The sequence below is a fragment of the Phaeoacremonium minimum genome (genome assembly GCF_000392275.1).
Source record: "Phaeoacremonium minimum UCRPA7 unplaced genomic scaffold PA7_03_scaffold_433, whole genome shotgun sequence".
Classification (NCBI taxonomy): Eukaryota; Fungi; Ascomycota; class Sordariomycetes; order Togniniales; family Togniniaceae; genus Phaeoacremonium; species Phaeoacremonium minimum.
Window position 1 is genome coordinate 121,602 of NW_006921335.1, and position 138,052 is coordinate 259,653.

Sequence of the window (138,052 nt, forward strand, 5' to 3'; positions counted from 1 at the left end):
TTCAGGATCATCCTGCAGGCTACGATCCGCGCCCATCGTACACCACCGAAGACGGCACGGAGGCAGTTGGAGGAAACCCAATCGTCACGGCCCTTCCGGTCGCTGGCACTACCTTCGTGGCCGCATTGAGTGCTTTCCTGAACATTAGCTATACGTTCATTGGACAGATCACTCTCCCCAGCTTCATCGCCGAAATGAAGGAGCCTCGGTATGTCCAATTGAAATTTTTTTGTATTGATTGCATATATGCTTACAAGTTCATAGCGATTTCCCCAAGGCTTTGTGGGCTTGCACGATCCTCGAGATCCTCGTCTTCAGCGTCGTTGGTGCTGTTGTCTACGCTTATGTCGGTAACCAGTACATGACTGCGCCTGCGTTTGGCTCGCTTGACCCCCTTTACAAAAAGGTGGCTTTCTCATTCATGATCCCCACCCTCATCTTCTTGGGTGTGCTGTATGCATCGGTTTCGGCTCGCTTCGTCTTCTTCCGCATCTTCCAGAACTCCCACCACAAGAACGATCACACCGTGGTTGGCTGGGGTACTTGGGCTCTGATCCTTCGTGAGTTCATATGACAATCGAGGCTTCTTGGGGCGTTGGCTAATAGTGGGCTAGTTGCTACATGGATCCTTGCTTTCATTATCGCCGAGGTTATCCCTTTCTTCTCAGATCGTGAGTTCAATTATTCATCCACTGAATCATGCGCACCCCCCTCTAATAGTATCTCAGTCTTGTCCCTTATGTCTTCTCTCTTCGACAGCTTCTTCGGCTTCATCTTCTGGGGTGTCGCCTACTTCAGAATGAGAAAAGCCGATGGTACCATTTCTCTTGTCAAGGAGCGCACCGCTTATGGCTATGCGATGGCAGCTATGAACATCTTCATCATCGCCATTGGTGTATTCTTCCTTAGCGTTGGTACATATGCTAGTGTACAGAGCATTATCAACGACTTCGAGGCTGGAGCCGTGGGTGCTGTGTTCACATGTAAGAGCAATGGGCTGTAAAAGAGAGCGGTTAGTCTTTTTATCGGGGACGGTAGGAGGTTATACCCAGAAGACATGGCGAAAATTTGTTGTGAATGACGACGAGGCATTCGAATACACGAACAATTTGGTTTTTGTTTCTTGCATTTGTTGCACAGGCGATCGGAGATGAAACAATCATCGTCTACATGGTGGGCTCATTGCGAGGCTAAGGAAACGCTGTGCCGGATCGCTCGACGGATCGTATCTTTGGAAATTGTTTGGGAAAATGAAATGGCTGGCGATGAACAAACCAGACTCTTATGTCGGGGAGACAGGCCAGTATTCTCATTGGGCGAGACCGAGTCGACGGATGAGCCCACCTAACAGGAAGGAAGCATTTGTCAGTGGCGGTATGCCGTGGCTCCTTTCTCTTCTGAGGATACCCCAATGCCATTTACCTGACTGCATTTCATCGTGACACCTTCTCATGCTCAAATCCTCTCAAACAATATCCTTCCCATCCCCATCTAATCAATCCCATACAAGGAAACTAGCTACTACTCCTTCTCAGCAGGGAATAGGTACTTGCCGGCATGTGTTCCCGCATGTCAGGTATGTTCAAGAGGTGGAACATGTGCGCCTTGCTTCGTATACTTTCCTGTTTTATGATGCGGCTCTCTCTCTGGCTTGACCTCAGGACCAGCCTGACTTTTCCCACCCTTCTTCTTCTCTTGCTATGCTTCTCGGAAACGGCTGGACCATTGGATCATCAGGGGACGAGCAAAGTATTGAAGAGGCAAGTGCCTTGATGGCCTCGACGACGGTTACACGATGCTACTAAATACTTCAACGGATCAGGATCTTGGGGCTTCGAGGATCTCATGACCGTGAATCGTTCACGTCAAATCAAACCAGACATTTGGAAGGCACCACGCTGGAGTTATTGAGGTTAGTCGACCTCAGCGCGTACACACTAACGCTTGCTACACAGGTTTTGAACTATCAAACAGCCCTGAGAATCCAGGAGGTCTATGAAGTGACCGGTATGATCATCTTGCTGGGAGGAGTTGGACCCATAAATATAAACACGCCTGGACGAAGCATACTGATCGCGGTCGGCATAAAAGCGTTTGAGGTACTGACACCCGGCTGTTTGCTGTAGCCACATGTAGGCATTTCATCTACAGAAACACACTTTTCCTAATTCGATACAAACTGCCGTATTTACTGGCTGGCATGTACTTGGTCATCATTATGCATCTTCTCAGCTTATATAACGATTCGGGCCGGGGCCGTACTAATTTGAGATAAGTACATATCGTAAGCTACATATCGTAAGCTCTTCATTTTATCTACCATGTTACATGATCACTTAACATCCAAACATCCACCGAGTCTGGCTTGGAAGTCGACTAGACTATGAGGCTTTCGTAGCTCATCTCATCGCGTCAAGCCTTGGACTTATACAGTCGTCTATATACCCTCCTCTAGTATCGTAAACTTGTGTCTGCGTTTTGCTTGAGACGCATTGAAGATCACATCTGATCTCATAATACAGCCCTAGAAGTTAATGGATCATTTGCCGAATCGCCGATGTTGAGCGCGTCCGTCTCCGATGCTGGATATCTTTCGAACGGCAAAGAGTAAGTCATGGATGTGATACTATCTCATCAATCCAGACTTTGACTTTCTCAGCAACAGTCTCGCTATGGTCTGGTAGACGTTAGCCTCTCTGCAGTATACCCCTTAGAAATGGAACTCACGTATGCAGAAGTCATGTGGGAGATCGCCCTCATCCACTACGATTCTCGTGCGGCCTCTCTTGGTCGCCGGGGCATCTCTATTCGCATGCTCCTCTCTCTTCTGAATGAATTCGTCGCGGCACTCGTTCGCAACCCAGTGATCCTGCTTCGCGAAGAAGAAGAAGAACTTGGGCATCTCGCTCTTGTGCGCCAGCGCCTCGTCCGCGACCTCCCACAGCTCATCAGCCCACCTGTCCTCACTGATCACGTTCATCTCGTCTTTGCCCATGTGAATCCCCTGCCACACGCCGTCACGACTGGTGAGGAATCGCACTGTGGCGGCCACTGCGTGTGGGGGGAAGCCCATGACGCGCCGGATGAAGAGAGTGAGCGCCCAAACCGGCCAGAGCGACAGGAAGCCCTTGGCGAGCTGGTGTGCGTGTGCTTCGAGGAACGGCACGCGCAGCAGGTTTGAGACGAAGATGCCGGATGGAGACTTCGCGATGTGGGAGATCGTCGCGAATAGCAAGATGCCTACCTTGAGATTGAGATGCGGCGCAGCCGATGGATCTCGCAGGTGTCGGTGGAAGAGCTCTAAAGTTATGTAGGTGCCGACTGAATGACCCATCACGATGACCTCGTCGAAAGGCTGGCCTTGCCGTGGGCCGGATGGGATGCGCATGGATGAGAGGTGCTCATAGCGACTTTTGACCTGGTAGTCCACGTCGTGCGGGGGACTGGAGGCGGTGAATGGCTCGTGGTCGGCATCGTCGAAGCCGGCTAGGTTACGACCGTAGATGTGAAGAGCTGCCGAGGATCGCTTCTCAGTCTCATCGAGCAGGCTGCGAAGGTGTGACAGAAACGGCTCATAGTAGTCGATGAGACCGGGATTGCCGGTGATGAAGTAGATCAAATAATGGCGCGCATTGGCATCTTGGGCGGCTGATTTGGCCGGGTACAGAAGCTCTTGTGTCATCGAGCAATTTGGAAGCAATTGGATTGGTGCGTCCTTCCTGTTCTTATCGAAGTACTATGTCGTATAGGGCTGTGCGACAATGATCATATATTAAGCTGAATCTAACATATTGCGAAGTCTGCCCTACTTGCTGGCTCTATCGAATTAAAGCTATGAAAGCAGGTAAAGCCAAGGCCGACCGTAATTGTCAGTGCTTCTGCCGCCTTTCTTCAGTACCCGCACCTTTTTTTTACATACGAACTAGGGATCACCTTCTTCGTATAGCCCCAGCTACACCCGCTTTGAAAATTGATTGATTGCATCTAAAAGATAACCACTGCGCAAGACGACAGCCGGGCTGTGAATTGGACAATATCGAATATGTCAGGTTATAATAGCTAGTCATGCTGGTCGGCTACCTGGTCGCAACTCAGCTCCATAAAATTGCGAAGTGTCAGTAATCCTTAATCCGACACTAAAACATCCATCTCTACAACATTTTAAGCCATGTGGCTTATCAAGACAGATACTTTGCAGCTGCAACTAGTGCCTGGCTCGAAAGGTTATCGATATGGCATTTTATCACACACCTGGGAGGAAGAAGAGGTTTCTTTTCAACAGATCCAGAACATAGACTCAGCTCGCCATAGAAAAGGCTTCGAAAAGATCGATAAAACCTGTGAACTTGCACGGCAGATGGGACTTGAATATGCTTGGATTGACACATGCTGCATCGACAAGACCAACAATGTTGAGCTTTCAGAGGCGATAAATTCCATGTTCAAATGGTATCGTGACTCTTCTATCTGCTTCGTGTACCTGTCAGATCTGCCACCCGCTCAATCTGACACTGCTTCTCCCGCGACGAATTGTGCACTCAATGAGCTTGTTGGCGAATGTCGGTGGTTTACACGCGGGTGGACACTTCAAGAACTGATTGCCCCACTCGAGGTAAACTTCATCGATCAGACTTGGCAAAGAAGGGGCTCCAAGAACGAGAACCTTGAGATTCTCTCAAAAATCACCGGAATAGAGACCCAAGTTCTCGAATCTGCAGGGCAGCTATGGCAAACCCCGGTTGCGAGGAAGATGGCTTGGTCCGCAAATAGGCAAACAACTCGGCCTGAAGATCTTGCTTATTGCCTTCTCGGGCTTTTCGATATAACAATGCCTCTGTTGTATGGTGAGGGCACGAAAGCCTTTCTCCGCCTCCAAGAGGAGATCGCAAAAGAAACCAACGACTTGTCTCTCTTCGCTTGGAGATTCGGTGAGAACTCACAAAGTCTTTCGGCTTACAGCGGCATCTTTGCTGTGAGCCCACGCGATTTCGCCGGGTGTGGGAAAATCAAGCCTGTTCGGCAAACAGCGCGGTTAGATCGAGAGTACACCATCACCAATAAGGGTATTTCCATGGAGCCAGTCCTGACAATCACCGAGACAAATGACTTTGTCTTGCCTCTAGAATGTTATGATGGCAATGCTCAAACTTCCGAATCAGGTGACTGGCTTGGAATCTATCTGACTTTAAGTACTTCTGGATATCTACGAAGGCAGCCAGATAGATTCTACTACTCTAATAATCTGAACAGTGGTGAGGCCAGTACGAAGAGCGCTCGCATATACATCCAAAAGACTTTCCATGCTAATAACAAAATTACCAACCCTAGCCAAATCATGCGAAGATTTGGTATCGAGCGATCTTTGCTTCACCCACGCGGTCCTTATCATGTCATGTCAGCTGGGCCAGATGCCTTCTGGGATTCTAGCAAAGGACAATTTATTGACGGGCTCGAGTTTCCGGTCACCTTATATCTACACGTGCGTTATGATATTCCTAGTACTCAAAAAACTGTTGACTTTGCGATTATTATTTCCGTTGAGGGCCAGCTCAGTTGGTCCTATCTTGTCAGACATCAAGCAAATACCGTGTGGCAAGATCTTCTCGCTGCAATGAACCCATCCTTTAAAACGTCTCACGACGATACTGCAATTTCTGTCTGGAGAACTCTGGCATCCGCAAAATTGGGCTCTGCAACGTCTAGGATGCGTCATGTAAAGATTTTCAAGCTGCACGATACAAGTTGGCAGCTGATAATATACCCACCACATCCCGCATCGTTAAACGCAACGTTCAACTTAGAGCTCTCCGAGATTCAGAACGAGGAGAGGAGACTCATCTTGCCGACGAAACTTTTGGGGTTTTCCTCTTAAGCGAAATCTTTTATAAGGTGCCGGTCACAGCTCACCCACAGCCCAGGGCAGGCAGGAACAGTGCAACGTGGGAGTTGCATACCGGACTGCAATTGGTTGGGTGATAACTGACACCTCCACTGCCATATTCTTGCCCACTTCCATCCTCACGCCACAAGTTTGGGCCTAAGCCGTCAATAAGAATCCGCTCATCCCAGATGCGGCGCTGCTATGCGAATCCCTAGAGTCAAGCACGATAACTGCCGCCTCTGTTGCAGCGTGACCTAGTCAACTAGATGTCAGCTGCAGCAATTCGCTCAAATGACAGTCACTACAGGGAATTTGGGAGTGGGGAGGCAGGTCTGATTTTCAACAACCGTGGCGGACCCCTAAGAGTGCCCGGGTTTCCATACCCCATCACAGTTGAGCGAAGCCCTGATGAGCGATTTGCTCACGGCTCAAGCGACTGGGCTCAAGATAGACTCACAGGACGCGAGATAGCCATGTTAGGCCTTATGAATGAACTGACAGATCGACGAGGTTGGCATTTGGACATATTCGACGACGCAACGGTTAGCCATTGGCGCCAAGAAGTTCTTTCGTACCCAAAAATTGTCCTTGGCCGGCCGGTACTATCGCCTCTCTCTTGGGATTGGTGTGTAGAAGAGCTTCGAGACAAAGCCGGCGTGCAACAAACATCTGGATACACCTTCATATTTGATTCGGCGGCACGGGTCTGCAAATCGGATTCACTTGTTCCGTCGGCACTACTGGAACAGCTACGAGACCGACTCGGCTCGCTTATCTCCAGCTGTCAATGGTACCCAGGTCAACCCGTTATCTGGCCTATCGACCCATCGCTCTACCCTTTCGTTCACGGGCGGACCAATGCGTTGTATGATGGTATCGAGGTTGGCCTTGAGAATGCTACGGACGCCATAGGCCAAGGCTGGACCGTTCGGCCCCAGTTCATTGAGTCCTCTGAGTTCACGAAAAGCCTTGATCATATTAGGAGACATGAGCGAATGTGGGAGAGTTACTGGAGAGATCGACCACAACGTTTCTCTGAGCATTTCCAGTGGCTTCCGTGTGAGGTTGACTTCACCGGAGAGCCGACCTCTACTGGTAATGGAGTTAAGATCACTTCGTACATTAACAACGTGCATCCTGTTTTCCACAAATCTTTATATCAGACGATTGAGAAATTGGTGTCACTTTCGATTGCCCCGTGGAATGACGTCCTTGTTTGGCGCGGTCGTGGGCGGATGCCACCTCGAATCAAGACATTTGGAGCAGTCTGGTGGCCGCCTCTACCGGAATGGGCCAGGGATCTAGAAAGCATCGAGAAAGAGCCGGAAAGTACGAGATATCAAGAAGCACGAAAGCTCGTGCAAGAATACATATCACAGCCGGGATTGCCAAAACCAGAGCATCAAGGACGCGTCAATCTATTTCCACATGTGGGAACAGATTGGGAAACACGATTCGGCCTTACAAAAACAGTGGAATTAAAGCACAAGCAGTTGCGCACTGGCTGCACCCCGAACCAGGTCTGTCATACACCTACGAGGACTGGAAAAGAGCCAAGGTTAAGCAGGCTCTTGTTCCAGCCCTACGAACAGGCGTTGCTAATAAGGAGAGCTACGAGTTCAAACAGCATGACTCTTACGACATTTTCTTGCAGGAAATGTTTCGAGACGACGGCCTGCAGGTGGTGATTGAGATGCGTTCGATTGAGCTAACACCAGACCAACCTCAAGTGTGAGTGCTCGCACAAGGTACATTTGCTACCTCATGTTGTTGACCAACACTTAGACTTGAAACAAAATGGCAACTGAACGGGACGTTGAATGAACATATTGTAGCAACCAGCATTCTCCATTTTGACAGCGTCAACACGACCCCAAGCTCAGGGACTCTGACTTTCCGTGTTGAAGCGGACCTTGATCCGCTAGCTCATGTATACGAACCCGGACGGTACAATGACATAGCCGGGATTTATGACATCCATCGACCTGAAGATCTGCAAGGGGGATTCGGAGATTCCAAAGCCTTCCAGACACTAGGCACAGTCATAGTACCCGACGGTAGGCTTGTGGTTTTCCCCAATGTCTTCCAGCACAAATTCAGCTCGTATCGTCTCTGGGACAAGAGGAAGCCAGGGCGCCGCCGCGTGCTAGCGATACATCTCGTCGACCCCAATTACAGGATACTCTCTACGCGAAACGTCCCGCCACAACAACATGATTGGTGGGCAGCGGCTGGTGTGGGAAAGATCGACTGGGCGCGAAATGGTATCCCTCAGGAGATTGTGAATAAAATCCTCAGGGACGTTGGCGCATGGCCAATTGGGAAGAATGAGGCGTGTCAATTGAGAGAGCGACTTGTTGAGGAACATCAACGAAGCATGGAGACAGTTTGGAGGGGAGCATTCTACTACAATTTCGAGTAGGCTCGCGAGCTTGTCCTGGTGGGAATCGCGAACAGCCCGGTTTACAGCCAAGAAAAATTGGCAACTTTTCGGGAGAGCATGGGCAGGCAGCTGTTTCGCGCATCGGAGTCTTCTTTGAGGCCGTAATTATGCCAGGCTCTTCGTCAATGCCTTTATACTGGCTACCTAGTCTGGCTTGCGTGGGTGTCATGTGATGGCTCCCGTCAACATCATCTATCTCGGTAGAACTGGTGGGTCTTAGGCTACTTTATTGGTTAAAATGGCTGCCTGTACCTCTATCTCTCGAATATACATTCATGATCTTTCACTGACCAGCTGGCTTAAATTTGAAGTCTCTTTCAGTCAATAACACAATTCCGCTGACATGGCTCAACAACATCATGAGGGCTCTTGCATGTTGTCTCCCGTCGATCAGCTGATGCCGAGGATATACACCAAAGTATTTCTTGTTTACGAGACAGACCAGTTTGAAGATGCCGTGAAAAAGCTAAATGAAGGCTTAGTAGCGGCCACCTCTATCCTTCCATTTCTCAAGGGCTCTGTTCATAAATCGGTAGAGGGCTGCCGTCCACGCAACCAGCTGTCGCTGTCGTGGTCTTCCCAAGACCCACCACTAACTGTGGTCGAGACTATCGTCCCAGAACCCCTGCCAACTTTCGAGGCGCTGAAGCTGGGTGATGCGCCGCTATCGGTCTTCCACGATGGCCTCAGTCCTGTGCCAACGGTGATCAATTACCAGGACCCAGGAGCAAGAGCACCAGCTCTCGTGATTGGAGTCACACGCATAGAAGGGGGTTTGATACTATGTCTGTGCGCTCATCACGTCGTCATGGATGGGACAGGAATGGGTCTTTTTCTCAAGCTCTGGAGTGATTGCGTTAGAGATGAGCCAAGAGACAAGTTTCTGCTGAATCCCGAGGAACTCTACCACAGGGGAACTTGGTTACGGGATGCTAGCGGTTATTTCGCAAACGACGAGCCGAAAACTACGCTCAACGATCTGCTCCTTCGACATCCGGAATACAGTCTTCGATCTCTAAGCTCAGCCCCAACATCTGTGCCGACCAATGTCCCTGGCCGCCCGGTCAAGTGTGCTGCGAAGATACTCACCTTTTCAAATGCCAAATTACAACAGGCCAAGCAGGGCATGAGCAGTGCAATCCCGGCCAAGTTTCTGACAGTTAACAACGTCCTGGGTTCTGCCTTGTGGCTTGCTATCACACGTATTCGACTCGAACGCATGCGCCTGGACGGTGTAGCAACTGTGCCAGACTCCACTACCTCGAAGCTTGGCTTTGCCATCAACGCGCGCTCAAAATTAGAGCCCGTGGTGTCTGACAGGTCCTACTTGGGCAACGTCAATATGCTCAAGGTTGTTGAGTTCCCTGTTGCCGAGCTGGAGAGTATAGCTGGTAATGCAATGGCCAGCCCTGCCCCCATCAATCTATCAGTTATGGCACCAGTCATCCGCGCTATTGCCGCGGCGACGTCCGCTGTATCAGCCACCCATGTCGGTGAAATTGTTGCATTTGCAGATCAACTTGCTGACGTTGAAGATATCGGGCCAGGGTGGAACTCGAATCATTGTTTGGATGTGACCTATACTAGCTGGGCAAACTTAGGGATGTATGATTGTGATTTCGGGCCCATTTTAAGGAGCAAGCCGCAATTCATCAGGATCCCATATATGCCCTATATAGACGGCATGGTGCTTGCCTTACCGAGACGTAGGTCTCTGGATCTTGCTGCCGAGAAAATCGAGGTCGCTGTCATGCTGAACGAGCGAGATATGCAGGCGCTGGAGGAAGAGGAGATATTACGAAATTGGAGTGCTTGACATATCATATCGTGATTTCTATGAATGAACTAGCATATTTTCTACTCACATTTTGTAAAATCGAGGCTTCCTACACGGATGAGTGTACACTAGGCTAATACACACCTAGTGACCAAATTCTGGTCTCCCCGTTGAGCCTCCCTCATTGCTTCTCCATCCATGATCCCATGGACATATGCCTGCCCGATATATTCGTGATAGTCTTCAGTCTCTTCAGCCTCCAGTGACAGCTTAATCGGCCGTAATACGAAAGGCATCCTACCTCCCAGGAAAACCCAAACCTCATCCCCGACTTGGGCATCCCGTGGACCCACTCCGATCATACCAGCTTGGGTAATAAAGCCTCGCAAATACTTGCTTGGCATTACTTCAAATCCCTTGTAGCTCGGAGACCATATCCTATGCGACTCTTGGCCATCAGCTGGAACAGACCTTCTATAATTTACTGTACCGTCTTCCCTGGGTTCAGCAACTATGTCTGCCGTCGCTGATCTCCAGAATGCATCTATATAACTTCTCCCGTACGGAACGTCGTGTTTGTGGTCTTCACTAGCTTTGTTGATCATATCCTGCCACTCAGAAAGGCACTTGAGCCTTTCTTCCTTACTGAAATTATCCATGCAACTGCCCACTTCAGAAACGCGGTCCACCCTCACTCCTTGAAGATCTAGCAATGAAGCAGACTGAGAGCCATCGATCATGGGCTTAGTACCTGCGGCTGCATCGAAGAAGCTCCAATTATAGAGCCAAGCAAGCTCTGCATCCAGGCTCTCTTCATCGACTTTTGCAGACCAGTCAGGCACCCACGACGGCAATTCCGGAGATCGTTCGAGCTCTGAAGTTCTCAACAGGGGAAGGAGCTCTCCGGAGTCAATTATAAGCTTGCGGGTTCCTTGCATGAAGACTTTTTGCCAGCTCAGGGAGTAGTCCGCAGCAATTGTGCCTCCCAGCCCTAATAGGGCGAACATGTGATCCCTGCGATCGGATGCCTGTCGTGTCCTGAACATGCTGAGGGCTGTAATGAAGAGGCTCACGGATTGTTCCCTGTTACGAATATATCTGATGCGGTGACAGGTATCCCAAAAGCGATGAAGGCTGTGGTTCTTACAACAGCCTAGACGAACATGCGCCGCGGAATTTTTGTATCCTTGTAGAAAGTCAAACATAGATATCTGCTCCGTGCCATACACCAAAGTGGCTTCCTTGGGCAATATACCTTCTTGCACGGTCTACAGGCGGTTCCACCACGCGAGCCTCATGAGTGATTCCAAGGCCTTGAATGAGTCTTGGACAGAAAAGGTATGGGTAAACAGTCCTGTGGTTTTCCAATGATTGTTTGCAGCCATCGACCTCAAGAGGCGGAAAGCTCTTATAGCATTCCTGCGTCGAAGTATAGCATTGGTGTTGTAGGGAGAACTTTGCTGAGAGGTTTCTGGGCGCTGCCTGATTGTAGAGGCTACGCTACTGCCTCGTTCAAACCTCCATCCAGAGTCCACGGCGTCGGAGAACTCTCCAAGCCAGAGTATTGCCTTTGATGTATTGGAATATATGTCTTTCATTAGATTTACCTGATGTGACTTCTCGGTTTTGTCTTCCTGGTTGATGCAAAGAGCGTCAACCCAAATGTGTCTATCGGAGAAGCGACGTCGTAGACGCCTTAGAGCATACCATAAATTTGTCGTAACATCGGTAACTTTTCCATCAACAATGATGGTCTGGCACACTTGAGAATCTCCCCAGACATATGACAGGGCTTCATAAAACGGTCTGTCATCGAGATATGCAGTGTAGAGGCTGCATCGTATCTGATCGTTCAAGCCCCCACGAAGCAGCCGGATGATCCTTATTTGCCTGTTCCTGAGATCCAGTTGTTGGTAAGCTGATGGACCCAAAGTAGCGTTTGCAAGGCAAGAAGGTTCCTCTGTAATAGGCGTTTTATTCTTGGCCATACGGCTTGACTCAAGACGACTCAACAGCTTCGACAAGGTGAGCGGTGAAGTACAGTTGGGTGTTACATAAATGTATGCCAGTCTCTGCTTGTTCTGTCATGTCAGACGCTCAGATGTAATTAGCATATGTTCACTTAGTACCCTCAACTCAAGATTGTTGGTGCTCTTGAGTACTTTTTGTTGTGCAATGAATTGTCCAGATGTCAAATCTGCCTAATGCTCGGATAGCAAGTCAATGGGCATCTGCCAATAGAATCGCAGCCAGGCTGCAGGACTAACCAAGTCTTCTCATGCTTTGGGGCTGAAACACAAGTCAGATTGTGCAGCCCAAAAAGGAACCTCGCTCATTTCCAACTTTCAATTCCGTGAAATATGTCACATTTGCCTCAGAGGGCATTCAAAACTGTGGAATATTCTGTGCGATTCATTTCTTGTGGTGCAAGGTAAATGATTTTGCTTTTTCGAGTAAGGAGCAGGTAGTTCTAACGAGTGATAAGACTAAGCAGTCTTACTATAGTTGTTAACCTTGAAGTCGACTCTTGAGGAATATTATCAAGTAAATAGCCTACTTACGCGACTTTTGCTGCGACAGCGATGTACACTGGGGCTATGAACGCCGTGAAGATGACCGATGCGCGCTTCGTATTGCCTAGCTTTGCCTTGCACCAGTGATATCATCCGCCTCATCCAGGCGTTTCCTACTTCAATCAAAATCAAATGCACTGCCGGGACCTTGGTAAAGCCAGGGCTGTTTTGCTACAATTTACCTGATCTTGAGGTTGATATAGTGTGAGTCGTGTGACTTGAGCGAATGATTTTACTGCAAGAAAGGCATTTCATCCTCGCAAACTATATTGCTCCGTTTCATATTTACCAGCATGTCCTTATCATACATTAACAATTATGAGGCTCGCGTCTTATTTTGCACAATAATCGATGGTTGACATCGACAAAGCGTTATGACAGTGGCATCGTGTCAAAAGTTACGAGCTGTCATTGTCTTCGTAGCCTCATCTTACAAGCCGGACATTTTCGTGTAATAAATTGTCTTCAAATCTCAAATCTTTCCACCTGAATTCGTCAAGACAGAGGAATAAGGAAGCAGGAATTAGGATGCATTGGCCACTCGGGCTAATTAGCTTTGATCCTCAACACGAAGAATGACAGCTGGCGTGACTCTCGAGTAGGCTAAAGAGACGACATACCTCATGTAGGTGCTCAAGTGACTTAACTGTCAGCGCCAGTGCCGATCCACCTCTCTAGAGATTGATTTGGCGTTTTATGGGTCAAATATGCTTATTTGTTCCCCCATGCATGTGTGTTGGCAATACAATGTTGGTGATATGATGTCAATGAACCTGGCGCTGGAGACGATTGATTGACTGATTGTGGCTGGTGGTGGTCTGCGGTCTCAAAGGCGATACGAGCTTCTCGACTTGTTTCCCGTTTCCAATCCCATTCCGACTGCGGCTCCAATTGGTTCGATGCAACATCCTGCCCCTGACATTGGAACATTTTGGCGTGCTGCGCCCACCTGCCCGGCGTGGGCTGCAAGGACTTAGTCTCTCTAGGGAGATGGACGCGGGGATCCGGCAAGTTTAGCGCATCTTGCAGGGACCTTAAACGGCTGCCTGGACCGGCGTCTCTCCTAGCCTCGCTCCTCGTTACTCGCCCCTTCGAGTCTGAGTCGAGCTCGACGTGGGCGAAACAGTGCGACTTTTTTTTCCCCCTCTCCCCCGTTTTGTTGATCGACTTCGCTACTTTGCTATCGGAGGTATCGGCAAGGAGGCAATTGCCGTGTGACCAGTCTGTTGCTGCGCTTGAGGGCCGAGGGGGTTGTCTCTCACCACCGGCGCGAAAATTATCAAACGTCTGAAGTGTGCATCAACAGACACATCACATCTTGAATGTGAAGAGAGAGAAAGAGGAAGTGGTTGGATGAGCATTGGCGAATTGATCGTTGGAGACGCGGCCACCACCACTGGATTCATCCATCCGTTTCGTCATGTCAGCAATGCTGCTACTCTGCGCATCCATCCGTGAGCCAAGAGTAGCACAGCACTGACTGCCTGCGACACTCAAGTACTCGGACTCTCACTCCATAGCCCAGGCTGCAGCGAAAAAGACCGACAGCCCGCAAGCACCTGCCTTGGCTACAGCATAAGCATAAGGAGGACGGCCGGCGACACGATGCCGCGGACTCTACGAAGGGCTTCGGCCGGCCGCCTGCAGGACATCGCCCTCGAGGAGCTCACCGTCGGCCAGCCCAAGCCCGTCTACCACCAGGACTCGATACCACGCGGCGCCGATGTCCGGCCTCTCAAGGACGGCTGGTGGATTGCAAAGATTGTCATCCGCTCTTTCTCCCTCGTCTTTGCTACCGCCCTCGTCATCCTCGAGCTTGTCCTGCTCACCGATGGCGGCTTCTACTGGGGCAACACCAACACCGAGTTTCTTGCCTGTATAATACCGGTACGTTGCTGTCTCATCAGCATTGGTGCTCTCATACGTCTTTCATGTCATGTTGTCGTACAAACTTCAATAAAGGTGCCCCTTCTGACGCAATATGCAGTGTGCTGCCATCATCCTATGGGACTCTTCAGAATTCATCACGCTATGCTGTCGTAGAGGCTTCGGCATCACGTCAAAAGCCCACATCGGCATCGATATCACCTTATGCCTAGGCGCCGCCTGTGGTGTCGCGCTTGTATCTCTAGGCCTCACAGACATTGGCTACTACATTGGCACCGATTACAGCACCAGCCCCAGCACTTCTGCTGAGATAGCTATGTTGGCTATATTAATGTGAGTCGAGGCATATTCAGCCTCATCTCCTGGCACCAAGCTAAACGAGACACCTAGGATTCTCCATTTTGTACTTTTTATTCGCAATATCCAAGACCGCCGGCGCGGCAAAAACGTAACACCGCGTATCATGTATCTCCCAACTGGCGAGCCCGTAGTCGTCGTGCCGCGGCCCTTCCCACCAAAACCCACCAACCAGCCGGGCAAGTCGAGCGAGCAGAGCAGGCGGATCAGCTCGACCCTAGACTCCCAGTCGCCCTCGGAAGAGCGGCCGCTCCCTCAGATTCCCAGCTCCTCGGAGACCCTCTCTGAGCCGTACCGCGCGGGAGGGCCGTCGACCGAGCGCTCGCCGGAGCGCCAGCCGTACGAGGCGCGGCGGACCTCGAATCCAGGGGTGCCGCCGACCGTGATGCCGAGGCGGAAACCCGTGCCGACAAGAGGCACGCCGTATGCAAACCCGTGGTCCGCGCCGGGGCCGGACTACGTGCCCGATCCAGAAGAGCAGGCGAGGGCCACGCGGGGAGAAAGCCAGGCGCAGTGGATGTCGCTTGATGGCATGGAGGTGATAGGGAAGGGGAAGAGGCCGAGGGACTTGACGCCCATGACGCCGACCTATTCAAATGAGGACCCGAAACCAAGTTATGAGAGGTAGTACCGGGGGTCGGCACTGGAAAAGTGCCTAGGATCGACATATGTACGATGTGTAAGCCATCTTGGTCATGTAAGGCGTCATGTTTGCTATAGGATGTTGGACTCTCGTACTGCTCAGGGGTCGAGAGGATGGGGGACAGGATAAAAGTCCCGTCAAATGTCACAGTATTTAGAGTTATTACCGGAACATAGCCCGCGGATAGGGCGGCGTAGTTATGATACCACATAATATTAACGAATCAAACGTACACAGATGGACATAAGCCTCGTCGTGAACCAGCGAGACCAGCCAAGTATGAAGGCCACTCCCATCGATGATCGAGAGAGCTGACGCGTCCTCTAAGCTTAAAAGTGCCATCCCATGCATCTAGATGCTAGCCAAGACATCATGGTTTCTTTTCCTGTGCGTTAAACAGATGAAACAAGCCGTATATGTGCTGTCACTAAGTCGAGCGTCTGGGGATACGACGTGTGGTTGGCCCGAAAGTGGCAGCCTGGCGAGACTCCTCAGGAAACTCCACGGCCCATGGCGATCAGCCACAATACGAGATACTCCTCAGTTGGGGTCCAGTAAGCCATCATGATACACTTGAAGATAGAGCGGTATGGAGTCCATAAAGAAACTCCCAAGAGGTTGGACATGGAGATATAATATTCACGGCATACGGATTCATTGACCTCTATTTAACGCTGAAATTGTCTATCTGTCACAGTTAAACCAATTACATTCAACATTCTTTTAGTTTCATCATGGCAGTAGGGGCACAGAACGAGGCACAACCTCCGCCGCCATTCCCGTCAACTCCAGTGCGGCTGGTACCATATTCACAGCCATGGCATATTGCCAAGATCGTTCTCCGTGGCATCTCTGTAGCGATATGCATTGTCGTTTTTGCCCTGTGTGGCGTCCAAGGCACTGATGGAGTGAGTCCCAATGATGTAAGTACCTCACAGTGGTTTCCATGGATGCCGATGGCAAAGCATCCCGGATGTTCCCGACCAGACTATATCGCCGTGTACAATATCCATGCTTACCTTGTATCATGTAGACCGTCATATGCCTTCCGCCGACTCTAACAGCGTTCTTCTGGAATGGACTCGAGTTTGCCACTCTACTGGCTCGCCGTAAGAAACAACGAGGCATCCACCCAGGGATCATTGTGGCTGCCGAGCTGGTTCTCTGTGGGGGGATGCTGGCCTCGGTGGGGCTTTTGTCACGCAACATCAGCCTTGAGGGTTGGTGGTATTATTGGGACTCATATAGCAATCATGAGGACGTGGAGATTGCGCTCTTGAATATGATGCTCTTATTGGTGTAAGTGACACGATACTTCCCCTTTGTCATCGGGATACAGACTGAAACATCTTTCCCCGTTAGCTGCCTCCACTTTACTCTGTTTGTGCGTGCTTGTAGAGAAACGCATGAACGCAACAAGACGCGAGAGAAGAGATACATGGTGTACATTCCTGGAGGTGGCGGACCCTTCTCTATCGAGGATACACCATATGGGCAGTCGAACGTCCAGGCACCGCCGACCACTTACAGAGCACAACTGGTTGAGGATGACATCGAAGAAGCTGCCCCGCAGCAGCCAGTCGTTCAGAAAGAAATTATGCCAAGTAACACTCGTTACTTGAAGAAGTGAGATCAAATCTTCTCTGAACTTGATTGTGAGGGTTCAGATATACGCAGAACTCTAGGGTATGATGCTATTCTATCTTTTCCGAGGCTGATGAAACGAGGCGATTGGACAGAAGAATATGAATTTTCGGAGAGCGAGACGCTGCAAAATGTTTCTCTTCAGATCACTCCTTTCCAGTACTTTTCGGGGAGAACAGATAATTATGCTGATAAAATATTCATGTATCTTCCCCTTCTTTAGAGATAACTCTTTGAGTCATGATATCTTACCATTGAGCAACTGTAGAGACAGACAAATAAGGGCAGATGGCCACAACAACCGTCAGATAGCGAGGCTTTATTTTACCATTGGTTCACTTCAAAGAGAACGTTAGTGTTAGAGACGTTTTGCGGATAGCCATACGTCTTTAACTCGTCATACGATTATAGACCCAGAGGCCTTCAGAGACCTCCCCTCGTTCCTGCAGGGATTATCTATGGTAGTAAAATCTACCTCTTTGTCTGAACAGGGACAATGTTAGTCAGTTGATTTGCAGTGTGGTACCTGTGCTTGTCCGACTATAGACTGAGGGCAGATGGATAGTGCTTCAACATATTTACCCTAGGCCTATGATAGAGACTGGCAAACGAGAAACGGAAACACAAGAGACTCGTCACCACGCAATCTGTGTTGCAAAAAGCGAATTTGTGAAAACAACAATGAGCGCTTTTGCGTCTTCGTTAATTAATTGATGAGTTGTCAAGGAGGAATGATGCACGCCATCCGTAGATGGTAGATGGTAGATGATAGATGTTGTAGATCCATCAGTCCCCAGTCCCCAGTTATGGCGCCTTATCGCGTGCCGTTATCGTAGCACCCACCACACACACGTCATTCACAGCTAATCCGCGCTCCCGTCCAGCTCCAGCTTCAGCTTCCAGGTGCACAGCTTAATTAAGGCTGCACCTAACCTCTAGTGACCTCTCGGCCTGCCAATCGCGAAGCTCCTGCCAACACATTCCAAGCTGGAGCATCTTGGACCCAATCTCTCTGCCAACTTTTGCCTTCTCTCAACACCATCGCCGACGGTTAAAAGACATTGCAAGGCCTCGGAACGCCCGGTCATATCTCCCCAAGAAGCTCCAGCAACACCAGAAATCGTTCGATCTCAACCCAATCGATAGAAAAGAGACGTAGACACACAATGGCCGTCTCCGACCACGCCAGCAACGCCGTCGCCTTCGCCCAGCGCCAGGTCGACCGCGTCATTCCGCCCGAGACCCGGCAGACGGCGTACGACCGCACCAAGGCCTTTGCCGCCGCCCGTCCGCTGCTCTTTGTATGAACTCCCCGTTCGTCCCCATCAGTTTGATCAGTCGGTCCATGCCCACTAACACACGCCCGCCCGCGCACCAGTCCTTCCTCGTCGCGCAGCTCACCCTCGCCTTCTTCCCGCTCGTGCTCTTCTCCTCCTTCGTGCTCAGCGTCGTCTCCTTCGTCCTCGTCGCCGGCCTGCTCTTCAGCCTCTTCTGGATCGGCGTCGCCCTCGCCGTCCTCGCGCCCACCCTCGCCGTCGCCTGCGGCCTCGCCTCGCTGCTGTGGGCCTGGGCCGTCGGCTCCTTCGTCGTCGCCCGCTGGCTGTACAACCTGGTCCCCGTCGGCGTGCGCGGCGGCATCGAGCTGGAGAAGCAGCCGAACGGCGGTGCCGGCACTGGCACGAAGCTGGTCGTGCGGAAGGACGAGGACGGTGTCAGGGCCGAGAAGGTCGAAGGTGGAGAGGTGGTGTGTTAAAAGCTGCAGCTGGAGCTCCAGCAACTGCTGGGGTCAGAGCGGCTAGGCCGGTCTCGCTGGCGAGGTTCGAGAGTTTGGAAGCCGCTCGAAGGGATTACATCCGTGTACGCGGTACGACTGGTATGCGTTTTAAAAACTGGCCTCTGGCGTTTATGGATGGGAAAGTCGTCGGGTCTGTATGATGAGCTTGCAGGAGGATTCCCAGGACAGACGGATGGTATCTACAAAGGTAACAGGGTCTTCGCTTCTCTCTTGCCTCAAGCAATGAACGATGATATATACTTGCACGATGTCTTATAGTGTTTAGGCCTAGTGAAAGCGTTCATGAGGCGAAATTCCAGAACATTGTGTCAAATTAACTCTCTTTGATGTCATGCAATCGTCTATTGATAATGGTTGTACAATGTCCGCTAAAGGGCTTCTAGCATGGAGCCCCTAGCGATGTGTATTTGTATCAGTGTCCCTCCCTCCCTTCCTATCACAAAGCGAGCCGACATGGCTCAAGCCCCGGATCGCCCCTGTCCCGGCATTGCTTGCCTGTATCATACTCTGATCTGTGTAAATTGTAATGAGCCCCCTTCAACCCCAAAAGAAAAAGCAGTTTCTTTTCCGCAGGTCCTGCACAATGATGCCCCTCTAAAAAAAGAATGATCCTACAATTAGCCCCTATGCTCAGGCATCAACCTCGCCGTCCGCAATAGCAAGACGTTGCTTAGCCGTCTTGGCCTTCTTGCTAACACGCTTGCGCTTGCCGGCTCGGGGGTCCTCAACCGGCGTAGCCGTGCCCGAAGCCTTGTTGTCATCAAAGTGACCCTCGCCTATAACATAGTTAGCAAATGATTATCATTGTTGATCAGATTCATCGGCTTACCCTCGTGATACATTTCGTCCAAGCTGACACCGGCGGCCGCAGCAGCGGGATCACCTCCTCGCTTACGCTTGCCGCCACGCTTCTTCTTTTCCAGCTCGCCGCTTGCTTGCAACTCCTGCTCGCGACGCTCAATCATCTTCTCCACAGCATCATCATCGTCAGCAAGCCACATGGCAATGTCCTTGTTGCGATTCTCTGGGCCACGAGCGCCACGGCCAGAGAAGTCGACACCAGCACCAGTGCCACCACCCTGGATAACGACTCGCTGCACTTCTTCCTTCTGCAGAGCACGTTTGCGAATGCGCTCCTCGATGGTGCCCTTGGTGATCAATCTGTAAACCGTGACCTGTCTTGTCTGACCAAGACGATGAGCTCGGTCCATGGCCTGCGAATCTATCGTAGGATTCCAATCAGAATCGTAGAAGATGACAGTGTCGGCAGATGTTAGATTAATACCCAGACCACCAGCACGTGTAGACAAGAGGAAGATGAAGATCTCGGGACGAGTCTGGAAGTCATGGACCGTGTCTCTACGATCCTCAAGCTTCGTAGATCCATCAAGACGGCAGAATTTGTAGTTGCGGTATGTGAGATATTCCTCCATCAAGTCGATCATGCGTGTCATCTGGAAGTAAAGAAGGACACGGTGACCTTCCTCCTTGAGCTTGAAGAGGAGCTCATCCAATTTCGCCAATTTGCCTGAATCTGTGACGAAGCGACGCATAGAGGGAACCTCGATGTTGGTGAAGCGTGTCTTCTCATTGTCCGGGGCGGGCAGCAGCTTGGGTAGCGGATATCTCTCCACGGGAACCTTTTGAGCAACCAAAGCCTTCTCCTCAATCAGGTTTGGTCCATACAGGGCTCTGCGCATTGGCACATTGAAGAACGTCTCCTGTCGCTCGATGTTGGAGGCACGGTTATTGCAGAGTACCTCGATAGGAGGAGCTGTGGCGCCAGGGCGGCCAGCCTGCTCAAGGCGACCAAGGCCAGTATCATCGTAGGCAAGTCGGGACACGTTCATCAGATTGTTTAAGACGCCTTCACTGGTGATGTCGGCGAGTGGCTTGCGATCAGCCCGCTCTCGAATCTTAAACAGGGCATGAGCTGGTGTGAAGTTCTCTTCGCCTGGCTCATCATAAGCAACGTTCATAAGACCGAGGCGGTTCTTCTTGGTTGCAAGCTCAGTAGCCCGAGTGAAGATATCCTGGTGGCTGGCCTTGTAGGCCTCGCCAACACTAGTGTCGGCGAATCTCAGGAATGAGAAGGTGTCAGTGTCGCTCAACTTGCTTCGAACATTTTCCGGGTTCCAGATGTTCATCAACTCATTGAGGTACTTGTTGCGGAAACCAGCCTTCTCATTGTCCAAGCCGGCCTTGTTCAGCCGGCCTCCATCTCCCCAGACAAGTCTTGGAAGCTCGTACTGAATCAAGTTGCGAGTAGAGTACCCAACGGGAACGTTGTTGCCTTCACGAGCGAACGACGCCGTTTCAGCAAAGTACCCAAGCGACAAGGGTGAGGTGGTATCGGCCCGCTCGAACAAGTCAGGATGATTGCAGACCTTACGGAACTGCATGACAAGGTTCATGAGAGTGCCAGAGTCGGTGTCATCACCCGTGGTAGCTTTCTCAATGAGGTCCATGATACTAATCTGGTTCCTCAAATTGCTGTAGTACGCACGCTGGCGATAGGTCAGATCACAGAAAACGTCCATCTCAATCTTGTCACCAAGCTCCTTCTGCACATGCTTCTTGACACGACGCAGCATGAAAGGTTTGAGAATCATGTGAAGACGCTTGAGTTGATCCTCGTTAAGCTTGGTATTACTTTGAGCATGAGATTCGATGTCCTTCGAAAACCATTCACTGAACTCGTCGTGGGAGTCGAACAGAGACGGCATGATGAAATGCAACAATGCCCACAACTCTTGCATGTTGTTTTGGATGGGAGTACCCGTGAGAAGCAGTCTGTTTCGGCAATGGAAGCCTAATAGGCACTTCCAACGCGAACTTTGAGAGCTCTTGATGGCTTGAGCTTCGTCGAGTATCATGTACTGCCATTTCATCTTTTGGAAATAGCTGACGTCCGAGACCACAAGCTGATACGACGTGATCATAACATGGAAGGGTGCATCCTTCTTATACGTACCATGTCTGCGGTCCCAAAATCTTCGAAGCGTCTTTCGGTCTCCAGCACTGCCCCAGTAAGGCAAGATCTTGAATTCGGGAACAAACTTCCTGATTTCTTGTTCCCAATTGTGGAGCGTCGACGCCGGTGCGACGACAAGGAATGGGCCCCAAATGTCATACTTCTCTGCGAGATAAGCCATGACGGAAATAGACTGCACAGTCTTGCCGAGACCCATCTCGTCTGCGAGAATACCGTTGATTCCTTGCTCATACAAATTGACCAACCAGTTAAGACCCTTGAGCTGGTATTCTTTGAGCTGAGCGTTGAGAAGCTTCGGCTGCTCAATCTCCACATCACCCATGCCTGTTGGGTTTTGGAAGTTCATCTCGCCTTCTTCGTCCAGCTCGGCATCCTTGTTGAAGTCACGAGCCTTTTGTTGAGCCTCGGCAATAGCATTCTCTGCGTTAGCTCTGGCGATAGCCTCAAGCTGGGCCTCATCTTCCTCCTCGAAAGTGAGATTCTCAAAGTTCGTGACCTTGGCACCGGCAGGGCCAGACGATTCGGCAACCTTGATGTGGTTCGGATCAGGAGCCTTGTCCTCGGTCGCGATATCTGGGTTGTCCGTGCTGCGCTCGACTTCGTGAGTCTTGATCTTCTTGCCAATGAAATGCGAGTACAACTCCGTCTGGGAGATAAGGAAGTTGAGCTTTCTCTTCTGTCGAGCGGCTTCACGATCGGCCTCTTCTCGGCGGGCATTCTCGAGTTCTTGCTTCTCAGCCGCTTTCCGAAGATCACGTTCCTCACGCTCGTTGCGCTTCCAGAAGCCCATCATGTCACGCATAACACGCTTGGCTCGCGCTTGAAGATCCTTTGTTCCCTTGTTGGTGCGCAGCTGCCAACGCTTGGCCTCTTTGGAGGCGAGAATGGCTGTCTTCTTGAGGTTGGAAGCCTTGGTGGCGTATGAATCGCTGGCAAGTTTATAGACCTTGTTGACATCCTTACGAGCAAGGTCGCGGAAAATCTGGTCGTAGATCTGATTGTAGCCCTTAGATTGGAACTTGGTTTCCAGAGGATTCTTGGGCTCCTCGACGACCTTCTCTTTCTCCTTGCCTTCGCCTGGCTCGTGAGAGTCTCTGTCCTTTGTCGAGTCCTCCTTGTGGAGCTTGGATTTGTTAAGCTTGATGCGAATCTTGGGGTTCTCGTCCCTGGTAGGAGGCTCCTCGCCAGCATCAATAGCCGCTTGAGCAGCTTCGGCACTGTCCTTTTCGGCCTGCTTCTGCTCCTTGGACTTCTTGGGCCGTGCACCGGTACGGCCCTTGCCCTTCCCTTTGCCAGGTTCCATGTCTGTTGCTTGAAATGTAGCCATGGTGCCGCCTTCGAGGTTGAGTTCCAGGGGTGCGATGTTTCGCGAAGGGCCCTTGAGACCTTTCTGAAGGATGAGTTTGGTCTGCTGTGCCTTCTTGTTGGCGCGTTCGGCTTCGCGGAGATGCTTTTGGCGCTCATTCTCGTCTTGAGCTTCACGGGCCTTGGCAAGGGCAGCCTCCTTCTGCTCCATGGTAACAGCCATAGACTTCTCTCGGCGACGCTTGCGCTGCATATCCTTCTTGCGTTCCTTCTCTGCAAAAAGTTCTTGTTCTCGCACTTCTTGGAGAGCTTCGTCGTAGTACATCTCATCGTACCGTCGCTTGCCCATATCTGTGTGCGAGCCGAGGTTTTTAACAGTCTCTTCGGTGAAGTTATTGCGCCTTGAGCTGCGATGCTTCGTATCACGAAGTTCCATATCGGACCGTCGCTTGCGAGCGCGCAGCTTCCAAGCCTCCTCCTCATCAACATCTCCCTCCTCAACGTCTGTGGACTGGTTGTCGAACTGATCCATCAGCTCTTTGATTTTCTTCTCCTTATCAGCTGAGAACATCTTCTGCTTGGGCTGACCATTTGCCTGTCTCTTGGCAGGAACCCGAGCTTGCGCTGCCGCCTCTTTGTGAGAGGACACTCGGCGTGAGCTGCTCTTCGGAGTTGGCTCGGCAGATTTGACATCGGAGATGCGAGACTTGGCTTTGCGGCCAGGCTTCTCCCGCTTGTCTATCTTCTCAGCTCTCTCGGGTTTATCAGCCTTTTCAACCTTGATTTCCTTGACCAATCTCTCTAGGGTAGAAGACTTTGGTTTGGCTTTGGGGACAGGGTCCGAGCTCGATAGGATGTTGGAAAACGACATGAGTTCGGCGGCGCGGCTTGGTGTCTGGGAAATTTAGTAAGAGTTCATTTGTGCGATTGGGGCAGCGCGACATACACTAGCAGCGGGAGTCGGAGCCTTCAGGACAGATGGCGCAGGTGATTCAGGTTTGGAGAATGAGTGTAATGGTGTCGTAGCGCCATTTGAGCCTGGCGTCCCAACTGGGGCAGCTGAGTGCCTCAGGCTGGGGGAAGCCATCTGAGGTGCTCGATTGGGAGGGCTGATGGATCCAGCAGCTGGATGAGGATGGGAATGGGAAACTGGGCTTCGTGGTGGAAAGGTTGATGTAACAGGCGACGTGTAGCTGCCGTTGTAGTAGGGGGCAGGCTCAGTTGAGGCTTGCGAGGAATAATTGTAGGGGTCCCGAGGCTGTGTAAGAGGAAGGGAAAAAGTGTGTTAGTGAATCATGGCCATACCAGAGAAAGAAAAAAAAAAAGGGAAAGGAATGGAAGTTGATGAGGCAATAGAAAATTTTGGGGGCGTTGAGAAAAGGAAGATTGAGATGATTGCGAAGGCCCAAAGGTTTGGGAGACAATTGAGGAAGAAAAATCCGCGATAACGTTGAAGCTTACCTTGGGAGGAGATGCCTGAGTCGCGTTATGCCACGATGATCCCGCGTCGGAGACCCTGCGCTCCTTTGTGACAGTTGTGGTGTCGGTAGTGGGATCGTAGAAGCTGCCAGTTGGTTTTTCTCGCGATGAGTCGCGGACGTCTTGGGGGTAGAAGACGGGCGGCGCGTGCAATGGCGAGCGCGGCGGCGCCTGAAGGCTTGATGAGACGCTTGATGATCCTGGTGGTGCAACGACGGACGGCGGTAGAGAGGGCGGCGCCGCGGAGGCAGAGGACATAAAGGGATTGTGCAGCAGGGAGCGGGTGGTGCCGTTTGCATTCGCGGGCTGCGAGGACGATGTTGATGATGGGGATGCAGAAAAGGGAGGTGGGTGGTGGAAGTCAGATTGTGTCGGAGATCTGAGATTGAACGAGGACCGTGGTGGTGGTGGCCCAGGAGCCAGCGGTCCACTGTTGCTGCTGGTCGCCGGGTTCAAAATGTCACGGCGTCGTCTATCATCATCCTCGTCATAATCGTGCAGACCAGGTGGTCTTTGCAGCACGGTGGAATGGAAATTGCCCGAGTCCATCTTGCTGGCTGGCTGCACAGTTCTCCTCTCGTAAAAATTCCCTCGATCGCCTCTGATGTCAGATTTGCTGTCCTCAGCGACCCATGTGTGCATGCACCGTCGATGATACGCGTCAGCGGGAGGGTTGTCGCTCTTTCGAATCGCAGTGTTGCTACTTGATAATTTAACGATAGCTGACTACAGCAGAGTCCCTATCTGGCTGTGCAGAGCTGGACTGGCCGGGATGGCGATGGGCGTAGAGATGCAGTGGCTCGGTGATTGGAATCGAGGGCTGCGGAGAGCTGGCGACGATGGCCTGGGCGGAGGATCTATGATTGACGAGATTATCAAGCGACGGTGCAACTCAGGCCAACGATGGCACGATTGTCTCGTCGACAGCACGGCGCAGCAAGGGGGCAGTCAGGACGTCGTGTGTTGGCGGTGTTGGCTCGCGAGACGGCCACGAAGAGATCTCTCCGGTAGTTTGCGGAGGCGGTCGCGGTGTTTTACGGAGGACAAGGTGGCAGACCAGCCGAGGGCATCACCGGAGTACGTGGTGGTGCAGTGGTGAGGGCCAGCCGGTGTTGTTGGAGAGGCGGCGATGCGATGGAAAATCGGCCCAAAATGGCGGTGGTGATGACAGATGGGATGGAATGGAAGGGGGCGGAGGGGGGGAAAGTTGCGTGATGGCGAGAAGGGGAAAGTTGCGTGATGGCGAGAAGGGGAAAGCGAAGAAGGAATGGCGACGTGATGCTATTCCACGATGGATGGATGGGTTGGTCGGGTGGATTGATGCAAATGGGGTGAAAAGAATGATTTTGGCCACATGCCGGTTTGTTGCTCTGCGTGTTGTTGTTTCTATGCTAATGCTACAGATGGATGGCTGGCTGGATGGATGGATGGATGGTATCCTCCTGCTCGTCTCCTCTCCTTCTCCTGCTATTCCCCCAACCCGAAAAGCTGTGGTCTGGCCTGGGAGAGAGCCCCCTTTGACGCCCGCCCGTCGCTGTTCTCTTCTCACTTTCGCGAAGGTGATCGATCCATCCAGTCCGCGCAACTCCAAAACTAACCGCACTAGCCCTGCCTACGGCCCTGCAACCCCCCGGCTCCCGACGTCAGGCTGTGTGCTAGGTACTTACCTGAGGTACCTACCTAGGTACCTCTCAGTATGGTGGCTACCTACCTTGCTACCTCCATACTATGCGGTAAACCCCAGCACATGCTGTTAGGGCGGCCATCTCTCGCCCTTGCGTCCTCCCGGGATGGCTTCATTTTCCCCATCCCCATCTGATTGATCTCGTCCCAAAGAAAGGCCACGATGGATTGACTGCTTTGCTGACAGTGCCAAAGTGCCTCATACAAAGGAGACATGAGAAGTGTCTGTTTGCTCACGGATAGGACCAACACTCTCTTCGCTCGATACAGTGATGCAAGCAAGCTGCATCTAGACTTTGCAAAGTCTTTCAGCTGAACAACAAAGGAATTCACACATCAGTTCAGCAGTATTGCCAACATTTCTGTCTCAATTATAGTTACTCTCCCTAACAGCACCCACCTACTCCAGGTCTTTGAGATGGGATCAGCCCTGGTCGGATTTTAGCCGCTCGGGCTGCCATGCGGTACGTGCATGACTCCAAAGAGGGAAAGCGGCGCGGCCAGCCCCAAAAAATGGCCTGGGCCAGCCAACTTCGCCCAGCCGAAACTACCTGGCTGAGCCTGGGTACTGATCTCGTTCTCTTCCAGGCGATACGGCACCAGGATTCCTTCATGCCCCAGGGCATAATCCACCGCGGATCAGCCTAGCTAGGTATGTGCCCAGCACCTTCACCAGCCCATAGCACACAGGCAGTGCTGAACGATTGATTCGATCGTATGAATGACTCGGGCAGCATCTCCTCCTCCACACGTGTCAAAAAATCATGTAAACTGCCCACCTAATTGGGAAGCAATACTACTCAGTAGTTGATATGTGATATGTCACGATGCTTATAGACAATACCTGAGAGCCAAAGGAAGGGACGTCCCATGAGATAGAGAGAGAGAGAGAGAGAGTATGGAAGGAAACAGCGAACAATCATAATGGCGCGCACCTGCCACATCAGGGTCGGAGATAGCTGGCGCTCCACCGAAGCAGCCCAAAGGTCAGGTAGCTCGGGAGGTAGGTGCCAGACATCCGGATTTTAGATCTCAACACCGAATAAAAACTATGGTTGATGGTGAATAGAACAACTACTGGGTGTTCGGCAGGAGGTGGCAAAAGATGGCATCCACAACCGCCCACGCACTTCTTGGCGTAGAATAAGCTGCTAATATTACACGCCAACATGTTAAGACTTTGGTGAGAATATCAATTCAGAAATCTATCCCGTGAAGTACCGAAAACTTGGTGCGCGCCGTGATGGTCTGTCCACGGACGGCGTCTTTCCTTCTTCATGCTTTTACCCCACGTGCGTCGCTGCGTCTTTCGCAGAGAGATGCGACAATGCATTTGTAGGCGCTCGTATCCCAGGACTCTCATGTCATTCTATGTGTAAGAACCATCCCGAGGCACATCTGCTGCCACCGCTCGTCCATTCATGAAGACTATCCAAACCTCAGACGGCACCTGCAGAGATCATCTTCTTCCTCAGGTAGTTCTTGTACTCTCCTATCGAGCCATCCCAGGGTCTGATAGTCTTGTTCTCGCACACCAAGATCTGCTTAGCAATCTTGTCCAACAGTCTGGAAAATATGTTATTAGCGAAGAGTCTAAAGGGTAAAGGAGGTCTAGAGGTTGACGGTAGCTTACCTGAAGTCGTGACTGACAACAATGACACCACCGCTAAAGGCGTTGATAGCATCAGCCAAACTGTCGATGGTCGGAATGTCCAGGCCATTGGTGGGCTCGTCAAGCAACAGCATGTTGGGTCCTTCAATGGCCAGCAGAGCGAAGACGATACGGCTCTTCTGACCCTCGGACAGAGTGCCGATCAGGGCAGTCTGAGACTCTCCAGAGAGACCATACTTTCCGAGCTGCTGTCTCCAGTACTGGTAATCCTGAGATCTGTCACTGTACTTGTCACGAACGAAATCCAGGGCAGATTTCGTCAGATCCAGCTGCTCAGCCGAGTGCTGCGAGTAGAGGCCGAGCTTCAAATGAGTGTGTCTTGTGACAACACCAGCAGTGGGAGAGAGCTTGCCGGTCATAAGGCGTAGGAGAGTAGACTTGCCAACACCGTTGGGGCCCACCAGAGCCGTTCGGGAGTCCATGTCGAAACCGAGATCGATGTGGCGATACAGGTCATCTTTGGCGTCTCCGGAATAAGAGAAGGTGACATCGTCGAAGGAAAGGACCGGAGGAGGCAACTTATCGACATCGGCAAAGCGGAAACTGAAAACCCTGTCTTGGTGGACAGGTTGGATGAAACCGTCTGCCTCCATCTTGTCCAGAATCTTTTGTCGAGACTTGGCCTGCCTGACCAGGTTGGCGTAAGTACCAGCGCTAGCAATGAACTTCTTGATGTGTACAATTTCGTCTTGTTGCTTCTGGTATGCCTTCATCTGGTTCGTCTCCTGTTCTGATCGAGTCTTGATATAAGAATCGTAGTTACCACCGTAGTAGATAAGCTGCTTCATGCGCATATCGATCATGTTCGTGCAGACTCCGTTCAAGAAATCCTGCGAGTGAGAAACAAGAACCAGGGTACGCTCCCACTTCTTCAGATACTCCTCGAGCCACACACAGGCTTCGAGATCCAAATGGGCAGTAGGGTCGTCAAGTAGCAGGAGCGAGGGCTTGACGAAGAGAGCCTTGGCGAGGGCTACTCGCATTCTCCAGCCACCAGACATGTCCTTGGTCTTCTTGTTGATTGTAACCTTGTTGAAACCAAGACCTGTGAGGATGAGAGAGGCTCGGGTGGCGAAGGTTGAAGGGTCCATCTGCTCCATATGCTGCCGAAAAGTTAGTCGGAACTATCATGCATGAGGTCGCACTTCACACGTACGTCGTAGATATCCATCAGCACCGGGCTCTCGGGGCCCTCCTCTTCCAGCAGCTTCTCAGCTAGCTTATCTAGCCTCTCCAACTCATTCTCGGCCTCTTTGACAACCCACTCCAGAGCACCCAGATCTGTTGGGGGAGCACCCTCATTGAGTAGGTAGATATCAACGTGCTCTGGGATGGGGTATTCTCGCTTGTCGATGGCCTTCATCAGTGTACTCTTTCCGCAGCCGTTCTCTCCCAAAAGGCCGTATCGACGACCGTAGGTCAGCTCGAGTGTTGCATCGGTGATCAGGACACGACCGTGGAACACCAAGCTGACACTGGAGATCTTGACGTCCTTGCTTGTGGGGGTGGATGCCAGGACACCGGTAGTGACACGGTCAGACAGACCATGCTTGTCCATCTGGGCGGCTAGGCGCTCCACAACATCCTTCTTATCAGCCCCGGTGGCGGGCTCGTCGCTCTCGATCGGGTTGCCGTTGGCATCGAGCTGCTGAGGGGGAGTCTCATCGCCGTTGACAGAGGCGGCTGTGCTTGCGTTCTTGGAGCCAGCCTTGGATCGCGAGACGGTCGTCTTCTTGCCGTCAGCGGCCTTCTTGGCGAGGCGCTTCTCCTTGGAGGCAGACACCATGGTGGCGGTTTTTCAGGCGGGGAATCTGTAGTGTGAACGTGTTCGTCAGGGGGTTCAAGATCCTCGATGGCCGGTCTACGAGGTTTAGGACGCTGTGTAAACAAGAAAAAAAGAGGTTCGTCGGCCCGCCTCTGATAAAAGAAAGTGCTGTGAAATGGTCGACTTCGAGTTGGTCAATCAAGGTGGGGGAAAATGGAATTCGCCTTGGTGGGGCTGTTCTGATTTTTTTCGAGTTTCTGATAACCGATACCAGGAAACTAGAGGGGGTGCCGAGACCCAGATAAGAAAGTACCTTGTGTTGTACCAGAATTCCCATATAATCTGTGTAATAATCTAGTACTGTAGTAACAGGATCTCAGCGCTTGTCCTTTGTCAGTGTTAGGCACCAATATCTTGAGGATTTCTCAGGTTCAGCGTTTGCTGTGTCAAACCCGAACCATGAGAAAAGACACCATACATGATTTTCCCTAAATATAGACCCTACTGAGAAACAGTAAATTCACAGTGCACTGAAAATCAACATAGCATGCCAGCTACCTCAATAATGATTGTCATTTACAGTCATTTCGCATCAAGCCCAGACTCACCGCCTTACGCGGGGCTTCGATTTGACGTCACAGGCTCTACACGTGATCTTTGTCTCTTCACTTGATACCAGCCCAAGAAACTCTTCCGATTCATCCACCATGTGGATAGAGGTCTCACCGTTGACATACCTCATCCGTGTCTTTCCTCGTTTCAGTTCTTTTCGTAAACTGCAAGATTCTATTATTCGAATGTCAGCTGGTGCAATCAGCTAACCAAGGCAGCTATCTCTTGAGGAGTTGATTCTATGAATACGCAAACATCCTTATTGCAGAAGGGATATTTCTGATCATCATCACGAAACATGAAAGTGAATTTCGCGGCAAGCAAATCTCATCTTTGCGGCTAGGTAGCATACTTAGCTATTATGAACTCTGGTTGATACTTGTAAAGAAAGCCCACTAGCACACCCCCGAAGGGATTTTAGTTACAGCACTCCTTGAGCAGCTATAGCTTTTCAAGAAGACCAGTCCAGTGTTGTAATATTGAAGGTATCAGACCTATTTAACCCTTCAATACGAGCATCAGCATCGGTCCGTTGGATCGGCACCCAGCTGTGGTGGTAAGTAAATGAAAAGAGGGGACAAAAGAGAAGCGCCCACTGCGTTCTGATTTCTCAGTGCCTGTGTTGGTAGAAAGGGATTCAAACGTTTACAGTTGTCCATCGAGGATTGACAGCCCCTGCCGATCGGCAGTCACCTGCAACGGCGCTGTGGATTGCCTCAGGGGGCAGTGAATGCTGTACAGGGACGATGCGGGAGGCACGGGACGCTCATGGCGGGATGTAAGCCGACATTGTAATGATGTTCGCCGCTTCGCGCCGGCTACCGTAATGGGCCGACGGTCGAGACGTACGGTGAACATGCAGAAGATGCAGCCAAGATGATGAGCAGTGAGGACTATTGCCGGGCTGTGAAATTCGAGCAAATTCCACTGGTCGCCGCATGATCTGCCTAATCCTCCAGCCTTGTGAACATGTTACAGAGCACCTGCACAGCCGAAGGCTGCGCACGAGACCTAACCAATTGGGATGACTCAGGTCCTCAGGCTTCTCTGCACCAAGGGTGGCGTGACAGAGCAAGAGAACTTGGGAATTTGAGCAGAAAGGATAAAGACATGTGTAATCCCTTTCCACAAGTAGCATTTACACTTGTGCTCATCAAAGCATCACAATATCAATTTGCCAAGAAGCACATTTTAAAGGAGTCCAACTCCTCATACAGGACACCAGAAGATCCAAGACCTTACAACCCGCAACGAAACGTTTGTCAATCACACCGCAAACATGTGTGGCCTTATCAAGACGATCATGTGGGAGACTTATGAGCTCTGGGACGCCGTCTTACTTGTAGTGGGCAAAGCCTATTACAAGCTACGGCGTTGAACAAGCATATCACGATATTTCTGGATGGGACTTTCCCAAGAGTCTCGTATCAGAGCATCTCCACACACTCATGCCATGAAAGCAATCCGCGAATCCCACCGCAAGCCATCCATCCATTCAGCCCTAGATCTGTGTGGCACAATGTGCTCACCACGGCAGGCTGGCGTATCCTTCACGCTGACGGGCAGCATCGATGGCTGGCATCTGAACGGCTTTTACGCTATTAGCCCCTCCATTACAACGGGTGGATCGACGCGCAATCCGTCCATTCCAGGACCGCCCCTTTGTTGCCCACCGACCCACCAAGACTGGGCGGCGATAGTAACTGGCGACGAGGCGTTGCTGAAAGCTTATTGCAGCGAGTTCGCAAGGTTGGCAGTATCGAGGGGGCGAGACAACATTACTCGGGGCGGCGGTCTTAGGGCCCCCTACATTTCAGCGCTCACGGGCTGAACCAGCAGGCCGCAGCAAGCAAGATATTCCGCAGGCTTTCATTTGTCGAGTGTCTGCGTGGAATTGACCGGCACGGTTCGACGTGGAATTTGAAGAGGATCTGCCTCTTCTAGATAGAGGGGCATAGAGAGAGAGGAGATATGTTATATGGAGTTGCATTGATTGTTGATGGTGATGTTCAGGGCAGACGAGTAGATCAACGGGCATCGGGGACGATCATCTGTACAGTAGCGGTAGTGTACTGCACTAGGAGGTATACGACAGGCAGGCAGGCTGAGGCAGGGTGAGACGTACTACAATCCATTGTTGATGGATGTTTTCCAGTGGAGAATTCCCCCTATTTCACGCTGAATCTCAGCGCAACGGGCTGTTTCTGATATCCAGTTGGTTGCAGAACGGAGGCGTCCATCTGACTACAGGCGAATTTCAGATCCGACAAAGAAGCACAGTGCGGGTCGAATGTTCTATTTGGAAACACGACTCTTCAGATTGCGGTTTGGGGCAGTGCCAAGCTTTTGCCAAGATTTGGCCGAGACATCTTGTAGATGGCTAACAGTATCTCTGCTGTAGTGACGCCCAATATGATAGAGCATTAGCATGCATGAGAAGTGTGGGGCCTAGGGAGACGGTGCGAGGCGTGTGGGGGCAGACGGTATGGACCATCATTCTAACACCGAGATGACGATGAAGACCCACGGCGACGCGTCGGGTACCTGAAGCGCCCACTGTCTCGGGGGCACAACACCATGTACCTCTGCCGTAGTGTCGCATCTGCTGCTCCGCCACGCAATGGGCATCCCCTGTGCGTGTCGCCCAGTCGCTCTTACCCAATCGAGACGGGCCAGACCAGGATGCTTGCTGCTAGCTTGGTTCGCAGTTATTTGACCCCTTCCCTGTGGTAACTGGACTCGCTGGACTAGCAAGCAATTACATATCTCTTGGCCCTCCAAGTAGCGGTAGCTCCTACTGTATCACCACCACTACCACTTCTTCTCACTCGCTCTTTTCCTGTTTTCTTGTCCTCAATCCTCCAAATCTTTGTCTCTGCATCGCCTGGGAGACGCCTTCTTCCGCCGTGCGTCGTCGTCGTTGTCCGCCGGCTCCTTCGTTTGACTGAATCTTTCCTCACTCTCGTTGACTGACCAATTCTTGTTTGTTTTTCCCGCCAGCTGAAAATCAGGGGCCAGATCGGAGCAGCAGGAGTGTTTCCAATCTGATAACCCTCACGTCATTACAAGACCTACCGCCTCTCGTCCCATCACCAATTCCACGCGTGTCATATCACCAGACTCCCATCCTTGACTAGGCCGACATTTTGGAAAGCGAATTGACTGCTTGTTACCCCGTCGCATCCTTCCAGAATCGTTAACGATCTCGACGCGCGCATCGCCCACTATCCGTGTCATCCGGTATCACCAGTAGAAACGTTGAGGAGGTCGACATCGACCAAAACCATTCACAATGGGCTTCTCAAAGCTTGCCGCGTCTGTCGCTGCCCTCGCGCTGCTGGGCCAGGTCAACGCTTCATTGCCCCCCATCGTCAAGAAGGTGCGTCTCCTATCTCCTTGACAGCCCTCCCCAGCGAGTCACCCACCATTGCTGACTCTTTGACCTTGATGATAGGGCACCAAGTTCTTCTACGAGAACGGCACTCAATTCTTCATCAAGGGTGTTGCCTACCAGCAGCACACCGGCGCTGCAGGTACCACCTCTGGCACTACCTACGTCGATCCTCTCGCCGACGAGGACTCCTGCACGCGTGATGTGCCCCTCCTGAAGGCCCTTGGCACCAACACCATCAGAACCTACGCCATCGACCCTACTCTTGACCACAGCGCGTGCATGAAACTGCTGGATGCTGCCGGCATCTACGTTATTTCCGATCTGAGCGAGCCGTCCCTGTCTATCGAACAGGACAGCCCCAAGTGGAACACTGAGCTGTACTCCCGCTACACCGATGTCATTGACGAGCTTAGTCAGTACGACAATGTCATTGGCTTCTTTGCCGGCAACGAAGTCACGAACAACGCTTCTAACACCGCCGCATCGGCTTTCGTGAAGGCCGCTGTCCGTGATACCAAGGCCTACATCACCGACAAGGGTTACCGATGGATGGGTGTTGGTTACGCCGCCAATGATGACGCCGATATCCGTGCAAACATTGCGCACTACTTCAACTGCGGTGAAGACGAGCAGTCCATTGATTACTGGGGCTACAACATCTACGAGTGGTGCGGTCAGAACACCTTTGAGGGTTCCGGTTACGCCACTCAGGTCGACTTCTTCAAGAACTACTCCGTCCCCGTCTTCTTCGCCGAGTATGGCTGCAACACCCAAGGCGGTGCTGCCAAGCGTATTTTCCAGGAGACTACTGCTCTCTACTCTGACGATATGACTGGCGTCATTTCCGGCGGTATCGTCTACATGTACTTCCAAGAGTCCAATGACTACGGTAAGACTCCTCGTTCTTGGCAAACTTGAGTGTCGATCTTCTGACTGGCATATTATAGGTCTCGTCAGCGTCTCCGGCACCAAGGCCTCTACTCTGGCTGATTACAACTCTCTGAGCTCTAGAGTTGCGGCTGCAACCCCAAGCTCCACCTCGATGGACGCTTACACACCGAGCAACACAGCAGCTGCCTGCCCCGACGTGTCTGATGACTGGCAGGCTTCCTCGAACCTTCCCCCTACGCCAGATGCCAACCTTTGCTCATGCATGTACAGCTCTTTAACATGCGTGCCCAAGGCCGGCTTGAACACGACTGCCTACGGGGACATCTTCGGCTTCATCTGCGGTACCGATGGAAGCCCATGCGCCGGCATCGACGCCAACGCAACCACCGGTGTCTATGGCGCTTACTCTATGTGCAATGCCACCGAGCAGCTGGGCTATGTTCTCGATGTCTACTACAAGGGTCAGGGCTCTCAGTCCTACGCTTGTGACTCTGATGGCCAGGCGACTACCACCTCCGCTGCCGTTGCCTCTGGCTGCTCGGCGTCGCTGGCTAGTGCCAGCTCGGCCAACAGCGTTGCTGCAACTGGTACTGGTGGTAGCAGCTCTGCTACCAGCAGCAACATTGCCGCGCCTATCCCGATGAAGAACCTCATGACCGTCGGCGACCTGGCTGTGGGTATGTATGCGGTTGTTGCCATGGGTGCTGGAGCTGCCATGGTTCTCTTGTAAAGTTGAGGGAAAGGAAAGGAGTTGCGATTATTCAGAAAATACAACTCTGTAGGATAATTTGGCGCATGCAGAAGATGCATATGGCAAGGCAGCACAGAGAATGGTAGAATTGACATGATTTATTCTGAACCAAAAGGCAGCGCGCCGGGACAGATTCGCAAAACAGTGTTTAAGCATACAGTAGTTTACTTTAATGAAATTCTATCTCCAGTGTGCTTGTTTCATAAAATGTGTGAGATTGAATGTTGGAGGCTAGGGATACTGTCAGTCACTGTTGCTCACTTGTACAGACATGGGCTTCAGCAGCCATAGGGTGTATCAATTTTGAACCAAGAGGTGTACAATGAATTAATCTTGTAAGAATCGGATATGAATGAGAGTCAAGAAGATAAAAATAACGGCCCCAATGCCAGCTTCCGTCTGTATAGCGACAACAACATTTGTACTCACGGCTCCCCCTTAAGCTGCTGCTAGTCTTCCAAGCAGATCCGCGTCTATGTATCTACCAAGCCCACTTTCTCCAGTTGTGATGACCCTTGCTGCCGCCGTAGCCATAGCCCCATCCTCCATGTCCGTACCCGCCAGCCGGAGTCGACGACGTGCTGGATGCTGCCCCTGTTGAACTGTATGGTGCCTTGGAGGTGGTCACGAAGGTGGTGGGGAAGCTGCCGCCGTGAGTAGACGTCTCTGAACCTTGGACCGGACTGTCACTAGAGATGGCCGTGTCTGAAGATGTCGATGGCGTGGCGTAAGTGTATCCGCCGGGCCAGCCGTGAGTGCTGCTCGTTGAGGAAGACAGAGGAGCGGTCGCCGTCGTCTCCCCGCTGGCGCCGCTCGTCGACGAGTACAAGCTGCTGCTGCTCTCCCAGAAGCCACTCGAGGTGCTTGAACCCCCGACAGGAGCAGTCTCGGACGTCTCAATAACGGTGCTGCTTGTCTCAGTCTGGGTCGATGAATATCCGTAGTCGGTCGATGTGGATTCAATCGATGAGGTCACGCTCTCAACGCCGCTTGTTGCGCTTGAGCCTCCGATCGGTCCCGAGTCTGAAGTTGCTGAAAAGCCCGAGGAAGTCGAGAGCCAGGCACTATGCGAGTGCGTAGGAATCGTTTCCGTGATAGTCTCAGTGGTTGTGTACGGGGACGATGAAGAAAGACCAGAGGACCAGCCGCCTCCTGAGCTTACGCTGCTGCTGAGAGTAGCTGAGGTCTCATAAGTCGAGCTTATTGATACTGTCTCTGTGATGGTTGTGAGCGTCGGGCTCGAGCTGTAGCCTCCTGAGGACGTAATCCCAGCAGTCTCACTCGTTTCGCTCGATAGAGTCTCCGTCAAAGTCGTGGCATATGTGAGACTGGTGGCATAAGAGCTCGTGCCGGGCCAAGTATAGGTGCTTGATAGATTCAGCGAGGATGAGGTGCCGATCTCCGAGGTATAAGAAGTCCCCCAGCTTGTGGGAAGAGTCAGGGAGGTCTCAGTCACCGGAGTCGTTGATGATCCGTAAAACCTCGTTGAGCTAGATCCCCCGATAGGAGCTGTTTCCGAAGTCTCCACAATCGACGATGTTGACGGAACAACTGTGATGATGCTGGTGGTTCCAATTGTGATGACTGTCGTCAATTCCTCGCTTGTGGTGGAACTGCGAATCGGCAGAGTTGATTCTAGTGTCGTTCCCGGGCTTGATGAAACCCCTGGAGTCGAAGCCGTGCTCGATCCATAGGATCCTGTACTGAGACTGGTGGATTGAGATGACGATGGGAATGGGTGAGTTCTTGTCTTTGTCCGAGAGTGATGAGTCCGCGTTTTCGTCCGAGTATGGTGTATGCTCGTCGAACTGCTTGTCGAGCCAGTCTCCTGGGACGAAGACGAGCTAATGGGTGCTGTCTCAGAAGTTTCGGTTACTGATGAGAATGGCGTTGAAGTTGTCTCTATTAAAGTAGAACTGAAGTAGCCGGTGCTGGAAGACACCGGTGCTGTTTCAGAAGTCTCTGTAGATGAGTGGCTAGGGGAGCAGGTCTCTCCAGGCCCACCGCAACTGTACACCGAAGAGATGCTAGTCGAAAGCGGAGATGTGGAGGAAATTCCGGTTGGTGTTGAGGAAGCAGCTGGCGTGGATACGACTCCGGAGGTTGAACCAGTGGGTAGGCTTGTGCTTCCAGATATCGGTGCCGTCTCCGAGGTCTCAGTTAAAGGTATACTGAATGAGCATAATGGGCCATATGTACAAGTCCACGTGGAACTGCTAGGGAAGTCTGTGGTCGAAGAAGACTCGATGATTGCGGTAGATGAATGTTCTGCTGAGGAGCTCAGATCTGAGCTTGTGCTAGGGACAGGGGCTAAAGAGGAAATTTCGGAGAATCCAGTTGTCGATGGTGTCGGAACGAGAGAGCTTGAGATTGGAAAACTACCGGTCGGTGTCCAAGAGTAAGCTGAAGAGCTACTTCCTCCTATCGGGCCAGCACTTGAAAACCCGGAGATGGATGAGAGCGGAATACTGGACGTCTCGGATGAGAGTGTCGGTGCTGTTAGAGACGTCTCGGTAATAGGAGTAGTAGACGACAAAATCCCAGTAGACTCCGTACAAAGCGGTATGATTGTGACTGTCGATGGTGTACATGTGACAGCACACGACTCGCCACATACTGTGACAGTGACAGTTGTTGTCTGGCCGTAGCCTTGTTGAGGCAGGGCGTGTGTGAAGGCAGCACTGTAGCTTGTCAATATCATTCGATATCATCACAATGAAATGAAACTTACCCCATGCCGAGCAGGGCTAAACGAGTGAAACCCTGCATTGCAACTGTTCTTTACTTTTCAGGCCCTAACGAGTGGAGATGCCTTGAAAGAACATATGAACATGGCATTTGGTATTGGCATGGTTGGATTCTTCAAAGATTTATATCTAAACTGCCTCGTATTCTCAGCGTCTTCTTTTTCTATTTTTTCTTTCTATTTGTGTCCTACGTCCGCAAGAACATGGTAAGATCCGTGTCAAGCATGGATAACATCTGCAATGATCCAGCAATGTATGCATCAACGCAGCCACTTAGGCGGTGATTATGTAGATTCCCGGGCCCGCCGTTTGAAAACTGTCGGGCTGCGCTTCCGTTGGCCTCAAGTTGAGTGAGTGGCTGGTTGGAGTCATATTGCCTCGCCATGTTGTCAGCCCTCAACCTGTTTGTCCCACCTCCTGGTCGAGTTTGGCTGGACATCCGATTGAAACGGGCTTGCAGCCTTCACACGTAGGTCCTGTCACCATGGCCGTGGATGTTGGCCTGCTGGATCGACAGTCCTTATTCTCACATTTGCACATATGTTGTAGCTTCAGCCCTAATACTCGTACAGAACTCGTCGCCACGAAGATGTAGGTGGCGGAAGCTGTTTCCGGCTTCGTAGCACAAACATCGCTCTAGCCACAGCAGCTGCAGGTGCAGCTGCATCATGAAAGCAAATCTTTGGACAAGAAATATAGTAAGCCGGATAGCAACGGACAGGCAGGTCACTCTTGCCTGCTGGTCTCGGATCACATATGGCCATGGAAATTGCATTGCTTATCACTATAGTTACTGGCTTCTGAAAGCTCTTTCGAGCAGTTTATATTTGCAGCTATGATGATAAACTTACTGAAAAAAAAAAGGTTGTAACTGGAGAACGCATATCTTTGATAGTCCGCTCAGTGGCCGCTGAGACTGTTGACTCTCGACAGGCCGCCGTCGGGAGGTAACGGATCTTGACAAACAACGAAAGAGAAGGTATATATTACGTGAGGATATACATGTGCAAAGGTTCCTGTAACGTTTGGGGACACAGACTATCCATGATTTTGGCCGATCCCGAGAAATAAAGTGTTCCTGCAGCGGCTGACATGCAGGGTCCCGTTTGAGTCGGCATGATGGAAGGAGTCAACCCGTGGCATTGCTATGCAAGTCCGTAAAACATTCTCTCGGAAGCAAAGCAATGAGCTTTAGATGTGTTCCACAACAGGAATATGTGGAAATGAAAATTCATACAAGGACTGACATGCTTAAATTACATCTCTGTCCTACATTGGCTTCAGCCTAACAAGGCCCGGTAAATGTACCATCAAGTCAGGAGAAATGCAACTTGCGATGATCGAACGCCCGAAATATGGAGAGACTGGTGTACAAGCACGCTTATGGAAGCAAGTATCGGAGTATCTTGCACATCACGATCAGCCGCTGATTTGTCGACAATGTTTTGACGCATCATCACGACTTGAGCTCCGGGGAGGTACAATTGTAGTGGCTATGCACCGGGTTAAACTAGCTCAATAGTTTATTGATCTGTACTACCTTTACACTCTTTCAAATGGACGTATTGTCGACGATCGACATCCGAGATTTTGCTAGATCAACGACTGAAAATAGGGGTAGGACATGGCACAAACTTTGATTTATAGGGCAAACAATCAAGACGAGACATTTCCGATATTGCAAAAGGCACTCGCGGGTCAGCCTCTTCCTTGCTTGTATTGTTGAAATTGTTGCCATAAACGATATTTTGGAACACTTGCTTGACTATTGATTGTCTGAACGCCTGGGCTCTCCAATTTGCATGCTAGAGATGCTGTGTAAACTGGGAGTCCTACGGAATGCACGGCTATTCTGTTGGCCGAATTTCTATAACAAAGTCATGAACTCTGATAATTTCTTATTTAAAATATACCAACCCCCCCTAGGTCATAGTAGATGCGTTAAACGAGACAAGATAGGGACGAGGAAACAGTGGCTGTTCTAGAGCCACTTGTCTCATTATTGCACTTTGTAGGGACTTACTTCGGTATCATTATTTGATAGGGGTCTATTGTGAAAACCAAATAGGCATACTTAATCTAAATGATAAAGTCCAATTCTTGGTTACATTGACGACTTCAAGACCTTGAACGCATCCGATCGACCACCTCGGTATCTCTCCTCTGCCGTCTTCCAGTTGATTACCTTCCAGATATTGTCCACGTAGGCGGCTTTGCCATTGAGGTACTAGAAAAGGTATTAGATATGTAGGCTCCTACTTGAGGAGGTGTTCTGCGAACCTGAAGATAATACGCGTGCTCCCACATGTCGACACCGAATATGGGAGTTTCGCCTCCGACGACAGGATCTTGGTCCTTTGTGGTCACGATGCGGAGCCCGGTGCCTTCCTCATTTACGAGCCATCCCCAGCCACTTCCCTGGATGCTTAGCAGTGCAGCCGAGAAGACTTCTTTGAATCGCTGGACGCTTCCCCAAGTCTTGTTGATTTCTGCCATCAGCTTTGGGGCAGCCTCCGGTTTGGCATCCGAGCTAGACTCGGGAGATAGATTTTCCCAGAACAGAGAGTGATTGATGTGGCCACCGCCATTGAACTTGATGGCGGACTGCAGCGCAATTTGACCCGGTATATCATTTGCTTGGACGGCGGCAGCATAAGACTGGACGGCCTTGTTCAAATTTGTCACGTACGTTTGGTGATGCTTGCTATGGTGCAACTCCATGATCTGGCGAGAGATGCTTGGCTCTAACGCCTGTATTGAGGCAATTTTAGTAATCTCTCGTCGCTATATTGGCTCATCTATGAAAATCGAGTGTGAAGACCTACATCGTAGCCATATGGGAGAGGCGGGAGGGTGTAAGTGGACGCGGCCATTGCTCTGACGACAAAATGTCCCGCCTCGTGATTAAGATGGGAGAAAATGTGCTCTTTTGGAACCAGAATGGCAGTAAAATGGAATGATTGACTGCTTTGGAAGAGATTCTAGGCATTTCCAACCCCAAAGGGGGGGGGGGATGACTTCTCAGGTAGATTTCTAATCCGCAACGATTTCGCCTAGTCAGGGCCGGCATTTCACTCACTCGTCTTCCGGAATTGATACTTCATGTATCCAAAATGTGATAACGTGTACAATCGCCTCAAAGCTTGTGGGAATGCTGAAATGTGTATTGCCTTACACCTTTCTCGGCGATGTAGGTATTTGTGGGGAGTGTGGCTTCGATGGAGCAATTGCACGCAAACTTGCTCAATCAGCCGCTTGGAGCGTTTGAGACTACAACAAAGCAACTATGAAGCTAGATCTCCAATTGGGTACTATGAACATGCCTCGCGGTGAGGTCTGCATGGAATCGAGTACCTTGATGAACACTTATATATATACACACGTTATTCGTCATTTCGTTGGATCATCTGTGAGCGTGCGTGTCCAACAAGGTACGCACTTGCAGCTGACAAGCCATCACGATCTTCGTCATAAACACCTTGATAGTCTGTTCACGTTATTTACAGCTGAGGCACATGCGATAAGCAGTCACAGGAATCGTATTGAAAGATTAATAGCAATTGCTGCAACTCGACGATCGCTCAACATCGTGCGAGAATCAGAGAAGATGTGCGGCGACGAGAGTCAGTATACTAGGAATGATCCGAGGCGATATGGAGCTTTGGCAGTTTTGAATTCCAAATCCACGCGTCTCTCAACCAATTTACCTCAGAGCGAAGCATTTCCGTCATGTAATGTTGTCTTCTTCAACCACAAAGACCATAAGAGCTCAGTCGCGACCCATATAAGACTGACAACGGCGGAATCCAATGCCTTGGGAAAACTCTCAGACCTATCAATCAACATTTAGTAAGCTTGAACTTGCATCTGTGAGAGAACAAGCTTGTGTTAATATTCATAATAGTTCCACGGGGGACTTGACTATTCCTCGAAATGAATGTACTGTCTTTCAACAGTTCTCTCTACCAGCATCACATTATACAAACTCGGACGAACGATCCTTGGAAGTGAAACTACCCCAAAGGCTAGAGATAGGAGTTGGGGGCCATGGGATCATTGGACGTCGGATTTCGATGTCCCAGCATGAAGACAATCCTAACGAAAACGCATACGTAGCGGAGGGAATAGTCGGTTTCAATAGTATGCTTTCGCTATAAATAGCTAATTACTAGGCGGATGGTTCGTTATACAGAACGGGATAATAAACTTGGACGGACGGGTTCTAGGCGTTGTTGGCCATGCTTCCTCGCGAGATTGGGCATGCATAGAACTTTGGCATAGAGTCTGCATGATTTCTTATTTGGATCATATGTTATAGCATGAATAGCTTCTCAATTGAGCATTGCGCTCGATTTGTGCGAAGAAGTGAGCCACCTGGACTGAGGTGATGCAGAAACCAACTAACATTTAGACAATTATAAAGCTATGTCAAATTTACCAGAACACAATCCGTCCAAGGAACGTGTGTGATCACCGAAGGTATTTGCAATAAATGACTTCTATGTTCGAGTCTTTCTTGTTCACACTGCGTAGTTTCAAGGCCGTTTGTAAGGCTGGTTGTCTTCCAAGCCTACCTACCAATTGTGATCAACTTGTACTCTCAAGTCACTTGCAAACTACTTGGGCTGACACTTACCATTTCCGGTGATAGAAGGCAATGTCAGCAGTCTCAACGTCTTAGTATAGCGCAAAAAATATCATTTCTTACCATCTGTAATGTAAACCCTGTGACGTCATCGTCGCCATCAGAGGCGCAGAGGCCCTCATGATGATACTCCGGCTGATCCGGCCCAGGCAATGAACTTTGACAGATACTCCACAAGCCGGGCCGCCAACTCTAAATCCAAGGTTACTTGGAGCTTCATCTCTAGCAGATGTGAATTGGGCAATGAATGTGAATGCACACGAGTGTTAATTGGGCCACTTCATATCAAGAGTTGCTTGGGTCATGGACAAGGTGTGTTTTGTGTTGTTTGATATTGGCATGTATTGCATGTACCATAAAATGCTTTTGTAGACTATTACATCCCGCCCAGACCGAAGTCCTATTTTCAGCCCACCGTGGGATCTTTTAATACATACATGGCGAACGGTAAAATTCCGTAGCCAATATTACACCGGTACTTTTGACACATGGGAAACTGCTAGGGTAAGCAGCTTACAGAGCCAGGGCACCGAGGACGAGCATGCCCAGAGTGCCCATGGAGCCAGCAATGGCAGCGCCGGCGGTGGTAACAGCAGTAGCAGATGTCGACGCGGCGGTGGTGCCCGCAGCGGTAGTTGAAGGGGCAGCAGTGGTCTCGACGGCGCTGCTCACAGTGGTGCTGACAACCAGGGTGGAAGAGGCCTCGGTCTCGCTGGCACTGGCGCTGGTCTCGCTAGCCGTCGTCTCAGCAGCAGCGGAGCTGGAGGCGGCGGCTGAGGTGGAAGCAGCAGCTGATGAAGAGGCAGCAGCGGAGGAAGAGCTGCCACCCTCGGAGCAGGTCTCGCCGGCGTTGATGGCTGAGCAGAACTTGGAGCTGGCAGGGAGAACGTCGTCTATCAAGCATAATTAGAACCTAATTAATATAAGAGAAGTCGAGGGAGACACTTACTGACGGCGACGTCAGCACCACAAGCGGAGATGACGCAAGAGGTAGCCGCGCCCTGGATAGCAGCCTGGTTGGCGGTCGTGCACTGGCACTCAAAGTCGGTGGCACCGCAGCTGGTGGCAGAGGAAGCAGCGTCCTCAATGCAGCTCTGGGCGCAGCTGGGGATGTCGGAGACGCACTGAGCAGAAGCCAGAGTGGCGACGGCGGCGGCGATGAGAGCAGAGTACTTCATGTTGACTGATTTGGGGTTGTGTGGTTGGACTGAAGAGTCTAAGCAGTGAAGGTATCGAGATGCTCTGGGATAGGTACGGTTACAGTACAGCGAATGGATCAACAACGAACGAGCGTGGTTAAGGGGAGAGGGAGGAAAGCGACAGGGCCTGGAGCTGAGAGGAGCTGTGCCTTTTATCCCACAGCTACTGCTACCTGCTTGTGTACTGCGTAGCACCCAGCTCGGATGGGTCTGGGGTTGGGTTGCATGTGGAGAGAGGACTTGCGTAGAGCAGGATCATCCCCTTGCCCCAGGCCAGGCCGACAACGCAGTAGCGTGCAATTCCCGTCGTTGCTACTACGACTCTGTGAGCTCATGCCTCGTGAAGAGAATGCGGACGGGATACACAATTCTTGCTCTCGTCTAGGTGAGAAGAGGATGTACCTCTGCGGTGAGTGACCGGGGTTGCTTGTAAGTGTTGGTGGGCGACCCGTTTCCGTCCAACAGCCGTGTGGAGGCTGTCCCCAAACAAGGCACATCTCCGAGCGATCGGCCGTTCCCACTCTGGGGAAAGCGTGTGTCAAGCATTGCAAAAAGGTTGCGAAAGCTACTACCGGTTGGCAGTAGCTCGCATGTCTCTTTCATCTCGGAGAGTTTTGGGCGATGCTCGAGTAAGACGGTCGGCAAAAGACGAGCACCCCTCTGGCGTACATGGCGGGATCCCGGATTGTGAGTGCACGGGGATACATGAAACTGTAATTCTTTCAAACACAAAGAGTCAACCAAGATCTCTCTGACTGTGCGATATGTTTGACAACACGGGGGAATACAATTGCTTGACACCTGCGGTGTTGCTCGGTGCCCGACAGCCGGAGACCACCCCGCTGGCGAGTACCAACAGGAGCGGATTGGATTAGGTGTAGGCGATCATGTACTCGCGCAGCTGCAATGCCTGATCAATTTCTGTACGAAAGTGTGGACTGATGCGTCCCCGCGTCTTGGCTCAGGATGTACATTCCGTGCTGTAAAGTAACCATGAATCGGTGTAACTTACAAGCGCCAATAGGTCAATGGGCGAGGGCGGCGACCAGACTGGGAATTGTGCCGCCCGATGACGATCTGTAGGTGTCTCGTTCACTCGTGACAAAGGAGCACGACTCACGATAATGCTAGCCGCCACCAAAGGTGACCAGTGACTCTTCAGAAAGTGTTTCAACTAGATTCGACACCGTGTTGATGTTCCAGATACCGCAGGGGATCCCAGGTATCAATGCTACCATTATGGCTGCAGTGCTGTCATAATAGGACCAACGTCAAGGAAATGCAGCATCACGGCGCTTAGTTCGATGAGACTCGGTAAACAGTAACAAGACTCCGTGCCAGAAACAAGCATATTTGCCATGACGGCACCAAGTATCTCATTGCCTCTTGGCTTGACGACGCTAAACTAGAGAGAGACTTACTACATCGAGTAGCACCATTCTTGTCGTTGTAGCTTATTCTTCTTGGTAAGAGCGAGCAAATCTTGATTTATGATGGTGGAGAGAAGGATTCCCAGAGGAATTGAGAGCCCACCATTGGCCGGCACGGGGCTAATATTGGATATGCATGTGGCCACCGACGGGCTCGTTTTCCCCTGCAGTGCCTGCGCTAGCCTGTCCTACACCAGTACTACGCAGTGGAGGGCGGGCATTGACTTCCTCGATTGGTTTAGATCAGAAAGACAGGCTTCTTTCGAAAGCTGGGGGAGGCGAAGCCAGTGAAGAGCCAGAGGGAAGCCAAGCGTCAAGCGGCCACTCACAGGCCTCTCAATGGGTTGCTCGGCGTCAAGGCAAGACTCCAGTTGATTCAGTTCCCCCGCCTGGGCGATCCCCAGAGTGCCAACGGCTGGCCCGGAAATTGATGAAGCCTGTCCCCAATCTGCCAGGCTTGCGACTGCTAATTTCCCCGCTAAGTTGCTGCTTTGGCCCAGCTGCATGACAGACTTCTGCACAGCGGACGCCCTGAAGAAGAGAGACATTCCCCCTCAGGCGCCTCAGCTTGTGGCCCCCGGGATTGCCGAGGCGACGTCAACTTGGCAAAGCATATGACAGCTCCCTCCGGCTTTCACATGCCTCGCCTGCTGAAGCTGTGAGGTCATCCGTCATCGTGAATTGTTGTTAGGTCGCTTGCTGGCCGAGACGCCCAGAGCGCTTTTGTAACGCGGACTTTTGCACCAGTGGCCTTGTAGAAACGACCGCAGTGACGCCGTCTCCCCCTGACAACGCCTGACCCTCTAGAAAAACGATCCCGTCTTTTGCTTCTCAGCGGAGCCGACTGAAATTGAAAGAATAGTGGGCGACGGGGGCGTATTTTGAGTGGTGGTGGAATCGGTGGATTTCGGCCATTCGAATCGGCCCACCGTTCAAAAGGTTGGTTGCATCGATCGCCCTACGCTCGGAAATGAATTGCGCTGTAACGATTGAAACCCCCTGCCCATGCAATCCCGGGCGACATCACAATTAGGAAGTCCCATATCTCGACTATCAGGATAGGGGATGTACAAATTATGAGCATTCGCCGTCATGAAGAAGGAATTTCTTATCTCGCATTTCGAGGCTTGCTAAGGGCATAAATGAGGCATAGGTCTTATCACCAACCATGGTGATTTGGCGCACACTCCGAACGAGACAAGACGGGGTGAGGCAAGGCGAGAACAGTTTTCAGCATGCGGAGATGCTGCGAGATTCTCAGACCCGCTGAAGACATTAGCTTCATCGAATTTTCGAGAAAACGAAATAAGCAGGGCGATACAGGTCTCCGCCAGGTCACTCACCGATGTGCTTGTGCTGCTTGAGTCGAAACAAAAATGTCGCAGCTGAAGGCTCTGTCATTTTCCTCGAAACCAGGCTGGCGTCAAGCACAATCCATCTCCCCAGGTTGTTGATGTTGAGGCCAAGGCGCCAAGACGGCCTGTAATGGATCCATTGATCTCTTGACCTGGCCCCATCGTACCACCTTCCCCATGAGCTGAGTTGGCGTGGGCATGGCATTCGCAAATGTTAGGCATGACTGATGTTGGACAGAGAACAGAGATATCGATGCGATTTCAAGTTGCCTCGCTTGCTGAACAAATCGAGTATGGTCTCTGGCGATTCACTGGAGAATCCCGCAATCCAGACTGTCATCAATGCTGTTGAGCATTGTTTTCGCAATTGTTCCAACCAGTATAGTCGAATGTTTTGCCTGCATATGAGCGAGGACACAAGTTTGGAGAGCCTCGCTTTCGCAGTCCTTGCGATTACAATGCATGCACTCAGTGACGATCTTCAGTTGCAATTGCAGGTATCAATGGCACAACATCCTGGTGGCCGAAGCATGATCGCAAGTTGTTGAAAATTGGCTTGGGTAATTCTCGTTTCGCTGCCCCTAGTGTCTCCCTTGCAGCGTTGGTATATCACCCCAGCTGCTTGAGCTCTCTCTCTCGACTAAGGCCTTCCTGAAAAGGCTCGTCCTACTCTTCTCATTGATTCTTCTCCAAGCGCAACATGCCTACTAAAATGCTCAAGTCGAGAGGTCGATGGGTTGCGTGTGGTAATTGTGGCTGAATGTGGGTGTTGGTCGCTGCCAAGATTCCCAGTTTTGCGGGTGACCCCGAGCTCTCTTCCCGGATCAGGTTTGCGTTAGTGGCGCAGACCATCAATAACGCCACAAGAGATGTCAAGATATCTGCGTCCTCGTAGATAAACAAATTTGTAGGCATCATGAAGTATGATCATGAAAGTTCTTGCCGAGGATTTATTCAAGGTTATACGAAGCTCCTCAATCCGTTTTAAACCGCTGATACAATATTGACTCGATTGATTTATAATTTCAGCGCCTTGCGTTTGCGCTTCAGAGCAACAATGCCGAACTCGCTCGATATCCAGCTTCAAAACCAAACCAATTCAAGTGAGGTCTATGCGTATATCACTGGCATTGGCCTGCAACACAATGGCCAGCGAGTGTTGCTGAAGGCAGATGGGAAGGGCTTGTATTTTCCACAGAACCCTCCGGCTATCGGCTCGCCCCTGACGGAGGACTGCGCCATTCCTCTCGGTCAGCCAGGGAACACTGTGACTGTCCACATTCCGCAGATGGCAGGCGGACGTATATGGTTCAGCTGTGATGGTAAGCTGACGTTCTTGTTGAACCCTGGTCCAGCACTGGTCGAGCCCTCGGTGCTCAATCCGACGGATCCGAACGCCAATGTGAACTTCGGGTTTGCAGAGTTCACGCTCAACAGTGACCAACTCTTTGCCAATATCAGCTATGTCGACTTTGTCTCCCGGCTGCCCATTGCCCTTACTCTGCAGACTGCGGGCGGTGCAGTTCAGCATGTGTCCGGGATGACTGCCGATGGACTTGACAGGATATGCGACGGTCTTCGAGCTCAGGCGCAGAAGGATAGCAGGCCGTGGGATAAGTTGATTGTTCAGAGAGATGGACAGCCTCCTTTGCGTGCATTGAACCCAACACATGGAAATGCGGTCGGGGCCACTTTCGATGGCTATTTCGAGCCTCTCATAGAGGAAGTTTGGAAGAAGTATCACTCAAGCCATGGGCGATGTCAGATGAAGATCAACACTCAAGCCGGCCCAGGAGTTGTTCCCGGCTCAGTCAACCACAAGGACGAGTTGGTCATTGCCGACGAGCCCTTTCAGAAGCCGACGAGTGCCGACGTCTTCGGATGCAACAGTGGCCCATTCACAACCGGTCCATCGCCGACGCGCAATGCCATCATTCCGCGCTTGGCAGCTGCCTTCCAACGATCCGCCATCGTGGACGTCGAGGACCACCCGTCAGATCCATCAACCTTCTACAAACGAGATCCTACGAACCACTATTGCAGAATCGTGCACGAGAATAACCTGGATGGCAAGGGTTATGCCTTCGCATATGACGATGTGCAGCCTGACGGAGGAGCGGACCAGTCTGGGAAGGTCAATGCTGGAGATCCAAAGGTGTTCATCGTTGCCGTAGGCGGCAACAATGCATATGCCGGAGATCAAATGCCTCCAGCATCCGGAGCTGCCCCATATCAGCCGCCGCCCGCTCCGGCTTCTGCCCCTCTACACTCTCAGACCCCAGCAGGTCAAAGGCAGCCTTCAGAATCGAAAATGAAGAAGTTTGGGAGCATGGCGCAGAAATGGTTGAACAGATGAGCTTAGAGAAGAAGGATAGCCGGGTTGTATATAGGCACTTGCATGGTGTTAACGAATGAATCACCACTGGGATTTCAATTGGAAATAACAAGGCAGAAACACTTTAGTCAAGAGCATCTTTTCATCTTTGAACATGGACGAGATACCGGAAGATTGTGCAAATCCTAGAGGGACTGTAGCTACAAGTAGGGATCAGGTGCAGTGAAAGTCTTATCGATAAGAATAGCTCTACACAACCCCGCGATGCCCCGCCATCTTTGCGACACTTTTTGACTTCATCAAAGCCACCTTGCGACAAGAGGGACACAATCGTCATCACCATGGAGTACGATCCAAAGCTGCGTGAGTAGGAGGCATTTCCAACACTCAATTCGAAGGCTTACTTACTGGTGCACTCAGCTGGATACTCCACAGCGGACAAGAACTCGTTCGGCTGGCCTACGGGTAGAGAGAGGTGGCCCATCATCATTGTCAGTCAAGCTGGCCTCCAGCCTTCTCAACATGCATTCTCGAGTTGACCTCTAGCCCTATAGACACAAGCCATAGATGACACATACCGATCCGTTTCTCAATGCGACGATGCCCCCAAGCGAGAGGAGGGCAAGAAGATCGTGGAGGAGTTGGCCCGTCTCAAGTACGAGGTTCAACATGATCGAGCCGTAACGTGTGTGCCCGACTTATTCCCACCTTACACGCATAGTCCTTAGCCATTGCTGATGTCAAGAGCTACACAGGCCCATTCAAGACGACGGATATCCCGACGTAGCCATATATAACGCTGAGCTAGAGCAACGAAACAACCCGACTTGGTTGAACGTCAATTGGTTGTTCTGCGAATGTTATCTCTTCAGGTATGCCTGGCCGTATCTGGAACACCGTCTCATGTAGGCTCTTCTAATAACAGAGGATAGACGTATAAGCACCTATTTCACACTCTCCACCCACTGGAAAGGCTACGATGTATTCGCCCGACAGAAGATCAAGACCTTCCGCTCCTCTCGACCCGCCGTCGTCGAACTCGCAGCTCGATACAAGGACCTAGTCAAGCAATTAGAAGATAACAAGGGCAAGACATCCGACGAAGAGGCGGAAAAGATTTTGTTCATGGAGATGTGTGAGATTTGTCTATGGGGCAATGCGACTGATTTGTCTCTGCTCACAAACCTCACGTATGAGGACATTCAGAAACTACAAGGCTCGGAGGCAAGAAAAGCGGCAGAGAAGAACATCTTAGTCAATGATCTTCCAGTCGCCTATGATATCCTAAAGAGGGCAAAGGCCGAGGGCAAGAAGGAACGCCGTGTCGACATTGTGCTCGACAATGCGGGCTTCGAGCTCTTCGTTGACTTGATCCTGGCCGGCTACCTGCTTTCGTCCGGACTAGCTACTCTGGTCGTACTACATCCCAAGTCAATCCCGTGGTTTGTCAGTGATGTCTTGCCGAGCGACTTCGCTGCACTCCTGAATGCTCTGGCTAGCCCGAAACACTTCTACGAGACACCATCCGAGGACGAACAACTGCAGAACAAGACGCCAGAGCCGCTTTCTGAGAAAGAAGCGGATGAATTGACATTCCTCTTTCAACAATGGGGTCAGCTATATGCGAATGGTCAAGTCATTATGCGGCCGAACAGGTACTGGACCCAACCTGGAAGCTACTGGCGCTTGCCCCACGTGGAGAAGGAACTGCTGTCAGACCTTCAGACCAGCGAGCTTGTCATCTTCAAAGGCGATCTCAATTACAGGAAGCTCACTGGTGATGTAAGTCACAACATAGCATCCTCTCCCAGACAAACATCATGGCTAATTTATTAGGTACAATGGGATCCTACCACGCCTTTCGTCGAGGCGATAGGTCCGCTTGGACCTGGCTCTGGGGTGAACGTCCTCGCTCTGCGTACGTGCAAGGCAGATGTGGTGGTTGGTCTCCAGCCTGGAGAAGACGAAAAGATCCGGCAAACGGAGGGAGGTGGAGGAGACTCGGGGGCGAGGAAATGGGCATGGAGTGGGAAGTGGGCGGTGGTCTCATTTTCCTCAGGGAAATAAAGATTAGCCTGCCGTCTCAAATTGCCCTTCCATCATAGCTGTTTCACTAATAGATTTTGCAACTAGAGAACAGTGCGAAGTTTGTATATCTGGATCATTATCAATGACTGTTCATGTTCAAGCAAACGGATTCCGAGCAGTGACTTCGAAAATTGTAGGTACCATCTGAGACGGGAGACAATTAATTACCCTTCCCCTGGTGCCATCCATATCATCCTCGCGTAAACCACTTTGACCCCTCGACTTCCAGAATAGCCACAAATTTGCTTCATTGTTTGCGAGTAAACTGGTACCTTATTGTGGCGCCACTAATTGCGTCAGGTACAACTGAACTTGCTGGCCGAGAATCATGACCAGTTGTTGACCTGGGAATCGAAGGTAGGGACAGGCGGCAATGCTGTCACCAGAATTAGACCCGTTTCTTTGAAGTAGAATTCTATCTCCTGAAAGGAGAAAGCCTATACTCACGTGCGAAGTGACAGTTCTCGCAAACATGATGTCTGCAACGGCGCGGGATCCGACCAGCGCAGGCCTCCTCGGAGTTCATCTGGTGGCCACAGGCGCAGCAAGTCCAGCGCTCGCGGTATGTCTGAATGCGGCACTCTAGGTTCTCGCATTTGATCTCTTCGTCATTCTCGATGAGATCGACTGTGGCGTTCACACAGGGGAGCTTGGGTGAGCCCTGCTCGAAGAAGGTGTCGGTCGACTCCCCGATGTACAGGGAGGATCCTCGGGATTCAGATGATGCAGCAGTCAACGCGGGGTCAACAGGCACAGTGTCGGTCGTTGAAGAAGATGAGTCTGAGGAAGAGTCTCTGTGAGTAGGCGTCTGCGTGGAGACTGAGTTGGTTCTGACGACGATGCCATTCTGGTTGAGCTCTTTGGCATTGTGGCAGTACTTCCACTCCTCCTGACAATGGCCACAGGCGAAGCTGTAGAACTTTCCCTCGCACATATTGCCGCTTGTATGGGGATTCGACGATGAGACTGCTTGGGAGGTACTGGGTTGTCGTGATGATGGATGGTTGGTGAGCTCAGAACGACTTAGGGGCAGAAATTGGGGGAGGGCGTCATGGATGGGTAGCTTAAATTTTTGGACAAAAAGGTGGGCAGAATACATGAAAGAGTCTGTCTGGTACCTGAGAGCAGGGCATTGGTATTTAGAAAGAAAATATTTGGTTGTCTTCTGAGTTTGTACTGATATTGGGTGGTTTTGGCAAACATGTCCACATTCTCACTTCATGTTCACCAACTCATAATCCTATGAATCTGTTTGAATTATGTACTTTATTCAAGCATCCAGCAACTATACTCTTTACTGCTTACGCAAATTTCATCATATATTGAATGCTTTTGGATCCCCTCAAGCGACCTTAACCCACATGTCTCAAGCACAGTATCGACCTGATGAGATCTCATGTTGATAGTAGCAGTGTGACTTGACTTTGCATTCCACACAACTTTTATGATCAGATTTGAAACATTCACTCAGTCATGATTAGCTATACACGTCCTACAGAGTTTTGCTTACGAGAAATAAGGCCCAACATGATTACCAGTAGAGCTTCATCCTTAGATACCGCAGATCAAGCACCACTCTTCTTGCGAGATGTCTTGGTTTGATGTCTTCTTACTTTGTTTCTGTCGACCGTCTTGGCTCTTGAAGCCTCTGTCTCCGATTTGGCACTCCAAGCAGGGTAGTGATGGTATACATGGGGTTTCAAACTAGTACCTACCCAGTCCACCATTGGTGGGTGCCTAACAGAAGTGGGCCAGTTGTCTGAGCACCACAACAAGATGAATACTCACCGACATCTCTCGCAGTTACTTTAGAAGACTGTTGTTCTGTCGGAGTATCTCACAGTCAACTTCTCTGTCGTACACATGATTGGAGATGGGGCATCCCACACGACTCTGCCCAACTTGTGATGATATCCTGAGTCCTGAAAACAACACGGTGCCGACAGCCTCGATTAAAAAGTCTACGCAGACCTTGGAAAGTTTCCGGGCGGCAGTCCAACGAAATTGCTTCATTTGTTCTACCATATGGAACTCGAGTGGCAGCTATCAAGATGCATGGTCGAAAATGGCGCCCGAATCTTGGGAGCCTATGATATTTCGACCATATAAAGATAAAGGCGTAGAAAACATCAGCAAACTTCATATTCTCTACAAGAACCCGTTGAACGGCGAGTGGGCCGAGCAGGAGTTCCGTCTTATCCCCTCAGATGGTGTGTCTCCATTTACCTGTTGCACGATACCGACCACTTACCTATTCCGGCCTGAAAGTTGACTGACTATTAACCTGTTGGGTATCAGATAGCGAGTACAAGGCGCATTTTGAGATCTCAGATGTCAAACCTAGCACCTCTTCGCATTCCACACTAGAAGTGGCCTTAAGGTGGTATGAGGACTGTCGTTCTTCTCATCCCCGATGTAAATTACCAACAAGCCTTGAAGCCGGATGGCATCCTACCCGGCTCATTGACATTGGGCAACAAGAGGATAAGAATTGGAGATTGTGTGTTCCTTCTGAAGACTACATCTCGCCACCGTCGGCTCCGTACCTGACGCTCAGTTATCGGTGGGGGGTGAGTCCAAGTCTGCTTCTCCTGTCTTCGAACATGGCGAAGCTCCGTCTTGGTGCCCCAATTTGCGACCTTCCTCAAATGTTTAAAGACCTGGTCGCTATTGCGAGGCTTTTCTCTGTTCGATATATCTGGATTGACGCACTATGTATATTGCAAGATTCAGAAGCGGACTGGCAAGCACAGGCGCCAACCATGAGACACGTGTATTCCAACGCTGCCTGTAACATTGCTGCAATTGCCTCGAGCAGCCCGGAGGAAGGTCTGTTCCGCCTACGAGACCCGGACGTCATCCAACCAAACGTGGTGAAGTCCTCATTATTTTTGGCCAATTCGCAAGATCACTTCATCTTCGCGAAGGACTACTGGGACCGGCACGTTGATGGGCCGCTGAAGAGACGGGGTTGGGCCTTCCAGGAACGAATCCTAGCACCTCGTGTTCTCTACTTTGGAAAGCACCAAATCCTCTGGGAGTGTTTGACCGAACACAAATGTGAGGGGTTCCCCCTAGGAGTTCCTTCGTATTGTGCCGAGAAGAACATGGACCCTTTATGGGATTATGTCGCCGCTAAGAAGAGTCAGAATCTGGGACAGATGTCTGTCGAATTGTTCAACTTGTGGAATGACTTCGTCAAGCGGTATACTCGGTGCGCCCTAACAAAACCATCCGACAAGCTGTTCGCCTTGTCAGGTATTGCAAAATTGTTTCAAGAGGTGACTGGCGACGAATACGTTGCAGGCTGGTGGAGGTCACGCTTGCTTGAATTTATGGACTGGACTGCGTATAAACCTTCAGCCCGACGATCGTCCGTGTATCAAGCGCCATCTTGGTCTTGGGCTTCAGTTGATGGGCCGATCAGGCCCGGCGGGAAGTCTCGCAGCATGAAGATTCTCGTCAAACTTCTGGATGTCAGCGTCACGACTCGAGGACCAGATAAGACTGTGGGCATCCTTGATGGGTATATTGCGCTTGAGGCAAGCATCTTCACGACTCGATGCCATTACCTGGAAAATGGGAATCATCAAATCCTCGTTGGTGATCACAGCTTTGAGGCGTACATACATCTGGATAATCTGGATACCGACTTGCTTGAGGCGAAGATGATCAGTTTCATGCCCCTCAAGGAATGCACCTATCAAGCAAATGGCGAACAATGTGTCAACGTTGCCTGCCTGCTTTTAGAGCAGCTGCCTGGTGACTCTCATGTCCAGATTCATTATCGCCGCCTAGGGCTTTTCAATATATACCACCTCGAGGAGATTGAGTTGTTTTGCTCTGGGGTGAATTCCACCACTGTTACCATAGTATAGCATAGTTAGAGGGAGCATTCACCCCCGAGACAGCCAATTGCAAACTCGGTAAACCCCTGCTACAGAGGAACCCACGTGGCCTTCCAGCCGATCAATCCAAGCACACCTCAGGAACGACATATGATGGGGTCTTTTTTGGATTTCTAGAATCCCTGGGGTGCATATGTAAGTCTTTGGTTCTGTCACGCTTATGCACGTATGTGATGCTGTTAGGTGGAGGGCTTGATTGATTAGAGCACATTGGGCAAGTCCAGCCAGAGGCACTAATGTTAGCTTATTAGGGCCTATTACCTTATTCCATGCCTCAATTATTATGTGATTGAGTCGCTGTGTAAGGCCCACAACCTTGCTAGTGATCGTGCCTCGGCAGATTCAGTGGGCCTAGTGCAGTGGTTGCTTATCAGCATCCACTTCAAATCATCTTATGTATACATCTTATGTATAGTACAGTACAGTACAGGCATGCAAGTTCCGAGCATCACACCGATGATTTCGAATGGAGGCAGGGCAACGAAAGAAAGACCTAAAGACAATGTGAACTGTAGTCTAGACTAGAGTCTGGCTGATTGAAACATTCGATACCGAATCAGGGCTGTTCTGACAGTAAATAGTAAATGCGGGCAGCATGCATGCATGCGGGAGCCGGGAGCTGGCAGTGGCAGAGAGCCAAAGATCTACGATTACGGAGCCCCATCAGTCAATCTGACAGCACACAAGTATTCATTATCAAACCGCCACCAATTGACCCAATGATATCGCCGCGACAGCAGCCTTTATCAGTTGCCGAGCAGGCTTGTCCTCTGGCCTAGTCCCAAAATACCAATCCAGTCCGCTGTTGACCCCGCGTAACATCGGGGTCATGATGTTACAGTGCGCAGTTATGTTATCGGCTCCTCCCTATCTTGCAGAATGCCCAGCTGCAGGGGCCTCGTAGCGCGGATCCGAACTCGGTTTACGTCGTCTTGGAGTGTCATGTCTTTGGATATTGTGGACTCAATGCACACCCTTCGTTGTCTTAAAAGCCTCCGCGTCCGCCACTCGGAAACTTGAATGAGCCTCGAAGCGGGAGTCGTCGACCAAAAATCCTCAGCTACAATGGCGGAGCAATCAGAGAAGCATCTTGGTCGCCCTGATCCCGAACAGGCGCCGCAGTCCAAGGAAAGCGGCCATGGGGCTGTTCAGGACACATTGATCAATGCGTCTGGGCACGTTCAAGAGCTGTCACGAAACTTCAATCTGCTCTCCTTGGCAGGCGTCGGTCTGGTCGTCGGCAATGTGTGGCCTGCCATCGGCGGCTCGATCCTCGTAGCCATTTACAATGGCGGCTCACCGGGTGTCATCTACGAGTTCATCACCGTGTCGGTCTTCTACTGGCTTGTAGCCGCATCCATCGCCGAGCTGTCGAGCGCCATTCCGAGCTCCGCCGGCGTGTATCACTGGGCGTCCGTGACACCGGGCAAGCGATGGGGGCGCGTCGTTGGATTCTTTGCAGGGTGGTGGAATTACCTGGCCTGGGTACTTGGAGGAGCAAGCATGGCATCAATCTTGTAAGCCGGGACGTTGATTGAAAATATCGCATTTTACTGACTTGGAACACAGCGGGAACACTGTTGTTCAAATGTACGCTGTCAATCACCCGAGTTTCGAGGCGAAGCCGTGGCATGTCTTCGTCGTATACATCCTTTCGACCTGGCTTGCATGTGCTGTTGTGTGCCTTTACAACTCGGCACTGCCGCAGCTCAATAAGGCTGGCGTCTTTTTCATCCTTGCTGGGTTTTTCATCACTATCATCGTGGTGGCTGCGATGCCCGGTCACGATGGCCGCCCGGCGCACGCGCCAGATCACTTCGTATGGAGTGACTGGACGCAAGAGCTGGGCTATCCCGACGGATTTGTATTCGTCGCAGGCATGCTCAACGGTGCATATAGTGTGGGTGCTGTCGATGCTGTTACCCATCTGGCCGAGGAGATTCCGTATCCACAGCGAAATGTTCCGATTGCCGTGGCCTTGCAACTGAGCATTGGATTTGTTACCGGCTTCTGCTACCTCATTGCAGTTATGTACTCCATCAACGACTACGACGCCGTCTTCGCTGCAACATATCCCATCGCTGAGATATACCGACAAGCCACAGGCAGCGCAGCCGGCGCCACAGGTCTGCTCTCACTCGTCATGATCTGCATTGGACTGTGCATGATCGGTCTATACATCACCTGCGGACGTACTCTGTGGTCCCTGGCTCGCGATGGTGCCACACCACTACCTGGGATTCTGGGCCGCGTCAACAAGCGGTTAGACATGCCATTATACCCAACCCTGATTACTGCAGTGCTCGTTACAGTTCTTGGCTGCATCTACGTTGGCAGCACGACTGCTTTCAACGCTTTTGTCGGGTCCTTCATCCTTCTCTCCAGCAGCTCTTTCCTCGCCGCAATCCTGCCCAACCTCTTGACGAGACGCCGCAATATCCGCTACGGCCCATTTCATCTGAAGGGCTGGATTGGATTCGCCGTGAACGGCATTGCGTGTGCGTATATGCTCGTCTGGTTCGTCATCTATTCTTTCCCGTTTTATCTGCCTACAGACGCCACGAGCATGAACTACGCTTGCCTGATATGGGGTGGGCTGACAATCTTGGTGGGTGGCTGGTGGCTTGCGGGCGCGAGAAAGGGCTACGAGGGCCCGAAGACGACCGGTGGTTCAGTGGGTGAGGCAGAAATCGCAGCACACTAGAGAGAAGGCTCTTGTTTGGCCGAGCAACCCCGTCGACTACAATAGGAAGAGGGTCTGAAACATTCCTGCATTCGTGTTGTCCGAGTTACCATCTAGCAGCTTTGGGAAAGTGCAACACATTTAGATGTATCTCTCTCGGGGAGTTTGTCATATGGAACCTTGAATAGAGTGGAATGATACCAATATAGTCCTACACATGTTCAACCAAGATATGACAAGCGACCAATATTTCTGGTGATGTAGTAACCGGGTTTATGGTCCTGTAAGGCAGCATGCAAAAACTACGTGAGTGCTAGTAATTCATATGACGCCAATAAAGCAGTTTCGGAACCGTAGTGCTGCAATTTGTTCAGGAGTTCCTGAGTAGATCACGCTTGAGTAAGATGGCAAGAAACTTGACTAATTAAACCAAGGGTAGTCTAGTCGCTTCACATGCGTCGAAGAGTATTCCCCCTTGTTTTCATCACTTCGCAATATATACATGATTGTTTCCGGTCCTCTTCCTGATCTAAGAAGCTTGGGCTTCTTACTGTCAATTTATCCGGCCGCAAATTCACGTTTCCATCCTGTCTTCAACGATGACCGTGGACTAAAATTAGCATCTCCATATATTAAAGGCTAAATGTCACCGCTGAATGAAAGCCTGTGTTGTGACGTTAGCTAGCCAGTCTTCGCCGCCGAGGGCTCAAAGGAGCCCGTTAGTCCCGACTCTTTATAGGATCTAGTCCGGCTCTGGAACTTCGAGTTCAACGGAACCGACGGGCACTCTTATCAGGTTATCGGTTACCCGGTCACTGCAACGTTATTCGGTCTGATTGAGAGATGAAGTCCCCTCCTCCCGCATCTAGCACCGTCTTTTCCCAGGAGCATGGATACCTATATATGTGAGCTGGCGTGCGAGTGGGAGGCTCTACGATAATAGATACTCGAGTTACTACGGCATAGATATTGCAAGCATTATTCACGACGAGACATATCTAGACTCAAGATCGGCTTTCGATTCTGCGAAGTTAAGATGAACCGACGAATTGCAAATTTTCTCGTGTTCATACTTGCCTCTGGAGTTGTTGCAGATAACTTCATCGCCTCCTGCGACTCAAATTCGGTTAAGATCGACGGAAAATATGTCACAGCCAACTGCAAGACAATCACTGGTCAGACAAAATGCACCAGATTGGACCTGAGCAACTGCCTGAAAAACAACTATGGGTCCTTGCAAGACGATCCGTCCGGAAAAGGGTGAGCCATGCCGTATCCCATCAACAGATCAGGTCTGAACTTCGAAATTGACAAGTTATGTAGTCCTCACTTCATAGACTCTTGTACCGCATGTAGTAATGAAAAGACAAGCGGCGGTATACTGATAAGTGGACCAACCCTACTACATTGTCAATGCAATGACGGGACCGGTGGCGTGTCGTCAACTTGGCCAACTGCCATCTTCGACATAAGTATTTTCCACAACTTCCCTTCCTCTTCTCTAGCTAAGCACTTACCATTTCTTACCAGATACTATTGTCGACAATAACAATGGGGTACTGGCTTGCCATGGGTGGCAAGGTCAAGCTTGGACTAGCTGCTAAGGGAGTCAATGAGACAAAAGGAAGCAGAGTTCAGTTCGAAAACTGGGTTCGAGAGACTTTTCACATTTGTATTATATTATATGCCGTTTCTCTGGAGGCTCTTTGTTCCACCAGATCCAATTAATGGAGATCTATCATCTTGAAGTCAGAGGTTCGAGTCATACAGTATTGTTAAGGTCATCGAAATCCAGTTAATATCGTCCATATGATGAGGCAGCCCTCACACGAGACCTGCCTCCGCATCCGTCTCCTTCTTTGGAGCAACATCGAAATTCAACTTCTGCCAGCCCATGAACAGCGATGTCAGCATGCATAAGGCACCGGCTGCGACGATCATGTAAAATAGCCTTCTGATGATGTCGGTAACCGCATGGATTGCAAGGGCAGCCAGATTTGGGTCCCCAGAGTGGAACAAGCTCGATATAACACCAGAAAGTGCACCTCGGATTTCTTCGTCCGTAAATGGCCTAGTTGTTCCAGACTCCTTCACAGCGTCTTTCAAGAATCGGAACCCGACGTTCTGAAACACGGCACCAGTTATTGCTAGAGTGATGCTGGTTGTGCCCAATTGCGCTATCACCATGACTGCGGCGGCGTCGAATCGATGGTCGAGGCGAGGCAAAACTGCGTTAGCTATTGTGAAAGCATGCGGCAAAGTCAGCCCAACCCCAAAGCCGACCAAGGAAGAGTAGCCCATGACTGTGGACTCTGGGGTATATTCATCGATTCTGGACATCAGAACACCACCGACGAGAAACAGCGCTCCGGAGAACAAGAAGAACAGGCTGAAGCGCCCGATCTTTCGTAGTGCAGCCCCAGATATCAATGAGGCTACAATGCAAACGCAGATATAAGGGAGAAGACGGACTGCTGAAGCTAAAGCATGATGACCCCGGGCGAAGGCGTAGAAGAGCGGAAGGTAGTATAGCGCAACGGGATGTGCTAACAAGACGGTGGCACTTGCTAGAGCAACCAATGCCACTACTCTATTCTTGAGGAGGTAGGCTGGGAACAACCGGTCCTCAACAGTCGTGAAAAGACAGAAATACTGTTGCACAATGTAAGAGATTAGGGCGACACCCCAAACAACCCAAATCGCAATCGTGGAACCTGAATCCCATGCCCACACAACACCTCCAAAAGTTAGAGCCATTGGGAAGAGAACAACAGTGCTGGCGTGAAGTATAAAACCGACCCAGTCGATACGCGCGAGCCGTGTGAGGACAGAGACATTGCTTGGCGCTGTGTAGTTGGGTAGGACGAAGATATACAACGCGAAAAGGACGGCGGCATATGGAGCATTGATGTAGAATGCCTAAATGAACCTCTGCGTTAGTTCTTGTTATTAGTATTACTGTTTTGCCTTTACTAACCCATCGCCAGGTTGCATTGTGGTTTTCAGCAAACGCTCCTCCTATAACTGGACCAGTGATTATACCGATAGAGTAGGATACCCCGATAAATCCCATGATCATAGGAACTTCATGCGGCCGTCCAAATATTGCTGCATACGACATACATCTAGCATTGGGAGACCACTGTTAGCCACGGAAATTACATGATAAGTACCATTACTCACAGTTGGTATGCAGCACAGGTTCCCCAGCCAGTAAGTATGCGTCCAATGATAATGGCGTTCATTGTTGGAGCCGCTCCACAAACAATAGACCCGACAGTAAAGGTGATAATCGCAATGACCATGATATACCGCAAGTTAAATATCGCCGTCATCTTCCTGATGAGCAAAACAACGGCGAAATTGGCCATAGAATAAGCGAGCACGGCGCAAGGAAGTAATTCGATATGCCCCATGGCCTCGTATACAGGTGCTTGGATGTTGGCCATATTACTAATATCGTATCCTAAAAGTACCACAGCTAGTCAGAAATCATGATGAAATCTGCGGAACAATACTCACCATAGACTGCGCCGATCAAGCAAAGTAAAAATACCGACCCCTTCCATTTCCACTCTGGTATTCCCTCTCTAGGATCTTTCTGAGTTGCGTCTTCGATCGAATCCAACTCACACCCTGAAGCCGGGTTCTCCCATCCTGATGACGGATATTCGGTGCCAGGCTGAGTATTGTTCTCCCCTGATGCCTGAACGTCTGGTCCAGATTGCTGATGCACAGTGTGCGGTTGAGGACTTAGATCGGATTTCTTCTCGTTTAACTCTTTATCCGAGAGTTCTGTGCTGGGGGCTATCCCAGCCTCGTTACTTGACACCATTTGGGCCGTGTGTGGTGAGGCCGAGTCTAGAATCTTTCTTTGGTCTTTAAGGTGCAATAATACCCAACTCGATAGGCATACATTGACGTTAGAGATAAGTTTATGAAGGAGACATTCTCTCACTTTCTGCAAGTGCACTGAAACTTATCCGAACTGCTCGGTCTCTCAGAGCATATCACATCAGTGCGGAATTCCGAGCTCACGGGCCCGTCGGTTAGCTATAAGCTAAACTGATTCCTGAGAATCCTTCGACCTCTGAAGTAAGATTGAACTGGCTTCTTTGGGCAAACACCCCGTAGGAAGAAAGCTTGTCGAATCCACACGCCAATCACTTTTGTTTTTGCTATTCATTTGATACGCACCCTCAATCTAAGTGGCGTATCCGTCAATGAGGCCCCCCTAACCGCACGACCCGAGCTCGCCGAGGCACGTCCTATAGGGCTGAAGCTTACATGCTACACTATATGATATCGAAACTATCTACAAATCATGTTCGTGGTAGCGGCGCTAGACTCATCCGAGACAATACAGGCTACTCTTCTACTGGTCGCCATGAAATGTGACCTCAAATATAGCCTTGCTTACTTCTCTGCATCGGTCGTATAGGAGTACCGCCGATTCGGAACAGAAACCAAATGTTGCAGGTGTCATAATTCTTACATCCCTTCCAATGTAATAGGCAATTCAATGTACGTTTCGTACACAATTGATTCATGGCCGTGTTGCACTGGGCTAGCCTCTTTTGAACACAACTTTCAGGCCTTCAATAGCGAGCACATGATTAAGGCTGCATGACACCAACTTGAGATTGGCAAGTTGAATAACTCTAATCTATGGCTGGTAAGCACTAAAGGCTGACAACCCTTGCTGCATTTAAACGGCCTTGGAGAGCACCTCGTCACTTCCTTTGAGCTCATTCTTGAGAACGACCGCCCGCTGGTTGTTCTTTAGCTTCCTGTCGGTGCTGACCGTGCATAATGATGCCAGAATGGCGGCTGCTCCGAAGGCTATGGCAACAAGATACACAATCTTGAAACCATGCACATAAGCCAGCTTGGTCGCTATGGCTGCTGAGGAAGCCAAGGCCGGGGTTATACCCGTCACAGCATTGTATGCAGCAGCAGTATTGGTCTGAGCGGTTTTGATCAAGGCAGCCAGCAACTCCTTCGAAAACGGCGCTCCTGACGAGTTTATTGCCTTTGTCATCTCCGACGGCAGGGCTGAGTTGAAACCAGAAGTAAGAATCGCTGTGTAGATAGCCGTGGCTACAGCACCACCCAGAAGCCGGAATGTTCCTGCCAGACCAACTGCAACGCCGCTATCATCACGCATTAGCACTCTTCAATCTGCATGATTTCCAGTTCCGGCACTTACATATCGTTTTGATCATCCAGCCCGAATGAAAGCATGGTAAATGATACCAATTGCGGTGGGGTGATCATTGCGGCTCCAATGATAACGGTGACGATCGCCTGTGCCTTGTCATGAATGCCAACCGATGCCATCGACCCGATTAGTGCTGTCTGTGCAACCATAAAGAAGACCAACTGCCATTTCTCATGATGAAGCCGAGAACAGACCAGCACCATGAGCAGCCCACCACAGAACGTCCCGCAAGAGAATATGGTAGCATAGACGCCTCGCATGATCGGTTGATCTGCGGGTACGAAGAATAATTGGGACTGTCTTGGCCAGAGAACGTTCATGCTGTAGTAGAGCATTCCGCCAACGAAACAGATGACAATAACCATAACGAACTCTCGGACCTTCTTGAAGAGCTTTGGTGGCAATAAGGGGTACTTCAAGGTAGCATATGTCTCCCAGAAGCCGAGTATGATGAAGCAACACAGACCAACGACGATCGGTGCGATGACCGCCGGGTGGGACCAAGCGTACTTGCGGCCGCCGAAGTTGACGCCGAGAAGAAATAGGGTGCCAGCTGCCGTGAAGAGGAAGACGCCAACATAGTCGATCTCTGCGAGCAACTGCAATTTGGTCTTGCCATCACTGCGATGCTTCATGCGGAAGTCAGGTGGCTTGTAGAAGAAGAACAAGAAGATGAAGGCGGCAACATGCCAGCTGAACATATACCAGTACGCACCTCGCCATCCGATCGATGGCTGATATGCAATAAAAGAGTATGAGATAATGGGGCTGACAAAAGCAATAGCAAGGAAGACATCTAACATGCCAACACCAGCCATTCGATACTTATTAGGCACCATCTCCTGGACACAGGCATAGCAAAGTTCTTGAAAGCCACTTCCAATACCGAAAAGAGCCCCCGAGGCAATCATCATGTTGATGGACTTGCCATTAGCTCCAACTAGACAGCCAATAATAGAAATGATGGCTCCTGTCATCATGAAGTAACGCCGGCCGAAAATATCCGACAACCGCCCGCCGATGGATACAATGATGGAAGCACCCAATTGCCAAGTTACTGTGATCCAAGTATAATTTGGATCCGGGCCTAGTTCGGCATTGATATAAGGCAGAGTGGTCGACGGAATGAGAAGCGTCATGATATATGCGTTGATTTGCCCGGCAATGGCCTGCAATCTGTAAGCTTTCAATGTCTCCTAGCAAGGCAGAATAGCAAACTTACCAGGCATGCCAGGATTGTCTCCTTGTTGAGCTTGCCATATGCGACTTCCTCTCCGATAGGCGAGTCGAAACCGGCATTCTCAACATGTGTATGCACTTCCTGGTCAAACTTTGCATCACCATGATCACTAGGTTCCTGGTCCCTAGAGGCCGGAGTTGGATTTGAAGCCATGAGACACTCGGTTTTGAACTTTCGGACAACTGAACAGCTGCAGAAGCCAATACGAATCCCGAGCCTGATGGTTTAAATGCAACTTAAGCGTATCACAGACAGAGCTGTCGGGGCGATGTCGATCTTACTTGATCAACAATGTCCTAGGTTGTATTTATTAGACACGCTATACAGAGATATGACTATCTAATCAGAGACCACGCCTAATCAACGCGTGGTGTGGTGATTTATATGGTGATCATTGCGATATGTGGGACGCTGTGACTTCACAGGCCCCGGTCTTGTTTATCCCCTGCGCGAAACTTTCTCCAGACTCCCTGAATGGATTCGGGGAATAAGGAGGCTTCGACTCCTTCGGCGACCTTCTAAGGGTATACAACAAGAGACTTGCTTGCTACCCCAGATTCAACTATGCTTGATTGACGGAAGCCATGTGGGGGAGGTCGGATTGGGTGGGATCCCTGCAAGTTGACAACAGGAGCTTAAGCCCTCTCGCGAAATGTTTTCCGCAACCCTACCTTACGTCAAATGCCCACCTGGTTTGGGCTTTCAACTGCAAAGGAGAGACTGCTTAGACGCCACTGGTTCAGCAGGAGTGACAGATGGATATTCAACCGTTACCTACGGATGTCAAATTGCACAAGCTTTCCAACCACATCCCGGTTGCTATCTATAGATCCGTTCAAAAAGCACTATAAAGACCATATTTTTCTAGTGCAAAGCCACAAGTATCTGTCATGTCGGCTCTTGGCCCCTTTCACATGAAAGTAGGAAGCACTGATTCAGGACGAAGTTGCGACGAAGGTTGCGAGACTGTCACAATAGGAAGTAACGAAAAATGCACTGTGTCAATTTGGTGCTCATTGTCAATTTGTGCTCTATGTAATGACATAGAGTGCTCGTGTTTGTTGCGCTCTGGTTAACCTCTCCATTGTGGGCTCCTTGTTGCATGCAGAGCGTCAACGCTGGATCTCTTCTATTTTTGATCGTATAAATCCGTAGTGTTTGGTCCATTCACCACCTGGCAATAACCAAAGCGAATTGTGTACTGCCAGCGCAAGTCTTTGACGATCGTATGTTGGCATCCTCTTGAATGTTCGTTTGAAGGAGGGTGGCATGGTTTTTTCTCGTCTTTCGCTGGCTGGCGACACAGCCCGTTGTCAACGGCGATCGTCGTAGAACATGTTGCCCTAGCTCTCCAGTATTATATTGAGCAAGACGTTTGTTGGGTTGATGCGCTCAATCCTTCTGTCGAGTCATTGGTAGGAGCTATAGACGGAAAACGCATTTCAGGATAGATCGAGTTGCATCAGACTCTCCATAGCCTCGTCTCGCTGCTTCTTCAGCTCCTTCTTGGACTCTCGGCCAGTATCAGCACCTGGATAAAAGACATATGTCAGAATCATGTCTTCTAGCAACTCAATGTTATCCATAAATCGGGGAGAACGAACCCTGCATCTCCGTCTCAGCCGCTGCCTCTTCCTTGCGCTTGAGAGCGTACTTGAGCTGCCTCTCGAGCTTCTTCTGCTTCTTGGAGCTCAGGGCTGCCCTAGGGCCACTTGTGGGCAGGATGCCTTCTCGCGCACCGCGTCGTACATCGGACTTTTCGATTCGTGACTTCTTGCCAGCCGACGATTTCTTCTGCGCGGCCTTCTTCGCTTTGGCGGCGCGGGCGACTTGCCGGTTTCGCGACACGGTGTTGGGGTTCTTGACTGACGGCATCTTGACTGATACTCCAAGGTGTGATTGATCTAGGTAACGCAGTGGTTAAAGAAGATATGTTATGTTAGATCTTGGAGCTCTCTGAACGAGCCTCTTCAATTTTGTGCTGCTTCGCCTACCCACCACGAAGGTAAATTTTAGCGGGGCACTTTCAAATGCCCAAGATTTTCTGGCTTGTGAAGTGGGGCACTCGCGCCTGGTTCTGGCTGGCGGACAGGTGACGGCTGATTGGCCAATCAATCCACAGGAGATGTCATCGAGATATCTAGGTAGCTATGATGATGTCCAGCAATGCTTCTTCTAGTGAACATATGGTCTATTGATTACTAAGTAACCGTGCGATGATGATGAAGACATTTTCTTCGTACTATAATGAAATGATGATGCCTTGCCTGGTCCCAAAACACCGAACCCTGATGCAGAAATGCGAGCAACCGCTATTTGGTGCGGCATGTACAGTATACCCCTCTTCGCATGGTCAAACCAAGCCCGTTTTCTTTCTCCAGTTAACAATAATGTTCAAGCATGAGTGACTCTTAAGGTGCTACTCGGTCACTGTTTCGGCCAACAGTGCTTGGGCTCATGAGGCCCATTTCCTCCTCACCAAGGTCGTCTCTCAGCAGCTTCCGCCTCGCTGCATGCTCCTCGTCCTCGTCATCGGTCATTAGGCCGTCGAGTTCGAACTCTTCGGCATCCCGTACCTGCCGCTCATCGGCAACAGCATGGCCATTGAGCCGTGGGCGGTTTCCACCAGACTTCTTAGCCAGGAGCTCGGCATTCGCGTTGCGGTCATAAACGCTGATGAGCATATTGACGAAGAGGAAGAGGAGGAACGCCAGGCTGTAGATGATGAGGACGTAAGCGACAGCATCAATGCCGGAGCCGGCAACAAGAGCCATTTGTTCCTCGGTGGCTCCCATGAAAAGGAAACCAGAAGCATACAGCAGCTGAAGATACGTTAGCGATCATGAATGGATAAGTGAAGATAGCAACAACAGATGAACTTACGAAGACGGGGATATACTGGAAGCTATGGGTTTCAGTCCCATCCTCGGAAATACCGTTCTTGTCCTTCAGGATGAAAGCAATCTCGATGATACGAGTAAGACCAGCAGCCATCAACGTGTAGCCGAAGATCTTGTGGGTCATGGCACTGATCATTAGATCTTGGGGATGGGCAGACATAGCCCAGCCGGTCAAGAGAATAACAAAGCCAGGAATGAAGTTTCTCTGCGGTCGGCCATCTCGGGTTCGGCTAAGCCAAATTCCAGCCAACCCAGCACACCACCAGATAATTCCCATGGTCGTGTGCTGCCAATCGTTCTTGACCCAAGCGGTGCCCCAGCGGTGCTCGGTGAAGGTGTTAACGCAACCCCACGCGGCAATGACCACACTGTCAAAGAACTCTTGCGACCTGCCAGTGCGCTTCAGCCAGAGTTGGCCAACAAGGAGCAGAATGGTGAGCAAAACGCCGTAGGCAATGAAAGCACTGCCCATGATGAAGTGAGCCAAACACTGTCCGAGATGGTCACCCTGGCAAAACCCTAGGGTGGTGATGCCGCCGAAGAGCATCTGCACCCAAGAAAGCAGCGGGAATGCCTTTCCATTGATACCATGAAGCAGCCGAATCACCGGGCGTATACGGCCATGTATACCCTTCTCCAAATGAAGCTTCAAGTAGACACCAAGGATAATCTGTGCAAACATTACGAGGTACAAGATATCGGCGAAGCGAGAATGAACGTTCGTAGGAAGAAATTCGCGGCCTCCGTGCATGTGGCCCAGTGCATATCCGAGTAGAGCGATGATCGAGGCAGCAACTTGTAACGGAACGTGCCACCTGTTCTTGATAATCTGTTTGCCAAAGAAAAAAGTCAGTTCCGATAAATCCGTATTGTAGGTATCTTGTCATCAATCAACGTACCCCGAGAACCATCCCCAAAGGGAATAAGACCCCGAATGCCAGCATTTGGATAAAGATATGAGCCCATAGCGTCGAGTCCTATTAACAGCAGCATTAGCATCGTCGCCAAGAAAAAGACACCCATTCTTCCCGCCGAAGTCGATCAGCGGCAGAAACAGCAATCATCAACGTACTATGGGGTCTACGGAAATAGCCTCCCCTTCCGGTATGTTTTCAGTCGCATGGTCGTGTGCGGAAGCCATGGGAACGAATAGCACAGCGAGCAAGAGCGACGCTGTGGATGTTGAGAGTGCAGCGGAAGGGAGGCCGCGCAGTCTCGAGGACTGAGAGCTGCTGGAGAGGCCAGCAGGCAATCTGAGTGAAGCCATGGCGGCTGTTTCGAGTGGGCAACGTCGGCCCCTATCGAGATGGAGGAATGGCGAGCGTGTCAGAGGTCTGCGGGGAAGCGTCGCAATGGCCCCGTTGCCAGTCTGCCACGGTGGTGGGAAACGCGTTGCGATAGGGCGAAGCGTCCGAAGCAGTCGTACGATTGAGGGTCGCTGGGCGATAAGCCGCCGACAAGACGTCTCCTTAAGCGCTATCGAGGGATGAGATGAGGCACTCTGGGGTTATCTGGAGTCGTTGATGCCGTCGTCGTTTTGGTGGTGTTCTTCACTGTCGGATTGCACGGAGAAAAGGGAAGGTAATTAAGTGTTTGGTGTTGCAGGAGCCAGATAATCGTGGATCTACCTACATGTACCTACGGCTCCCAGTCTACCTCTCTCTCCCTACTGCATAGTACATGCCGCACGCTAACAAGCCTACCTAGGTACGCCGCAATGCATTTCGTCTTACGCGACTCCAATTTGCTGCTCCCTGACAGGTGGCAACGACCCGCACCTGCCCGGCCTCTCCGGCAGGCTCGGGGCTCTCCAATTTTATGGCAACTCCCTCTTCACACCCGCAATCCTAGACACCAGGGTGAACAGTCACCGAGAATCTCACTATGACAGCCTAGACTTCAAGTGCACAGAACTGAATTACACACTTGGAATAATGTTTTATTGAAGTATAACGTTATTCAGAGACTGGCTTTTGTAAAGGTGAAGGGAGCACAAGGGCGCAACTCGTGCCTCTTGGCATGGCCGGCTTTGCAATGCCAACCCAATAGCCCCTATTTCTGCTTCTTGGCATAGCTTGGGTGATTCAACTGGTGAGAGTTGGTTTCCAAACATTCCTCAGATATGAAAGCAGCCTCTGAATCGTGTTTACAACTCCGGTCGTCATCCTTCGAATATCCTTCTCGGAGGGGGTTGTCGATTGAGCAAATCTGCATATTCGAAGTCTTCCACTCGTCTACAACCCTTGATAATATCTATCTGTGCAAGTTGAAACCATTGACTTTGTTTATAGTAATCTGTTGATTGCATTTTTGAAGCATCTATATACATGTAGTCTCACTCTTATGCAGCACGAATGTCTGGTGTCTTGCCAACTCTTCCACTAAGCTGATACTTTTGGCTTGTCTCCAGACCTACTCATCCCAAACAACGGCACTCAAGCCGTCCTCATTATTGACAGTGCCGGGAGTTGCGATCGAGAGGCTCGCAATCAGGCTACCTAGCCGACCAGATGTTGTATTCCTGGCCACAATGGCAACATTAGACGAGGTTTGACCACCGATGGCAACCATGTCACCCGCCTTATTGATAGCAAAGGTCCGGGGGAACCAGGAGTATGCATTAGTCGCTTCAACAAAAGCGATGGCACCAGTTGATGGATCAATCGAATAAGTCGCCATCGAGTCCTTCTGAGAGCCAAAGGACTGGTCGTTCCGGTTCGCAGCATACAGGAAGTTGCCGGAAACGTGAACCTCAGCAGCTTTGGAACCAGCAGGGGCAGATTTCCCAGCCGGATAGGTTGACAGAGATTGTGTCTTCTTGAGCGTAAGACAGCCGTCTGCAGGATAGGTGACCTGCCACGCAGTAACAGAGTTGGCCAGCTCATTGACAAGATAAAGCATACTTCCTCCTGACGGCAATGTGTACCAAGCCCCGTGGCGAGGTCCATCTCCAGCTCCAGCCTGCGCGTTGGTGCACTGCTTGAGGTTTCCAGTGCTTGCATCAATGCTGAAGATGCGAACTAGATCCGCACCGAGATCAGCGCTCAACAGATACTTGCCGGTAGGGTCGGTGAAAGTAGAGTGTGGATGCGGCTTGTCTTGCCTGGAAGGAACAGTTCCTCTTCCTGACATTGTGAAGGTCATCTTCTGAAGAGTCTGCGAACTAGAACTCAACGGAAGCTTATAGGTAATGATGGTGGACGGATCACTATCATAGTCAGTTCATGTTGCTCGTCGGCTGTAGGCTATCCATCTTACTATTCAGCAGCTGCAATGAAGCCTCGTCCATCACTACCTCCGTATAGCGTACTGTGGATCTCACCTCCCGGCGTCCTTGCTGTGCCGGTCACCTTGAGAGACCCATCTGCTGCCACTGATAACGAGGTCAACACTGGGCTTCCATAGGATGTCTCATCAGTAACGTATAAATTTCCCGTTGCCGAATCAAGAGTCAACCAGCTCGGCATGTTTCCGCCAGCCCTGAGTTGCGACTTGATTGCCAATGTGCCCGTAGTGCCAGTGGTCGTCAAGGTCAAGGTGTATAGAGTCCCGCTATAATGAGACGCAATCAGCGTCGAGCTGAATACCCCTGGTAACAGCCACAGCAAGGCCGAAAGGCTTGGTCGAACCAACTTCATCTTCAATAACTCACGGTGTAATCTTGGCGGTGTCCGATTTACTCAGCCACAAAAAGCTGAACAGGGAAGTAGTACACCTTATCAAGCCCATCGAAGAACACAGGTCTTGGCTACATATAGCATCTCATGACAGGTAACAGTACCTCTTGAACAGGTATACAAATGAGATATTTCCCGGCGCCTGTACGCAGCCGCCGTGGTGTAGATGTCCTTGAGGCAAGTTACTTTGCCGTGAGAGTATCCGATACCTAAACAGGCAATGCCGCGGAAGGCTCTCCGCCATGCTGAGTGGTCCTGCAGGTCAGTTCTGTGGCTAAATGCAAAACGCCCTTTTATCCCGCCAACCTGATTGAGTCTCTCCACAATTACTATCCCAAGAAAATGCTCCAAGTTCATAGATTAGTCTTTTTAACCCTGGCCAAAAAGTCGTTTCACATCGAAAATACGGAGACCAGCCGGTGATAGAGAGAAAGATGTGAAACATTCTACAGCATGAAGACTTCACAGGTCCTTGCGACAAAGTGACGGTCTCTTGAAATAGATATCATATTGTCACCAAATTGCCCATTTTCGTTATCAACATGCTTTGTGCTCAGTAGAGTTGTGATGGGATATTTGGTAATGATAATTAACACATGTTTTCAGCTACGCTCTTCGAGATCTACGTACATACACGTACTCATAAACTTCCATTTAAATTAGCACAGCTCCTAAATCGCAGGCATCTGGACGAAGCTTTGAAGCTGTTATGTCTTACCAGACGCGTAGTTTTTTAAGGCCCGAAGATGAGGATGGGCTCTAATACAATACTTCTTCCCTCTGCTTGTAGAGTTGACTGAACCAATCAGCTATACGAGTTCATATCAAGGCGCTGGGAGGTATATGTCTGGATACAGCCTATACTAGAACGACCCGCCCTCAGGTAAGCTCATGGCACGATCGACAGCACGGTTCCTCACTATTAAGCATAAATGGCTCCTCCTTTCCGCTTATGGTGATATATCGCGGCTGGTGAGACGGAATAAGGCTGGGAAAGCCCGGGAGCGGATATACGCCAAGCAGCGATACCCACGGACTTCTGCATCTGCTGTGCGCCCTCGCCTTCTCGGGCCCTTCCGACGTTCCCTAGGGAGGTCCGTTTTGCCAAGAAGATAATTTAAGGGATAGACATTGTTTGCAAGTAAGACCATAGTCATCTGTTGAACGCTAACCCCTCGTGCGGATGGTTTAAGAATCGCACGATCGCTCATCATGTGCACGTAGCTATGGGACCACTCCTTCAGTGTACTCTCTTATGACCTCGGCAGCTAAAGCTGTTTGACAGAGCTTTAGATTTTTACAAGATCAAATCAAACATATCATTGCGAGCCGTCCCCCGGATTCCCCGCGTTAAGGTCCACGAGACGGTGAGCAGTCCTTGCTTTTAAGTCGTGAGATTTCTCTCCAACCTGCATCACGCCGCAATGCACACCATATTCGCTACTTTAATAGCTTTGGCCATAACTGCCACTGGTTTGGCAGTCGATAAACGCGCTGCGCTTGACGACTGCTTGACAGACGCGGGTGTACCCACCGATACTCAAGGGTCAGATGACTGGAAACAGGATGTCGCCCCTTATAACCTTCGCCTTCAATTCAAACCGATCGCCATTGCTGTGCCGACAACCACCAAACACATTCAGGATGCAGTTGCTTGTGCTGTTAGAGCTGGCGTGAAGACCAATCCAAAATGTGGTGGACATAGTTACGCCTCGTTCGGACTGGGAGGCGAGGACGGCCACCTCACAATCGAGATGGACCGGATGAGCAAGGTGGTATTAAATAACATAACTGGGATTGCCACAATAGAAGGCGGTTCCAGACTCGGCCATGTTGCTGCAGAATTGTACGCTCAGGGGAAGAGAGCATTCAGCCATGGGACTTGTCCAGGGTATGTAATGATAGACTACAATCATAATATAAGAAGGAGAATGAGCTAATCTTTACTCCCAGCGTCGGAGTCGGAGGACATTCGCTTCACGGTGGATATGGTGTGAGCTCACATACCAAGGGTCTGGCTTTGGACTGGATGGTTGAAGCAACAGTTGTGCTAGCAAACTCCACGGTCGTAACTTGCTCAGAGACGGAGAATCCCGAGCTATTCTGGGCAATACGTGGTGCTGGATCGTCAATGGGAGTTGTGGCCTCCTTCAAATTCAAAACTTTCCAGGTCCCGGATCAAGTGACCTTTTTTGCCGCCCCCATTAGATGGGCGACTCAGGACAAAGCGGCAGCAGGACTGAAGGCCATTCAGCAATACGTCGAGAACGATATGCCCAACGAGCTCAACATGCGTCTCTTCGTGCAACGATCGTTCACTAATTTGGAAGGGATGTATTATGGAGACAAAGCTGGCCTTCAGACCGCCCTACAATCGCTTCTCAATAAGACTGGCTCGGCTTTGGCCCTCACACAGACTGGGAGCTGGACCGACCAACTGAGTCATTTCGGAAACGGTATCTCTCTAAACCAAACACATCCCTATGATATGGTGGGTAGACCTCTCTTGCTTTCCATTGATATGAGACTAATATCCTAGGCAGCACGAGACCTTCTACTCCTCAAGCTTATATACTCAAGCACTCTCGGATGAGCAGATTCAAGGATTTGTCAGCTACTGGTTCTCCCTCGGCAAGACCAACACCCGGGACTGGTATGCACAGTTCGATTTCCATGGAGGCAAGACTTCTGCCATTGCAAACGTGTCAGTTGACGCGACGGCATACGCCCACAGAGACTATCTATACATGATCAACTGGTACGACCGGGTGGACAAGGGCACATTTCCAACGACTGGGTTTCCTTTCGTCCAAGACTTTGTCTCCAATTTGACAAGTACAATGAAAACTGGTAGCTGGGGGCAATACATCAACTACCCAGACCCGAACCTTGACCAGACTACAGCACAAAATGTATATTGGGGAACTCATTTGAGCAGGTTGCAGAGAATCAAGGCTGCGGTGGATCCACAGGATGTTTTCCACTACCCTCAGGGTATTTTGCCAGCAAAGGCTTGAGTGGATAAATAGGGGTGAGTTCTCCGCCAAGGGCGTGTTATTTATCGCAACGCATATAGAACATCAAATTATGAAAGGCAACTATCGGAAAGATCTTGATTAGTTTTGATAAGTCAGTTAACTTTTGGTAACACTCCTCTTAAAACCCTCTGCCAGCACTTATTTCAGTTGAGCCATCTTTTAGAAGTCTGTTGATTTGAGGTTTCTACCCAAGACGAGCACCAGATACCATGCAAGCCTATCAAGAAGAACAGCTTAATATGAAAGACGAGTCTGATTGCGAAGCACCTCCTTCTTCGTGATTGGGCCAGTGCTGCACCTCTGACTTGTGTGGTGTGTGGCTGTCTGGAATTCATGTTCTGTTACCCCTGTAGACTTATCGTAAAAGCCAAAAACGGAACCCTTCGAGTGTCTCCTAACTCAACTCAATTATCCTCTATTTGGAATTCTTTTACTTTCGTCTCGAGTACTAGCTGCTTGAGTACTGTTTTATGTACCTATCTGCCTGGATGCCTTTTATTTCCGTCGGATAGACATAGGATCTCTAAAATAACAAAACCTATCATATAATCTTAGATCAATTACAGAAAGTGAGGCAAGTTGAATGCAGTAGGCAACTTACCTAGTGTCACGGCCAGAAATCGGGCAGCCCCTCGGGCGTTACGTCTGAAGCATTATCCCCCTATCAAGTCATCCTATACTCAAGCTCTTTGCTTTGAGTTAAATTCGGCAGGATATGATCATAGAAGTGGATTAAGAACAACACATTGTTCGCCTTAGACTTGCTCAACGTCGACAACTTCAGCTTCACAAAGATAATCGTCCAGTCGACGTGCCTCAAGTTAACAAAGCAGTTACAGCTCAGTATCATGCCTAGTGTCTGCAAGAGCACTATGCGTGACAATCAGAACCCAGAATTGGGAAACAGCTCACCCACTAGTACCGGTGGCTGGTGATGAAGCATAGATGATCCTTCAAAGAACATCGCACAACAAGAATCCCAATATTCTCGGAGAAAGTCTGCGATAGCGAGATGACAATTTTTCTCGGCGAGTTGAATCTCCTTTGCAAAACCTACGAGCGGGTCTGCTGGCCTGGCGCCAGATCTTAGAAGCATCCGCACAACCCCCAGCCTCCCATGTTCAGCTGCACCTTCGAGTGCGGTGCGGCCTGCCGCTTGGGCTGCCGCGGCGTGAACATCTGCTCCGCGCTCCAGAAGCATTGCGACAATGTGCAAGTTGCCCGTGATGGCAGCGCCTTGCAAAGCGGTGACCCCACCGAATTGAGCAGGTTCTGCATTTACATTTGCTCCATGTTCCAGAAGAAACTGGACGGTTACAGGGCTGGGGTTGTGAGTGGATGTCGCCGCTTGAAGCGCAGTGCGGCCGAAACAATCACCGGGTAGTGCGTTAATATCAGCGCCGTGGTTGAGCAGAAGTTGGATCGCTCCTGTATTGCTGATGCGTGCTGCGGCTTGGAGCGGTGTGTCCATGTGTTTGGATGGGTCTCGATCTTCCAGTCGAGCGCCTGCCTGCAATGCGAGCTTCAGCAGGTCAGTCCATCTCTGGCCTAGTAGAGGATGCAGGACAGTGCCGGTGGGGCTATCCAGGCGATTGACGGGGGCTCCCAGTGCCAGTAATTTCCGGAACGTGGCTTCCAATTCGGCGTCGGGGTGGTCGTGGCTCTCGCAAGCCCTGGCTGCAGCCTCCAGTACCGTAACGCCATACTCCTTGGCTGGAGCCGCTCTGACATCGGCTCCGGCTTCGAGCAGAGTGTCGACGACTTCTGTGCGACCTCCTAAGACTGCAGCCTGTAGCGCTGTGAGCCCATCATCATCCCTCGCGGGAAGATTGACATTCGCCCCTCGGTCAAGCAGAAATTGCACCAGTGCGAGATGGCCCTTGCCCGCTGCTGCTTGTAAAGCGCTTCGGTGTCCCACTCCGTATTCGTTGATCGGTACGCCCCTGTCGAGAAGATTTCCGCATTCGTAAATCAATCCATGTTCAGCATCCCCCGCTAATACTGTAGGTCCAAGCAAGGCCAGAGCATTTCCAGTGCCCAGGAGAGGTTCAAGCGTGTACGTACGGACCAGGATATCACCACCTGATTCGGCGAATTTTTGGCGAATCCGATGCAGAATGCTATCATTCACCTCGGCGCCAGCTTTGATCAAGAGATAGGCAATGTCTTCGGCTACATCCCCATCTTTCAAGTGGTGAATGAATACACTGACGAGTGGCCGCGCATCTTCAGGACAATCGTCATCTCCATCGACAACATTTTCCTTGAGGCGACAGCAGGGTGCGTTGGGGTCCACGCCACGCCACAACAGCGTCCTGACAGCCCCTACGTTGCCCACCTTTACGGCCTGACACAGGGCACGCTCAAGTATTTCTTGTTGGACAAGATTCCGCTCGCCGAGGACTTGTGATAGCATGCGGTTTCCCTTTTCCGCCGCTTGAATCAGTTGCAAGATCTCCGGTACGTTTTCAGGTGCTAGTTTTCCGCAAAGGATCTCATAAAAATGTGCTGACGTCCTCATTGCGAATTCCAGAATACCGTAATCGCCCACGCGAAAGTCGACGTCAATCTCAGCACCAAGCTCTAGTAAGCATCGCAGCATCCCTGCATCAACACTTTCGATGGCCAGTGTAATAGCGTTGCCTTCAGCTTCTGTCGGTCCGACCTTGACCCGCGTATTGATGTCAGCGCCAGCACTGACAAGGCACTGGACGATAGGTTCATGGGATCGTAAAACGGCACGGTGTAAAGCTGTTATGAACTTGGTCGTCCCCTCTTGCTGTTCGAAGCTATTAGGGTCAGCACCCCGTGTCACCAGCAACTCTACGATGTCGATCGCGTCGTTTCTAATCGCTTCGTGAAGCAACCTTCCCCCTAAGGGACCTGACACTGCACTACGATTCGTAGAGAGTAAGGAATCAAGGAATTCCGTCGATATATCAGCTGAATAAAAACGTCGACTCTTACAGATGTAGTGCACACTGTTCTGCAATATTGCGACTGCTAACGAATACACATTGGCTGACTTGATCTTTAAAAAGTCAAGAAACTCTTTGACACAATCCGGGCCACTTTTCAGGAGAAAGTCGAGAAAATGTCGTAGTTGATCTTGCAAAAGGAGGTTATTCGAAGCCAAGTATGCCACGACTGCGAATATTTGACGATAAGACTGCGGACTATGATGAGCAAGGGCTCCTGCAGCATTTGACGGAATTGCGCCACGTGATGCAATCCCGAACATGCACTCAACAACGTCGGCAATATCACGGAGAGTATCCAACCGCGGGTCCGCACACATTAATTGAGATATCACACAACCTTTCGCCTCCCATCGAAGTTTAGGCCTACCGTTGAGGCATGATGCAGGATGAAGAGGGTTTTCGCTAACAAAATTATAGGGGCGTACTGTGTCAAATATAAGTGAAGCGACAGCTGCCATTATTGTAAGCGATGATCGTGCAAAACATCTTGGAAAACATACCTGCATTACCCCCGAAATATGTCGTAGAGAGGTCGACTGTCAGGAAAGATCTATCCATTGCCTGCGAAAGAGGATGTCTTGTATTAATGTCTTGAGGATGGATGGCCTTCGTTCGATACGGTAAACCCTGCAGACTTAATGGTGAAGCCATGTACTGTAAGTCATTTACAACTCCATCTTCTCGGAGGAAGACCGACGGGCTTTGGTAGCCGTTTATCCCTGAGAATTCACAGTCCAGAAACGGACCGTCGAAAAAATTGAGCAAGGTGTCTGGCTCGTGTGCTTGCGGGGCGGCGTTGACGTCAAGGTCCATTAAGTCCAAAGTTTCAAGCGGCTCGATCAACGGGACCTCAATCGCTGCTCGACTTGGTACAAGGCCTGCATCCTGTACTGCAGAGACTTGCCCGTTGTCCCTCCTGTCGTGGGACACATTGAGACTCCTCGATAAAGGCTCATTGATACTCAGCCCATCCGATGTTCGGATTTCTACTCTGTGTTGTCCATGAGAGTCGATCCCAAGGTCTGGAACATAGTCAGCAAATTGCAAATGTCAATCATGCGATCATTCATTAACGATGAGATACCTATTTTCGAAAGGTCAAACCCCCCAATGTCTGTCGAGTCTTTTGAATGCCGGCGGATCTCTCGTGCAATACGCTCTGGGTCCAGCTTTCGGCCGCAGAGGTAGACATCGGAAGCCTTCCCTTGTGCTTGCCGAAGACGAAGTACCTTAATAACCGCCTTCCATTCATCTACTCGTAGGTTTTTCAATCCACCAAACTTGCTCTTGAATTGTTTTGATCTGAGTTTAATTCAGTCGTCGGAAGCGAGAAAGACGGCTTCGAAGTATAATGAGTGAGACTTACGTGACACGGAGGCCATACGTCTCTTGTAAGTACTCTCGAGTTTTACTTTCCGTCTGGTTTCCGTCAACGTAGAGCCGTATAACGTCCTGCTCAAAGAGTTTCCAATCATGAGCCATTGTAGGATGTGCAAACAAGAAGGTGCATAGTTGAGCCTAATGCGGTTGTGAGAGAATTGGCTGCAAGGCTCAGGCCTTATGAAGAAGGCTGCACATAAGAACCTCCGGTGCCAGCAGATGCTTCGTAGACACGTGTCGTGGCACTTCTGGAACAGGGCGTGCAATGATTGGTCTGTCATTCCTCCATGCATGGACTTTCTGGTCAAGGGTGACCCTCACTTGGATGAGGCTCTCTCGTCCAATTAGCGGCCCAATCCGATCGCCTTGGATCTTTGGACTCAGGTTGACCCAGGCAACCTTGAGATTGTGGCTTGACGCCTGGCACTTCTGGCATGACCAGCCCCTTCTGTAGCTGGGATGCATCATCTCTGCTGATTCCGTCGATCATTTTATTGGATCTCTCAGTTGCGACCGTGATGACCGTTCACATAATTCTATAAGGGCATCAGTTGGCGAAAGGTAATAACGAGCCTAGATAAGTAGCGGATGGCAAGACATCTGAATAAATCTTCAGGTTCAGGCTCAGTCAACGCTCACCTAGTCACTTTGGATGACCTGGGTGGTGTCACGACCTGGCAAAATAGGGGCTCGAAATAACTGACACATTCACCAACATTTATATGTGGTAGACACACCAAAACTTGTTAGTAGGTGTGTCAGTTATTTCGAACCTCCTGGTTCCGGGGCCAGGTGGCTGACAGGCGGTTGTAAAAAGTGGCGGAGCCGGGTGCCGACAGGAAGCACCTAATATTCATATCTACTTGCCCAGCACAACCAGTATTGTCCTTAGTTGCTTGTTGCAATTGCAAACTGTCTAGGTTATGCTGGTACATATCCAGAAAACTCGGAGGTCCAAGTTTTGGGTGAGTAACGCCAGATTTCTCGTTCATTGTCTTACGATGTCGGTCATGGCTTAGTTGACTTGCGAATAGCAACAAGACAGGGTCACATTGGTCAGATTAATGATAGACCTGTGAAACTTTTGTCCTCATCGCTGGATTTGAAGTGTGAATCTATACTAGCAAAACCAAAGGAGCCATCTTTTCAACATCATTGCACCTGAAACAGAATGCTTCTCGACTTTTTCTGCGCACTAAAATATCCCCGTATTTCGGCTGGATATCCGAAACGCACAAGGGTACGTGGTGGTCTATCAACCAGATGAAAGGGCATAATGTTGTCTTAACATTCCGATGTTTGATCATCACACCCGACATACTGTAGCCCAATCTAGCGAATCACAACGTCTGAAGACAAGAATACTCGTCGCGTGTTAGACTTTACCCCGTAATCTGTCAAGCATCAACTTGCCGCAAACACTAGCACCAATTGGATGATTTGTCTGAAGAATGGCTCGTCGGAATGTTTTTAGATCGCTAGAGCCGCACCTAAGTTAAGCTTCTGAAACAGTGAGGGATTCTCGCTCGGATTCAGGGCTTCGCCGGCAAATTCGCCAATTATAGGAAATGGTATGCTAGTAATTATGCATTCCAATCCATTAAAACCACCAATCACCCCAGTCTGGTATGTCGTTGGCGTGTCATAGTATTGAAAGTGATGCTGAGCAATCGATTCCGCTTATTAGATCAAGATAACGCAAGAGCACAATAGCGCGTCATTACTGGCGCTGGAAATACTTGCCAGAATGGTGCGAAGCAACTTACTCGTGCTCGTTGGGCTGCTGGCCAGCGTTCCCTCACATGCGTCTGCTGAAGGGTTACACTCTTTGGCCGTCAAAGCGGGCAAGCTGTTCTTTGGAACGGCAACAGACACGAACCTTTTCAATGATACCGCATATATGGCAATAGTAAATAATCAGAGCGAGTTTGGACTCTTGGTGCCGGAAAACAGTCAGAAATGGCAGCCTACAGAGCCGACTCAAGGCATATTTCAACTTACAAATCCGTCCCGGATCTCGACTCTCGCCAAATCAAATAGCCAAATGTTTCGGTGCCATACCTTGACGTGGTTTTCACAGCTTCCTAGTTTTGGTAGGTCCCCCAAGAAAATAAGCGCTCGCAAGTATTAAAAATGTTGGACAGTTGAACAAGGGAAGTGGACGCGTGCGACTCTCACAGCCGCGATACAATCGCACATAGCGAACGTTGTTGGTCATTTCGCAGGCCAATGCTACAGCTGGGATGTTGTCAACGAGGCGTTAGAAGATAACGGCACTTTTCGGAATAGTGTCTTCTTTGAGACTATGGGCACAGATTTCATTCCGATTTCATTCAAAGCAGCAGCACAAGCCGACCCAGCTGCCAAACTTTACTACAATGATTTCAGTCTCGAATTCAACAGCAACAAAACCGATAGCGCAGTGAAAATCGTGAAGCTTGTCCAAAACGCTGGGTTGAGAATCGACGGCGTAGGATTCCAAGGCCACATGGTCGTTGGTCAGACACCGCCGCAGTCTGCGCTCATGACAGTCTTGAACAGATTTACAGCTCTGGGGGTCGAAGTAGCATTCACAGAGCTCGATGTCAGACATAGATCGCTACCTGCTTCATCCACAGCTCTTGAGCAACAGGCAATGGATTATGTTAGTGTTGTTGGCGCTTGCTTGGCAATAGCAAAATGTGTTGGTGTTGTAGTGTGGGAATTCACAGATAAATATAGCTGGATTCCAGGGACATTTCCAGGCACGGGGGAAGCTTGCCTGTTCGATGCCAACATGTCTAGACGTCCGGCATATACGAGCGTTTCCAGCCTTCTCGCAGCTGCGGCAACAGGATCTGTACAAAACGACGTGAACAAGTCCAATTTCACCAACAAAGCAGGGTCTACAGGGACGGGGACCATACCAAGTCCGACGAATGGAACAATTGCAACAAGTAAACCCACCAACACTCAAGCATTCACTGATGCAGGCTCCTCATTGAGGACTGACCTCTCTTTATGCCTCGGTATTCTAGGATTGCTGGTGCTTGTGTCTAGTTAAACCGAGTCCCTGTATGTCAATTGCTACTATTGCTATTCCTTAATGACATCCTCTTCAACACGCGAGCATCATACCTCAAGCATTATTGTATGTATTTACGCGACAATAGTATACGCACACTTAGTTGAATTCAACAATCATACAAGAGACCTCTGTTAGTAGTGGCACCTAAGAGCAATAGATGAATTGATTGCAAGGGCAAAACTAATAACAGTAAGTTCAACATCGAGATGGAAGGTTGGTAGCAAAATGCACAGCGTACTTTGTGCTGCTACAGACTTTACTCTCACGCTTAACCAATTGATTACGTGGAACATGCCATCCTTCCTCATTAATCTGATTAAGCTTCTGTGGGCATTCAGAAATACCTACGTCTTAGTCAGGCTATTTTTGTTTACTTAGGGTTCAGGCTTTCTCCGAAAGTTGAAATTAGAATCATATCAACTAACTTCGAGGTATCTCCGATACGGCATTGCTGCCCTCAAAACCCACTGAGCCCCATCCTACTATTCCTTCTTTATTTGAGAGAAAACCATCACAAGGAACCAGCTCAAACTTCGCACTCGCCAAAAAGCTTCAAGACCGCAGAGCAACCACAAGACTCAATATTAGCCATGGAATGCAATAAATACTGGATTGAAGAGGCACAACGTCATAGCACTTGTTCTCTGGCACAAGAAAAGTGCAAAGATGTGTGCTTAGACTGTCCTCGAGCAAAAATCGCCGAGCAAATTGCACAACTGCTTGTGAGGGACAACGACTACGGACTGGATCTGCTACATCTTGCAGCCTACAGAAGTGAAGGGGGTGATATTTCTCGCCTCATTTTGAAAGCGAAACGCAACTTGCAACACACAGAGACGAGTATGCGACAAAATGAAAGACTCGATCAGGCTAATCGACAACAAAGCCATGGATGTTCCAGCCATTCTATGGGGAACCGGCCTGATGATGTCAACCAAGCTCACAAAACACCAATTCGCCGAATCAAGTTGCGAAATTCTGGTTCTCTCACTCCACGGCCTACACCACCTTCGGTCGTGAATCGAGACCATGCCAATCACTTAAATCCCCGGCGATCTTCTTCGACCTTGGAGCTTGACGAAGATACAGAGGTGCCAAAGTTGGGTAGACAACTTCCGAAACCAAGTCGACAGGACGGCGGCTATCTAAACTCCACAAACCGCCTTGCAGGAACAGTCGCCACCTCCTGCGAACTAGAGCACAACAGTTCAGGTTCGCAAAGCTCACGGACGACACGAGTGTTGAAAAAGAAACAAACAAACAGCACCCAGTCCGAGAAAAAGGCTGCGCATGATATTCAAGACAATGGCTTGCAAGCTACTAAGCCTTGTGGACATTGTGCGAAGGCTTTTGAGCATCAAAGGGCTGGTGGGAAATGCAAAGCTACTGAGCTATTTCCCGTCTGCAAATTCAAGAAGGAAAGCAATCGCAAGCAGTGTGGGCGATGTACCTGGCTCAAGCAGAAGTGTACTTAATGATGAAAGAAGGGTTTCTTTAGAGATTCCATTTCTTTGGACCAAAATCACTGACCTTGTCGAGAATGAGCTTGGATGAACACCATGACTGGCCAAACAAATACTTTTTTTTTTTCATGCTCTGTGAGGGCGCTTTGAACATGTCTACACTGTTTTAAAACACGGATTCTATCTCATGATGCTCCATACATTTATTAGGCTCCCGGCCATCGAGCAATCACCTAGTAGGTCAGGTTCACGGTATAGATTTGAGAACCAAATTGTTCAGTCAAACTTCATGGGATGTTGTCTTTTTTAGGATAGCCTAGTCTTGGTCTGTAAAGTGGATATTTTAAACACAATATTATCCTTTCAATGATACTTCCCCCGTTTAATGCCGTTCCGGGGTCCTTCTAGACCCCGAAGTCTTAATTCCGGTAAACCCAATATTCTGAACGCCAGAGTGGGACTCGACTATACAAGACATGATTCGTCAAGAAGGCCCCTTTTCTTCTGTCAAAAGTACAACTTCCGCCGAGAGGAACGCAGCCACCCGAAGGCCCACTTTGTCGGGGTCCTTTTACAACTACAGTTCTCATGTGTAGGCCGGATCGGCCACATCAAACGGAGGGAATGGCGGACACCTTGAAGCTTGCCCGGCTGTCCAAGCCCCGTAAGCACATTTACATACCAAGGGTGTCTCCGTACTAGGCATGCGAACTCCGTCAGTAGTTGTAGAAATGGCATAGTTAGAGATAGATATAAAAGGGACTGCTGCGTCAGGGCCAGCGTGCTGCGGTGCCTCCAGTTCATCCTGCCGCAGTAAGGCAAGAATCTTGTGATCCCTGATCTTGAAAATCCCTTGTACCTGAAAGCAACCACGATGCTCGCCGAAGAGAAAGGATCGAAGGGCGAGCTTGCGTCTTATCGTATTCTCTCCCCAACATGTGGTCTTCGAGTCTCACCGCTGATACTTGGGGCGATGTCGCTCGGCCAGGCCTGGTCCTCCTTCATGGGCAGCATGGACAAGGAGCAGGCCTTCAAGCTTCTTGATGCCTATTTCGAGGCCGATGGTAACTTCATCGACACTGCTTGCAACTATCAGGACGAGGAAGCAGAAATCTGGATCGGCGAGTGGATGGCGGCTCGACAAAACCGCGATCGTATGATAATCGCGACCAAATTCACCACCGACTACCAGTCGTACAAGGTGGGCAAAGGAAAGGTATTACTTGAACCGACACAGGATCATCGCTCTAGGCTTAATTGTTTACAATACATGTTCCAGGTGCCCAACCATGGTGGAAATCACAAACGATGCCTCCACATGAGCCTCCGCGACTCTCTAGTCAAACTCCAAACGGACTGGGTCGATATCCTATATGTGCACTGGTGGGATTACACTACGTCCATTGAGGAGGTCATGGACAGTCTGCATAATGTCGTGCAGGTGAGTCCATAATAGTTTGAAGACATCTAATTGTTCTTATTGACATATCTGCTCGCAGCAAGGCAAGGTTCTCTACCTTGGTATCTCCGACACTCCAGCCTGGATCGTCAGCGCTGCGAACACCTATGCGAGACAACACGGAAAGACTCCCTTTTGCATCTACCAGGGCCGTTGGAATGCTCTGATCCGCGACATGGAACGGGACATTATCCCAATGGCACGTCAGTTCGGCATGGCGATTGCTCCCTGGGATGTCCTTGGAGGCGGCAAATTCCAGAGCAAGAAGTCACTGGGAGAGAAGAAGGAAGGGGGCGAGCGTCTTCGAAGTTACTTTGGTCCAAATCAGAACGAAGATGAGACCAAGATGGGCGAGGCGCTTGCCAAGGTCGCGGCGGAGCATGGCATCGAGTCGGTCACGGCTGTTGCTCTCGCGTATGTCATGAGCAAGGCGCCTTATGTCTTCCCACTGGTCGGTGGACGCAAGGTCGAACACTTGCACGACAACATCCAGGGGCTGAAGCTCAAGCTCACGAAAGAACAAATCGAACACTTGGAGAGCGTGAGACCATTTGATGTTGGGTTCCCAGGAAACCTGCTCGGAACGGACCCTGCCGTGAGCGGGAAGCCCAGCGCCTCACTTGCCATGTTTGCTGACATCCAGTTTGTGCGTGCTCAGCGTGCGATTGGCTACGAAGACTATTAAGGAACTCATCACAAACAGCTTCCTTTCGACAGAATGTTTTCTCTCGCTACCTACCAGAACATATATAGATAAGCCTCATATATCTAATTGATCCAACCTGGCCCCAGTTGCTCCATACTTCACTCGATAGATATTAGAACTCATTTGCTTCTCGACTGTCGCGTGCCGACCTTGTCATTACCAAGTGTTGCATGTTTTCAAGTCATGTTTGATAATGAGAAGAGGTATTCGTATTTAGGCGTACTCTATAGTCAGGAGTCTCGTTGCTGCCTGGTTCATCATCAGTCAAAGTGAGTGTTGGCTGGGGCTGCAACTGTAACGTCTTACCCCTGTGGCGCAGCTCCACTGTGAAACCGTTAGAACACGCGCCCCCTCAGTGGACCAACCTACGACGGCCCGCCGCCACTGGATTGGACTGGACTGGACTAGACTGGCGTGACGTCTTCGCTGTTAGAGTACTCCAGCTGTCAGGTCACAATACGATGACAATCTTGACTTCTTCAACATTACAAACACACCCGGAAAAGACAAAAACAAAAACACAAATCTACGATAACACTTGGAATAGCGAGCCGTGCTCCTCATTCGAGACAAGAAACAGACACATTCGAGTACGAGAACCAGAAGACCGACCGCATCATGCCCCGCTACTCGTCCTACGACTCCGATGACGAACGATTGCCCGAGGGCATGCGCCGCGTGGGATATGACGCCGACACCCAGACCTACACCTACCGCGACTCCGATGGCAGCCTGTGGGAAGGGCCTCCTGGTGCCCGATACGGCCATCTAACAAGAGTCGCCGAAGCCCCAAAACTGCCCTCTCACAACGACGATGATTATGATGCCGGCAGCCTCACGGACCAGCCGCCACCTCCTTACGACGAGGAGGCTCCCGACAGCCAGCCCTTCCTCAATCCATACACGAGCCCAGCTCGCTCCGAGCAGCCGCGCTCCTGGCGACAGGAGCTGATGCCTCTTCTCAACTTCTTCCTCATCCTCGGCCTCTTTCTCCTCGGCGTCTTCTGGTTCATGCACATCATGGCCGGCCAGACGCCCGAGGCGCCGCTCTGCGAAGACCCCAGCGTTCCCTATGTCATTCGCCAGGGCGACACCTGCTGGGCAATTGCGAAGGACCACAACATGAGCTTGGACGATCTCCTGCGCGATAATAAGGGAATCAGCTGCGAAAGTTTGCAGACTGGGACAGTCATCTGCCTCCCAGATGTCTAGCCACTTGACTCCTTTGTTGAACAAGACCTCCTTCGGTTGAATTGATGAATTGTACGGAGTGTTCGAAATACCGAAGAATAATTCGTTTGTTTCCGATGGGCATGTACTGAAACGCGGTGATCCGTTGTGAAAGAAGGGAGGGATTATTGAATGAAGTCCCCTCTTTGAAAATGGGGAGGGCTTTCGGTGATGCTTGTCATCTAGGGATCTCCATCAGAAAGATGCTCCCTCTGTATGGGAGGGCATTGATGTTGACATCAAAGGTGAACACCTGGAGGACTGAGTTGTTCAAGCGCCCGTCGGCTTCCTCAACATATCGGACAAATGATGGTGGCACATCGGACTTCGAAGTCCAGGACCGAATCATGGGGCAGTGGGGGATAGCCGCATTCATTGGTATGCTAGTGGTTTGCCTGCTCTTTTGTCGAGTTCAGATGGGTTCTGGGGATCAACGGTTGCAGGCTCTGTAACTATACGGCGTTTGGCATTTCAATAGGCTCTCAAAGAAACCATGGCGAAATGATATGTTACAATGAAGACGTGCCGAGTTACAAGCTGCTGATCTAGAGGTTATGTCTACAGAGTCCAAAAGAATTGAGCACTTAAATCATCGACAACGGCCCAGAAATACAGTGCACGCATGAAGTCGTTTCTGCTTTCATTCTGTATCAAAATCCAGCTGTGCCAAATATAGAAGTCAAGCAGTGGATGCCCAGGCGCAGCTCAGCTTCATAAAGCAGCAACCCGGCCGACTTTCCCCGTGGTTTCAATGCTTCAAAGAGTCCTGGGCTATCGCCCTAGAAGCCCGCATTAAGAGTCACCTGAGTGACGATATCTTTGAAACGGCTTAGATAGCCTTGTATTTGGCTCTAATCTTGCCTCAAGTTGGCAGGTAGTTTGGTAACGAAAATGTTCGGGGGCTGCTACAGGAATTCTACGGATCCCACACATCACACCTACCGCTTATTTCCGCATCAACCACTCATCTACCTCCACCACGAACGACACTTGAGCGATGCTGGAAATATAAAGCTAATTGTTCATCAAGTTAATAACCTAGTCTCTTACATCTCATAACACAAAGTGAACAAACAAATCAATATGAAAGTCCTCATTCTTGGCCTGCCTCGAACCGGCACTCAATGTAAATAATAATCTCATTTGAGCGATCCGGAAACTAATACCTAGTCTAATAGCGCTCGCGGATGCTCTCATCCAGCTTGGCATCTCTCCTATCTACCATATGCGCGAAGTGGGCAAGAACAAACATCAGGCCCTCTGGATAGAGGCCATAAATGCCAAGTTTGACCCCGCGCAGGAGTCATGGAACAGGGATCAATTTGAGCAGATATTGGCGGGTTTTGAGGTAAGTATCCAGAGTCCGACTTCAAGGAGCTGCGATGGCTAGGTTCTTGTTCTCACCATCATGCAGGGCGTATCTGATTATCCCGCGGCCATCTTCCCCGAAGAACTGGTTGCCGCTTATCCGGAAGCACCGATCATTCTCACCACCCGATCCGAAGACGCCTGGTATGCGTCTATGGAGTCCACGCTCATTCATATGCAGTCCAAGCGGCCGGCCGATGACCCGTCACCCATGGCCGCCCTCTCACGTCTATACACCGAGAAGTGCTGGGGAACTGATTTCGAGGCAACCGGACGAACCTTCTTTCACGAGCATAATGATACTGTGAGAGCACTAGGCAAGGGCCGGAAGTTTCTAGAGTGGCAAGCTAAAGAAGGATGGGCGCCGGTGTGTGAATTCCTGGGATATCCAGTCCCCGGCACACCTTTCCCCAGAAGTGACGATTGGGTTGAATACAAGAAGATGGTCGAGAAAGAGAAAGCCCAGAATAAGTCATGACGATGAGAACGATTATGAGAATAGTTTGATAAAACTGAAAGCATACCAACCTTGGAAGTGGTTGTTGAGTTCATGGTTGAGTAATCTTAGCAAATCCAGTGCCATCTATTTACGAAATAGTAGGCTTTTTGCTACCACTACATGTTGCGCATTGCCTCAAGCAAGTGAGGCACAAATAGTGAAGCTGTGAGCGACACAGAAGAAATCGCAAGGTTCTAGGTTATGTACAACTAAACACAGACCCCAGAACAGTCTTTGCCCCCCCTGTCAGGATAGCAATCATCTCGAGGGTCATCCACACATTGTCGGCCATTCGTGCATAAGCCACCAGTCTTGCTCCCACAAGCGACTGGTGGAACACATATTCCAGGTGCATCACAAGCCATACCGCATCCAGAACGGTATGGATCATCCATGCAAATGTGATTTTCGGGGCACTCCAAGGGTTGGATTCGACGGCCCCCACAGCTCTGGTATGATGTCGGTATCGGCTCAACGGTGCTTGTGGACGACGGCGCAACCGCAGGCACACATACGCCGGCGCAGTTTTCGCCGCGAGTGCATTCAGGTTCGAGACGAGAACAAGTCCAGTTAGAAGGACACGGTGCGATTTTGAATCCGCAAGGACGTTGAAGAGGTTCAGGTGCAGCGAACGGCGTCAGGTTAAGACCCATGAGCGTCACAAGAATCGTGGTTATTTGATATCTCATGGCGATGTCAAAATAAGGATCTCTTGAAGTGATGACAAAGATGTTTGGGTGACGCCGAAGCCATACGATATTCAGCCCTTTTCAAGAAAGCGTCAGTGGACATATATACTGCCAGCCTATATTTAGCCTTATTTGAACGAATGTCAAATTGCAGTTGGTTCTATCCGATCTGGATCTTGCACGGAATGATTCCCCGGCTGGTCGTCCCAACTAAGAAGACGCCAAGGGAGGATAAATTGAGACAAAAGGAGGTATTTCCCGCCGTACATGGCTAGATGCAGCTTATATTGCGCCAAGGGCCGCGATGGTAAGAGAATCCGGGGATAAGAGCCATCGTCCGCCAATTCTAACCTTCAAATTCTTTTGAACAATGAACGTCAAGGGAGTCTGGCTTCTGTATCATCGTCCAAGACATCGGAGAGGAAACCTTTTCGGGATCAGCTCGTGGCAATAATTCCGATGCTGGGAACCCCTTGTGTTCCAATAAGTCACTGTCCCACCACCCTAGCAAACGCCTTTGCATCCTTGGTAGGCAGTTCTTGGTACATCATGAGCTTTTGTAGCACTTGTGATCGCTCTTCACTTGGTAAAGTGACTGTGATTGGGTGATCATGGCTACCCACAATGCCTCTTTGGTACGGGTGCGCTTGTTGCTGCACCTGTCAACCATGCGTTTGCCACGTTTCTTTCCAGTGTGTATGCCCGAAAGTAACACTGAACCACGTCCCGGTCTAGAACCTTTACATCCACCATGCAGGAGTCTAAGATTCAAGGCGAAATTCGAAAAACACCGCAGTGGCATTGGTCGGAATTTCGCCCCCAGTTCCCACTATCTTTGCTCACGTCGAAAGGGACCTATGAGGTATCACTTTGACTATCGCAATAATCAGGCCACAATTCTATCCAGCTTGACATGATAATCTTGTGGTTCAATTGGAAGATATTCCTTATATGCTGTGGTACTGCGACGTGTCCTACCACCACTCAATACGCCATATCATTCACCTCGAACGAACCTGAAGCATCAAAGGAATGCTGAGCCACCGTATGGACCTGACTTGAGTATAAAATATTATTCTATTCACTGTCTATCCCCGAAATTGCGCAGGGTGGACTCATTCCCGTGCTGAGTCTCTGGTAGCATAAAACAAGAAACGGCTTCGTTTCCTACTTAGAATAAATGCGTTGATGTATAAGCAGTGAATGACGTTCTATAAAGCCACCGATCCTTCGTTCCAACGCTCAAACACAACAGTGGTTTCCACGAGTTAAAAGGGCTCCATTGTGAGGAAACTTTCCCAAAGGGAGCATGATGTCTCACCCCCGTGTCTCCCGGCGACGCAGGTTGTCTTACTCTGGGACCCGACTGTGGCCACATACCTACCCACTCTGAAGGCCGGTGCGCATGAAAATACCATGTGTCGGATTGCACACAAAAGGAAGGTTCTCTTGGGTGCGTTAGACAATAGCGGGCAAATATTGAAGCTAAGTGTTGTTTGTTGCGAAAAGACATCTCTTATGATCCCATAATTTGTGCGGAGCAATGACTCCAGATGCTTCCTGTTCCGCGTGGCGATGGTTCGAGAACACCGGGTATGACTGCCATTTTGAACATCAGTCATGGGCAGAGTGTGGGATCGAGTGAGGAATAGACACCAAGACAGACACTGGAAGCTATATAAAAGGAACACTGCAGCTCGCTACTTGCAGATCTCAGGAATAACATGCTCCTCACACTTATCTAGCTCGCAACAAAATATCTCGCTTGAACCATTGCTAAGACAGAGCTCGAACTTTCTACGACAAACACTCAACTTAAATCAGTCGTTTGAAGAGGTATTACGGCAAGACAGCAACGTGCGAGGAATTTGATAGGCCGCAAGCATCAGTACCAGGTTCTTAAGACATAACCCTACGTCTTGAAACGCAGTGTGTCGAATTTGGTCTTTCGCCTAAGCGCTGAGATTGTGGCAGTTGCTCTTTAAAGATCGCTACCCGTTGCAAATCAAAAGACCAGTAACGCTTTATTTTCTTTTTGTGTAGAGCCAGATAGACCGTTAGACGTTCTGCAGATTCAGCCACAGATATCTTCAGCATTGTCCAGAAACGTCAGCTCACACTACTGGAGAGAAAAAGCAATACCAAAACGTATCAAACGCCCATTTCCAGGCGGAAATACCCGCACACAATAACCCCTGCCTGTGTCGATCTTTATAGGTTTCCTAGCGACCTCTCTGGTGGTCTATCATGTGCAATTACTTCTATCTTCACCACCATCATATCCCTCCCTGCAATAGGAACATCGACTTCGTCGTGCATTTTAGCTATTGCGGGTCGGCGACGACGGATCCGGCGTCGGGACAGCAGCAGCCATGCCAGAACATGAACTTCGACCAGAGTCAAAGTATCGACTACAATAACCCCTGCGCGAGTGGTGGCTGCTTAGCAAGCCCAGATTGTAATTCGGGTGTCTGCCGGTTGGAGGACCTGAACGGGTTTTGGATTTGCTGCAGGTGCAATCTTGGTGGCAACACCTTTGCTACCTGCTACCACCCGATGCGACGGAGCCCAGATGCCCTTTGCTATCACGTCTGCTGCCAGAATTGTCGACCAGACAATAGCGCCGAAGGGGCTTGATGCAGAAAAGTCTAACGTGATTTGTCGACGGGATGGCATTCATCATGGGAAGCAAGTGCGCATGCTGTTGGCGTGTATTGGGACAATCTGAGTGGTTTTTTTCAGCTGAGAGGCGGCGATGTGGTATCTCCAGCTCCGATACGGGGTCAAAGACATGATGGTGATACGGAATCGATTAGCGAGGAGAAAGAATATATGAAGCAATAAATGGTGCAGGATCTGGGACTTGTGGGACACGACAGGACCCAGGGGAGGGGCTCGAGTGTGTCAAACAAGGTGCCAAGGGGCTCGACTGGAGCTGTAAAACGATGTAAGACTATTTATTTGTCCCGTTCCGCGTTGCCATTTTAGTGCTAGTTTATCATGACGATAGGGTACTTGAAGTAATAATAAATCGTGTGCTGTGCGACATTGGGTGGCCCACCGGATCGTGCTCCAGGTGGCCTATGGGACCATGGTTGCCGTGTTGTCCCGATCATACACCTTCTAGCCAAGACGAACTACATCTTTGCTCCCAGCCTTCAAGTCAAGCAGTAAGGCTTACATCAAGATTGTGTAAGAAAGCCAATGGAAACCAAGCTGGCAGACTATTGAACTCTCCAGGTTCGAGCTTTCCACCACCGGATGCGGCAAAGAATAGTATACACCTAAATCGAAGCGTCAGCCCTTCAGAAGACAAGGGGCCGAGTCGTCAGGTGATGTCGAGATATATAAAGAGAGGGAGGCACCTCCTAGGCAACATTATGAGATCAAAGACTAAAACTTGCCTATGTCGAAGCCAGCCGCACTAAAACACAGACAAGTAGGCCCGATATCCTTTCACAGGCACCGGAAAGCCCAAATATGTGTCATCAAACAACATACACTCTGCCGTGCGAGCATGTCAGAACGCACATTGTGTACTGTGCAGATGCTCCGATGGCCCCAACATCAACAAAATCGTTGAGCAAGGCCTCCAATAAGGGGGCTGGAAGCGGAAACAACGGTGGTGCAGTGAGTAGCAGCAACACTAAGACGAAGGCATCTAGTTCGACATCGTCAAAGCGTCCACCGGCCTCGCAAAGCAACACCATACCGCCTAAGCGACAGCCTTGCCGCAACCTGACGACTCAGTCAATACCCTATCCTGTGCCTCCAAGTTTTCAGGGAGATCCTTCCATGGCAGCCTCGTCTCCATTGCTGCCCAAATGCGACCTCTCTCCATGTCCATTCGAGGAGAAGAATAGGCTATGGAACTGCTGCTGGTGCGGAAAAGAATGGAATGAACAAGGGCGCTGTAGCTGTATCATGATTATTGATGGGAATCAAGTCCGGTGCGAGCATATCTGTTGCCGAACATGCGAGGCAGCAGGAGGGGGTTTCTGAGGATGCAATATGTCTGTAATGACTCGAAGAGCAGTCGATATTAGTGAATCATTTGGCTTTGTGAATAACAAATTTTTTTTGGCTGTCAGCCATCGACTGAAAGATCTGAAGATGACTGGCCTGAGAAGTTGATTTGTATTAGACAACTCAATCAAGCATCTGATTCTCCGTAGTGAGTTGGCACCCACAAAGTTCCGGTAAAGGAGAACGACTTGGTTTGCAATTCGAATAAGCGAGGTAGATCGCATGGCTTGAAGTTCATGTCTTGAATATCAACGGACCTAAATTCGCCCTAGTCGTGTGTGAAAGTGTCGAGAAAGGATCTGCTAAAGTTGCGGCGGCAGACAATGGGACTGATCCGTTCAGCAGTGGAGGTGGCTTTCTTTGTGACCAAAGATTGGAGGAATGTCCTCAAGATTCGCAGGTCCGATTCAGCGGCATACTGCATGCCGGTTATCTGAAATGGGGAGGGAACTTAATCTCGCGAGTCGAGTCGTGAATGGTCGAAGCGTGTATTGAGTCCGTCGTTGTGCTACCCAAGAGAAAATGGCCCAGGCCGATGGATCTCGGGATGAAAGAGCTCAAGAGGGCAGACGTGGAGAAACATGATCCTTTTATGAGGCGGCAAGACTGGCCCCAAGCGAGTTGACCTGGGGCTGGGCTGAGTATTGTCATGTGTCAGACTCGTAAAACCATGACGAAGATGAGCACTGGTCCCTTCCAAAGGTTTCCCAGTACCATGTTGTCGGATTTCTAGCGATAAGATGAATATTGAGTCAACGCTGCCATGGGGCTGTGGATGGATCAAATTTGCTGCAACACCGCGACTCATGTTCCACCTGTATGTAGTACAGGACCCCTAGCGGCGGGTCCAAGAACAGTGTCCATGTTCCGCGGCGACGGGGACGGGCGGACACTTTTGGCTGTTGTGCTCTACCAGCATGTGCAGCATCTGGTACGCCGTGCGGCAATCTCGTACTCAGATCAACAGACCAGTCAGCTTCAACACATCGAGACCCCCTTTCTTGGAGTAGACAACGATGAGGTCGCACTGATGCCGATCTTTGCGCCTTGGGTCCAGAAGTGATGAGACTGACTGCCGTCGAGGTGGCTCGTATTTCCTCTCTCCATGTCGATGACACACGGCCAATGAATGCTCAAGATCAAATTGCTTCGTGGTAAGGATGGACAGCGATGACAATGGCTGTAGGGGTGGCCATGAAAAAGGTGATGTTAGCTGAGGAGCAGAATAACCGACCTTTCAACAAGTTCGAAACCGCATCTCCAGGAATATAAATATTGATTATCCGCGGCAGAAAGCAATGGCAATGGCAATCACTATCCCTGCCAGGCTGTTGGTATTGCATTTCCCAATATATAGATCACAATTGCTTCGACATCAGCGAGAGCAAGCCGCCGATCGCGAAAATGTGCCATGGACACCCGCATCACCATCCTTGCTCGCACCAGAGTGTGACATGGCACTACTGTCCGTCGGCGCTCATTGACCTGGAGACGGGATATGAGACGCCTTGTTCAAACGTTACCTTTGCCGTGTCGCAGGCATCGAACTCGGAGTGTCCTCTGCAGAACTGCGAGTTCAAGGCCAAGGGCGGGAGTTGGATTTGTTGCAATTGTCTCCAAGGCCCAAACACACAGGGGTGGTGCACGTTCAATCGGCAGCAGCCGGTCCTGGAGAGGAATTACATGAGCGAGGAGTACTCTCTTGTTGAGACCTGTGACCATGGGTGTTGCAAGAATTGTACTCGAGACCGTGAGGCCCCTTCCTGCACTTCCGTTCCGATTCTGATGATAGTGACCTTGAGGAATGACCAGGAAATACTGACAGGCATCAGCATCCGCCAAGGGGCCTCCTCCAGAGTATCATGAAAGCAGGAAAAGCGGCACGGGCCGAAAAGACAAGCACAAGTCCGGGTCGAGTTCTCATCGGAGAGGAGCCGGGCGTTCAAACGGGACCCAGCCCGCAGCGGCGACAGCAGAAGGAGAGAGTTCGAGCTCAGCGCAGTACGATGTTCAGCTTGATTATGGCGCCAAAAAGAGCAAGTCTTCTCATCACAAGAAAAAAAGCCACAAATGAAAGCAAAGGCATGAAGGAAGGGGTGGGAGAGCCGATGTGGATTTCTTGAAGGAAAGCACGAGGTGCATGGTATCAGGAAGGGAGGTGTGCATTAGGACGAGAAGTTCGTACTTGCCTGATGAGAATTTGTTTACCTGTATAACAGGTCTGTAATTTTAAGGTGTGTAACACATTTTAGAAGAGCTGAATTGAGTTGAGTTGAACAGAATGAATTGAATGCAAACCAGCAGGATGTTATCGGTTATTTTTTGTCCTCGTTTTTGGAGTAGTTATTATACTGAAGTGTCCTTGCCACCTACCTTAGTACCGCGAGATCCTGCCTCCCGTCGTGGCTGTTTTGTGCTTTCGGGCGTAGCTCCGATGGCAGCGCAACCTCTGCGTCAGAAATGAGGTGTATCTAACCTGGAATGTCGCACGCAAAATGACCAGTCTGGTGTTGGCGATATATCTGGACGCAATCGATCACCGATGGGATGCACTACTGTCCCCCAACCTACTGGGCTACCTACCTCTGCCGCATGACATGATCGGATGCCAATCAATGGCTGCTTGATGATTGTGAATGGTGGGTGCAGGTGGGTGACCCGGGTGGGACGGACGGACGGACGGACGGGCTGCAGCGCTACTTTGCAGGCCGTACGCTAGGGGATCCCAATTGGTACCTTCGAGCCACGTGTGAAGCACGCAGCGCAGGGAAGCTATTTTGCCGCCCTTGCATGGCCCTTCCTCTAGCGAGCCTAGCTTCATCCACCTGGGCAGCGCATCGCATGGCATGGCATGGGCTGATGAAATTTTAGCTGGTGACCTACTCTTCCGCCCGTCTGCCGTCCCTCGTGCGTCTCTCCCGCCACTACGGTAACTTTAGTAAAGTCAAAACAGAAGGGACTCAAAAGGAGTGTGGTCAATTTGTACCATACCTCGTACGTATGGCGTTATCTTTCTTATCCTCAAGTCAGGCTTGTGAAGGCTATCCTAGAGGTATGATCCGGAGGAATTGAGTGTCATACTGATGATGTCGAGCCCTGGACGGGGGACGGAGAGAATACTACGCAGTATGTGTCAGACACGCCAAGATGGATGCGCCATGTCGTTTTCAAGGGCCGCGGTGCAGGCATCTTTCGGCCAATTTTCGTCTATGGTTATCGATCCGTTCAGTATGCATATGCCTCGTGGCATGGCACACTGCGTATCTCATGGGCCCCCGGTCTCGAGTGTCTTTGCCCGCAAGGTTGAGCTATCTACATGGCGGAATAACCCGCACGCTTACTGCCAGAGGTTGGAGTTTGGGGGTACTCCGCGATTGGCGATGACTGTGGCTCCCAGGTGTGATCAGACAGATACAGACGGGAGCCCCTTCGTTCAGCCCGTCATGCTTCGAAGCTGTGTGAGCCCAGCCGACCAACGATCATGCACACTAGAGTACTGTAAAACGAAGGTACAGAGATAACGCTCAAGGGATCTTCAGAACCATGACGACAGCGTGGAGAGGCTCAGAGTTGGCGATGTTTCCTAACAGCAGGGAAGCAGGAGAAACGGCCGGGGATTGGGAGTGCAATTGAAACGACCGACTTGGGCACTATGCTAGAAGAGAACGTGTGGTGTGGATATTCTGGGTGTTTATCCGTCCATCACTAGCAGGGGCCGTTTCCCATACTCCCATACATTTATAGGAGATCCTAGTCCCTTATCAGTCTATGTGCAAAGATTCTATGTGCCAGTGTTAAGAAAGCAGCCAGGCTGGAATGGAACCATCAGCTTGCTAAATAAGAAGATCCTTGTCCCACACAGACAAGCCACTCCTACCTAAGGAGTTTAGCAGAGAGCACTAACAATCGACAGCGTCCTCGCCCTCTGCTCGTGTTTGAGGTTAATGCAGACCCAGCTGATCCCCCAGGCACAAGGAGGCGTCTCTTTGGCCTTCAGAGGCCTTTTGAGACAGGAAACTGGGAGTTGAGTGAGAGATCAGGACGCCCCCGTTGCCTCATGTTCCATCCTCACATCCCATCCCATCACATCCCATCACATCCCATCACCTCACCTCACAATTGCTGAGTCCTTGTTATCTGTACTCTGCTCAAGTAGAAGAGGGTTGTTTGTCTCTTTTATTAGCGAGTAAATAGGTGAGACACAAAACAAGCCATCTGTCAGCTTTTAGATCCCGACCTGCCATTCATTCCACTGCTAGCCGCTGTCTGCCAATTGTCCGTCCGCCGTAAAAAGTGCCCACGGTGCCTGCCTGGCTGCACCCGCTCTCCCTGGTTAGTCCTACCAAATCACCCCCGGCCCCAAATCCACCAGCGTCGTCGCTCTCCTCCTCACCTTTCCTCTATCTGGATGTGATCCTTACCACGCCAGCAAGGCCAGACTGCACCATTTGCACTATTCGGGGTCTATAGGAACCTTGCACTTCGATTGCTGCTCCTCCTTCTTTGCCGATCACCATTAATAAGGTACCTTACCTGAGCCAGAGCCTAACTACGGCACTGTGACTGCTGCGCCGACAAGCAGCGAACAGAACAGAACCCCATTCCTCTACAGTCGACCTCACCCACTCCCGCTGCCACCACCACCACCACACACAACATCCGGCAGTTGGGATCTTCTCTCTGACTTCTGCCCGATCACGCTCACTTCTGTGATTCACAACTTTTCTCCTCCTTCTTTCGCTTGACGACTGTCAACCAGCTACTTCCCTGCCTCATCCAGGCCCCTCCACCACCAGACAGACGACAGCTTTTGTCCACCCCTTCCGAGGCCAGTTTCAGGTACCTCGTTATCAGAGCACTCATTTCCAAGCCAAGTCAGGAAAAAGCCAGGCCAAGCAAGTCAAGATGCCTGCCTCTCTAGACTCCGCCCGCCCCATCATGGCGCCTTCTGTACGTCACCTCTCTTGTTCTCCTCTCTGCTGTCCCTGGAATTCCCTCTGTTGCCCCCTTTGACTGGCCTTTCTTTCCCTTTCTCTCCAACACTCTTGTGTGTAACCAGTCTATTGTACAAAGCGGCATTGCCCGACATTGCCTTCTTTTCCTCACCACCTCACCTCTTGCAACACATGGTCATATACTCACCAGTGACTGACCATGTCTTCACCACCACAGACACGAACCTCGGTGCGCTACAGCACCTACAGCATGGCTCCTTCCTTTGCTGCGACCGTCAAGACCACCGACTCTGCAACTGCCGAGATCCAAGACATTGAGAAGGGCCTCGATCGCATGGAGAACAAGGCTCTGTCCCAGCAGCGAGTGGTGTTGAGCGAGGAGAAGAGTGCCAACATGTCCAAGCTGGCCCTCGGAGCCAAGCTGGAGCGTGCCCTCGACCGCCGTATGCACGGCCAGGATGCTGTCATGCGCAAGCGCACCTCCAGCACTGTCAGTGCCAAGAACCTGTCGGAGAAGGAGAAGGCTTAAGGATTGATGGAAACGACAAATGGATGGCCCATGCCTAGAGGTTTAGGCAGGGCAGGACATTCCTCTTGTAATGGCGGTCGGGCTGGCAAGGATGCCTCGGCAGAAGTAGAGCGACCGGTACATTGTCGTGGACACGCTGGCAGCTGGGTGCTCCTCGACTTGATTCCGGTCCGCTCATTTCTCTTCGCGCAGTCCACCATATATCCTCCACCAAACACTCACCACCGACTCACATGATACCTCCAACCCGGCAGTCGCGTTTCTTCTGCCTATCATTCTGTTCTGTTCGACGCCCATATTCGAAATCAAGCGAAATGGGTGGTATACGCAGATCTCTTCCACTGAAAGGCGTTTGGGCTGCTTGATGTTTCCTGTACCGATCTGAAAGGCGCGATGCAAGACTTGTCCGTGGGCAAGTGAGAGATGAAGAGTGTGGAATGATTACATGATAGGGAAGCAAGCATGCACGGCTGTTTAGACATATATTGCGACTTTGAATGAGACACTCAAGACAGGCATCGTTGGCCGAAGGATTTCTGAATTGTCTTCTTGACGTTTTACATTGGTAATCCGAACCAACTTGCTTGTCCCATCCTTTTCTGTGAATGAGTATTTTTGGTTTACCCTTCCTGAATATCGGCAACAAGTTTACACTAAAAGGGATTGACGCCATACGCCTTTTCTGCTCTCAAAAGTGACCCTGTCGGGAGAACAACGGTTCTCGGTGCTTCCCAATAGCTGCAATAGATGCACTGCAATGATATGTATGCTGCTTGGCTCCCCCATCGTGGCATGCTCATGCCGCCGTCTTGCCCTTGGTGGCAATCTTGCCCTCAATCTCCTTCAGCAGCGCAACCAGCTCGCCTTCCTCGCCTTCCATCTCGAGCCCCTTGCCTACCCATTCTCTTGACTCCTCCAGGCGGCCCATCTCCAACAAGCACTTTCCGCGACGCCACCACGCCTTGGCATTGCCGACCTTCTTCGCCTCCACGCTGGCCTCGGCGTCGACGGCGCCCTCGGCCCAGCTCTGCAGGCCCATGTGCGCCTGCGCGCGGTTGGCGTACAGGCTGGCGACCTCCTCGCGCACCAGCTGCTGCGGCTCCCACAGCGGCCGGGTCAACGCCATCTGCAGGCCCAGTGTGTAGAACTTGATCGCCTCGGCGTACTTGCCCTTGCGGTACTCGCCGTTGCCGCTATCGCGGAGCTTGGCGACGTTGGCGCTGCGCTTGGGGTTCACGGGGACGGGCGGCGGGGGCACGGGGGCGCCGCCGTCCAGGCCCAGCAGCGCGCGGTGCAGCTGGTTGAGGGTGGTGAGCTCGGCTTCGAGGGCGCGGGAGGACGAGGTACTGCCCACTGCTTTGGATTGCGGGTCCAGCTTCAGCGGGAGGAGTGTGAAGGAGTCGAGGTCGGACATTTCGAGGGGATGCAGGTAGACTGCTGCTCCACTTGCTTGTTGAGATTCCGGCAGCAGGATATTTCCAAGAAACGAGAGATGCGTGCGAAGTTTGCGTCAGATGGCTCGCATCGGCAATTTCGTGCAGTCGTAGAGAAAATGGGTGCTCAGGCTGCGGCGGCAGGTCTTTGATAGCTGTCCTGTCCACAACCACCGTGAATAGTTTAGGACAGGTTAACAAAAGACCGGACTACCCACAAAATGCTTATCGGCGCGCCGATAGGAAATTTGGCGGGTAAATACATAAATCCCCCGTTTAAAGAATCCTATGTTTATATCCGCCATGGAACAATACGGCAGATCTCCAAGCTCCCAGGATCTTAGGTGCCGCAAGGAACAGTCTTGAATTGAAGGTTCCGTGAGAGCGTGATATCGGAGTGTCAGTGTTTGACGAGATTTAAACACCCAGACGTCACAAACACGTACCTCGAGACTGAGAACTAGACCTACTAAATTGATTGCCCTGCTCCACAACCTGACTCATTCCGCTTCTTCGTAAGTTTATGAATTAGTAGATGTAGTTTGGGGCATGAAAGAATGTATTATGTATAAGACTCTAATTTGGAAATTTCTTTTTTGTATAAGACTTTGTATTGCCATTATAATCAATCTCTCATTGGTCGATATAGTCAAGAAGCCGGGAGCTTGTGGAGGTTTTGAGAGGCTTACAGTCTCCTTGTGCAGCTATTTCATACTACTCGAGTATGGTAGATCCAGTCTAGTGATCGTGACAAACCCTTTCTGGACTAGTTTATGCGAGACTTCGCAAAGTCTGTATTCTCTCAGCAACCTCGAGTCTGTTTTATTATTTGCTGTCTCCGCTTCCAGCTAACTCGCCAGCTCACCGCCAAGTCTGACAACCTTTCAGGGCAGCTTTAGGCTTTTGTTCCCTACTCCACATCACAGGCGCCCATTTGAGTGTGTACATCTCGATCGTGTGTCGATGGAAGCGAGACGCTTTGTATCTACAAGGACAAACCTTGGTTATTTACTGATCAGTTGTGACGATCCGGATATAAGTTCCGGCACTTCGATCAAATCAGGAAATAGAACCATGTCTTGCTGCTGGTTGGTTTGTTCAACATGTTGACGGAACAGGCGTAAGCAATAAATGTGCGTGAGAAAATTTGCGCTACGACACATTCGACTTTGAAAGGCCGTCCCCATGGAGGCGGTCAAGTTGCTCGACCAGTCGGGTGCGGGTTTATCGTGGCAACGCTGTCGATTCACTAATAGGCATGTGATGGCGAGCATGCTTCCCTCCGATTCGTCCCAAGATACGCGGGCCTGTGGAATAGCGTTGCAACAACGATCACTGGCTCTGATAGGCGTCTCGCTTGTGTCACACTTTAGAGAAAAGACTAGAGACTATTGTGACGACTATTAGGGGGCGGCTGCCCGACTTAGGACGGGCTGTTATGGCGGCCTTATCCTCCTCTCATCTGCCAAACTGAAAGCCAACCCGATATTGCCACCACCTCCTCCGAAAAAGTATTCGAAAGACAACTTTTTAATCCAGCAACAATAGATCAAGTTCCTCAAATGATTGTCTCTGGAGGATCTCGTGGGGGTACGAACCCTCAAACATAAAAGCAAAACGCCCACATCAGGTCATAGTAGCTGAAAAGCTACAGCAAAGGGAAAGGCATGCCCAAACAACCGACTCGAGAGAGTAATCAGGCGTTTTCGGCCGGTCTAGTAACATTACGCCGAGTTCTGCCAAAATTGGTTAACTTCTATTGAATATTATCCGGCAAAGGTCTTCTTCGGCGACCACTTTTGCTCAAACATCTGAGCAACAAAGTAGAGGGAATGAAAGTGAAGTCCCTTGTTCCACATGTTCCGAATTGTTTCTTCTACGTTAATGCATAATCACGTTAGCTCCTGATCAGTATACTATGTTTTATCATGGGGAATACTGACCTCTGTCCTTCATCCTCTGCCACGTGTTGATGAGGAACATTATCTCATCCTGGGACAAGTCCGCCAATGGTGTTTTGGCTCGTTGATCCCAGTCCATTGACAAAGGGTCAATGCCTGATTTATAATAATGCCAATGAAAGAGAATGACGTTGGCGCTCTCCTGCAGTTCTCGAACAAATGATGGCAACGAATACCCTCCCTTGACAGGGTTTAGCATCTCCCAACTAGCTTGGTAGCAGCAGACAAGCAAGACTTACCTCAACACCGTTGTCTCGACCGTGTCGCCATCGATCGCCCGTCATGTGGGAGATCTCGTGGAGAAGGATGAAACACGATACAAAGATCGTAAGATAACGATTGGTGTTCTTCGTTTTCATGAACTTCTCAAGTTTCTCCAGTAATTTCTTCGCAAGGGTTCTAAGTACAAATTGGGTGTTGATACTGTCGAATTGAGCTATAATCATTCGTGGCGTTGAGACTTTACCCCTGAGAGGGGGTGGGTAGCTGGGATCGGGCACCGGAATCATGCCAAGTCGCTCCTGGCCCGCTATCCAGGACGATCCCGTTGTATGTCCTGTACACCAAGTTAGTTGAGAAAATGGACCGAGGCTGAGTCGAACTCACGCAAGGCGAACCAGAACCTAAACAAGTTGGCCAAGAATAGTTTCTCGTCATTATGCTGCGGGTTATCCTAGGCGTAGAGAAACGTCAGTTTAACTCAATAGCGGGAGCGGCGGAAACTCCTACCCCAAGTGACTGAAAATGGCTCAAAGCCATGGTGTACGTGTCCCGAATGACATCTTGGGCATTTCCCAGAGTCTCAGTATGACTATTGCTGACGAATCGATGCAGACACTCGAATGCATGGTTGTCTATGTACTTGACAAATATGTCCTTCGTCTCGTGGATGTCAGCGAGAGCATAGGGTGCTAATTCAACCATCTTATGAATTTGGTCGTTCTTGTCAAGCCATTTCCGGTACAGCACATCCCCTGGCTGAGGTACAAACCTTCTGACCCTGAATGCCATGGGCTCGCTGCAGAGTCCCTGGTCCATTTGAATGAAGCGAATATCAAGTTCGGGAGCATCGGTGAAATCGACATCTCGCATGGTCACACCCTCCCATCGCTTGGTGATGCCAAGACCGCTCGTTCGATATAGAGTTATCTCTTGCAGCTTGTAGCGAACGCAACTCACGCGATGAATCACCTTCTTAGATGTCTTCGAAACCATCGCGCAAGTGAGACAAGGGCCTTCTGGGTCATTTGGGTTTTCCTTGCACTATTTAGCTCAGTCATCAATATCTCGATCAATATCCCATCTAACCAGACACAACTTACACGGATGCGCTGCATCTTACAGCGGAGGCAAGCGCCGATATTGCGAGTTCGGCTTGTTTCTTGACGATCTATTTCATTGAAGGTCTGGCGTCTCTTGGGCATCTTACAGGCGGCGGCAGAATTGTCTATGTCTTCAAGTGACCCGACAACCTCGGCTTTATCAAGACTATCGGGCTGTGGTTGACCGTCGTCGTCGAGGTTATCGTCATCCAAGTCCTGTCCTGGCACAATGATTTCCCAAGAAGGGTCAACCTGTGGCGAGGTGTTGACCTCCAAACCAGCGTGTGCAGACTGGGTACTCGTGACATCAGGTGTCTCCTCAACCTGCTCAGGCTGGGATCCTGTCATTTGGTTCCCAAGCAATGTAGGATTTGCCGAAACAATGACGTACTCAGCATCGCTGCGATCATATGTTCGTTCGTTATCTTCCACATCCCCATTGCTGAGAGGCTGCCGCAGGCTCATGGCCGTTTGGACCGGGACCGTCACACGAAACGAGCTCTGCGTGATTGCCATATCGGCCTGTGCTTCACCGGACGACTGTGCTAGCACTGATATCGATTGATTCTGTGACCAAGGTTCAAGCAACGCATACTCTGGAAACCTCAAAAGTCCAATTGATTCGTGAGACAGCTGGCGCCGAGTAGGGTCCTGCACCGGATAGATATCAGCGGCCGGGTAAGCCAGGCTGCGAGAGGAACCGGTGTCAACTGGGTGACCGTTCAGTGTGTCAAAGATTCCAACACCATATGCAACCGGTATCAACGTCTCTGGCCCGGAAGCCCAGGCAAAAGTCTGTGAAGATATTGGGTCGAGGTGGCGGTTGAGACCCTGTCGCTCTTCTTCTGCGGGGTTGGGCACAGGTGCTATGTTGGCTAGGTTGCTACGTGGTGTCACGTCTCTGCCCTGATCAGTCGTAGTTTGGCCGGATAGTAAGGTCTGTCCTTGCATGAAGGTGTTTCCCGGCGAGCTCTGAGCGCCAGCAAGAAGGTTTGTGGTGGTGCCAGCAGCAGACAGTTGATTCGGAGGGACCGAGATTGGTATCGTTGTAGTGGCTGACAGAGCAGCGGTGTACAAGTTAGGGAAGACTGAAGGCTCTGATGTTGTCTTCAAAGCCTCGACTGGATACTCGGTGGATGGTCTGTGTTGGGCCAACTTTGCAACGACACTCTCGGAGTTCTTGTACTGCCTACGTCTGGACTGAGCGGGAGAAATGGTCTTCCGGTCTACCGACTCTTTCTTTCTCCTCTTGACATCCCTCCCAATGGGGGTTGCACCGAGAAAGTCTGCCGCGCAGGAGTGAGGCAAGTGCCTCTTACTCGCACCCAGAGGGTTTTGCGTCTGAGAGTGTCGGTGAGCAAGTCAGTCGACACAATGGACCTGCCTCACCGAAGAAAATACCTCTCGAGAGGGGTTGATAAAGAAAGGAGAAGCGGTGCATGGGAGGAGGGAGGACGAGGAAAGCTTAATATCACTTACGGCAACATCATTGATGAAGTCCATCTACGACCGCCCCGGGGGCTTCACCGTCCCCCCCGTACGAAACGGCTAACCCTAATCTATGGTATCACGGACACCCGCCACCAACAGAGAGAGAGCAAATCCCGGGCCCCGGTACGTCGATGGTGACGTCTGCTGAAGTTAATTTTCGGGGGACGTAAACGGTGGGTAGGACAACCAGAGGGCTCAGCGTATCATCATTCGATGAACGGCCGATAGATTGCTCGACCCTGGACTCACCGCACATACAATTTCCCAACGAGAACACGGGGTGTACAAGGCACAGCACAGCACAGCACAAAGCAAGTAATGCGTACCCTTCCTCCGGGTCGAGTGGTGTCAGGGCGGCTGACCGGCTTCAAAACTCGACGTGGCGCGTGCGTGCGGGCGTGTGTCTGTGTCTGACAGCAAGCGAGACCTGGTCCGTGTATGTCTATGTGTTCACACCCGCCGCGGCACAATGCTGCTTTGCCGCGCCTGTACCCCGTTCGTTGGATCTAGGTCCCCGTTTCCGCGATCAGCAAATCGGACTGGGCACATCAGGCTCAGCAGGCCGGGCAGGGCAGGGTAAGGCTAGCGAGCCACGGTGTACCGGGATCATCTGCTGCTGGGAGCCGTGGCCAGCGGTAGTTCGTTGCTTCGCAGCGATCGCCCGTATCTCCCAAGATCGCAAACATATGCTAATCACCAGTGCCAGGAGAGAAACGGGCGGTGGTGGTACAGCGCAGCACGGTAGCGTTGACGTTTGATCTCTGGGCGTGAGTCGCAGGGATCGTCCCGCGCGCTGCACCGTGACTGGCGCAGCAGCAGAAGTAGCAATATGTGCTCACCCACGCCGCTATACCGCAATTTGCACAGACACAGGATCGATTGCTGGATCTGGACCCTGGACCAATGGATGAGATAAAAGATGAAAGGGAGAGAGAGACAGAGACGCCCGTCAACGATAACGATGGGACTCGAAAGCAGCAGCAGCACCGAGCCACAAACCACCCCTCCCCGTTCGGTAAAGGGCTCAGCCGGTGAGAATGCGCGAAATGTTGGGGGTTGGGAGGTCCAGGCCTTCCAATTGTTACCGGTCTACGAGGCTACTCACCGGCTTCAATCCTGTCCTCTGCTTCAAGGGTTAGAAAATGATAGGTGACTTGTCCACACCTTGCCGGACGAACTTGCATCCACACTGTTCCCTTTCAGCACTAGAGCGGGCAGAGTCGCAACGGGCTGCGATCCGCGTTTGGCCGCCTGTATCAGCGCCACCTGCACGCACCAGAAGATACAAAGGTCGACTATGCCATCCACATCTGGTCAGGCCAATCAATATGGCCATGACGAAGACCACGCGGGAAGTCAGGCACTTCCATGACCAACCCAGACCCGAAAAGTCGCAAGGCCGCAGAGTGGAGACCGGAGAAGACATACAGCACCACGCCGTCAATTGTGGCCGAGGGCCTGCAGACAGTATGGCCAGTCGTCGTAGGAAAGAGACCGGTGACAGGAAGCCCTTTTCCACCCAATACGCACCATGGCCGACGGGAAGGCAGAGTAGAGCTCCACTCATTGCCGGGTAAGGTGCTTTTCGCCATCTGATGTGAGTGAGTGCAGGTGGACCTAGATTGATTGATGCATTCGATATGATACTGCAACTGTGTTGGGCCACAGCGCAGAGTGGCTCATGAACGACTATTGCTTCAGGAGATGGGGCCTTGTGACTTGACACAAACTAATCCTTTACATAGGTGGCTAGTGCTGCTGATGTGTGTTGTCTATTACAATCTGGCTTTGAATGAGATAGGGGTCGACGTCAGCGCTTCTAGTGCCCAGGTGTATGATGTATTCCACCCCCTTTTCGACAACTTGCCTCACACAATTCTCGAATCATGGCAGAGCAAATCATTGACAGGCTTGACGTTTCCTAATGCACTCCAAGATATGCTATAGTTGTTTGAAACAGTATCAATTGATTTGAGCAAGATCTTCATTGGGCCTAAAATTTGTGACAACTTGACACTCGAGACTCACGATGGTGACCTCGCAACCCAACGTGTCCCAATCAACATCCACTGCCATGCCAGCAGCGAACCACTCCGAGTCAAAGCGCAACGTACCATACTTCTATATGACCTCTGTCTGTCTGATCTCCAATCGATCGTCTCGTCCAATGATGCCTGACTCCGAAATGGTGCGGATAATGTTGGATTGAGGCTTACTTCTCCCTCGTCTACGAAAGAACCATGTGGATCCCGACCAATCGCTCCTTGTCGGGGCTACTTATCTCTTTCCAGTTCTCTGATTGCGTGTCAACCCATCTCTGGGAGTGTTGTACGACTTACCTAGGCTGCGTTGTATTTCCAGTGGTATTCGCGCTTCGGGACTGGCTAGGATGAAACCTAGCAGTGGACTCCTCGGGCGACTGGTTCTTGCCACAGATCCGTTGTCCAGCTGGACCATCTATAACACGACACGCTGGGCGCCATTCTGGTTCTCTGGCCATGATTCCTTGTCTTTCCCCACGCCCTGAGTGTGTCAGCACAACAGAAGAGTTGAAAAATAGAAACGATGACTGGAGCCAGGGCAGACGGCAACAGGCCTACAGCCGCGTCCATTGGTGGGCTCCCAGAAATTTCTGACAACTCACTCCTCTGGAGCGGTAAAATCTCTCCTCCCGATTCATACATTCTCCAACTCCAACAGCATCAAGTTGTTGAAGTGGATAATGCGCTCGAAGCATTCAAGCGTTAGCTGAACACCAATAACCGACAGCATTGTACCTTGTTAACTCTGACCCAGAGCTCGAGCTGGACGGAGACGAAATTTCCAGAAATACTTTCCCGCTACCCACGCTTCAGAACACCCTGAGACAATTGGCTGTCGATATCCACAATGGCAGAGGTTTCTGTCTCTTACGGGGACTTGCACCTTCTCGATACTCTGTCGAAGACCTCTTGTTAGTTTACCTTGGAGTATCTAGCTATATTGGAGATAAGCGGGGAGTGCAAAATCGCAAGGGAGACATGCTGAGTTTGTTGCCATCTTCTCCTTTGAGGATTTTGTCTGAAGCAAGTAGCACACGTTGTTGATTCGCATCATTGGACGGTTCCTTATGAGCTTCGGCATGGAATACATACCAACAAGGACTTGGTGCGTCAGAATCAAACCAATAAGCACAGAAAAGTTAGCTGAGACATAGACCTACCAAGCCCTTCCACTCTGATATGGGAGCAAGTATTCTAGCACTGCAATTTCGACAATGCGCCGTGCAAGGCGGCGAAACCTTGCTCGCGTCAGCATCAACGATTTACAACGAACTACTTCGAAATCACCCACAGCACCTTGCGACCCTCATTGAACCTGACTGGCCAATACAGGTGTAAGTTCTTCTTGTGGTCATACAGCCTTTCCGATAGGTTTGAAACTGACTGATCGGATATCAGTTCTGGAAATCCACCCCGCTACATTCTAGCCCCTTTGATTCAACACCACGATGGGCATATTCTCTTCAGCTTTGACCCCGGACGATTCGGCAACCAACAATCCAATAAAGTCGATCAAGATGGAAAATCAAACAGAAAAGTTCCGGAACTGACCTTTCCTCAACTTCATGCCCTGGAAACTTTGTCAGGAATCGCAGAAGAGCATTGTGTCAGGATTGCTGCTGAGCCAGGCGATATTCTGTTCATTAATAACTGGGCGCTGGTTCATGGACGCGAGGCATACAAAGACGACGATGCTCAAAATAACCGGCACGTTGTCCGCCTTTGGCTACACAATACGGAATTGGGCTGGAAGATACCTGCGAGCATGAAGATACCTTGGAAAGCCGCCTTTGGCTCCATCGATGGGGATAAAATCAACGGTACCGATGAAATGTTGAAATCGTGCAACCGAAACTATCCCGTTGTTCCCACAAAGGAGTACAGGGCGCCGAAATATACTGCCGGCTCTGCAGCCTTTTTGTTGGAAGATAGTGATGAGGATGGTTCTTGAGGCTCTTTCTCTTTTACATTCATTCTCATCTACTCTGGAGCCCAATCTCAGATCAGCTCCTTCCTATTTCCCCCTTACTGGTTTTACTCGACCAGGAACGACTTCCACGACCATGCTTTCCATCAATGATTCTATACAATACTTCCATTCTTTGCGCCATTCCTACCCAAGAACTACTCGACGTTCTGGGCAATGTAACTTGGTCTCACGTTCACTGTACTTTCTATCAAACCTGGCAACAATTTCTGATGGAGTTAAATGTATTGTAGCGATATGTGACAATTTATTTTACAATATATTCAAGTCTGATGGCTGAGCCATCAGAGTAAAGTCTACTTCCTGGAAGGAAGCTATAGCCACAAATCGCCATGTGGAGGTTTGATGTATCATGTTCCAGATTTTGTCTATAATCAAAGGATTCACACTCTGATGCGGAAAGCAATAGTCATCGTCTACGGTCTGTGAAGTACATTCAGGCCTTCGACCTTTCTGCCCAAGGATTTAGGCCGTTCATACCCAAAGTCCTTAAGACGAATAGCGTCCGTGTAATCACCTTCACCGGCTTTTTAGATCGAGACAGGTGCATGACCAATATCATTGCTAAAGATCATCTGTATCTTGGAGTGATTGGCTTATACTTGTCAGCCTACTGTCAAATGACGCCATCCTCCGTGATAGACATGAATTCTCTTTGAAAATAGAAGCTGGACAGTCCTCCCCCGCCACAAGCGCCAATTATTTGACACCAACGTTTCAGGAGAGGGGTGTGTGTGGTGTATTTCCCTCTCCTAGATCCGCACCAAAAGCTACTACACCGTTTTGAGCTTTCACCTAGAGCACAGAGACACCAATAGGGATGGTATGATAACGGAACATTTCCCCCGCCACTCGTAATCACAGTTCAGCGCTGAGAAGCTTCGACTGTGATAAGGCGTCCAAATAACATACCTCCTGCCCGGAAAGCCTGGCCGACTCCCGCTCCAACTCACGTGTATCTTGTATCTTGTATCTTGTAACTTGGGAACTCGTCTCAAGTTCAACATACCTTGTGCCGAACTCCGATCTGGAAATAGCCGAGGATTTAAGAACCATATGCCGAACCATATCCCAAGATGTGTCGTGGGGCAATTACGTTGCCACAACTTTCGTTCGCAAATAGGTAAACAAGCCTACGCCACATAACAAGCTGATACTGGTTGACACATTCTGCTTAACATTCCTTCCGGCTACTCCTGAAGATGCATAGACTACTTATGTAATGGTGATTTGGCGCACTTCATGTTTGTTTGACAGCTATCCGATAGTGTACCGACTCATCCCCTCAGCCGAATCGCAGCGATGCTTAGCGGAGCTTTGACTATTGTTTCTAGCTCTCAATTTCGCCTTCACTGTACTTCCCTTACTCAAGTTCCCACCTACGTAGTTTTCAAAGCAACTGAGTATGTGAGGTTTATGAAGAGAAGACTTAAAATGAAGTCGCTTTACTGCCGAGCGGCAAGCAGCCTTTAGAGATCAGAACGTGCGTAGACATTTTGAATTTTTTCGTGCTATTGCGTCCTCTACGCCAAGCGATAAGTCCTGATACTGCACTGTCATCATTGACAAAGATTCCATGCGCGGATTGCATACCGTATTTATGCTGTCTTTGGAGATAAGCATATTTTGATACAATCCCTGCTTATGGCGGGCTTTCCTGTCTTCAGTAATGGGTAGCAAATTTGTTTGCTGAATCACCATGCACCTACGCAGTGCGCTTATCATAGTCAAGCTCCCATCCTCAAAAGAAAGCTAGACCTGACGCGAGTTGAGCCTTGAGTCGTAAAAAGCACAAGGCCATGTGGGTGAATTCGCCTACGCCCGTCGCAGCACATCTTTGTTTCACATGCTATATTATAAGAGACGTGGAGCCCTTTCCCCTGGTTCACGTGTGTAGATAGCACCCAACAGCTTCTTTCAGCCGCTTTGGAAGCATAAACCAGATCTCTCCGTTTATGAAGGTCGTGGCTGACGTTACACAAAACAAGCAAAAGCATGATTCTGATTGGCTGATGGGGACCAGTCTCACGAGCAACCCCGACGTGGCTTTCGGTCGATGTCACTGTCCTTCGTGCATCTCGAGAGACATAAGTCTATAAAGACTTGAAATTTATGTATGATGACTTCTTATATTCTGAACCGCAAGTATTTATTTGATCAGATTTAGCTCAGATCACTCTGTCCAATACACCATAAGATACACAATGAGACATAATACCATTGTCTCTCTCTTCACAGTACCCAATTTAACACAGTAAAATGTTCTCAATCAATAGTCCTCTTTTTGATGCCTTGCAATGAACCGCAAGTATATTTCGTGATTTTGGCAGGGCTTTGATAATGTTGATTATGGAACTGTCAAACCCTGGCAAATGCTATACGAGCAGGTAAGTACAGGCTCTACACTAACCTCCGGAAATCAGCAATCTCGCATCATCCTTGCGAATATTGAGTTAGCACGAGAGTGGTTCACAAGACGATTTCCAAGGAATTCTCCTCAACTTCGGCCACTATTCAGAAATTGAAAGGTTCCTACACTCTTAGCAAATACAGAATGTATACCAATCCAGTGGTATTCGCGCTGATTTAGTCCAAACAGCAAAAATTTTCGTCGGGGAGAAGCGAGCAATGACCGACAGTACCCAATCTAAAGGTTGTATATAAAGAGCAGAAAAGTAGTTTGACCAGTAGTTCAGATGAAAGAATGCTCCTTGTTTCCAGAAAGGAGAAACCTCGATATACCAATCTTTATTATTTAATGTTTTCAGAGTATAAAATCTCTGGAAACCAATAGTAGCATACGCAGTAAGACTTAGTGCTATCTGTTATCTTGTCCGTCACAATAACAAGTATTACACAGTTGTGATGGCAGTCTTATATACAAGAGAAATAAATCGAAGGAAACAAGACGAGAAACTTGATGCCTTGGGTGGATTGCAATTGAGCTAGAGGTACAGTCTGGCTTTGTCGACACGATGGCTCGAGATAGTGTCGATAGAAGAGAACGTATCCTTAGAACAATGAAGCGCGGAAGGCTACAAGATTTGGAGGGATTTCCACTCAGCTATTGATAGTCCAACAGTATTCTTATGTGATTAGGCTATCTCATGCAGTCTTCTGAGGAGTGTGACGGTAGGGACATGAGAACCATCAACTCCGGGAACAGCGGCTCAAGGGATTTTCGAATGGTGCGAGGATCAAGTTGATGCCGGTGAGTCATGATACTGTCTTCGTCTGAAGAGTTCTATCGCTCATGATTTATCCAACTTGATGACATATCAGGAAGGTCCGGGTTGCAAGAGGATGCTCGTGATGTGGTGGAAATCGAGGTGTTGCCGGACGGCCGGCCCCACGTAGGCCTCAACTGTTAATGCTACTGAAAGGGGACTAGGCGTGGCGGCAGTTCTGGCAATATTGCGTAGTAATAGTCCCGAGCCACCGCCGGGGTGGAGCAGCTCCATCCTAGTATCCAGTATCTCGCCAGTGCTTTACCCCGCCAGCAGCGCCGCCGTCTCCTGACGTGATGCGCTCGCTCAACGGCCCGCATCCATCACCAAGAAGCCGATAGGATAGAATAGGGTACATTGCCTATGCACTCCGCAGCTAAGAAAAGGCAGGTATCTACCCATAGGTAAACGGGGAGCTAAGCAATGGAATGAATGACTAGCTAGGTGGGTAGGTGGTAGGTAAGGAGCTACAGTGGCTCCTGCGGCTCTTACGAAGAAAGGTTATTTATTGAGCCTCTCTTCCTCCAACTTCAGACATCCTGTCGGCTTGGCTCTCGCATCAATCTTTCGTCGATTACTTGATCCGTTAATTGCCAGTGCCCTTATACCTGCTGAGAGCTTCTTGAAAAGTCACACCCAATCTGAAGAGAGAAAAGGATCAATACCTTAGAGAATAAGCAGCGATCGCAACTGCGACATGGCTGCCGACAAGACATTCAACGTCGGTATCATTGGCTATGGGTAAGTAGCCACCTCCAATTGCGAATCTTGAGCGCGCAGTCATTCAGCATACAGTGGCCACCACGAGATACTAACATGTGGCCCCTTTGTCTCCAGTCTCTCGGCCAAGGTCTTCCATATCCCCTTCATCAAGCTGACCAAGGGCTTGAACCTCTACGCCATCGTCCAGCGCAAGCCCTCACCCACCGACTCGGCTCCAAACGACTATCCCTCGCTGAAGCATTACACATCCATTGACCCGCTCCTCCAAGACCCCGAAGTCGATCTTGTCGTCCTCTCCACGCCACCCAACACACACTTTTCCTTCGCCAGCCAGGCTCTGGAGCACGGCAAGCATGTGCTCGTCGAGAAGCCGTTCGTCCCAACCTCCAGCGAGGCCGAGAAACTAGCTGCATTGGCCAAAGAGAAGGGCAAAGTGCTCTGTGTCTACCAAAATCGGCGCTGGGATGCAGATTTCCTCACCGTCAAGAAACTCCTCGCTCAGAACACGCTGGGTCGTGTGTACGAATTCGAAACTCATTTCGACCGGTACCGCGCGGACAAGCCGACGGGCACATGGAAGGGCGAGTTGACCATGGCACAAGGAGGCGGTGCTTTGTACGATCTAGGAACACATCTGATAGACCAGGTATTCGCACTCTTTGGCAAGCCTACCGCGGCATATGCCAAGTTCGTGGACCAGCGCCAGGGCAAGCTGGTGACTGGCGAGACCCCAGAAGAGGAGCCAGATAGTATCAATGCGATCTTGAGCTACGCCGAGACGGGCCTCCTCGTTCACGTCCGTATTGGCGTGCTCAGCGTCGAGTCCCAGCAGCCACGCTTCTGGGTCCGCGGCAGCAAAGGCACCTATCACAAGACCGGTTTGGACACTCAGGAGCCTCAACTGAGATCGGGAAGCAAGGCTGTGACCGATCCCGGTTTTGGCGTGGACACTGCGGCTTTCAATGGCCGCCTAAGCATCCTCAAGGACGATGGCTCCGTTGATGAGAAGACATATCCAAACGTCGAGCCTGAAACATACCTCAGATTTTACGAGCTGCTCGCACAATCGATCGCGAGTGGCAAAGAAGAGGATGTCCCGGTACCCGCGAGCCAATCTGCCGAAGTTCTCAAGATTATCGAGGCTGTCAAGGAGAGTGCAAAGACGGGAAATGAGGTCCCGCTGTCTTAGTACTACAGCTTATCTTCCAACATGATAGTGAAGGCTTTGAACTGTCTGTCGTTCTGTTCTGGTGCTTTCTGGATCCAATGCCGTCGTCAACTTTTCAGCCTCGAGGCTTCATCCGTCCTCACGCCTAATGAGTGAATCTTCGTTCTGAAACTGCGCCGCGACCATTTCAGCGATGAAGCGGCAGGTGCCAGCCGTTTCCTAGTGGTGGTCAGCATCACCTGTCTGGTATACCCTCGCAGCTCTCACGTTCACTAAAAATCCGATATTAATGAGCTGAGTGCATAGCTCAGCCGTTTCACGCGAAAGGGACCATTCTATTGCAGCCGTGTGGTGGCCCGCTTTGACACCCCTATGTGACAGATCTTCATGGATCTGCGACGACGATGCTAGCCTTGCACCCTCTGGGAATAAAAAAAAAAAAGGAATTGACCTCAGCAGAATAAGCAAGACATCAGTTCGACTTTATTATGGATACAAAACGAATGTCATATTGCAATATATGTTACGAATAGTTGTTCCAATATCTCTGTCGCCCATACTGATCGATCATCACAATCGACTCATTATTTCGTTCAACATGAAGAATTCCAGCCATATCAAGGCTCATCAGTATGCCGTACTAGCCAATAGCAGCAGTATGTTAGAAGATGTATTCTTTATTGAGACAGCCTTTGACAAACTAGCCGTGTGCTACGACTGGTTTCATCTACCAGTCCATTCGTTTTTGCAGTGAAATGTCACCCTAGCCCGTAATCACGTCCCAGATCTGCCGGAGAAAAAATCTCAAACAGTGCTACAGGATCGACGGCAGTCTGTTTGGAAGTTTAAACCCATTAAGCTCAGGCATGCTTGTTTGATCGTAGGAAGTCTGTCGAAAGTACCTATATTCGTTGAATCACGACCAGGGGCTATCAGTCGGACAAGGCTCAGGTGCTATAGGCACTTCACTTAATTAAGGAAACTAGATAATTGAAGCCGTCCAGCCAAAGGTCTCACATTCATCTCATTCCAGCACAGTTTCTATAGCTCGAGGTACATGTCTTACCGACTGGTTCGTTTGAGACATTGCAGGCCATCAACGGCTAGTCAATCAATGTGAATAGAGGCGTGTACCACGATTGTGAAATGTGACTGCAATTTTACCTAGTAATATAGTCTTCGCATCAATCATACTCACAATGAATCTGGTCTGAACATGATATTTGTCGAGATTGTGAGTCTACATAACGCTACCAAAACAAGACACCATATTCACAGACCAGCTGACCCACAACGGGGTCATCTCAAGCCTATCCAGGAAAATACAGAGCCAGTGATATCTACCGTACACCTGGCCGAACCCAAATTGCCCCAAATACTCCTATCTAAACCGCCGGCCCCATTCCGGTCCCTTCGCTAGAGTCCCATTCCTATCTTAGAAGCCAATTTTCCCGAGCCAATGCATGCTATTGCTTGCAGCCTTTTGCCATTTTACAAGTCCTGTTACTCGACAGGATCCTCAACGAGTTCTTGCGGTCTTGGTTGTAGCCATACTAGCTACACTGCCAATTGTGCTTCCAGAGTCCGTATGTTTCTCATCGCTCTGTACTTCTACAACAACAGTTGTCACTGTCTCGCATTGAATAGCCATGCCCATAACCTCCCCTGCTCCCATGCCAAACCCCCTGAGCGTATCTGCACTGGCGTTTTTTTCACTCTTCAGAGAGCCAAGTCGAGTTCCGTCGAGGACTGCCCCCCTCCATCGCCTCCAGCGTTTTCCTTCGTGGCATTTTTGGTCTCCTCCAGCGACGTAGACGACATTGCCAAACTTTCTTCTCGGTGGAGTGCGCATAAAGGCAAATGTTTCGATTCCAGTGTCCTGGCTTGGCGGCTCCTCTCCGCTGAAGACAATTGACCTCCTCGTATAGCTGTATAAGAGAACTACAGTCTAAAGTCAGCTAAGTCCCAGTCTTAATGATACCCTTTCTACTCACCGTCCATCCAGCCATTGCACGCAATCATTGCGCCGGCAAAGCAGAAATAGCCTAGGCTAACATCATGGCCAGCCATGGATGAAATGCGACCCATAGCTAAAGGAGCGGTGCACAGGACGTATATGATGGGGTAAAGAAGGAATGTTGGGTGTCGCGCCGATGATGGGATGGGTGGAAGTCGTTTTGCGCTCACATCTGTCATTTGCGACCTTGGCGACATGGGTGGAAGCGATGATACCTTGGAGCCATTGGGATCCGGGTTCGGATAGTGTTCTCCATGGGTAGATAGGCAACTTGCACCGCTATGCTTGCTATGTATTTGCAGATAGATATAGATAACGAGATAGGTGAGAGACGTGAAACTGAGAGAAAGGAAAATCCATAAGTAGTGGAGGTTCAGACGCAAGTTCTGGTAAGCAGGATTGATCCAACACTTTGTATGAGGCAACGTCAGCTCGATCTAGCATTCAAAATGATCTAGAAAACTCACCCAAGCCCCTGCACGGACATACAGGCCTCCAGTACTTTGTCCATTATTGGTGATGATTATCCCGAGTATTGCCAATCCGTATATGAACGCCCAAAGGCTCATGATGACCGAATAGAAAGCCCAGGTGGAGAGCCTGTAACCCTTGATGACTCCCAAGTATGTGTGCGCTGCAATTGCACTGATAAATATACTCGACGCCAAGTCTCCTGTTGAGACAAACCATCCTTGTGCCCAGCATTGGCTCGTCCCTACAGCCACGGCATCTTTGGAGAGCCAGGCGGCATTAAGAAGAAACGCTAGAGCCTGTTGGATGTCCGCAAACAGCAAATTGTATATGAGAACCAGGAATTGGTTTGGTGGCTCTTTATGTAGTCTCTGCCAGAACGATTCTTTGTTGGACTTGGTGTTTTGTTCCTCTAGCTGGGGACACAAGTGGGCATCGGGAACAAGAAATCCATTAATGTCGGAGATTGTAGGTGAATCCAGTTCAGGTGTAATTGGTCTCTCAGGAGGAATTGGCCTCACTTGCCATATTACTAGTTTATAAGATAGATATGTAAAGAGAGTCAGTGTCGTAAAAAACGAGAGAAATCCGAAGGTTGCCACGGCTCCTAGACCGTGCCGTAGAACTGGAGGCAGGGGTGATATGGTCCATTTCGCGTCTTCTGAGTCGTATATGTTTTGTAGCCTTCCTGACGCATCCCCATAGTTGGCAGTAATTTGATCCATAATGAAAGACAATGATTGTCTTTCGTGAAAACGAACGAAAGACTGAAATACTAAATCAAAGAATGGAATGAGTTGTCCCTGACCTGGGGATCAGTCTCGTAAGTCTCGATATTGACATATTCTTCAATATCCAAGCACAACTGATCACTGTGAAGGAAGAAGCGTAAAAGAATAGTGGAGAGATTCTCTCGCGTGGAAACGTGGTGTTTTTGAGACCCAGAGTAATAGTTCTGTTATGCCACACTACGTATGGTAAGAGCTAGGATGTAAACTAACAGTACGCACTCAGCAATTTTCCGTCTCAGGTAAGGACACACAATAGCACCACAGATTGTGGTAAATTATTATTGCCGCCTAATAATACTTTTCAAGGCGTCATCCATGACTGTGAAGCATCATCAAGTCGGCGTTCCACCCTTGTTCCATGTATAAATAGGCTAAACGATACGTGCACCTCAATATGCAGGGACGGCACAGAGCGCATTTCTCCGACTGCAGTCTCTGTAACGATATGTCTTGCTAAGGGTGGGTGATCTCTTTGGCTTAGTGGTAGATCTGAACATGGAGCCGCCGATCTGAATACAACAACGGGAGCCAAGCGCATGCCCTCTAGGCGTTGAGCCTCCCATGCAGTGCACCTTCTGAACAGCCGAACCTTGCCAGTAGGGCCTTTACACGTTCAAATATGACATTGCCGCAGGTGAAAGAGAAAGGGCCCCTTCACCTTAATTCAACCGCCACGGTTCGGAACGGTGTGGAGTGGTGTTTTCCAGATCTGCCAAAATTCTCCGTCGAGACAGGATCCTCTGCTTATTATCCCGCATTGTTTTTTTGCGCCACTGAAAGAACGAGCTCAATTCCGACACTCGGGAATTTTCTCAACCGTCGAGTTGCACCCGCATTCTTTGAAGCATACGATCTTCAGTGCATGTCGTGGTAAGTTCTCCTGAACGACTCGACCTACCAACATGAATGGAGGCCGGCGGCAACCCCGAGTACCTACCGTCCACGGTGATTGAAACTTGACTAGAGAATATTCTATGTTGCCATAAGCTGAAAAGAAAGAAATTCAACAGGAAGTACTTTGGGTATTCTAGAAACAGTATTATAGCAGACCCTGAATAACTGGGTTATATATTCCAGGAGGCCGATATGCCAATGTCGACTCTTCCCACCTCCATTTGAAGCAATCTAGACAACCAAAGCTGGGCCCTTATCTCCGTAAATGGGATCTCGGTCGAACCAATACAGTTGCTTGATGTTTTCGATTTGCTTCTCCTCACCGTGCTTCCCGTAACACATGTCCCAGTTGAACCCCTTAGGATAACTGCCGACCATCTCAAACGAACCGCCCGCGGCACTCATATCCTCGAGTAACCGATGCGCCACTCCAGCAGGAACTATGATGACATCTCCCGCAGTGACTATCGGCTCGACGCGCCCCTCGTTATCTTCTCCCCCGAAGCACAGCTTGGCACGCCCGTTGCTTATGCAGAGTACTTCGTGGGATGTGCTGTGAAAGTGAGAGGTCGAGTACATAGTATATCTCCACTGTGGTATCACGACGTCGGTGGACTTCAAGTGCGACTCAATTGCTGATGCCGCCACAGATTCGTTAGATGATGGGGCAAATACACTGTGGTAGATGAGCAGCGGCTTGTTGAGCGCGCTGCTATTGGGAGTGAGTCCATGCGCGGGGATCTTGTGCGAGCTGACCCGCAGCGTGGATAGTGATGTTGGCGAGACAGTTGCTGACATGTTCGCGATTTGCAGCTTCTCTCTATAGGGTCCGCGCAAGCAAGGCAGAAAAAAGGTAGACAGAATATATGTCAGTCTGGAGGAATAACAATCAAAGGGGGAGAAAGTTATGGACGGTTCAGAAGCCGACCGCATCTAAATCTTACGTCATTAGTGGCACCAAATGGCGTCCAAACACTAGAGCTTCACCTGTCTCTAGGTAGGTAGCTACACAACCACTTTCAGACATGTCTACCCGTCGTTGTCAAGTAATAGAAGATTCGGCATTAAATTATGAAGCTGAAGCAGAAACGCTATATTCTCACTCATGGCAATAAGAGGAGTATGTATTGTGGACCCAAACATGACAACAGTTTCATCCTTGTCAATGTTCTTAAACACTGTCTTACTGAGCGACACCTTTGCAAACGTCTGTGCTTGATGTGAGCTGTATAAAAAGAGAATTATATTCAACATATGAACGTTTGCGGGGGCCAATTGGTTTTAGGCTTCGTGGGTTGGTTCACGTCGAGGACAGTACGGTGCTCAGTTCATAGGACACTGCCAATGGCCTCCGGTAATTTGTTAAGTGATATCAACCAATGCCATTCAATCCAAAGTGACTCTTCATTGTAGGTGAGAATATGCGTGAGATCCAGTGATAATGCTAGCTCAGGTCTTGGTGTTATCACAATTTGATACCTGCTTGTTGGTTGGGTGAACCCCTGCGATTTCCCCTCAAGCTCTCATGCACTTCACCCACCACCCGAAGCAGGAAAACTTCCCACTCAGACGCAGACAATACAACCCATAGTGTTCGCCTCGGACACCATCTTAATAGACATCAGAATGGAGTCCCTCGCGAGAATCAGTCCATATTCCTCTGTTGTCTTGTTTGCCTCCTTCTTCATAATAGCTTATGCTGTGCACTTGGCATATGTATGGCACCGTCTCTCGCATGTACCAGGACCATTTTGGGCCGCCTTTTCCAAATATTGGATGGTAAAGGAATCGCTCAACGGACGGCAGCCCACCGCCATCAAGGAGGTCACAGATAAATATGGTGAGCTGCCATCTCGCCTCTCTGAAAACCCATATCATATGCACTTCAGCTTTTGACAATCTGTCGACAGGGTCACTTGCACGGATTGGACCGAATGAACTGGTGACGGATGATCCAGAGGTCCTGAGAAAAATGATGGGTGTTCGCTCTGCCTACACAAGAGGCCCTTGTGAGTTCTCCTTCCGTGCTCGAAAGTCAATTGACAGCAGTTAAGAACATGCTTACAGGGTATGATGCGATGCGTTTCGATCCTACCAAAGACAATCTCTTCTCCATGCGTGACGAAGTCGCGCACACCAAGCTACGTGGCAAGATGACTGCTGGGGTAAGAAGTGCCTCTTTCTCACTTGATCAGAGACAAGATAAAACTCATGCGACAGATTGAAGTATTCGGGCAAAGAGAACGAATCAATGGAGAGCACCGTTGAAGTGCAAATTGCAAGGCTGGTTGACCTCATTGAGAGCAGATATATCTCGTCAGACCTAGTCTACAATCCCATGGACTTCGCTCAGAAAGGCCAGTACTTCACCTTGGATGTCATCAGCGCTCTTGCCTTTGGCGATCCTTTTGGCTATCTAGAGGAAGATGATGATGTGTTCAACTATATCAAGATTACCAGCTCATTTATCCCGATCATGTTAGTATTAGCCAATATACCGTCCCTAGCGAAGCTTCTGCAGTCAAGAATCTTCCGAGGGCTCCTCCCTAAGGAGAGTGATAAGCTCGGCTTCGGCGCATTCATTGGGTTAGATTACAAGTTCTGTATTCCTATTGAAATTGACACAGGCGCTAATTTAGTTTCAAAGCGTTGCGAGGAAAGTCGTAGCACAACGCTTTGAGCCTCAAGCAGCATCACAATCTGATATGCTGGGCTCATTCATCCGGCATGGGCTCACCAAAGAGGAAGCATCCGGGGAAGCGCTGCTCCAAGTCGTGGCTGGAAGCGATACGTCTGCATCGACTATTCGTATCGTGATGCTGAGTATCCTGACCAACCCAGCTGCTTATACAAGACTACAAGAAGAAATTGATAACAGCATTGCTGCCGGAAAGGTAAGCTCGCCTATCAAGGATGTCGAAGCACGGCGATTGCCATACCTTCAAGCGGTAATCAAGGAAGCACTACGAATCATGCCGCCCGCGGCTGGGGCTTTCTTCAAGACTGTTCCCCCTGGAGGTGATGTGATCAATGGAAGACACATTCCAGCGGGAACTCAAATCGGATCTTCGCCTTTTGGTATTCATCATTCGAAGAAGCTCTTCGGTGCAGACGCAGAAGTATTTAGACCTGAACGATGGTTGGAAGCAGAAGGAGAACACATGGCGCAAATGACCAGCACTGTGGATCTTGTGTTTCACTACGGCAAATACCAATGCCTTGGGAAGACGGTGGCTCTCATGGAGTTCAATAAGATCTTTGTTGAGGTGAGATTTGGCCTCAAGCTGCTCCCAGCTTTTATTTTCTAGAATTTCAATAATAACGCTCGTCATCTTTAGTTGCTAAGGCGGTTCGACTTCTCTATTGTGAATCCACAGAATCCAGCGCGAATCAAGAATGCGGTGAGCGAATTTGAAATCTCTATGCCTTGTGTCTCGAAAGTGTATCGTCCGTCTTTCTAATACGCTGATTCAGGGGATCTGGATAATTGAAGAGTTCTGGGTCCGCATTACACGAAGGGCGTGAACTAGTAACATGGGACACGCGCAGTTGTGACTGATTCTCTTCCCATTTAGAACTTGTCCTCTATTCCACTCAGGCATTGTGGTACTTGATTTATGTTTACCTCGTTAGCTCCGGCTACACCTGTGTGTTCACTCCCTTCGCACAGGAAACATAGTGTGATCAAGACTCACAATATGGTCCTAGGTAATCAGTGTTGCTGCCTCTCTCAGACTGGCTGAAATGTTTTGGTGGTGTGCTTGACTGTAATAGCCCGCCTGCTATTTATGAAGGAACAACGAGGCCAAAGGAAAGTGATTCTATATTCAGCTCATAACCTCGGTTTCAACAATCCGTAATTGAACGACCCCAACTCTAAGTTTCCACTATCAATGTCAGAACCTCGAAAGTCGGGACAATGTTGATACCGACAATTAATGTGCTTACTTTCGAGGTTATGAAAAACGCCTGCATTATATATTCAAACGTCTGCGGTGTAATAACATAGTCAGGCACGAGTGGCTCCCGGCTCTTCGCTCATAACAGCAATCCCGGAAACGGTTTGTCACACTTGCATACACCGACGTGCTCCCAAAGTACCACATATCCAAATTTATCCTCAGCTCGCCATGTGAGTGGCTTGCTGGTTCCTGCATTTGCGCCTTTCCGCCTTCTCAGGCCGGCTAAAACCCCCAGCTGAATGCTTCGCCCCATACTACTCCCCACGCCACAATTAGTGTTTGTTTGACGACAACGCTTCATGTGCTTCAGTGGTTCACGTTTGCGAGACGCTGAAAAACAGACGACTGGCAGAATACGCTCAATGACTGGTGAAATAAAAGTACGCGTGATCACAGAATCAAAATGGCAGGGTTCAGGGAGACAGAAAATAGAATACAACGGCTGCATCCTATCAGACGGCCGAAATCATGTAGGTAGGAAATGGCAAGGTAGATTTGCCTTGTAGATCGGTGACATGCCTTCAGTTGCTCTAAGCTTGAACACAGGTCAATGCTAATCGAAGTAATATGGCAAATTTGAGAAAGGTTTGCCTGCAAGGAGATCGAATCAATCTGAAGACAGAGACCTGGCAAGAATTCAAGTATAAGTAGAGGCATGGTCTTCATTTCTCAACGGACACAATCATACTCAAGTCATCGACTCCTGCAATCGAACACTCTATCCAATATTCACTGAGAGATCGCATCGTTCTCCTCTCTTCATTCCTAAACCTCGAGCAAATCACATTTGTTTAAACTATCTCGACAATATGAAGCCCGCCTCAGCTCTTGCTCTGATCTTTGCCACTCTCACCTCTGCATGGAATGTGGACCTCTGGGCAACAGATGGCCGCCACATCAACAGTAAGTAGCACAACACAAATTCCCCTGCCATTCCCGTAGTTACTTCGATATTCATATCGAAAGAGCCCGTGGACACGATCTAATTTGATTTTCATAGTGCACGGCCACGCGGACAGCGGGTGCAAGGACATCAGCTTCACGCCAGCTCTGAATGTAAACCGGGCAAAGTTTGACCCTAAGACGTCTCTGCATAGTGACCCTGGAACTTTTGAGCTGTACGTCAACAAGGGTTGCGAGGGGCTCAGCTATCGTAATGGCAAGGGGGACTTCACCTTGACCCCGGCGCGGAAGATTCGCAGCTACAAGGTGTACTAAAGTGATGATACGTCTAAAGGTCTTGAACTCGGCGAGATGCGAATACGCAGCGCAGTTGTCGTTTAAAAGCTGCTGTTCTTGCAGCTTGACTCGGGTTTACAAAACACGTATTTTCGCTTTTGTGTTGAGGAGAGATAAAACGGTCGTGTCGGGCTTTCACAATGAGAAACTCATTATTTTTAGTGTTCGGTCACCAACTTTCTCATGAATTGATTTTGAATTCTGAAGAGAGGCTGAGTTGCGATATTGCAAAGCCAAAATGCCTATGCTTAGACTCCTGGTGGATATCTGTATCTATGAAATGTCCGAAAGTTTGAACCCAGCTCCGCAGTTCGTGTCGTGAGAGTCCCCTCAGCATATAAAATTCGTATAGACCCCTTGTATGCGGGTCTAACAATGCCACATCCAGTCATGCCAGCCGTGTCGCCCATACCACATACCGCCTTCTTTCGCAAGACAAAACTCCTATTCAGGTCCCCAGAGTCAACAAGCGAATGAAACGCCTTGAACATAACCATCCAGATTCTCCAATTTCCGACCATGTCATGAGTGATCTCCGTTCTAAAAATCAACCCGATTTCCCCCTGCGCCAGTCTCACATGCCTCCATCAACGACAATTCATATCAACCCAAACCAAAATCCAGTGATCTCATGCAAAGATGTGGGTCACGCGGTACCACATCTTGGCCAGGATGTTGCTCGCAAGGCCAAAGACGCCCAGCACAACGAAAATCTGAATGAACTCCCACCAATACTTTGTCCGCACCTCTGTCTCGATGTGGGAAACAGCCTTCTGCTCGACCTTGTCTGACTTGACTGGAGAAGAGGGGAAGCGACCTGTCGACATGTATTCTTCCATGAGCCTGTCCTTCTCATACCATCGGTCCCGCAGCCACAGCTCGAATTTCTCGCTGTTCTCGAGCGGGATATCTGCCACGCGGAAGCGGCGCCAGTAAAAGTTGACAGATTTTGGAGGCTGTCCCCTGAAATAAGTGCCGCTGAGGGTGAAGAGCTCCTCGCCGAATCCACCGCGGCTGAAGCATCGCGTTAGTCAAGACTATTATGGTAGAGTAGGTTTATACAATTGGCTTACGGGATGCCTTCGTAGGCAACAGTGCAGTCATAGACGTAGTCCACGGTACCCTTGAGCTCGTTGAGACAAAAGTACATGCCGGTGCTGCGTGGCAACAGCACGTGCTCCGGGTCCTTGAGCCCGGTCTTCTCGGCCCATTTGGCAGACTTGGCCCTGCCGTTGTTGGAGAGGTTGGTGCCTTCGGGAAAGAGGAGAAGCCACATGGGGTTGAGGTACTTGCGGCCGTCAGGGGCCGTGTGCTGCATCTTGAGCTTGCCGAGGCGGTGGGCCATGCGGGGCTGATCGACGGCCATCTTGCGCGACATGAAGATGAAGCCGTAGAACATCATGCCGGGTCCCATGACGGGGATCCATTTCAGAGACTCTTTGAGGATGATGTAGATATAGCCGTGCATCTGGGGGTTGTTGGCATAGCCCACCCACCAAAGATATAGCCAATCTGTGTAGATCTGATAGTGAGGATTAGCATTGTGTTCTGCTTACATGGATGATTGGCCTACCTGATGGTTCGCAATCATGACCATGCGCTGGGGAAAGTCGAACTCGACGCGGCCGTCGGCGGTCTGCCTGATCTGGTCTGCAACGGAAGCGTCACCGCTGATGCGGATGGTGGTAGGCCCCCACCACTTGGTCATGGTGGTGATGACCAGGCCAAAGGACTGCTTTGTCAGAGCCATGTAGGCATAGTACAGGTCTCTGTTGATCCAGTAGAGGGGTGCGCCGAGGTACTGGGTCACGGCGATGCTATATCAATGAAAATGAGCATCATGTCAGGTACGTCCGTACGGGCCAGGCAAATAGTTGAGGCTCAAGCACCCAGCATCTTTGGGTGGATCAGGCAATTACTTACGTGACACAGCTGCCGATGAAGTAGGTAGCAAAGGTGAGCTGTCTGAGGAGCTGGGTCCAGCGACCCTTCTTCCTCTTGCCGGAGGGATGGGCGATGGTTGGGTCGGCAGCTGGGGCAGCGCCGGCGGTGAGGCTCGGAGCGGGGACATCATCGTCGTCCGGGGGTTGCGGCCGGCGGTGGCGGAGATCGGCAGTCATGATGGTGGCGGCGGCGGCGGTGGTAATGCGACGGTGATGATGGCGGAGATGTCGAGAGCCAGCCTGGCCAAGCTTATATGTACGCAGCGTGCTACCTAGCTAGGCACCTTAGGTAGTTATCCAGGACTTGTGGTGGTGTGTTAAGCGACAATCAGCGGGGTGGAAAGCTGTCCGTAATGGCGGGGGCGGGGCTAGCTAAGAGAGCGAATGGGTAGGTATGATATCGAAGGGATGAATGATTTCAAGGTGATGAAAGAGAGTGATACTGCACTGGCCCTCAAGCAGATAAAGTCGGTCGAGCACACTCTAATAGAGCAGGCAGAAGTGAAGTGAGTGAAACTGCCCACGTATTCCCGGTCCTCTTCAGGCGGTGGTCAGGTACGGCAGGGCAGGGCAGGGCAGGTAGGCAGAATCGGCGTGCGCGCTCCTGCTCGTGGTCGCGTGCCAGTGCCAGTGCCAGTGCCGTCAGCCAACCAGTGAATCAGTCAATCAGCCAGCAAACAGCTGACAGCTCATCAGCTCGAGGACAGCCAAAAGAAGACAGCTCGTCTCTGCACCTACAATGCAGATGCAGATGCAGATGCAGATGCAGACAGCCAAGAGCAGGCAAGCCACACTCGACTTGGGTTGAACCGAGGTATGTATCTAGGTGGCTGGCTCTTCAGACGCACGCACGCAGACTGATAGATAGACGGGAGTAAGACCACAGCTGCAGGCGGTCATGAGATAGATAGACAGACAGACAGACAGACAGACAGCTTGCTCTTGCTGATAGGAGCTGTATAGACGATCTCTCGGCAGGAAGTTGAACAGCCTTGAAGCCAAGAGAGACGACCAGAGTCTTGATTGCGATAAGCTCTAGATGTGCCTCAGCAGGTATACTTGGTATATATGAGTGGGTTCCTAGCTATATTGAGCTGTCAACAGTACACAAGAGAAGAGAGTTGAGTGATATCTCTTTAGATAACAAGGAGCTTGGAGCTTGATACAACAAGCAGCAGGATCGTCACCTGTTCTGATTCTTACCGTATTCTTGTATGAAAATGCAGCATCGTCATGAATTCACCAGCTGGACAAGTTACCGAGGCTTCCATTGATGCCCACCTGCTTCCCTACCTACATGTACCTACCTACCTCTAGAGTCTAGACAGACAGATTTGCGGCAGCTTCGGCAAGTGGTGGATCATACCTACCTACACCAGGGCTTCTAGGCTTCTAGGCTCTTTGGCTCTTCAGCCGTCAGCCTCCCCCCGCCGGACATGGCTTAGAGCTGGATCTGCCTCTTCCTGCGTACCTACCCAGGTAGTCTCTAGTAAGAACAAGACCAACCCAGTCTACTAACTATACGGTACACATGTGAAGAAAAAGAACGAGAGACAACTACTCAAGTAGGAGTTCAGAAGAGACTCTTCCCACTCATCCAGATCCAGATCTGGAGTTCATCTGGGAGAGGGCGAGGTATTCAACAGCCAAGACACATACAGACATCCATGTCCAGTCTTAGAATGGCAAGCAATAGAAAACCCCATCACTACAGCACCACCTGACCTGCAAGGCGGCATCCGGGGCATTTCCAGCCTCCGACGGCGAGAAGCTGATTTATTTCTTCCTGCTTTGCCTACCTACCTCCTACCTATTTACTATACAGTAGGTAACTCCTACTCAGGTAGATACGCGATAAGCTTGTTGGCGAGGGAGACCCTGAAAGCAGTACCGTTGACTGGAGATGCTTGAATGGGCCACTAGGAAATGGCTGCCTCCTCATTGGTTCTAGGGGCCTCTCTGCCTTCGGTCCCGGCTCCAGGGCTGCCAGCGGCTCCTGTGGGCACTACTATGCAGTACCTAGCACGCCTAGGTACCACAGCATTTTCTCCGCGTGCTACTTGACTGGCCTACTACCTGCATGAATGCACACTTGCATCATCACCACTCCTCCTCCGCTTCCCAGCACACAAGACAAGACGTGGATGACCGGAATCATTGCCACTGCTGTCTACGATGCCGAGAACACCCTGATATAATCTTATCTGATCGTATCGAGAGTGAACCCAGATCGACAGTAAGAAAATGCCGAATAGATACAGCAACTAATCCGGCTCTCCATCCCATCCCATCCCATCCCATCCCATCGACAGTCTGTCTACCAACGTCGAGACTACAAGACTATCAAGACAAGACGAGAATGTCGGCTTCTTGCTTGGCACACAACGCCCTCCCCAACAGCCACTCGCGTCCCTGGCCGTAAATGGCATCCAGAAAGGCCTCGGCCGCCATGTTTGGGCCTTCAAGAAACCACATGAATTCATGGCTGCTCAGGCACGGCCAGCCAGCCTCCTCTCGCCTCTTCTCGGCCACCACACGACGGCGGCAGATCCTCGACGTGTCGACGCTGCCCGACAGGATCGTTCCTGCCTACCAGGAGTCGCCCACCTCGTCTCTGCTGGCCCTGCATTGGCCCCAGGCCCCGAGAAACATTCTTCTCATCCCGAAGCTGCATGCGCCCCAGGTCACCCTCTCCGCAGTCGCCTTCGCAAAGCACCTCCACAGCAATTACCCCGACCTCAACCTCATCTTCGAGAGTCGCATCGCCAATGCCATCCACGAGGATCTCCCCTTCCCCGTCTACACTACGAGCTCCAGCGACCCCGCCACGCAGTTCCCCAACAAGATCGACCTCGTGACCACCCTCGGCGGAGATGGCACCATCCTCCGCGCGGCGAGCCTCTTCTCGCTGCAGTCTAGCGTGCCCCCCATCCTGTCCTTTAGCATGGGCTCTTTGGGTTTCCTTGGCGAGTGGAAGTTCGAGGAGTACAAGAGGGCATGGCGCGAGGTCTACATGAGCGGCAGCGGCGTGGCCGTGGAAGACCTCGTGGGCCCTCACACCCAAGCCGCCAAGGCCAAGGCCGCCGAGGAAGGAAGGGAACTGGAGGCTCCCATACACGGCTGGGAGTCACCGGTACGTGGCAAGTCAATGGGCGTCAACAGGGCCTCAAAGATTCTCCTCCGCCATCGACTCAAGGTCGGTGTCTACGACAACAACGGTGTCAACATCAGCAACCAGCTGATGCCCACCTCCACGGCTGAACCTCAGCACCGTATACCTTCGGCCATCGCGGGCACAGCAGAAGCCGGAGTGCCCATGCCGGCTATCAAGAAACTCCCGTCTTTTCACGCCATCAATGAGCTCTTGATCCATCGGGGGCCTCATCCTCATCTTGCAATCATTGATATCTACTTAAATAACCACTTTCTAACCGAGGCCGTCGCTGACGGCATCCTAATAAGTACGCCTACGGGGTCAACAGCATACTCGCTCAGCGCTGGCGGATCAATTATCCACCCACTCGTGGGCTCTCTACTGATCACACCCATCTGCCCGAGAAGCCTAAGCTTCCGCCCCCTGGTTCTTCCCTTGAACACCAAAGTTGTTCTAAAATTGAGCGAGAAAAACCGCGGGCGTGAGCTAGAAGTCAGTATTGATGGCAAGAGGCGCCTCGGCGCAAAAATTGGGATGGAGGTCCGCGTCGAGGGCGAAATGGTTGGCCGGTCCGGGGATGGAAGCTGGAGGGGAGGTGTGCCGTGCGTAATCCGGGCGCCTCGCAAGGGCGATGCCGATGGCATAGCTGAAGACGACGACGGATGGGTTGGAGGTCTGAATGGGTTGTTGAAGTTCAACTATCCGTTTGGAGAGGCTCCTTAATGATCAAGGAGCGGAGTATATACGATAGCATGTTAGGCTCTATTCAAGCAAGTAGCAGAATTATAGATACCCCTGGTTTGAAGAGAGAGTCTTGTGCTCCCACGCAGCTTGGTAGGATCATACCGTGTAGTTCTATTCTCCCACTTCGTCAAGGATACTTATGCTCAAATAACATGTAGGAAACGACCGACCATCACCTCTCCGATGACCAGGTCCTCTGTGATGATTTGCAAAGGCACTTCACCTACGCATGACATCGTCCCTGCTAGTCTGCTTTCAGTTATGTGTACATCGCTCCTATTCACTATAGAGAAGTTGAACATGCATGAGTCGCCTGTCGGTTAGAATTCGACACTTCCAAGTCATATTTTTTACTACCAAAGTAGCATGAGCCCCGCATGGCATTGTTTAGTCTACTGTGAATTGTTGTCTTGATCAACATGTTCCTGAGCTATGGTTCCAGAATCTCTGATCGAAGATCACTTTAGCTTATTCAATGGCGAGCTGCGGATAGCTGCGGTGATGGTTGCGTACCTTGGGATGGGCGGCTGTGCCAAGTGTGCCTGGAAATGTCCGAGTAATCCAATGAGCATCGTCATCGCAACCATGCAATTGCAGAAACCTGCTGCTGAGCCACCCTGATCCGCACGCAACAACTGACTTAAACACAACCTCATACTTCACATGCGGTTGTTTAAATCTATATAATTCATATCAACTCTCACAATTATCAGTTTCCAAGTGCGGAATATTGTCTGGTATCATTCGTCTCAAGATCTCAATTGGATTTGTCGTACTCTTCCGCCTGTACACCAAGCAGAACACACCAGTGATCTAGAGCCAGTACCCAAAAGGGTTGTCTTGTGATTCATTGATTCGACTGACGATTATAACAATGTCTGGCCCGCAACAACATCAGAATCCAGACTACTATGCCGAAACGGCCAGTCTGGGTCCAACTCCCCATAATATGCAACAACATCAACCACAACCTCAGCGTCCTCTTCAAAGCAATCCTACCCCGTCCTACCCCCAGCAACAGCAACAATACCAGCAACCTCCAGCCTCCCAGCAACAACAACAACAACAACAACAACAACAACAACAACAACAACAACAACAGTACTATTATCCTCCGCCTCCTACAGCACCTCAATCGCAGCAGCAGCAACAGAGTCAGCAGTATTATTACCCACCTCCACCAACTGGCCCTCAGCAACAGCCGAGCCCTGTTCCTCCTGCTTCGTCTCCAGGTAAACCCCCTGGATCCAGCGGGAGCGGGAACCCAAGTCATGCCTCCTCCAAGCCGACATTTGGCGAGCGTCTGCACCAATGGAGCGTCAAGGCGGGCGTGCCCATCAACAAACTCACCAACCAGCTAGGGTCTGAGGCGTTCTGGCCATCAGGCATGGACAAGGAGTGTGACAAGGCCGCGCGCATCCTGCAGTCCTTCTCCAGTAAGTCTACCATCACCCCTGTCCGAGTAAATACACAGCAATAACATCATAATTACAGAGAGTGGCTTCTACACCACAGAGCAGAGCCAGCCAGCAGGCGGGCCCAAGTCCAAGTCCAAAGTGCTGGTGAAGATCCCGCCCAAGGTGTTCCAGCAGGCGGCGGGCCTCGCCATCTTCACCACCTTCCGCACGGGGCTGCACATCTCCGGCGCGGGCGGCAGCGGCATCGTCGTGTCCCGCCTGCCGGACGGGTCGTGGTCGCCGCCGTCCGGGTTTCTGGTGCATACGCTGGGCGCCGGCTTCATGATTGGGCTGGACATCTACGACTGCGTGTGCGTGCTGCGCACCCCGGAGGCCGTCCGGGCGTTCACGCACCCGCGGGTCTCGCTCGGCGGCGAGATCGGCCTCGTCGCGGGCCCGGTCGGCGCCGGCGCCAGCATCGAGGGCGCCTTGGCGTCCAGCACCAAGCCCGTGTGGGCCTACATGAAGAGCCGCGGGCTGTATGCCGGTGTGCAGGCCGATGGCACGATCGTGGTGGCGAGGAACGATGCCAACGCCGCGTTCTATGGACAGAAGGGCATCAGCGTGGAGAAGATCCTGAAGGGCGAGGTCCCGGGACGTGGACCCGAAGGCATGTGGCCTGGAGGTGCGAGGCACTTGATCGAAGCCCTGAAGTCTGCAGAGGGAAGGAGGGATGTGAACGAGGCTATCCTCAAGGAGGTGGACGCTGGTCCGACACCAGGGGATCTGGGTGTAGGGGAGCGGGACCGTGAAGTGCAGCTGGGTGGCGCTCAAGCATGAGAAAGGTGAGGAAGAAACAATGTGCGTAGGCCACTGCTGGGGTCAATTGTCTACCTGCCATGCAACAACTGTATCATCTAGCGTCTTTCCCCCTGGTACAATGATATTACACTACAAATACAACCCTTCAGGCTCACCCTCCTGCTTCGTGCGAAGAACTCTCTCACGGGCGGCCCGGAAATCCGCCATCTGCACGCGCATACGTCTCTCCCGCAGAGCCATCAGGCCAGCCTCTGAGCAAATGGCCTTGATGTCGGCACCTGAGAGGTCGTCTTTCTGCGCAATGAACTCCTCGAGATCCACGTCTTCGTTGAGAGACATCTTGGAGGTATGCAGTGTGAAGATCTTGCGTTTGGTGTTCTGGTCGGGGTTCTCAAACAGGATCTTGCGGTCGATACGGCCAGGGCGAATCAAGGCAGGGTCAAGAGTCTCGATCTTGTTGGTCGCCATGATGACCTTGACATCGCCTCGATCATCGAAACCATCAAGCTGATTCAGAAGCTCAAGCATAGTTCGCTGGACTTCGCGCTCACCACCAGACGTAGACTCGTATCGTTTCGTGCCAATAGCGTCGATTTCGTCGATGAACACAATCGAGGGAGCATTTTCAGCAGCGACCTGTGATGTGTTAGGAGTTGTGACAGTGTAAACGTAGGCATAGGACTTACCTGGAAGAGCTGGCGAACCAGACGGGGACCATCACCGAGATACTTCTGGATGAGTTCCGAGCCTACGATACGCAAGAAGGTAGCTGAAGTCTGGTTTGCAACAGCTTTGGCAAGCAGTGTCTTTCCCGTTCCTGGCGCACCGTATAGAATGACACCCTTGGGCGGCTTGATTCCCATCTCCTCATACAGCTCGGGATGGAGCAGCGGCAGCTCAACGGACTCACGAACTTCCTGGATTTGCTGCTCCAAGCCACCAATATCGGCATACGACTCGGTTGGTGCCTTGTCAAGCTTCATGACGCTGACGAGAGGATCGGTGTCATCGGTCAAGACACCGACGATACTGACACTCTTGTGGTGCAAGAGGACGCTGGCTCCGGGTTCCAAGAGATCCTTGTCGACGAAGCTCATGATGCTGACGTAGTACTCTGGTCCAGTAGTGCTAGACACGATGGCATGGTCATCATCGATCATCTCCTCAAGCGTACCGACGCCCATAGGGCTACCTCGCATATCATCCACGCGACCGCGCTCGTCGGCCAAGCGATCAGCAGCGTCGACATCGGTGGCGGGTCCGGAGCTGTCCTTTGCGGCCTTGGCTTTCCTCAGACGTTCTTGATTCTCGACATACTCTTCCTCCAACAGTAAATGGTCGTGGATACGTTGCATTCGTAACAGACGTAGTTTGCATCGCTGGCTTGGGTAGACGGCAGGCAGCTTGGCAGCGGCGCTGGTGCCAGGGGCCTTTCTCTTCTTGCGCCCGACGCGGGTCGTTGGTCTCGGGGGAGGCTCGTACTTGGGCTTATCCTTCTAGATGATGCGGATTGAAGTCAGCATGGTGCGCACGCGCGTTAAGCGAGCTGGATGCAACACGTCATCGAGGGAAGCGCACTCTCTTGATAGAGGGAGATGAGAAAGGACGGTGAAAGACTAACCTTCTTATCCTTGCCATCTTGTCCATCGCCGCCACCGCCCATGCCAGACTGATTCTGACCCTACCAAGAAGAAGAGTAGATGTTAGAGATACCCATGAAAGTGACTGGGAGTGGATGACGAAGGCGCTGCTCACCATGATTACGGCTTCTGACGCTCAGTCCTGGATGTTGTGGTCCGTTATGGGTTTAGAAGCAGGAGCCCGATCCCAGTGAAAAAGAATCTGGGATGAGCAGATAAAGAGACCCTCTGCACCTTTACAGAAAGACCGCCAACAGAGGAAATGGCGATGGTATTTTTGTTACGGTAGAGGAAGACCTCTTGAGGCTGTCGATGATAGAGAGGAGGAGGATGGAGGATGGAAGGAGGAAGGCTGAGGCAAGGAGCTGTACCTCAGGGCAGGGAGCTCTCTGCTGGTCGGGTTTAGGTAATCAATGCAAGCAATCAGGCGCCCAGCGAGACACGACAGCACTTGACTTAAGGTACTCAGGTAGCCTAAGCGCTGTCACGTGTGATGCAAGCTGCTTAAGACTCCCGTTTGCTCAGGCCACCCCGGTTGCCCCAAGCTGGAAGCGCGCTACCTAAGCTTACCTAAGGTAGGTAGGTACCTAGGTAGTCCTCAGTAGGCCTAATATGTACTATGCAGTATGTTATGGGCTTTTGGTACAGCCTACAGGACCATGAAACAGCCCCACCAACGCCAGCAGCTGTACCTCCAGGTCACTTCCAGCGCTCTTAGCGTAGACGTCACCCCTAGAGTCGGCAAGATTGGTGCTGGAGGGTGGTGCTGGACGGGGCGGGCGGGACTGAGCCGAGCGAGCTCGAGATTCGCCGGCGTCAAGTGACAGAAGGGACGGGACCCGACTGACCGACGGGGGTCTCTGACGGTTTCTTTACGTTTCTTCCGGCCCTCGGTTCTCATCTTCGTGGTTGACTCAAGGCTTCACAACTCCAGCTCGTCGACTCAAGGTAGAGTCAGATTTAGTCAGGTAAGAGGCAAGTTGATGACTGCCTAGGTACTACGACTACCTTGGGTGCTTCCTATAGCCTCTTGCCCCTCTCGTTTTACCTTCTTTGCCGGCCCAGCTCAAGAGGTGCCTCTAGTCAGTCACTTGACTTTGCTTTCTTTAAATCGTCCTTGCCTCGCCTCCATCACATCGCCTCGAGGCTGGACTACCAGGCTCTTTCCATACAGTTTCAGTTCAGCAGTTCTATACTCTGTCGACAGGTTCAACTCCCTCACCTTCTAGTCTAGCACCAGTCCAGTCCAGTACAGCATCAGTACCAGCAGAGCTTTGTCCCGACCGGCCGATCCCCACGCAGGCTCAGCCTCAGCCTCATTCTTAGACTTAGCCGTAGCCGTAGCTGAGCAAAGTCCCAGAGCGAACCCCTCCTCCAGAATCAAATCCTGAAACCTCGAATCCCAAGTGCTCAACTAGAAGACGAACTTTATACATCACATCACCTCACATCGCCTCCCCTCCCCACCCCTCGCCTCGCCTCGCCTCACTTGCATCGCATCCCATAGCAAGATGTCGAGTACGCGGGAGCGGAGGATCGCCAAAGAGCTCAACGACATCCACCAGGACAAGGACAACTCGGGCGTCTATGCCACCCCCGTCGACCAAGGCAACCTGATGCACCTCAAAGGCACCTTTCCCGCCCCTCCAGATACTCCCTACTCTGGAGGCACCTACACCGTCGACATTCAGATCCCGGACATGTACCCCTTCAAGTCCCCCATCATGAAGTTCGACACCAAGATATGGCACCCCAATATCAGCAGCCAAACTGTAAGTCATATGCATTACACATGTACACCTACCTGCTTCCTCGTCTACGGATACGGAAGCTGACTGGCTTTGTCTCTTCCCCTAGGGCGCCATCTGTCTCGATACCCTCGGCAGCGGCTGGTCTCCCGTTGGCACAATCAAGATGGCCCTGCTATCCCTCCGAATGCTCCTCGAGTCCCCGAACCCCAAAGACCCGCAAGACGCAGAGGTCGCCAAGATGATGATGGACGATCCCGAATACTTCGCGGTCGTGGCCCACGACTGGGCAGTTAGGCACGCCGGTGCCCCGCGAAGGCAGCCACCGCCGGGGCAGTATGTCAAGAAAGCATCAGAGAAGAAGCAGGAGGACCCTTCCAGGTATGCTCCCTGCGGCGGGTGGCTACACAGCCGAGAAAGAGAAGTGCTGGTGCTGACGTGATGGTTGTTAGATATCAAGGATACAACCGGGAGCTGGTTCATCGTTTCGTAAATATGGGCTTCGATGTCGACGCCGTGGTAGATGCCTTCAACTACGTCGGGATCGATCGAAACGGGGGCGATGACTACGAGCTGGAGGAGGCATATATGGGCGACATCACTGCCCGGTTATTAGGGGAGCAATAGGCGCAGCCGTATCCCCCCAATACTGGGCAAAGTCTACTCCGCTCCGACTTGTTGCGTCGTCACCGATCCCCAAGACAGGCGCATTTGTCTTGACCCTGAAGCCGAAGAAACTCCGCCTACTTGGACTGCCTCTAGCATAGCCATTAAGGGGTAGTGATATGACGGGGGATTGCTCTGTAGTCACGGTCTCTGAAAAGAATTTGGTAATTTGAGAAAGCATCAAGTACCTCGAGGGAAGACTACGTGAACAGAAGGTTATGTTGGCGGGGCACAAGAACAGATGAATCAATGAAATGTTAGATATAACGACACTGGACACTGAACCTGCATGGAATGGTATGGCATGCGTCTTGTTTTACTGCGCACTTTGGAGTTCAGGGGCTGAATGCTGTCATCGCTCTGCGCGCAGCTCAGATAGGGTTCTCAATTCATCGTTATAGCAGATCATGGAATTACCTCTGAGCGGGCATGAGTTTACCGAGAGTCCATCCCTCCCAGCATAATATATTTATTGATGATATGTCACCAGTCCAGTTGTATGGTTGTATCCAGACTACACCCCAGCGACTTGGGACAATCCTAGTTAGTGCTTGAAGATAAGGCCGGAGGAGTCCGACAACATTTACACAGTCTCGGATATTGCAAAGTGAAAGCGAAGCCGAGCATCTCGAGAGATATAAAATCTTATATGTGAATGCAATGCACGTGTTTACCAACCCGCCATTCCATCCCAGTCTATCGGATCTGTGTTACGGTAATGAAGACATATGAGAACAAACTACATCCGGAGACGATCGCCCATCCCCTTCCGGCCCTCTTCGTACCCAACTAGCCCACCTCATACACATGCCTAGGGGAGGGACTGGGGGGAAGCATGGCTACAGTACCTGGACATCGCAACTCCCCGGTCGACCTAGCCCAAGCACACCGAACCTGCCCTGAACGGAATTACAGCAAGTCGCGCTTGACAAACTCATCCCGCAGGGCCTTGCCCAATCCGGCCGGCGAGCGCTCAACGATGACGCCGGCGCTTTCCAGAGCCTTGATCTTGGAGTCGGCACCGCCCTTGCCGCCGGAGACAATGGCACCGGCGTGACCCATTCGTCGGCCTGGGGGCGCGGAGATACCAGCAATAAATGAGACAACAGGCTTGCCGCCGTTAACGGTGTTGTTCGCCTTCAAGAAGTCCGCAGCGTCCTCCTCGGCCGAGCCGCCAATCTCGCCAATCATGATGATACCGTCCGTCTCCTCGTCCTCTAGGAAGACCTTCAGGCAGTCGATGAAGTTGGTACCACTGAAGGGGTCACCGCCAATACCAACGACGAGGGACTGGCCGAGCCCGGCCTGTGTGGTCTGGTTGACGGCCTCGTAGGTAAGGGTGCCGGACCGGGAAACGATACCAATGCGGCCGCGCTTGTGGATGAAACCGGGCATGATACCAATCTTGCACTGGCCGGGGGCGATGATACCGGGGCAATTGGGGCCGACAAGACGTGTCTTACTTTGGGTCTTCAGCATCGAGGTGATTCGCACCATGTCTGCAGCACGGTTAGAGAATGTCATACTTCCTTAGATTGCTCGAAGATATTGCCCACTAACCATGTTGAGGGATGCCTTCGGTGATGCAGACAACAAGGGGAATCTCGGCCTCGATAGCTTCCTGGATACCGCCAGCAGCCAAGGGGGGTCTGTATACGAACTGCGTCAGGGGCTGTCATCAACGGGTACCAGAGTCAACAGTAACATACGGGACGAAGATGCCAGTTGCCGTGGCACCGGTCTCCTTCACGGCATCGGAGACGCTGGCGAAGACTGGGAGACCCAGGTGTGTTGAGCCGGCCTTCTTGGGGTTGGTTCCGCCAACAACCTTGGTGCCTATTGATATCCTGTGTCAGAATCGTGTCTCGCTTGCTGTTCTTCCAGCTCATGGGTGCGATCGAGATCGAGACGGTCTTACCATAGTCAATGGCTTGCTGTGCGTGGAAACTAGAGCCGTGGCGAAGAGTCAGCAAAGCTTGAACGGCGAGTATGAACCAGGGAGAGATGGAAGATGTGTCTCTGTCCGATGCTGCTATCGCGAAGGGGTTTTTTCTTGTTGATTTGATCATGGGGAAGGCGACGGATGACGAGGAGGCGGCAGAGGAGGGGGGTAGACTTACGTGCCCTGCTTTCCTGTGAAGCCCTGGTAGATGACCTTTGTGTCGCCGTTGATGCGCAGGTTCTCGATGGTGGCGGCGTAAGGGGAGGAGCTGGCGCTGTATGCCCTCCGGGAGAGCTGTCGAAGCGCAGCAGCTCCCGGCCGAAAATGTCTCGAAGCAGCCTGCATGTTTGATTCTGTTGGCTAGCAATTGATGCAACCTTGCAATGGCAATTCAAAAGAGAGAGAGGGAGGGGGGAGAAGAAAGAAAACTCCAGGGAGTGCGTGGTGATGGGCCCGATGCCGTTTCGCGATGCAGTCAATATTCTTGGGGTCTTCGTCGTCGTCCTTCAGGAGAGCTTCGCTTCCGTCATTCGTCGCTCGAGAACACAGCAGGAAAACTCGCGCTACCCAAAAGTGCAGAGGCCAAATGCAGGGAGCTTGCTTCACTGGGGAGGTCTAGGTACTGGCTGGCTTTGGCTACCCACCTACCTAGGTACCTACACTGCCTACAGCTTACAGGGGATACACCTAGTACTGACCAGTGTAGACACCTATATTTTTTTGCTGTTGCTCGGGCCGGCAAAGTCTGTCCCGGTCTCTCCCGCTCCTTCCTTCTGCGCTCTGTCTGCCTCTCCCTTCGGTGGTTGCGGTTAATCCAGCCCCGACGCCCCACCCTGTCTCTCACATGCCGTTTCAGTACAGGCGAGCCTGAATTCTCCAATTAGCGGTTTGCAGTGGTCATTG

General features: G+C 50.6%; 33 protein-coding genes across 33 annotated transcripts in view; 18 read left to right on the forward strand and 15 right to left on the reverse strand.

The window, feature by feature from the left end:
* UCRPA7_5740 (putative n amino acid transport system protein) overlaps positions 1-1,003 on the forward strand; it is a gene marked incomplete at both ends in the record, with an annotated part of 1,942 nt that extends 939 nt beyond the window's left edge. The window contains 4 exons of the mRNA XM_007918284.1: positions 1-208; positions 265-560; positions 615-671; positions 729-1,003. The exon at positions 1-208 is cut by the window's left edge and continues 448 nt beyond it. Coding sequence (XP_007916475.1) covers positions 1-208; positions 265-560; positions 615-671; positions 729-1,003 — 836 coding nt within the window. The remainder of the gene's footprint in view (positions 209-264; positions 561-614; positions 672-728) is intronic.
* A 1,707-nt stretch (positions 1,004-2,710) lies between these two features.
* UCRPA7_5741 (hypothetical protein) lies at positions 2,711-3,682 on the reverse strand (the record flags this gene model as incomplete). Its single annotated transcript, XM_007918285.1, has 1 exon — positions 2,711-3,682. The coding sequence occupies one exon, from the start codon at positions 3,680-3,682 to the stop codon at positions 2,711-2,713; it is 972 nt and encodes a 323-aa protein (XP_007916476.1).
* A 10,597-nt stretch (positions 3,683-14,279) lies between these two features.
* UCRPA7_5742 (hypothetical protein) lies at positions 14,280-14,898 on the forward strand (the record flags this gene model as incomplete). Its single annotated transcript, XM_007918286.1, has 2 exons — positions 14,280-14,561; positions 14,662-14,898. The coding sequence occupies 2 exons, from the start codon at positions 14,280-14,282 to the stop codon at positions 14,896-14,898; spliced, it is 519 nt and encodes a 172-aa protein (XP_007916477.1).
* A 3,473-nt stretch (positions 14,899-18,371) lies between these two features.
* On the forward strand, positions 18,372-18,958 carry UCRPA7_5743 (hypothetical protein; the record flags this gene model as incomplete). The annotated part of the gene is made up of 2 exons (XM_007918287.1): positions 18,372-18,506; positions 18,584-18,958. 2 exons carry the CDS (start codon positions 18,372-18,374, stop codon positions 18,956-18,958), a joined length of 510 nt encoding a protein of 169 aa, XP_007916478.1.
* Positions 18,959-19,630: 672 nt separating this feature from the next.
* Positions 19,631-24,387, reverse strand: UCRPA7_5744 (putative ino80-like protein; the record flags this gene model as incomplete). The annotated part of the gene is made up of 3 exons (XM_007918288.1): positions 19,631-19,776; positions 19,830-24,195; positions 24,247-24,387. 3 exons carry the CDS (start codon positions 24,385-24,387, stop codon positions 19,631-19,633), a joined length of 4,653 nt encoding a protein of 1,550 aa, XP_007916479.1.
* A 3,514-nt stretch (positions 24,388-27,901) lies between these two features.
* On the reverse strand, positions 27,902-29,920 carry UCRPA7_5745 (putative atp-binding cassette sub-family f member 2 protein; the record flags this gene model as incomplete). The annotated part of the gene is made up of 3 exons (XM_007918289.1): positions 27,902-28,028; positions 28,096-29,237; positions 29,291-29,920. The coding sequence occupies 3 exons, from the start codon at positions 29,918-29,920 to the stop codon at positions 27,902-27,904; spliced, it is 1,899 nt and encodes a 632-aa protein (XP_007916480.1).
* A 3,883-nt stretch (positions 29,921-33,803) lies between these two features.
* UCRPA7_5746 (putative glycoside hydrolase family 72 protein) lies at positions 33,804-35,526 on the forward strand (the record flags this gene model as incomplete). Its single annotated transcript, XM_007918290.1, has 3 exons — positions 33,804-33,890; positions 33,966-34,794; positions 34,853-35,526. 3 exons carry the CDS (start codon positions 33,804-33,806, stop codon positions 35,524-35,526), a joined length of 1,590 nt encoding a protein of 529 aa, XP_007916481.1.
* Positions 35,527-37,571: 2,045 nt separating this feature from the next.
* On the forward strand, positions 37,572-37,949 carry UCRPA7_5747 (hypothetical protein; the record flags this gene model as incomplete). Its single annotated transcript, XM_007918291.1, has 2 exons — positions 37,572-37,713; positions 37,768-37,949. 2 exons carry the CDS (start codon positions 37,572-37,574, stop codon positions 37,947-37,949), a joined length of 324 nt encoding a protein of 107 aa, XP_007916482.1.
* A 2,449-nt stretch (positions 37,950-40,398) lies between these two features.
* UCRPA7_5748 (putative superoxide dismutase protein) lies at positions 40,399-41,015 on the reverse strand (the record flags this gene model as incomplete). The annotated part of the gene is made up of 2 exons (XM_007918292.1): positions 40,399-40,521; positions 40,575-41,015. 2 exons carry the CDS (start codon positions 41,013-41,015, stop codon positions 40,399-40,401), a joined length of 564 nt encoding a protein of 187 aa, XP_007916483.1.
* A 2,437-nt stretch (positions 41,016-43,452) lies between these two features.
* Positions 43,453-44,117, reverse strand: UCRPA7_5749 (putative cfem domain-containing protein; the record flags this gene model as incomplete). Its single annotated transcript, XM_007918293.1, has 2 exons — positions 43,453-43,832; positions 43,889-44,117. 2 exons carry the CDS (start codon positions 44,115-44,117, stop codon positions 43,453-43,455), a joined length of 609 nt encoding a protein of 202 aa, XP_007916484.1.
* Positions 44,118-47,980: 3,863 nt separating this feature from the next.
* UCRPA7_5750 (putative glucanase b protein) lies at positions 47,981-49,279 on the forward strand (the record flags this gene model as incomplete). The annotated part of the gene is made up of 1 exon (XM_007918294.1): positions 47,981-49,279. One exon carries the CDS (start codon positions 47,981-47,983, stop codon positions 49,277-49,279), a length of 1,299 nt encoding a protein of 432 aa, XP_007916485.1.
* A 320-nt stretch (positions 49,280-49,599) lies between these two features.
* Positions 49,600-51,432, forward strand: UCRPA7_5751 (putative venom protein 2 protein; the record flags this gene model as incomplete). The annotated part of the gene is made up of 6 exons (XM_007918295.1): positions 49,600-49,621; positions 49,694-49,749; positions 49,813-49,943; positions 50,191-51,040; positions 51,095-51,176; positions 51,392-51,432. 6 exons carry the CDS (start codon positions 49,600-49,602, stop codon positions 51,430-51,432), a joined length of 1,182 nt encoding a protein of 393 aa, XP_007916486.1.
* A 4,887-nt stretch (positions 51,433-56,319) lies between these two features.
* On the forward strand, positions 56,320-57,958 carry UCRPA7_5752 (putative choline transport protein; the record flags this gene model as incomplete). Its single annotated transcript, XM_007918296.1, has 2 exons — positions 56,320-56,771; positions 56,824-57,958. 2 exons carry the CDS (start codon positions 56,320-56,322, stop codon positions 57,956-57,958), a joined length of 1,587 nt encoding a protein of 528 aa, XP_007916487.1.
* A 4,687-nt stretch (positions 57,959-62,645) lies between these two features.
* UCRPA7_5753 (putative trichothecene efflux pump protein) lies at positions 62,646-64,551 on the reverse strand (the record flags this gene model as incomplete). Its single annotated transcript, XM_007918297.1, has 3 exons — positions 62,646-63,090; positions 63,147-64,327; positions 64,381-64,551. The coding sequence occupies 3 exons, from the start codon at positions 64,549-64,551 to the stop codon at positions 62,646-62,648; spliced, it is 1,797 nt and encodes a 598-aa protein (XP_007916488.1).
* Positions 64,552-65,840: 1,289 nt separating this feature from the next.
* On the reverse strand, positions 65,841-66,273 carry UCRPA7_5754 (hypothetical protein; the record flags this gene model as incomplete). The annotated part of the gene is made up of 2 exons (XM_007918298.1): positions 65,841-65,929; positions 66,003-66,273. 2 exons carry the CDS (start codon positions 66,271-66,273, stop codon positions 65,841-65,843), a joined length of 360 nt encoding a protein of 119 aa, XP_007916489.1.
* Positions 66,274-66,809: 536 nt separating this feature from the next.
* Positions 66,810-68,242, reverse strand: UCRPA7_5755 (putative ytp1-like protein; the record flags this gene model as incomplete). Its single annotated transcript, XM_007918299.1, has 3 exons — positions 66,810-67,220; positions 67,282-68,127; positions 68,198-68,242. 3 exons carry the CDS (start codon positions 68,240-68,242, stop codon positions 66,810-66,812), a joined length of 1,302 nt encoding a protein of 433 aa, XP_007916490.1.
* A 1,468-nt stretch (positions 68,243-69,710) lies between these two features.
* UCRPA7_5756 (hypothetical protein) lies at positions 69,711-70,430 on the reverse strand (the record flags this gene model as incomplete). Its single annotated transcript, XM_007918300.1, has 1 exon — positions 69,711-70,430. The coding sequence occupies one exon, from the start codon at positions 70,428-70,430 to the stop codon at positions 69,711-69,713; it is 720 nt and encodes a 239-aa protein (XP_007916491.1).
* Positions 70,431-72,399: 1,969 nt separating this feature from the next.
* Positions 72,400-73,992, forward strand: UCRPA7_5757 (putative glucooligosaccharide oxidase protein; the record flags this gene model as incomplete). Its single annotated transcript, XM_007918301.1, has 4 exons — positions 72,400-72,866; positions 72,929-73,466; positions 73,519-73,733; positions 73,830-73,992. The coding sequence occupies 4 exons, from the start codon at positions 72,400-72,402 to the stop codon at positions 73,990-73,992; spliced, it is 1,383 nt and encodes a 460-aa protein (XP_007916492.1).
* Positions 73,993-77,980: 3,988 nt separating this feature from the next.
* UCRPA7_5758 (hypothetical protein) lies at positions 77,981-78,476 on the reverse strand (the record flags this gene model as incomplete). Its single annotated transcript, XM_007918302.1, has 3 exons — positions 77,981-78,016; positions 78,224-78,296; positions 78,361-78,476. 3 exons carry the CDS (start codon positions 78,474-78,476, stop codon positions 77,981-77,983), a joined length of 225 nt encoding a protein of 74 aa, XP_007916493.1.
* Positions 78,477-83,778: 5,302 nt separating this feature from the next.
* On the forward strand, positions 83,779-86,281 carry UCRPA7_5759 (putative aryl-alcohol dehydrogenase protein; the record flags this gene model as incomplete). The annotated part of the gene is made up of 4 exons (XM_007918303.1): positions 83,779-84,120; positions 84,184-84,345; positions 84,404-85,022; positions 85,617-86,281. The coding sequence occupies 4 exons, from the start codon at positions 83,779-83,781 to the stop codon at positions 86,279-86,281; spliced, it is 1,788 nt and encodes a 595-aa protein (XP_007916494.1).
* Positions 86,282-87,382: 1,101 nt separating this feature from the next.
* UCRPA7_5760 (putative nad dependent epimerase protein) lies at positions 87,383-88,145 on the forward strand (the record flags this gene model as incomplete). The annotated part of the gene is made up of 3 exons (XM_007918304.1): positions 87,383-87,425; positions 87,478-87,647; positions 87,714-88,145. The coding sequence occupies 3 exons, from the start codon at positions 87,383-87,385 to the stop codon at positions 88,143-88,145; spliced, it is 645 nt and encodes a 214-aa protein (XP_007916495.1).
* Positions 88,146-98,035: 9,890 nt separating this feature from the next.
* On the forward strand, positions 98,036-98,365 carry UCRPA7_5761 (hypothetical protein; the record flags this gene model as incomplete). Its single annotated transcript, XM_007918305.1, has 1 exon — positions 98,036-98,365. One exon carries the CDS (start codon positions 98,036-98,038, stop codon positions 98,363-98,365), a length of 330 nt encoding a protein of 109 aa, XP_007916496.1.
* A 796-nt stretch (positions 98,366-99,161) lies between these two features.
* Positions 99,162-99,779, reverse strand: UCRPA7_5762 (putative translocation protein sec72 protein; the record flags this gene model as incomplete). The annotated part of the gene is made up of 1 exon (XM_007918306.1): positions 99,162-99,779. One exon carries the CDS (start codon positions 99,777-99,779, stop codon positions 99,162-99,164), a length of 618 nt encoding a protein of 205 aa, XP_007916497.1.
* Positions 99,780-102,327: 2,548 nt separating this feature from the next.
* On the reverse strand, positions 102,328-103,515 carry UCRPA7_5763 (putative tetratricopeptide repeat domain containing protein; the record flags this gene model as incomplete). Its single annotated transcript, XM_007918307.1, has 4 exons — positions 102,328-102,432; positions 102,489-103,022; positions 103,082-103,422; positions 103,473-103,515. 4 exons carry the CDS (start codon positions 103,513-103,515, stop codon positions 102,328-102,330), a joined length of 1,023 nt encoding a protein of 340 aa, XP_007916498.1.
* Positions 103,516-112,525: 9,010 nt separating this feature from the next.
* UCRPA7_5764 (putative oxidoreductase domain-containing protein) lies at positions 112,526-113,740 on the forward strand (the record flags this gene model as incomplete). The annotated part of the gene is made up of 2 exons (XM_007918308.1): positions 112,526-112,569; positions 112,624-113,740. 2 exons carry the CDS (start codon positions 112,526-112,528, stop codon positions 113,738-113,740), a joined length of 1,161 nt encoding a protein of 386 aa, XP_007916499.1.
* A 5,928-nt stretch (positions 113,741-119,668) lies between these two features.
* Positions 119,669-120,559, forward strand: UCRPA7_5765 (putative pisatin demethylase protein; the record flags this gene model as incomplete). The annotated part of the gene is made up of 5 exons (XM_007918309.1): positions 119,669-119,732; positions 119,803-119,901; positions 119,960-120,057; positions 120,120-120,370; positions 120,532-120,559. The coding sequence occupies 5 exons, from the start codon at positions 119,669-119,671 to the stop codon at positions 120,557-120,559; spliced, it is 540 nt and encodes a 179-aa protein (XP_007916500.1).
* Positions 120,560-122,663: 2,104 nt separating this feature from the next.
* UCRPA7_5766 (hypothetical protein) lies at positions 122,664-123,072 on the forward strand (the record flags this gene model as incomplete). Its single annotated transcript, XM_007918310.1, has 2 exons — positions 122,664-122,757; positions 122,855-123,072. The coding sequence occupies 2 exons, from the start codon at positions 122,664-122,666 to the stop codon at positions 123,070-123,072; spliced, it is 312 nt and encodes a 103-aa protein (XP_007916501.1).
* Positions 123,073-123,722: 650 nt separating this feature from the next.
* UCRPA7_5767 (putative 1-acyl-sn-glycerol-3-phosphate acyltransferase 2 protein) lies at positions 123,723-125,213 on the reverse strand (the record flags this gene model as incomplete). Its single annotated transcript, XM_007918311.1, has 4 exons — positions 123,723-124,107; positions 124,167-124,615; positions 124,667-124,910; positions 125,017-125,213. The coding sequence occupies 4 exons, from the start codon at positions 125,211-125,213 to the stop codon at positions 123,723-123,725; spliced, it is 1,275 nt and encodes a 424-aa protein (XP_007916502.1).
* A 2,296-nt stretch (positions 125,214-127,509) lies between these two features.
* On the forward strand, positions 127,510-128,913 carry UCRPA7_5768 (putative nadh kinase pos5 protein; the record flags this gene model as incomplete). The annotated part of the gene is made up of 1 exon (XM_007918312.1): positions 127,510-128,913. The coding sequence occupies one exon, from the start codon at positions 127,510-127,512 to the stop codon at positions 128,911-128,913; it is 1,404 nt and encodes a 467-aa protein (XP_007916503.1).
* Positions 128,914-129,845: 932 nt separating this feature from the next.
* UCRPA7_5769 (putative duf500 domain containing protein) lies at positions 129,846-131,171 on the forward strand (the record flags this gene model as incomplete). Its single annotated transcript, XM_007918313.1, has 3 exons — positions 129,846-130,166; positions 130,220-130,370; positions 130,429-131,171. 3 exons carry the CDS (start codon positions 129,846-129,848, stop codon positions 131,169-131,171), a joined length of 1,215 nt encoding a protein of 404 aa, XP_007916504.1.
* A 111-nt stretch (positions 131,172-131,282) lies between these two features.
* Positions 131,283-132,911, reverse strand: UCRPA7_5770 (putative 26s protease regulatory subunit 4 protein; the record flags this gene model as incomplete). The annotated part of the gene is made up of 4 exons (XM_007918314.1): positions 131,283-131,789; positions 131,840-132,649; positions 132,775-132,834; positions 132,909-132,911. 4 exons carry the CDS (start codon positions 132,909-132,911, stop codon positions 131,283-131,285), a joined length of 1,380 nt encoding a protein of 459 aa, XP_007916505.1.
* A 1,393-nt stretch (positions 132,912-134,304) lies between these two features.
* On the forward strand, positions 134,305-135,168 carry UCRPA7_5771 (putative ubiquitin-conjugating enzyme protein; the record flags this gene model as incomplete). Its single annotated transcript, XM_007918315.1, has 3 exons — positions 134,305-134,565; positions 134,651-134,922; positions 134,994-135,168. 3 exons carry the CDS (start codon positions 134,305-134,307, stop codon positions 135,166-135,168), a joined length of 708 nt encoding a protein of 235 aa, XP_007916506.1.
* Positions 135,169-136,116: 948 nt separating this feature from the next.
* Positions 136,117-137,494, reverse strand: UCRPA7_5772 (putative succinyl- ligase subunit alpha protein; the record flags this gene model as incomplete). The annotated part of the gene is made up of 5 exons (XM_007918316.1): positions 136,117-136,706; positions 136,768-136,856; positions 136,917-137,043; positions 137,126-137,154; positions 137,328-137,494. The coding sequence occupies 5 exons, from the start codon at positions 137,492-137,494 to the stop codon at positions 136,117-136,119; spliced, it is 1,002 nt and encodes a 333-aa protein (XP_007916507.1).
* Positions 137,495-138,052: the final 558 nt, after the last annotated feature.